This window comes from Vanessa cardui, chromosome 20 (assembly GCF_905220365.1).
Source record: "Vanessa cardui chromosome 20, ilVanCard2.1, whole genome shotgun sequence".
In the NCBI taxonomy this organism is placed as follows: Eukaryota; Metazoa; Arthropoda; class Insecta; order Lepidoptera; family Nymphalidae; genus Vanessa; species Vanessa cardui.
Window position 1 is genome coordinate 7,654,144 of NC_061142.1, and position 102,352 is coordinate 7,756,495.

The 102,352-nt window shown below is 33.1% G+C and overlaps 6 protein-coding genes across 7 annotated transcripts; 4 read left to right on the forward strand and 2 right to left on the reverse strand.

Annotated features, from left to right (window-relative positions):
- The first annotated feature begins 3,258 nt into the window (after nt 1–3,258).
- On the forward strand, nt 3,259–71,390 carry LOC124538665 (protein pellino). Its single transcript, XM_047115799.1, has 10 exons — nt 3,259–3,681; nt 18,723–18,827; nt 29,523–29,754; nt 63,451–63,645; nt 64,636–64,815; nt 65,189–65,296; nt 65,648–65,804; nt 67,198–67,378; nt 68,193–68,342; nt 69,276–71,390. Exons 1-9 carry the CDS (start codon nt 3,668–3,670, stop codon nt 68,317–68,319), a joined length of 1,299 nt encoding a protein of 432 aa, XP_046971755.1. The 5' UTR covers nt 3,259–3,667; the 3' UTR covers nt 68,320–68,342; nt 69,276–71,390.
- An 841-nt stretch (nt 71,391–72,231) lies between these two features.
- Nucleotides 72,232–75,011, reverse strand: LOC124538667 (dynein axonemal assembly factor 10). Its single transcript, XM_047115800.1, has 6 exons — nt 74,565–75,011; nt 74,322–74,449; nt 73,880–74,097; nt 73,687–73,809; nt 73,230–73,342; nt 72,232–72,614 (listed from the first exon to the last, which is right to left on the reverse strand). Exons 1-6 carry the CDS (start codon nt 74,846–74,848, stop codon nt 72,407–72,409), a joined length of 1,074 nt encoding a protein of 357 aa, XP_046971756.1. The 5' UTR covers nt 74,849–75,011; the 3' UTR covers nt 72,232–72,406.
- A 365-nt stretch (nt 75,012–75,376) lies between these two features.
- LOC124538664 (CXXC-type zinc finger protein 1-like) lies at nt 75,377–81,081 on the forward strand. Its single transcript, XM_047115798.1, has 10 exons — nt 75,377–75,656; nt 75,745–75,866; nt 76,135–76,298; nt 76,526–76,649; nt 77,414–77,521; nt 77,637–77,826; nt 78,363–78,560; nt 79,054–79,260; nt 79,816–80,063; nt 80,903–81,081. The coding sequence occupies exons 1-10, from the start codon at nt 75,630–75,632 to the stop codon at nt 81,003–81,005; spliced, it is 1,491 nt and encodes a 496-aa protein (XP_046971754.1). The 5' UTR covers nt 75,377–75,629; the 3' UTR covers nt 81,006–81,081.
- A 6,826-nt stretch (nt 81,082–87,907) lies between these two features.
- On the forward strand, nt 87,908–90,583 carry LOC124538636 (protein Fer3-like). Its single transcript, XM_047115755.1, has 4 exons — nt 87,908–88,055; nt 88,570–88,663; nt 89,171–89,334; nt 90,407–90,583. Exons 1-4 carry the CDS (start codon nt 88,011–88,013, stop codon nt 90,581–90,583), a joined length of 480 nt encoding a protein of 159 aa, XP_046971711.1. The 5' UTR covers nt 87,908–88,010.
- Nucleotides 90,584–91,221: 638 nt separating this feature from the next.
- LOC124538487 lies at nt 91,222–93,345 on the forward strand. Its single transcript, XM_047115564.1, has 2 exons — nt 91,222–91,302; nt 91,522–93,345. The coding sequence occupies exons 1-2, from the start codon at nt 91,282–91,284 to the stop codon at nt 92,842–92,844; spliced, it is 1,344 nt and encodes a 447-aa protein (XP_046971520.1). The 5' UTR covers nt 91,222–91,281; the 3' UTR covers nt 92,845–93,345.
- Nucleotides 93,346–94,535: 1,190 nt separating this feature from the next.
- LOC124538282 (melanization protease 1-like) lies at nt 94,536–97,463 on the reverse strand. 2 transcript variants are annotated; one of them, XM_047115289.1, is made up of 5 exons: nt 97,242–97,463; nt 96,876–97,057; nt 95,979–96,084; nt 95,270–95,438; nt 94,536–94,844 (listed from the first exon to the last, which is right to left on the reverse strand). In XM_047115289.1, exons 1-5 carry the CDS (start codon nt 97,441–97,443, stop codon nt 94,604–94,606), a joined length of 900 nt encoding a protein of 299 aa, XP_046971245.1. In that variant the 5' UTR covers nt 97,444–97,463; the 3' UTR covers nt 94,536–94,603. The 2 variants fall into 2 exon arrangements, with proteins under 2 accessions (XP_046971245.1, XP_046971244.1); XM_047115288.1 differs by having other exon boundaries at nt 95,261–95,438.
- Between the last annotated feature and the right edge of the window lie 4,889 nt (nt 97,464–102,352).

Genomic DNA, 102,352 nt, shown 5'->3' on the forward strand with positions numbered 1-102,352 from the left:
TAAAGGTAGTAGCTAAAATAATGGTTGTATAATGTACGTACACGTAGCGAACGGATGGTAATAAAAGTTAAGGATGCATATCCCTACCACACCTATGTCATAGTATATGGTATATATAACTTTGCTGGTAGAAAATGTTCAATGGAATATACATTCCAATGGCAGGTATAATAAAAAATAAAAAAATAAAATTTTCATATTCATTCAAATATCATACAAACAGTTCCTTATGAATATACATTTGTACGAGTAATTTACCACAGATAATACAAATATTGGCCAAAGTTTTATATATGTTTTTATTCCTCCTGCCATTGGAATCGACTAAACTAATATAAACAAAAGAACTGTCAAAATTGACGTTTAATTTAATTTATTTAAATAAAATTAAACATTATTTTGTATAAAATCTGGTTCTTCCAGTTAACTAGTTAACATCTTTGTATACCCACCGTTAAAATTTTAAAAAAGCTAAGATGATAGACATCCATCTTAAAAATGCGTTATTTTAAATTTTGTTTCATGAAACAAATTGTCACATTTCATAACCGCATAAATGGTAATTTTAGGTAACACCATCTTGTTACAGTAATCCCGTTTTGGCAACTTTTGCCAAATTATTTGAAATGCTTCTTATCTCTGCACTCCATAGTTTTAGTGGCAATTAGACATATTACTCTTCATAGGAATTTAATACTAAAATGTAGAAAATTTTTATCCTTAAAAATAGACTGTTAATGTTATTTTATTTATGAAGAATGGTAGAATAGAAGAAAACGGAGTTGATAAATTATGTATGATTAGATTTAACTTTAAGAGAAGATTAAATAAAATATGATTGTAAAGTGATGCGAGTAAGTATAAAAAAAATTGTAATGCTAGTTTTTTTAATGACGGTCTTGGTAACGTATCTATTTTTTCTTGGCGTATTTGAAATATAAAAAAAGAAAACGTGCTTCAAGTTTGTCGCGAAAATAATTGTGATGTAATTATTTTTTTTAGAATGGCGGAAGTGATTTATTAGTTATTGTATTATTGTGCCGAGACCATCCGTTAAGAGTCTGAGTCAATTTGGTTTGAGCATCCGAGTTAATTTATAAAACGTAAGCAATAGATGCCCCATCAAAATAAAAATAAAAGTACTGAATTACTGATGACTATTAGATTGTTTTCAGACTGTTGGTTATTGATTTTGTAACTGACATAAACACAGTTACAAAAAGCCAAAATATTTAATTAATATTACTTAAAACAATGTACGGTATCATGATACATAAAAATCCTATTAGTCTTTTACTAAATTTTACAAACTAATAAAGTACATTGACCAATGAGACATGTTATCGTGTTATGTACATTACTTTAGATCTCAACTAATCGATTTTATAAGAATAATACCCATTGTATGAAATATAAGTATTACTCTTTTTGTATTGTTAAAGTGTACTCAAAATTGATAATCATACCTAAATATGACGGCCAATTTTCTAAAATAAAAATAAAAAACAAAGCTTGTTGAATGCTTGATAAAAATGGTAAATACAATTTGTATCAAAACTGGATTGAACAAAAACTTATGAGCATTGTAGTTTATTTTTAAATAAATAAGTTTGTTTTATTTTTTAATATTTTTATCAAATTTAATAAGTATCATGACTGATCTTAATTATGTGTAATAACATAGCTATTTCATTACGAGGTGTATGTGACTTTGTATTGACTTAATGTCCTATGTCCCCTGGATGGGGCAGAGGGCGTCCACAGATATCATGATGTGACCGTTGAAAGATATCTTCCTTCTATTTATTGCATTTAAAAAATTGAGAGTGGATTGTTATTTGTTGCAATCGGAATTTGATAGCAATAAACAATTATAGTATAGGACTATGTATGTTATCACTAAAAAAAAGAATAAGGTATAAAAATAATTCTAATAGTACACACTAGGTATTATTTTTGTTATATCATCCTTTCATTCTATGTGAGTTTTGTTTATGATAAAGGCCAAATAAATATTAAAGCTGTTTTTATATTTTATTGAAATTAACACGTAGATTCTTGTCTTTCTACTTATTTTATAAGGAGTTTCGCCAAATATCAAAATCCAAAAAACTATAAATATATTTCTTAATCTAAAAAGTTTTTTAATGATAGTAAAATTTCAAAAAGAAGGGTAGTCACATAATTATTTGCTCTTTCATTATGACACAAGAATATTTATTAAAATACAATACACATATACTCACAAAACATATTTTTTTATATACACTATAAGTTTTACTGGGTGGTAGGGCTTTGTGCAAGCTCGTCTGGGTAGGTACCACCCACTCATCAGTTATTCTACCGCCAAATAGCAGTACTCAGTATTGTTGTGTTCCGGTTTGAAGGGTGAGTGAGCCAGTGTAACTACAGGCACAAGGGACATAACATCTTAGTTCCCAAGGTTGCACATTGACGATGCAATAGTTAACATTTCTTACAGCGTCATTGTCTATGGGTGATGGTGACCACTTACCATCAGGTGGCCCAAATGCTCGCCCGGCCAACCTATAACATAAAAAAAAAGTTATTAATTTTACTAAAAATAACATAATAATCAAATTTTATTCACAAAATCAAAGTGTGAATCAAAGAAAAATATGTTCCAATAGACTGAATTCCCAGTGCAGAAAAGTTTATTTGTTTTTGTTAACAATTGTTTTATTTTACATTTTTGTGTTTTTTTCCGGTTATTCTTACGGGGCTCCGTAACAACCCTTACGAGCCGAACAAAAACTACTATTCTACTACTTTTTTGACGGCCTTTTATTTTGAATTTATCGTACAGTTTGCGAGCAGAATTTTGTGTCAACACTGAGAGTATTAATAAAAATATCGCTTGGTTTGATTCATTATTTCGTTTCGTTTATTTGTTACAAATTATTCATGCTATCGATTAAAGTGCATGCCTGAATTTAAAATTAACTAAAAATAGACCAAACAGACAAACTAATTATTTACATAATATTGAAGTTTGATATCTAATAGGTAATTCCAATTTTACACTGTGACTTTCATAAAAATTATGTGATATTTTATAATATTTAAAAATATACAAACACATTTTATTATTATCGCTGAATTTATTAGAGCTCATAATAATCAAATCACAGAAATTACAGAGTATAAAAATTGCTACTAGAAATTTCAGTGGACTAATGTTTCCACAGTGCGTAAATTTTACAATTTACTTTTCTAATGTTGGTGCACATGAAGTTACGAACTTAACAGCAGTGGAAATGTATTACGTGAAGTTAGCTTCATTCTGTTCTACAACACAATTGCATTTTAGTTTGTGTTTACGGGTATAAGATTTCTAACATACTAAAATACTGTTCAACCTGTTTAATAACAGTATTTTCCCGATTTTTAAACAAAGCAATAGTGATAAAAACAAAGACGCAACAATTATTACAATAATTCATGTCCTTAAAAGTGAAGTGCGTGATTTACAGGGTCGGTGGAATAATGAAGAGTGGTGTATTTATCGCTTTTTAGCGATGTGTGAATTGATTAAATCGAATTGATGGTGTTTTTATATAATTCATGGTGTTTCCGATATTGCTAGTGTCGTTTGTAAAACATAATTCGAATCATAGGGTCCACAAACGAGCAGACGGATTCTATCATGGTCGTAAAACGGTAAGTCGTTACAACGTGGTCTTTCCATAAAAAACAATATGTTTGCTAGTTTATTCACTTTGTTCGATGGGTATTTTCAATATTTTTATTAAAACTATCATTTACATCACAATTAAATCTGATGAGAACTTCGTAATAAAAATTATATATTAGCGTCGCATTTGTACACAGTGAATTTGCTAGATACAAAGTTATTATATATATATAACACATTCTAAGCCTTGTTTGTTTACATTGTACCATTAAAAGAATAATAGTTAGAGGATAACTTTTAAGACTTTATCGAAATCGACAGGTTTATTTAATAATAAATGTCAAATGTTTGGACAGATATGATTTTGTTTACAATGTGTCGATTTTATCGATTGATGATAACCTCATTTCTATATTATGTTGTTATTAAATGTACTTGTTTATAATTCAATTAAAAAAAAACAAATTTTGTTGAAACCATTAAAATATTTTATTTATGTTATGTCCATTATTAATTACCTACTTAGGAAGTAAACAAAGGTAATAATTCTTCTAATTATTATCTGTCTGTTGACAATATTTAGTCCAATATTCATTAGTTATTATTATTAAGTAAACACTTTTAATTTTGTGACATAGATCTATGAAATAACTCCAAATAATCAACTCTAGATTTAGTTATGGTTTTCCAAAAGAGGCTTACTGGAATTTACTTAATATGGTATTTAGTTTTGAAATCTTGAAATGTAAATACAAATTAGTAGAGAAATTAATTAATTAGTAAATTTTACTTGATATATACATATTTATACTTTTAAAATATTTCTAAAAAAAGAAATAAAACAAAACACTTATCACAATTAAACACAATTGACTAAGCAAATGAATAATGGATGTAGTTATTGTTATTTTAAAAAAAAGCAGCATTATTTGGTGACAAATGACAATACAAACTAAAATTCAAGTTACATAGAATAAATATGTTAGAAATTAATAATGGGCATAGATTTTTTGAATTTACAGCAAAAAAAATTAACAAAACTATTTATATAACTATAAATATTTAGCTATGATATACATGATATACATAGGCCTGTTGTCTTAGGTCAAATGATTAGGTGAAAATATAATGCTGGGAATAGGTCTCTTCCTTTCTGAAATAAAACGGGATGGGTGTAATCACTAATGCTACTCGATATAGTATACACATTTTCTTTTTAATATCCTAGTAATTATTTTTACTCGTAGTTTTATTTTCTGTCAATGTGCGGATCACAATTCTATTTTCGATTTTTCTATCCTTAAATCTCAATTTTGAATAAATAAACTCTATCAATGTTAACTGAGTCTAAAACACAACAAAGAAACTCGTACACAATGGGGTTTATTATAAATCATTTTCAATATGTAATATGTAGACCTATTAGCGTTAATATGTTTGTAACTCTAGTACAACCTTGTAAAAGCATATATGTTAGCAATATGTAAAATTAATGTTTATCTTTCAATGAAACTGGCTGAAACTAATATTGTTAATGTGTTGTTTACATGAAAGATTGTAACAAACAATATTGTTTACCGAGCACTTACCACGAGGAGCATATCATTTCTGGGTTACTGAAGTTCTATATTTAATTTAACCTTTACCATGAACAAAGGGCGTTGACGTTTGAGGGACCCTCTAGCCCTCTCTCATTTAACTTTCATAAACGTGGGGTTTGCCGAGCGTCTAGCGACAAAGCCGGTTTGCGAAGTTTCGTAAACAAAAACTGAAGATATGTAAAACGCTGTTCGAATCAACATAAAGACTGATATCAAAGCTTTTATTTTCCATGCTTTACTTTTACGATTTTATCCGAGTGCAGACGTGTCAGACAGCGAAATATAATGAAATATGCACATTCGTGATAAGTGTTTTCTGATTAATTGTTGTAGCATTTATTCTGTCCTATCACCATCATCCTCCTGCCCTTATCCCAATTTTAGTTGGGGTCGGCGCAGCATGTCTTCTTCCATACTTCTCTGCCTCACGTCATCTCACAAGTAACTCTTTGCAGCCATATCGTCTGTCACACAATCCACCCATCGTTTCTTTAACAGTCCCTTACCTCTACGTCCATCAACTTCCAAGCTCAAGACCTTCCTCACAACATGGTCCTTATTCCTCCATGTAGCATGCCCATACTTGTCAGCCAGTTTCCATGTAGTTTCTCCGTGACCGGTGCCACTTTCTTCCTTTTAATGTACTCTCTTGAACGTCATTCTATATTTGAAGATTATTGAAGATATTTTGTAAATGTTTCTGCAATTGTGGAACAAAAACGAGTTATCATTTATTCAAATAGCTTGCTTATTGTTATTATTCCCGCTAAAACAAAACACGTGTTCAATCCTGGATTTCTCATAAGTTCAAAATTTCCGTTATAAGAAAATAATAATGGGAATTTTGATTGCTCATACGTAATAAACTTGTCTAAAACCATTATGATATACTAAAACAATTAAGTTAATCTACTGGTAATACTAACAATATTGTTCATAAGATTTCTAATTCCGTCATTATATACAAGCAGTTATAGTTTTTACGTATAACTGATATCTTAAAATCTGTCGCAAATTTATAATTACAATATAAGTATATAAATAAATATAGTATGCATATTATTTAGGGTATTAATTGTTAATCATTCATAAATCTTTTTCCTTTAAAGTCGCCAGTTTACCATTTAAATTCAATTATTGTTCAGCGTAACAAAACAATACTTCATTTTGAAACGTTTTAAAATAACCGTTTCTGTTAAACTAAACAGATTAACACTACAAGAGATTTAATATTACGACATGCATAGACCTTTTTTTGGAGGTACGAGCTTTATGACCAATCGTAAAACCCCCGAGCCTGTCTCGTGGAGATAATGAAAGGTGATTCAATATTAGGCGGAAAATACCTTTTTTACGACCGGTTTTAAAAAAAAAACGAAAACGTTAATTAACCTGCTTCTCTAGGAAAAAAATCATGCCTAATGTTGTGCAATCTATAATTAAATTTTATTAAAATTAAGACAGTTTAAATGCGTATTTAAAGGAACCGGAAGGAAATTTTTATTAAAAATATTTAGTATATAAAGTCAAAGAACACAACGCGATGTAAGAATGTTGTTTAGGTTGTTCGACGTCACTTCCCTTTCATGTTATTCTGCACCTGCCTCTCCCGCGACACCACCTGCACGGCAGATGTTCCTTCGACCGTACGACTATTATCCCTTTATTGAAGCGGGAAGAGTGCCATACAACGTTTTGTACGATAAACACTGAGTGCACGAGACAATTAAGACATGGGCAATAAATTATTAACACTACGTCATAGAGATAATTTATTTTGCTAAGTAACTATAATTAGATTTAATTTGTTAAAATTTGACATCGTTAATCTCGCTCAGGCGTAGTAACGACAGTAATATAATAAAGCAAATAAATAATCAGATTTTAAGCATTACATATTTGTTCCTTTTTTTGTGAAAAACAGTGCTGTTTGCATGAAAAAAAAAACAACAATCACAATTGTAATGAACGCTCGAACAGAAAGGAGTTCGAATAAATTATTCAATATGTTGAACCCCTCGAAGTGTTCGGGCACGTGCCTCGTGTATTACCCGACCGAGTGTATCGTCAAGTTTATTCCATGAATTTTATAAAAGCGCCTGTGACTCTATACTTGGTCGATTAATCAGGAGGTCAACCCTGCGATGCATCGTACACGCACCGAATTACGAGTGACGGCGTGTTCTGGTTCATTGAACCCCGCATTGGTTGACCTCTTTGAGTTTTCCGTGAAACGACAAATTTGGGTTATAGGATCGTAAGTACTGAACTCATATAAGTTATGAATGTTCGTAACGGGAAAAAAAATAATATTTATTTAATTACTTGATTACAGTTATTTTGTTTAACAAATAACGGGTAAGCCGAAACATAACAATTGTTCAGCCGAAATAGTTGAAAATCAGGAAATTAAATTACCCACTATGTAACAATTTATAAAGTGCAGTATGAGTTTTTATTTTTTTACGTTTAAGAAACAGTCATTTATAATTTTTCGACATGAATTAAGTTTTTACTACTAATAAATGCTAAGGTAATTATGTCTGTCTGTATGTAGTCCCATCACCACCAGTCGCTGAACCGAATTTGGTTAAATTTTGAGTGAAGCAAGTATGTCTTCAAGGAGCTACAGACTACTCTTATTATAAGTAATATTTGACGACCAGTCATTGTAATGCGAGCAAAGACGCGGGTGAAAACTAGCCTTCTATATATTTATTACGCTTAGTAAGTTTACTAATACATACTATATTCTAAATAAGCCTTTATCTGTATACAAAAAAAAAAAAACTAAATGTTTCATTAAAGTAAGGATTAATTAGTACATACTTTCCTGTTTTAATACGTATATCATATAAAAAAATCAAGTTTGTTAATTTATATAATAATAATAAATAGTTAATAGTTCTCTATGTATGCCATGTATTAAGGACAAGGTTTCAATGTGTGCAACAGCGCTCGCGTGTAAAGGATGCGTTATATTAAATTCACGAAATTAAAATTCTTGTTTATTGCGATGTGCTATTAGTCATTGCACATGTAGACTACTAGATTGTAGATGTTGATAAATATAATAATGCAGCCGTTGAGCTATTCTGTTAGAACAAAGTCGAAACTCACCGACGAACGCGATCGTGAAATGTCAGAAAGTAATATGTGATAATTATAACATTTAAGAGATTCTCGTATAAATATAAGCGCCTATGACCTTTCACGAGTGAAATAAGAATTGAGTTCTTATAGAATGGCACCGCTGTTAGTACTTACTATAAGTTTCATTAAATAAACAAACTATCCATTTATTTTAATAAATTATTTATTTATTGGTAAACAAACAGTGACATTAAATCAGTATTACCATATCGTTGACTGGATACTTTATATTTTAACATCTAAGGTTAATAAAAGAATACATTTGTCGATCGCCGTGGTCGAGTTGTGTGTACGCCGGTTTTCATGGGTAAGCTGCTCCGAGGTCCCGGGTTCGATTCTCGGCCGAGTCAATGTAGAAAAAGTTCATTAGTTTTCTGTGTTATCTTTGATCTGGGTTTTTGTGGTACCGTCTACTTCTGATTTTCCATAATACAAGTGCTTTGGCTACTTACATTGGGGTCAGAGTATTGTATGTGATGTTGTCCAATATTTATATTAAAAAAAGAAAGAATGCATTATTATGTATAGTACGACACAATTTAGATGTAGCAACGGCAAATTCAATTAAGCCAATTACTGCCGATTTATAGAACCAATAGAAATAGCTCCCTATCGCGCCATTCGACGCGATAGATCCCTATAGATTCTCGTGTCAGTTCAACCTGAGAAAGCAATTGCGTGTAAATCGACGTGTCAAATTGGCGTGTCATATGATATTATAAGTTATTACGTTTGTGTAAAGAAGATAATATTCACATAAGAAATAAATATTGATAATTTGGGATAGCGTACTTAATTCGGATGTGATCGGTTTTACGAATTTTGCCGATGCTATATCTAAGTTGTGTCGTACTCTACGTATTTATATACGATACAGTTGAAAGGTACACATGTTATTGTTATTATATAAAAGTAAATTCCGATGCATTGTTGTGTGCAACGAAAGAATAGCTTTGTTTTTTCCTGACATACAATTGAAAGAATAGGTTATGGAATATGTTTTATGTGTTGCATATTTTACGACAAACAGCTTATTATGTTAATGTATTCATAAGGTCAATAGAACTAGAACAGATACAAGTAAACTTTGTATTTATTTGTGCATCTCCATGTGTATAGAAAACAAACGACGCATATTTTGATTCATTAATGTAATTATTAAGCCCGGTTACAATTTTTCATGTTTTAAAAATGGAAATGATTCATTAATCAATTCAGCCAAAAAGCGATACTTAGTGTTGTTGTGTTCTAATTAGGAGGGTGACCACAAGCAGGTGTAACTTGCCGGACGCATACCTATTAAAAAAAAAATAAGTTGTACTTATATTATATATATTATTCTAAAATAAAAGTAACCCAAGTCACTCCTTATTACATCAGTTATCTGCCAGTGAAAGTCCATTCAAAATGAGTTCAGCTGTTGTTGAAATTAGCCGAAACAAACAAACAGACAGACAAAAAATAATTATAAAAAAATCAGTAAATGTACCGTGTACATATGCATTAAGTAAAACGCGGTTGTTTTAATATTATAAACAGACTCCAATTTTATAATCTGTAATAGATTTCCATTCAGTGTTCTTTTTTTTAATGATACCAATTGCTGATCGTGTGGATCAGTTGTTGTCCCCAGTGTGATCCCCACCACATTCATCCTTTCCATATAAATTCATATGGAGTTTGGTGGGTGTAGATTTTGTCATATTATAATTTGGATTATTTTGTTTGATTTTTAATTTAAGATCGTTGGCCTTCCCACACTGTATTGATCGTGATTAAAATAAATTATAAATACTACTAATTAAAATAAATAACAAAATCTGTTTAAGTTCTTAATTTATACATTAAATGTTTGCGATGTAAATTATGCATTTTATTATAATTTTTTTTGCTTGACATTTTAAAAATATTTCATCCGCGCAAACTCATTCTTTTATTATTCTTCGATCAATGGAATGACTTGCTTTTCGGAATCATTAGATTTATATGGGTGTATGAATTTTTTCAAGTTGATAATTTTTTATATGTAACCTGAGAACGTATCTTTTAATTAATATAAATTATATGGTCATAAAAAATATTGTGCAGCGATTGTTTCACAATAAATAATAACTTGTCTTTTTATGATATTCAACATTTTCTAAGGCGGAAATAATATTGCGTAATATTTACCATTGACTAGTATTTTAAGTCTTATGATATATTCATAAAAACTAATTTTAAACAATGTATTACCTCTTATAAAGTGTCACATATCGTTATTAAATGAAATACAATTTGAGGTTAATCTTAAATACTTTCTCGATTATAATCTTTATCTTTCTGTCATTACGTTAGCCCATTAATCTAATTCGATTAATACTTTAGAATGATGGTTATAAAGTAATTCACAAAAGGTAATTAGTGTTTCTCGGTATGTTTTAAGTCCGTTAATCGTTTCGTATCCGTATTTGCTTTGATTCAGTGTTAATTTCCGGCACTCGAATAAAAAAATGACTATTCGAATGAACGTTGTCGGCTCACTCAATTCGACCGTTGCCTTCGAAGAATTGAAAATATCTGAGCGAACAAGTCAAATTCCATTTTTAAATTTATTGTTCTTTAAACACATTAAGGATTTATACAAACGGTTACTATTTTTTTTTAAAGTTGATGTCGATTTTATAAATATTTTTTATCAATTTTTACTCTGTAGCTTTTTAATTGAATAAGAAAATCAGTGTCGGCAAACAATCAATCTTAGCAGCCGCTACGGATTTGATCGATTTAGCAGTTTCTAAATGGAGCAGAAATGAAAGTCCGTACTTAATCGAGAAATTAGAGTAGCTTTGTTGAATGAAACCCTACTCGTGATATACAAAACCAGTCAATATCGTTTATTTGGCTTGGTAACAAATTATATCTACACAACTATTGACAGTTGTATACATTTTCTTTATATTTGTAGAGGGTTGCGTGATTATATGTAATGTAATTAATTGTACCAAGAGGTCGTTAACCTTTTGCGATCAAATAATAAATAGCTGTTGCTGTCTTGTTTTGTACAGGCAAAAAATTTAAAGTTTATTAACAGTTACTTTACCAGACTGAAAATAAACATCAGTTAATAATCATTATCTTAATCTATAGTTATAAGGGTAATTTTAAATAGCTAAAATAATCGTTAATTTATAAACTATGTTAGTTAAATGTCCGCGTTAATGTTATACAATTTATTTGTATTGTATGGTAAAGTAGCGTCGTCAATATCCCGCTACCGGGCGAAGGCTCTCGTGTTAAGGACACCCTTCATGGAATTTATTCCACCAAGCAACTCGACTGCGTCTGTATATATACTTTCACGTGTCAGAAGTTCGTCGTTAGCATGCAAGTTTTCTCGGGATTATTTTTTCCTCCGAATTTCAGTTTACGAGTTTACTGGTTGCCCGGAATGGAATCCGCGATCTATTCTTTAAATACCACTAATTGCTCTATACTCTTGGGCTTTTGTCGTATCATTGTGTACATATGTAAATATTGTTATAGATAGCGTTACTACAAAACAGGTGACATTAATTGACACTCGACGTCGTGACACTGTTAATTTTAATCTATTAATTAATTAACAATTCGGTGACTAATTATATGCGCTTCATTAAAATAAATGAAATGCGTCTTAATGATAATGTTGATTCTGAAATGGAACTTAATCTTTGTGTTTTATTAAACTTATTTTATTTTATTATTTTCTAGTTGTTGCCCGCTAGTTAGCTCGCTTTTTAACGGTTGTTCGATAAGTTTTAGGCATAAAAAGTTTAAGCTTGCTTAGAACCAAAACTCATTAAATTTGGTTCAGTGGTTTGGGCAACAGACAGACAGACATTTTTCGTATTTATAATATGGGTGTACATATATGTTTCGTGGCTTTGCTTTCCTAACTTACGTAATATTCTTTTAGTAATTTTTTTTTCATAAGTTTAAAATTCAGCAATGACAAAAGAAATATCAATAAATGGTCACCCTAAACGGATAGAACTGGCGATTTAGATAGAAAGTGAGCCCGGACGAATCGCCCAAGATCGTGACTGTGTGAGCGGAGAAAGTACAAGAACGAGGGTTCTCAGTGTTATGTAATCTCTCATTGTTCCGTCCTGTATTTTCTGTTTCACAATATATTTATAATTTACGTCGCATGGACTTGTAGGTATGTTATTTGTCCAAAATAGTAGAAACTGGTTTCAACTGGTTCTGGTCATAAATTTATTTATGATATCAACATTTTTAGATTGGAAGTGGTTTTAAGTTATCCTTACGGTATATAATTAGTAGTTTCCGCTCACCTGCATAGGGAGGGGAGGAGTACACGTGTTAGATAATATATGCCCTTTCCTGTGCCACAACGTTTATGCAAAATTTTATAATGATCGGTTCGGTAGTTAAGACCTGAAACCATACTAAACAACACACACACACACATTGAAAATATTAGGTAGGACAATTTGAGGAATATATAAGGTCATGAAAAAAGTCTATTCATCCTACTAATTCTCTAAAATACAAATTCACAATATCTAGAGCACGATAGACTAATCAATCATGAGCAAAAATCGAATCCCTGAAAAATTTTTTTTTTGCAAAAAGCTGTATTAAAAATATAACACCTCGACTCTTGCCTTCATTGGGGACAGAAAGGCTAGTTCTTTTTCGCCCAGAGGATCAGAATTGCGATTCAAGGAGGAAATGCTGCTAGCATTCTTCCCACCATTAAACGCGGTCATGATACAGTTACTATTTTGAATTTTTTAGTTCAACTATATTAAACGTCGGTTATAAAACAATGTCAATGGCTGATGACTCAAAGGAATTCCGTCGTGTAGGTGTGATGATACGTAAACTTCCGTTGTTCCTACTAAAGAACCAGTAGGTTTTACGACAAACCGGATACCGTACGCATACGCTCATTTCGATTACTATAATACGAAAATCGACCTTACGACGTGCTGATTCACGCTCGGATTCTTGGTATAATGTTGTAATAATTTCTGGAAATCACAGAGTCTAAGTTCAGATGGCTAAGTTCATTCATCGATAGCTCTCATATCTAACAGTGTAATAAAGACATTGTCGAAGCGATAAATGACAATTCATAAAGCAATAATTATATCAATACATTGTATTCAACGAAGTACATAAGTACCATATTCGTATACCTACTCGAAGCCATCATACTCATAACTGTATGATTACACGTTCTTTCTAGTTTCGACTTGTTGTATTAATGGTTCATAAACTCGGAACATGAAGTTGTCAAGTTCTAACTGATTCCATGATAATTGTTTCGAATTATCTGAATTAAATCGCACCAGACAAAGACGAGACTCAACGAAGGAGTGCAGCGATTAATCCGAGACATGTAAACGCAGAAAATTACGTTCGTCACGGAATCGGTGGTTGCGTAATTGTTATAAATAAATTTGCAAGTAAAATAATATTTGCATATATAAATATATACGACGAAATGTTGTGCGACCTTTAAAGTTATATTTATATTAATGATCAGATTGTTTTATCTTGTTTTGTTGCATACAACAAGTTCCTAACACGATGCAATAGAGCAAATCTTACGGACGACAAAAATACTATGGATCCGTATGAAGATTTGTCTTTATTAATGAAACTACCAGTTCAGTGTTTTAAAACAGGCTGATACTTTATTGACACACAGATAATAAATCATGTAACAAACAATAGATGTCATTACTAGTAACTAATTTAAAATAAGAACAACTTATTTTGATATACTTAAAACCTATAGTCATGAATAGAGATAGAACCCGTAGCTATAAGCACTAATCCCGTTTTCAATAATACGCAGCTTATACTAATAATGAAGTCTCCTCTTTTTCGCAACTTAATATTCTTTCAACAACTATCCATAATGTAGTGATGAAGGGTAAGATCTCAGAAATTTACGAGAGTAAAGGAGAGAACCGACTAGTGACTTGACCCTCTGCCAAGATTCATGGCCGCTTGCACTAAGCTTTTTATCCTACGCTGAACTCGTTTTTAATCGAATTTCCAAGCCCTGACATTCTTTTGTTCTTTTGAAATAATGCAACCGGCTAAAGAAATAACGCCTAAGTTATTTATGTCACTCTTTACTTAAACGATAAGTAGATAAGTGAACGTATGTATTTAGAGCTCGAGTGACCCAGTTCTGCATTGTGGACCGAGTGCAGTCATAGACATACCGATAGCTTATCGTGTATACGATCGATAAACCACTCAAACTACGAGTAAGTCACTTATGACTCGAGTACAAATTGCATTTGCGAATACTACGTTTTATGTTTTCTTGCGTATGTAAATAGATGTAGGCTGTTGCTATCCAATTTGCAGGGAAGGTGAACAAACTCGTAACAATATAATCACTCGTTACGTTGCGAAGAAAGTTTCAGTAAGTAGGTTTAACAACAACAACAGCCTGTAAATTCCCACTGCTGGGCTAAAGGCCTCCTCTCCCTTTGAGGAGAAGGTTGTGGAACATATTCCACCACGCTGTTCCAATACGGGTTGGTGGAATACACATGTGGCAGAATTTCTATGAAATTTATCACATGCAGGTTTCCTCACGATGTTTTCCTTCACCGCTGAGCACGAGATGAATTATAAAGACAAATTAAGCACACGAATCAGCGGTGCTTGCCTGGGTTTGAACCCGCAAACATCGGTTAATATGCACGCGTTCTAACCACTGGGCCATCTCGACTTAAGTAGGTTCATTTAAGAAAAAAAAATTGCGGTCACCAAAATTTCCACTAAAATATACCTATAGTATATTCCAACCGCAAGAGGACAAAAACCAAATAAATAACGTTTGACGCGATATCATTGGCCGAGAGCTTGAATTATCTATGATACTGCTTATAAATGACGTTTTGAATGTCGACGAAACAGTTATCGAAACTTTAGAAATAAAATTAAAGCGAACAAAAGTATTTGAGCGTTATAGTGTCGTCGTAAAAATACATTAATAAATAAGTGTTCTTAGAATATCTACATAGTTGTACAATTAGCGAATCGAAGGAAATACGTAAACGTATGGTTCGTTATCTTTATTCATACTTCGATTGGAATAAGCTATATGAGGTTGAACACTAGGTATATAATAATTATTATTTAAGAATTATTTCTTTTTTTCGAATCAAACTGGTCTAAAATAATTAGTTAGTAAATTCATAAAAAAGTTTCAATTAATCTTTAATTGCTAACTCGAACATAAATTAAGTTTTGAAAACGATTAAATGCTATAATATAAAGAACTTCAGTTTACTGTGTTCCAATTAAAAAGGGTTTTTATTTTATATTTTTATGCGGTAAGCTGATCGATAAATTCGCCACCTGATCGTCGACCAGTCGCCGGTCCCATAGACATTATCGTTGTCAGAACTATTAACTATTCCTTACATCGCCAATGCGCCCCCAACCTTGGGAACTAAGATGTTATGTCCCTTGTGCTGTGTAGTTATGCTGGCCCACAATTCAAATCGGAACATATAATTAACAAGCTTTTTTTATTTAATTATGTATTAAATAACGAAGTATATACAATTTAATTTACACCCAGTGTAGCGAAACTGGCAACTAATAACTACATCAAAATAAATTGTAAATAGAACTATCTTATTACAAATTCTTATTTTTATCAACGGGTCAAGTTACTTAAAGGTTAAGAGTCAAGATTAACAAGCTGTGTGTGATCACGACGATAACAGTTCGCAATTACATACATTTGTTGTGAGTGATTTGTATGTACTCTTCTGTAGATTTATGTGACAGTGAAGGATAGGTAGGAAACATTAATATAATTCTTATAAATAAACTAGCGACCCACTCCGGTTACGCACGGGTGCAATGCTCATACTACATACGCTACAGAATTGGTTTATTTACGCCATCAACTTCTAAAATTATCAGTATTTCTTTACTATATTGTTCATGTATTATATACAAAAACCTTTCTCTCTATTTAAAAAAAAAACGCATCAAAATCAGTTTTGTCATTTTAAAGATGTAAGCATACATAGGGACAGACCACGGTAAGCGACTTTGTTTTATACTATGTAATGATAATGATGATCATGTTTGAAGTGAAATAACAGAAATATTCGCAATCCTTCAAAAGTATACCAAAAATTACACGATCTTTTGTCGCCAACTCGTAGTAAGACAAAGTTATCTAATTTGCCTTTTGTTAAGAAAGTTTTATTTAAAATAAGTTTTCTTTTGGACTTAAGATATCCAAAATGTATGTTATTCAAATAAAATAAATCTGTCTATATAATTATGATATGGTAAATCTATACTAATATTATATAGAGGTAATTTTTGTTTGTATGTAGACAATCTGTCGAACTAATGACTTATTGTATTAAAATATTCACTGGTAAAAACCGAAATAATTCCTTATCGCTATAAGGATGCAATAAATAAAAATAAATATATGAGACTCATAAGTCTTATATCTTTATATTTATTATTTATTGAAAAATTGCATCCATGCGAAACCGCTAGTAATATTAAGATAATATAAATTAAGAAAATATTCTATCTTTGTGTGCCAATGGACAACATTTTTATATATCAGTAGCAACCAATGATATTCTAATAAACAGATATGTTATATCAATACTAAACAACAGAAAAAAGTGTGCCGCGCCGGGGACCGTTTATTTTAGTTTATTTTTACATTTCGTTAAAAGTAAAAAGGATAGCTTGATAAAAACAATAAGTAAAAGGGATAACTAGATGTTTTAGTTACGCAAAACGTATTACTACGTAATTATGATGTATTAATACGTAAAACAACTAAAGGCAAACGTCCCAATTAGGACGTTTTCTAGTCTTCACTTTTTGCGCGTTAATAACATATCTGTTTACTACAACATCATTGGTAGCAACTATAAGAATTTATATTAAAAATGCATATATATTTTACCTAAGTTGTACGTCACATGATTTGTTAACGGACAAACAATAAAACTCACTATGACCCAGAATAGTCTAAACAAAAATAATAATATTATTGTCATGAAGTTAGGCTTACGTAAGTTACGGTGCATCGTCCGAGACCGGTTCCCCGCGAGGGTCATAATTTACCTTACTAATCTTGATACTTGACCCACAGTTGTCTCAAACCAGTTCTAAAAAAAGATTCATAGTTAGGATCAAGATTACTTTGTAGCGGAAGTCGGCATCGTTGAGATGGTGGGCGGTAACAATTACCCCGATATTAGTAACATACCATTTCACTGAGTACTGCTTTGAGTTATTGGTCTCTTTTGATTTTGAATAGCTGCCTTTGTTAGATTTCTTTACATATAAATTAGTTCGTTATCTATAATGTTCAGGAAACATTGTTTCTTTAACCATATTTACATAAATTGAAGTGGTAGTTAGTGTGTAAGTGTTTTAGTTATTACTTCCTGTATATAGCTTTTCGGTTACCTTTTGTTGGACTGTTACACTTAAATCTATAAATATCGAAAACGATTGAATACAATGGTACGACTTTGAATATTTATATTTTATACTAATTTTATAATAGAAATAGTAACGGGTTTTGTATGTAACATATTTGTTTTATAATAATAATATAATTGGATTTTATGTCAGAGTTTGTGGGTATGAATTCTCGAGCGGACCCAGAATTGCCTTAAGTAAATAGTACTACTCAGTAGTAGTCCGGCATTGTGTAAATCCTACTATGCACCAGAATATATTTTTTACAGTCATGCATAATATAATGTCTCCTTAGTACCTAAGGTTGAATTTTTATTACGACGTTAAATACCGTACTAGGGTCTAATATGTCATTTTCCGCTCGACATAATTCTAAGAATCTAAACGGTTCTGCATTTCGAAAAATAGGTTAAGGCGTTTAAGTTTTATATGTAAATAAACACACCAATATAGAAACTGCCTTATTGGACGGCACCATATTAAGATAGATACGTTATGGAAAATTATTGAATTTCTTTTTCCATTTATTTTAGATAAACTTGTTCGAACTTCAATCACTAATGTTTGATTAAGGAGTGATTATGAATGAATGAATTATTCTTTATTGCACACGACAAACAAAAAACAAAAAAAAAAGAAAGTAACACAAAATTAATAAAATACAAAAAAAGAATTAACAAAAAAAACCAAAAGAAGTACATTAAAAGTGTTGTACAGTGGGCGGACTTATGACTTATTAGCCATCTCTTCCAGACAACTCAAATGTTTATACGTAAGTGGTATTCATGAGATAAATTTAATGTTTGTTACAGTGCTGCGGACAGTGCGGACTCACCAATACTGGAGGAACCCGGTGAGAGCGGCTCTGAACAAAAGCCGAAACCTCTCGTCAAATATGGCGAACTAGTTATACTCGGGTGAGTACATACTTATAATCTGCTATCAGTATTTTCGACAGCATACCTATCTAACAGATAAATATACAAATTAAACAGACCAGGAGAATAGAAATGTCAGAAGTTCATATTGATTGTCTGTTTTAAAAGCATAGAATCACTATAGTAATATATTACAAAGAAATAAATATTGTTATAAAACTCGATATCCCTCGTATGTCGAATGTATTATGCATATGCACAGCCCTATAATTTATTTAATTATAACTTTATGGTATAATGTACGCATATTTATAACATGCACACTTTGCATGCAAATCATTTGATGTTTTGAATTTTCCGTCGATATCGATCTTAGTGTCTTCGATCTCATGTCAGCGGTCGGGACCAAGGTTGTGTAAGCGCATGCGCAGTAGTTCGCGTTAGTATTCATCCGTCAGCGTACGATGTTTGTGTTTAACGTCACGTTTAATACTTATAAGGCGAGGGAACAGTTAAGGAAGGACGAGATCCGAGAATTGTTTACGGTTCGTCGTACGTCCGTCCGTCCGTCTTAACCTCGTTTTGTTTTGATATACGTGTACAATGAGCTCTGCTTAGCTACCGAAATAAATGCTTGTTAATTATGAGTCAAAAAGAAGTACAAAAGTAAATAAATACAAAATGAGTGTTTCATTGTTGGAACTCAACAATACGAGGTATTGCTGTTTAGCTTGCATATAGCTCCACCACTAATTACCGTCATCTTTTGCAATTAGTTTTTAAAAAAAATTATTACGCACAATATTGTATTAGGAACTAGTTATGCCCGCGACCTTGTACGCCTTTGAATGTAACAAAAAAATATATTATTGTAGCCTAAGTTACTCCCCATTATATCAGTTATCTGCCAGTGAAATTCCGGTCAAAATCGGTCCAGTCGTTCCAAAGATTAGCCGGAATAGACAGACAGACAGACAGATAGATCAACAAAAATTGTAAAAAATGGTAGTTTGGTATATGTACCGTGTATAAATACATATGTATTGAGTAAAAAGGGCTAATTTAATATTACAAACAGACACTTAAATTTTATTACATGTATAGATTTTAACAAATTATAGACTTGGATATATATTCGTCAAATGTCAAGGTATCTTTTTATTTCTTACGAATATTTATTTAAGTATTCAATAAACAAATACTTAACATAAATTTAATTACACAAGATGTACAGGATATCCTAGATTGTTGAACAAAGTGTCCGTATGTTATATAGGATTGTATTACCATTTGTCTTTGTCAATACATTATTATCTAAGGATTCCTTGGAAGGGTCTCGTTCAGGTTTCAACAAGCTAGTTCTCGTTGAAGGATGCTCATTGTAATTATTCATTTGAATTGCTTAATCTTTTGCGGACTTCCCGCATCGTGAATTGCATTTATTTCGAACTCCTTGAATGATCTTCAAGTTCGAATAATCTTTGTCGTCCTTAATACTAATACAATTATTGTGTTACGCAATTCGTATATATAGTACAAACTGAAATGATTAGAATATGATAAATCTTAAGTGTGTATGTTCGCAATATCTAAAACTGCCTTTTCGCTCCTAAACAACTCTGTAACTACTAATTTTATAAATGCGAATAAAACTCTGTGTATCTGCTACGCTTTCACAGCTAAACTACTGAATTTATTTTGATGAAATGGGGGCGATGTAAACTTGAATCCCAAGGGCAGACCATAGACAAAGGCAATGTTTTTGTTCTTTTTCTTCTAATGACATCGCTGTAAACAAGTTCTTGAAGCATTTTTGTCACAAACTATCCCAAGTGGTGTGTACATTAATATTACCGAATATTATATTCTCACCCAATTCTTTAAACTTTATGTATGAATTTGTCTCAAAACTGAATTAATAAATTCTAGTTGTAGCCTGCGACTTCGCTCGTGTAACGGGTGTGGCTGTTAGACTTTCGGCAAATAATTAGCTTATGTCATTTCTCGAAGTTTAAATTTGCTTCACACATAATATCGTCAAAGTCGGTTCATTGGTTTGGTTTTGAATGAGCGACAGACAGACACACAGAGTTTGTTTCACATTTATAATATTAGTATGGATTAACTAGAAAAAATCTTTCTAGGAAGACCTCATATGTTCATATTAACTTACAGTGAAGCTGATTAAGTTCCGAATCATTTCCCACAACAGGAACGGAAGGTTAGACTCAGCGGTGGCTTATGTGGGTGGTTGTTATACCTTAATACCAACATTTTGTTTGCTTGACTGACCACTCTAGTCTTAAATATGATACCAACAGGATGTTGTAATCAATACATAAAAAAAGGTTATTTGCAGTTTATTAAATGCTTAGTAAGATCAACCGAATATATGTACATAATTAAATTATGCGATACGTAATGCTATTATTGAATGTAAATAAGATTGTATGTCTGTCTATACATATATACTTTGGTGGTTCGTTCGGTGTATGTCTGAGGAGGTTCATATATTGCCAAATAAATGATTACACTGCTCAATGCAAAACATAAAATAAGGTATTTTGTTATTTATCTTGTGATAGTTATAGTTATAGTTGTCTGAAAACCATACAATGAAATGCGAGCGAAACGGTGAGAGCCAAGTAGACAAAAAAAAATGGCGTACTATTTCTGCTCCAACGTTGAAATAGGTTAGCGATAATATTTAATTGAATAAATTTTTATCACCATTTATAATGTGACGGTACCGTAATTAATTGTGGCACGTTTCCTGTTCCTCCGGTCTTTGTTCTCTTATATAATTCATTTGCGTGACTATAACGTATTTTCCTTTAAGATTTGAACGTTGATTAAAGTTTCCATCTCGTGTTTTAGCAGAAAGATAATCTCGTGTAAAATTCTATCGGATATTTAATACTGTCGGGAAGTATAATATATAAAATAGTAATTCTAAAGATTATATATTTTTTATATTATAGGCGAATAGGGATGGGAACGGCAGATGGTAGGTGATCACCACCGGCATTACCTCTGTAAGATATATTAAAGTGTGAGGAATGGCCTCGAATTACCAATACACTACCGACCCTGGAAACTAAGGTTATGTCCCTTGTATCTGAACTGCCTCACTCGCTCTGCAAACTGGAACACAACAATATTAAGTATTATTGTTTGTTAGTAGAATACAGCTGAATGGTTCCCAGACGAAATCGCACAAAGTCCTGCCCAAGTAAATGAAAAAAGAATGTGATTTATTTTACCGCAGAAAAGGTTAAATAAAAAAAAATGTACGTGATATTTTTAATTCGTTTTATGTATAGTATTTTATTTCCAACGGTAATCGGTATGATGGATGATGTTTTTTATGTATTTAGTTTGGTCAGAGTTACTCCTTTCGTGGTCATGACCTGACTGATAGTTAAAATCTATAATGTATGAAGGATAAATATCAAAATAGATGTCTCATACAAGAGTAATATAATGCCATTTCCTCTAAAATATACGTTCCATTAAGATCAAGCGATTCATTAATAACTTTGCACTCTTGCGAAGGGTCGTTAACAACATATACTAAATAATATGTACAGTACAAATTAAGGAAGTTATACTCGTTACGGAAGATAAACGTAGGAGTCAATGACATTTCATAACAATGCTACTTATATGGATGATTATAAGATAGTTAACTTTTCCTCCTCGGCTCTTTAATAGATAACAACGTACTCGTCTATGGGTATTATCTTAATAAGAATTCCGCAATGGTAGCCTTTGCGTTCTCAGGATTTTTGAACGAGGTACGAGGCTTTTATACACTACTATTTGATTTAAGACGAAGCGGCTTTAAGTCATTAGAGGAATCTAATATATAATGAACATTAATTCCCAATTTAATTCCCAATTTGACGATTCAAAAGTGCTTGTAGAGGCCTACTTGAATAAAGTTTATTTTGATTTTGATTTTGATTTTGAATGAATTCTCCATACCAGTTATTCTACCACCAAATAACAGTACTCAGTATTGTTGTGTTCCGGTTTGAAGGGTGAGTGAGCCAGTGTAACTACAGGCACAAGAGACATAACATCTTAGTTCCCAAGGTTGGTAGCACATTGACGATGTAAGGAATAGTTAATACTTCTTACAGCGTCATTGTCTATGGGTGATGGTGACCACTTACCATCAGATGAACCATATGCTCGTCCGCCAACCTATACCATAAAAAATTGCTATTACTTGATTATAAATATATTTTGAAGCAGATAAGGTATCTCATCTATCTGAAGCGAACAGATGATCCAAATTTTTGTGACTTATTCCAAATTATGGTTTTTCTCGTTTGCTATTAAAACACTTGGACCTCGGGGTAATATTTTGTAATAATAGCTTTATAAAAGTATAACATTTCGCCTTCTTGCGTACTTGATGACAGGATCGTGGATGGTTCGTTTTTTGAAAATCTGATTTACGGTCCAACGAGAATGTGCGCTAGCATTCTTTATACAATAACTATTTTTAATTTTGTTGTGTAATATACTTAATGAATAGAATGCGTAGATCGAATGTAGCTCTATATCTGGATAAGTACCAATAAACTTTTTAGATGTCTAATTTGTATTCATTCGTCTCGTGCTCGATAATTACAAGATATCAGAAGAGAGCAGCTTGTAATAGTGGCCACATGAATACCTCGCACTCGCAAAACCTAGTGGTAAGACTTAAAAAAATTTTCTTAAGGGGGATCGAGGAGTAAAGGTAACATATTTTTGAAATTTGATAAATCATTCTTTAAATTATGGAGGAAGGTAGTTATTTAGCGTAGAGTTCCGATAAACCGCAGCCCATCCGAACGAAATTACTTGAAAGCAATACGACCGTGACGGAAATATTGCGGTAAAAGCGTGAAATTGATTCTCCGTAATGGACTAAATTGACGAGTCCTTCGGTTTTTATGATTGAAGTAGACCGGGTCTGCTCGCGGGGCAAAAAAAGCAAGTGTGAGATTAATTACTGTGCACTACGGTTGTCTTATGTAATATACTTTTTTTTTGTTTAAGTATAAGTTGGCAATGGTCGATGAGATATCTTTTACTCGAGTTATTAAAATCGTGTAATTTTAATTGTGTTCAATTGTACACTGACATGAATATAATCTACATTTATATTTGAAATGTGAAAGTAACTCTGTGTGTCTATCTGTATGTCTGTCGTTGTTTCACGACCAAACCGTTGAACAAAAGCAAACTTGAATTCCAAGAAAAGACATACTACATTCGGGCTTCGTTTTGGCCTAACACATAACAACCAACACCCTAAAACGTGGGAGAAGCCGCATGCTACTTGTATATGCATGTTTTGTATGTATATATTTGGGCTTACGATGATTTTCAACCGACTTCCAAAAGGAGGAGGTTATCAATTCGTCTGTACTTTTTTTTTTTTTTTTTTTTTTTTTTTTTTTGTTTATTACCTCATAACTTTTCACTGGGTGGACCGATTTTGATATTTTTTTTTTGTTTGAAAGGTAGTGCTTCCCGTGGGGTCCCATTTTTTTTATTTTTTTTTCCGATGATGGTATCCATGTGAGAACGACATAAGTCTTAAATTTGTAGTATGTATATGCGCGACAAATAGGTGAATAACTGAAAATCACGTTAACCAATTTTGATAATTCTTTTTTTATTATAAAATATATACTTCAAGGGTAATTTGGTGAAAGTTTGGTAAGGTTCTGAGCACAGGATCCATGTCAAAGTAACGGAACGGAAGGGAACGGAACAATTCTGAGGAGCACGTTAGCGATACTCGGTCGAATCTTTTATTTATAGGTTATTTGGATATTTGAGTCACCTTCCGTAATGTGGTTATGTTTATGTAATTATCATAGTCGAATATTATAATCAACTAGCTACCCACCCCGGCTTCGCACGGGTGCAATACTGATACTAAATACTACAGAATTTGTTTATATACGACATCACATCGCAAACTTCTAAAATTATCAGTGTTTCTTTACTATATTGTTCATGTATTATATACACAAACCTTCCCCTTGAATCACACTATCTTTTAAAAAAAAACCGCATCAAAATCCGTTGCGTAGATTTAAAGATATAGGGACAGAGAAAGCGACTTTGTTTTATACTATGTAGTGATGGAACTCCTATACGGCTCGCAGTTAGGGTGCGATATGGGGCAGAATTTCTTACTATCTTTAATCAAATTTTGTGTATGTGATGTGATGTCATATGATGTACGAAATATAGTTGGTCTTTTTCAAAGTTTTTTTGCTGAGTTCGATTACAGCTCTTTCGAGGGATCCTTGTAGTTTACGCCGCGTGACGTATTAAATCCGCATTTTCGAAAGTCTATTTTTGCTTTATTCGCAAGTTTCCTTTGAAATTGTCCTCGAAGTAGTTTCTGACTCATATAAACGGAACGCTTAATCTATCCATATTAAAAAAAATTAGTTAGTCAACATCAGCTTCACTTAAAATCAAAAAATAAATAAAATTTTAACAAAAAGAAAAACCGACTTCAAACAAAACACTATTTTAAAACAAATGAATATGCACGAAAAAGTAATAAAAATAATTGCGTATTCAACATATTTTTTAGAGTCTTCCTAAGTTAAATGAAATGAAAAATATTAGACTACTTAAAAGTCGATTAACGATTATATCATGTAGTTATAGTTATTGGTATATTTGGAGCCTGTGTTTTGTTTGAAGTCGGTTTATCTTTTTGTTAAAATTTTATTTATCGTGTAAATATTGTTGGATCAAAATCCAAATTACAGACGTTTCAGTCTTGAGACAAATTCATACTTCCTAGGATTTTCATGAGATATTTTTTTGTTATTATTCGTACACTTTTATAAAAGAACCATGTTTTTTTAGTGACGTACAATAAAGTATTGGATAAATATATAAATTTTTGTTCTTAAGCTTGCTGCACTATTGTGTTCCTGCGTTAATGGTGATTGAGTTACTGTGTTGATAAAATATACTTGATGAAATGGTCACCAGTATACCATACTTACCTCTAACAAACAAAGTGCTTCGTCTGCTTTCCTAGTTTATTATGAATTGTAATATACCGTCTTTAACTGTTTATGTAAAGATCGATAAATCGTAGTTATCGTAAGCAACTCGTGAGGCTTGCCACGGCCCATGTAATCCTTGCCACTAATTCAATTACACGGGAAAGTTCTATTTTAAGCCGGTAAAGGTGTATTCACCAAGTGAGACTGAAGTAAGTAGGTAATTAAGTTTGAATGACTCGAAGGCGATAGTTCCTAACTACATTATGTTAGGCGTATTAAGGATACAGGTGTCTGCTCACAATCTAACGATGGAGTATTTTTGAATGAAATGCAGCTATGGGTCAGTATTGATTTTTTCAGCGAATAATACTATATTTGAGTCGTTAAAAAATTAAAAGGTTTAGATAGAAAAAATATATGAAGATGAAAACATCAACGTTCTTAATTACTTATACTATATTTTTTTTAATAATACAATTTTTTTTTTATTATTATAAGTCTGACTTTATGTGAAGTTATTTGGTGTTTGTATTGATATTTTCATATTTTTTGATTTAATTGTTTTTCTTAGAATTATCTAATATTAAAAGTGATTTTATTAACGCTAGTGTAAAAATTTTAAAATAATTAAACTTCGAAATTCCTTTTTTTTTGCAAAGTGAGCAAAAACATATTATCAATAAATAAATTTGACCGCATAGGTCGTTCAATATGTCGCCGTTCAAGTACATACATATATACTTCGCGCACGCGAAACTTCGCGTTTTCAACATATTTTTTTATAAATTTCGTAACCTATGACAGGTTTTGTTTTGATTTGATGTCATTGTAAACATACGACGTCAGTTCTCACGATTTACATTTGTTTTTTTTTTTAGATAGCACCGCTCTCTTCGTGGCTAGTAACTTTTTTCCGCTCTCTTAAATTAAATCTTTGTTAAAACATATTAATAAATTGTAATACAATTTTAATAAATTGCAATCAAGAATCCTCTTAATTTTTCTGTATATCTAAAAGTTATGCTCTTCAAAATGAGACCACAACCATGCTTTCTGTCATCCCATAATCACTGGGACGAAAATCGGCTGACGCTATTAATATAAAAAGGTAATGAAACAGTCGTAATATCAATCGTCATTTTTTTTAAATATGCCATTGACCAAAGTAACATCAAACTTATCTCAATTATTGATGTAAGAATTTAAAAACGCAATTTAAAAAAAATAATGTAACTTAAGTTGTATAACTTATAACAAATTAGAATAACAACACTTTAAAACTAATTAGCATTTATTTTTAATTATCGTAGTTGTTTCTTTTTTTTTACTAGTATTTGAATACAAGTTACGCCTATAACTATTATCGTCATGTGATTTTTCCCACATTAGGTGGATTCTTTCGTTTTTATGTTCGATAACGGATACCTAAAGCAAAACTAAACACGTTATGTCAGCGGAGTTACGACAAGTTACACAATAACACAAAGGCTGCACTTGCTCGGCTTCTCATACGCCGTGAATAAATCGACATTGTACTATTTCTTGCGTCGTAAGTAATGTTTCGATTTAAGTCGAATTATAAAAACAGCTGCCGCAATCGTCTCGCGGTGTTATTACAGGTTAACTGAGACTGTATGACATCACTCGTCAATGAATGTCGTCGTCGTCTCGATTCTCGAACGCATTGAATTTAAAATTTAAACGCATATCCGGTAAAGATGCAACTGATATTATCATTTAAACAAAACCAGCGACCTGCCCCGCTCGGGTGCAATAATGATACGAAATTATTTACATCAGATTAGAAACATCTAAAATTATGAGTGTTCCTTTACTATATTGTTCATGTATTATATAAAAACCTTCCTCTTGAATCACTTTATCTATTAAAATCGCATCAAAATCAGTTGCGTAATTTTAAAGATTTAAGTATAAGGACAGACAGAGGTAAGCGACTTTGTTTTATACTATTTAATGGATAATAGATAACTATATTGTACGATACATAAAAACATGTCACTAACCTTTTTTGAGATGTAATGAAAAAACAAAAAAGAAATAGCAAAAGTCGTCCTATTACCCGCAATCTATCAGACAATCGTCTGGTACATTTTATCATACAATAAAAACGTATCCGGATAGTAGAACAGATTATAATTAATTAATAAAAAAGGAAAAATATATATAAAGACAAACAATTAAAAATAATTATCAATAATAAAAATATATAAAATAGATTATACTTTATGTATTTCCTGCAATTTAATATACATGGTTTTTTCAAGGTGTTGGTAAATTATTGAATTAATTACTTTTTCTTTTGACTATTTTAACATATCATAATAAATTTCAATTTTTATACGGTTTTATTTAACTTGCAATGTTTGTTTACGTCATATCTTGCAAGTTTAAATGAAAAAAGTTTTATCTAGAGAGTTGAAATTTTATATGTTGGTTCAATATGATGATTATTAATTTTAAAGATACGCATGGTCCGATTATTCTCATCTATACTAGCATTATAAATACAATTTAATTGAAACTGTCTTTCTATCTGTCTGTCTGTTGATTACGGCCAAACGAATTATCCGAATTTGATGAATTTTGGTAATCAGCAATCTTGCACACCGAGGACGGTTACAGGCTATTATTTATTATATGTATACCAAAGTCACACATATTGGTTTAATTTTGCCTTATGATACAAACAAAACAATATTAATACATATATATTATTCTTACTACAAAGAGACATCGTTGTGTAATTTAGATTTAATGTTAAACGATTTGTAGAAAGGCAATGAATGACAGGAAATATAAAAAAAATAACATGAAACATTTTTATGGTTGTCAACTAAAATTTTTTTCTTCGTTTAAGTATTAAGCTAATGGAGTTATAGTTTTAATGGAATAAACGGGAGTGCTACTTTGCTCTGTCACCGCTTAATGCATTAGTTATCGTGGTTCAGTATTTAATTAAATTACGTACGGTTTCGGCGAACGGTAAAAGCTTCGCATTGTACGCACGATGCCATCGAATACTGGGTACGAATTATACTCACCCTATTTTGAGTCGAGTAATCGATTAATCTTCAACGATTTGTAACAAATAATGGTTCATCTCTAAAGTGCTGATGCATAAATTATTATTTTATTATAAATTTATACATGGGCGTAGGGGTTTGTGCCCGTTTGTGTAGGTTAACAATCTCTCATGTGTTCTGCCGCCAAGTAAAAATACTTGATATTGTTGGCTTCTGGTTTTAAGGACGAGTGAGTCAGGGTAAATATAGGCAGAATGGTTATAACATTTAGCATATAACATTTAGATTGGTCCTTACCTTTATATCATAGTATACATGGTATTTCACTTTAGTAATATTAATTACAAAAACCTTGGGAACATTACAAATAATTAAGTAATCATTGATATTGATTTTTATATTATGCATACAAAACGAACAATGGTATAAAACTTTATCCAACGAATCAATAATGCATCTGTGTCTGGACTAGTGATTAAAATATCTGTGTCTAGATATCAGCGTTATTTCTTATGAATAAGAAACATTACAAGTTAACGATTTCGTGTTTTGAACTGAATTTTAGCTTTAAGTTATTTACAATTTACTACGTCTGTAGTTAGAAAGTTTAATGAATATCTTTAATTATAAGGAAAATTTGATTTCAGATACAATGGCTTCCTGCCAGCGGGGGAACGCGGGCGACGTCGCAGCAAGTTTGTGCTGTATCGGCGCCCGCAGGCGAACGGCGTGCGTCGCTCCAAGCATTACGTAGTGAAGACCCCTCACAGCAGCAAAGCTATCCTCGATGCCAGCCAGCATTCCATCTCGTACACACTTAGCCGCAGCCAAGCGGTTATCGTGGAATATACAGAGGACCCAGACACAGACATGTTCCAGGTAAGGAATAGAAAATACAATAACAGAATGTACCGTGAAGAACCGCCATCAAAATCAGCCGTTACTCTTGTCCACCATTTGAAATAAGAAATTAATAAATCGTGTGTGTAAGTCAACAAGTTATAACTCTATAAAACATAAGACAAACATTATCTTCTTAATCTAAAACGTTTTTTACACAATCCGGATAGCAATGTTTGTATAAATGAAAGGTGAAAGTACTGATAAACTGGTGTGGCAATCCAGCAATGTGATACGTTACTCAAGCAAGCTGCCATCCGCTTAACATAGAGAGAGACATTACACATATTTCGAAACACGAGGAGAGGTTCTTAAGTCATGTATCCCCTTGCATTTCGACCGCTTATCAACGAGCAGACGCCCCGTGTTTGCTCTGCGACGCGCTCAGACAATGGGCTGTACGACAAACAATAGTTCTCCTGCACTAACCGGGGGAGACCGCACACTTCATTTACGACACTGCGTACACATCGCCTATAATAATAGCAAATCTCTCTCATATGGAAACGAGCGGAGTTGATTTAAAAAGTTACTTGTTCATTATAATTTTTATATACGTCGTAAAATCGTAATGTTTTGATAACATTAATTAGTTAATTTTAGCTTCGTTCGTCAGACGTTTTTTATTTCATACTGTTTCGTAAACTGTTTACGTTTTCGAAACGTGGTGTTTACTCGTATCCCGGCGGCCATATCTAATCGGCGCACACGGGTTAGTGCCCCCTGGAGCGAGAACAATGCGTTGGTCCCCTGCACTGACGCGTCAGACGACAACGAACCTATCGAAACATCTCATTGAGTAAACACGCTGGTCAACTGATAACAATGCAATTGATTCCAATGTTTTCTTTGTAATTAAAAACAAAGATATCAATTTAATTGTCTAGCTGTAAATAAAAGCGCACTACGTAACGTGGGGCAAGTAATTTCAACTGTTTGTTAGTGCTTAGCGCCCGTCGGTTAGCCAACAATTCCTATGGGATAGAGTTCGTTGCCGCCGCGGTCGTCGCACCGCTCCACATCCTGTTCATTCGACGCCATTTCATTGTTGTCGCGAACACGTTCACAAACCGCAATGGAAATAAGTAAATTGATATTTCGTTGTTCTATTACGACGTTATGCTTACATTACGCTAACTATTCATTCAATCTCAAAACAGAAAGAACACTTAATTTATTACATATAACATTAAACATTTAACTTACGTAGATTAATCTTAATGTAACTGTTCCTCTCTTACTTTCGTCTTTATCACTCTAATTTTCTCCATCGTCCTCCCTCTTTCTCTCTATGTTTATACCTAAGACTATTTTTTTACTATTAATCCCCACGGTTCCAAAACAATGATTATCTGAAACGATAATATTAATAATAAAAAGATTCCCGTTATCAAAGTTATCTGTGATAAGAAATTGACCGATTACAGTTTTCCTACTACGTAGTAAGATGAGTTTGTTTTATTATATTTATAGTTTTCTTGTAGATACGTGCCAAGTTTGAAGGAATCCGGTTTAACAACTATGTAAATATTATATCTGAGATAATCTTGTTGTAGTCGAAACGCGCCCATCTGGTTGTGATGAATGGGTCCGTCCAGCCTTCGTATTTGCACGGTTAACGTTGTTTTTTTTTTTTAATATTGACCTTAATATTTAAATAGCCAAAGAGTTGGTTTGGACCTGCTGATATTTGGGAAAAATATTTTTTTGTTTGTTTATTGAGACAATACTTGGAGCCCTTAATGTCAAACAATCGGGTAAACTGTATAAAACAGGCGTGTAGGAACCATACGAATATTTTTTTATATCTATTTGATACTTTAATAGACTACGTAATCGACGTGTAATAATCTCGAAAGCGAGTTAGTGCATCATCATGGTAGAGGTGAGTTATGACGTCACGAGCGATCCGTTCCGCATGTCAGCTGGGGTGGGAGCGTGACGTCAAAGGGGAGAGACGCGAGACGGCCTGGCCAAGGACGTCGCCGTGCCGACCGCCGCGCAACAAGCCGACAATCGATAAACTAACTCCATAACACTCGCGAACTGCAAATTATAATATACTTAAACTCTTTTTATAATATACACATGATACAAAATCTGTGTAATATAAAAGGTAAAAAAAAATAAACACAGTTGAAAAATATAACAACTTTGATCATATAACTAACACCAAATTAGCAATTTAAGCTTAATATCCAAAGTAAGTCGCCTAACATCGATAGGTTAATTATAAACCCATCGAAGAGAGGCCTAATGCATGTAAATCTATGCAGACAGAAGAGCTATAGAGCTTGGTTTCAATAGTATATTATAAGAAGGCAGGTAATTCTGTAAATTGCATTTGCGTCATTTATTATGCGGTATTCCGTCTTTTCAGAGAAAATTAAGATAAGTATGTATAAAGTGCACTGCTTCATAGGGTTATTGGTAATTCGACGTATACACGTTAGCAAGCGCTAACGGTGATAGAGGTGACTATTTGCAATAATATTATTTTCCCAAGTTGTGACTCAACTACAAAACTTCAATAAATATTCCGCATCATATTTGATGCGTTTGTAATTTTTATGTTGGGGTCTTCCGCAGATGATACGAATAAGACGTCGTTAATTGGTTTTCATAGTAAACTACTGGTTTCATGTGGACCCCATACCGTTTTATACCGTTATTATAAATCGGCAGAAAATGAGATTTAAATTGTTACATTTTTTAAATTATTTTCTATAACCTCCTATCGGAATTACGTGGAAATACAAATAACCCTGTAAATAAAGATACTTTATGTAAAGTTGTAGCTTTTACTGTGACGTGTAACTGTTTAATTAGACTATATAATATATTATTTAAATTCGACTTTGAATATAACTAAAGTTATGTTTGGTCTTTCTAAATCATAACACGATTTAAATGATCACATGAGTTGAAACAAATAAAAATAACATACAAGATAACGTCAATAAAAGATGATTATTATAGAAGTCGAAATGCGACATAAAACAATAAAAATTGCAATCACATTTCTCCAGTCTATTTTTTTATGATCGTCGAGTTTTATCGTCTATAAAAATTATATATTATTTGATTCGTTTCCGATGTACAAACAGCGGTTTTATAACTGTCTTGTAATTATAATAACATAAGTATTTTTAACTATACGTGCTAACATTATTAAAACGTCATTCTACAATATGAAATTGTGAAATAACCAACGGCCTCTTTTATCTTTAACCTTTTAAGACCCCTATCCTAGGTCCTAGGTTTAGGATAGGATACAGGATATTTAATCCGAGTTCAGACACATTTCTTTCGTGCAGGATTTCTGGAGATAATTACTAGTACATACAATATTAAATATTAGTTTTCTTTGATCGACCTAGAAGTAACAGCAGTATTATTCTGTTAGAATTCACGTCATATCTCGTTCGTGAAATGTTGGCAACCGTCGCTATGTATCCCTCACTCTTTTAATTATTTAAGTACCGGCATCACAGGGTTACAATAACGATCTATATACAACGTTTAGATCGAAGAATATATGGAAAAAAATCTTGGATTGAAGATAATTTTCGTCTATTCTCTACTATAATATGAACCTCTTATACATGTAAACCTTCCTTTTGAATAACTCTGTTTTTTGATGTTACCATCATTCAAATCCGTTACGCATTAGCGTACATACGGCGGGAAACGGTTATTTTTTATATTATGTAGAGATCACATATTACATTCTGACATTTCAGGTCGTCTTCTGCAGTCAGCTGTTACTCATTTATACAAATGATAATATAATAGATGAATTCTTTACAGTTACAACATTGAACTTTTAAAAATAATATTGCAATTTAATTTCGATCCTGTTACGTAGTGTGGATGCTCCGTTGCCCCCTAAAGGCTCTTTCTCGATTTAATATAGCCAAGTATGGTCCTGGCGTACGTCCAGCCAGCCGTTCGCTGGTGAAAGTAATTTCCGATATTTTCAAACTTCAATGTGAAAGCTTATATTGTGTCAATGTCGCGACTAGTGACTTATTGGATTCGATTGATACGAATTCGATTATTATTGGAATATTACACGATTCGATTCGAATGATTATGAGATTAAATGTATTTGAAACGGGGTCACTGTGCGGTTGACTAAATGATTGGCAACTTTAAGCGAACTTAGAGCTGTCAATCATCGCATATAATGGCGATAAGCTGTGTGAATATTTTTCGTTGTGAAATTTTTCTATTATAAATTTTATATTTATTATAACGTAATATTTTCTTTAGTGAATTAAGTCCTTGCAAGAAATGTTTTGTCGTTTTGATCACATTTATACCACATGTTGAGAAATTCATTGGTAGTTCCAAAATAGATCATAATATGTTAATATGTCTGACATATTATAATCTATTTTCAAGTAGATATTTTATACATATTAATAATAATCATTAATATATATGCATAAATTTTAGTATTTTTTTAACAGATGTTATGAAATGCTTTAGATACATGTACTATACATGTATCTAACACATTTCGCCTTTATAGAAAAACAATCTATACTACCACTATATAAATTATAAATGCAAAACTAACTCTATTACTCTTTCCAAACCACTGAACCTAAATGGCTAAAATTGTAAGCTTAAGCCCGAAGAAAAGACATGCTACTATTTATACTAACGTCTGACGACCAACCATATTCATATATAAATTATTATATTATCTATATCTGCATACTAACATAATAAAAAATGAAATATTTGTTTTGTTGGTATTGTATAAACTCTGGAACTTCTGAACTATTTTACTCAGAAGGAAAAGTGTTAGCGAACTAATTTATCCGCTTGCGTATTCCTATATTTGTGTCTTTATCTTTTATATTAAAATACTGAATATTACGCAGAAGAAGTCGCGGGCACAACTAGTTCACGATATAAATAAACCTTATTCAAGGAGATTTATGTTTTTCAGGCGCTGTTGAATTTAATTAGTATAACTTTAATTGAATGCTCAGGTTACATCAGTTTCGGAATGTTCTTAAGAATCACTATTCTAAAGATATATTTAAAAAATATTAACTTTTAGTATAATAATAAATAACGACAATACAAATTACGGTAAAGGAATAAAAGAAACCGGTGGGGAGTTCGTGTCTATACTAATGATTTCGTGCGTCTGCGGTAGACTCGATCGAAACTTACCCACAATTATAGACCGATAAAAAAATAATGACTTTTCTCTACATCAATCTATGAAATTCAAAGATATGACATGATTGACTTTTATATATTATCTTTGTTCTATTTATTTTACCCGAGGTAAGTTGGGTTTTCATAAAATAAGTGTTTAAAGTAATTTGGTTCAATTATTGAGATTACAGAGAAATGCTTACAAAGATACTCCTATAATTGTCTTTGAAATTTAAGACTAATAATTATAAAAACGGAAATCATAAAACCGCCAAACACTAACAAAAAAGTATCAATCGAACTATAACAAATTTAACCGTGAAAGTACTGTGGGTGTGATCAACGGTGTCACGTTACATATGTCCTTGATAGAACCTGCTCGGTTGGTGGTGTGTGGTATGTGGTCGTGATACACTCTCCCACGGAAGAACGACTCATAACAGTTATTACGTATCCAAGTTCGCACGGTATAAGTTATCTTAACAAAATGCTAATTATAAGAACTACAACTTCATTCATATTTATACTTTTTTTATTGCACTGGTAGAGGTGTCCCGCTTTCTAGAACAAAGGGTTTCTTCGGACGATGATATAGAGGATCTTAATTAATGTTTCCTTTATAGGAGTTATAATAATGAATCTGACCTAATTACTGCAATAACTTTGGACTAAGTGATGGAGAAATGCCTACGTGACAAACATTCATATACCTACTCAAAACTCTTTAATAAAACAAATTATAAACAATTGACAAAAAAAACGAGATAAAAATAGTTGTTTTGTTTAGTTATTTTTTTAAACGATTCCGAAGTTTTCAGACGTAGGTATATAGGTTGCGTGCGATAATCTCGCAACGAGATAAAATAGGGGTGGGGGCAGTGGCGAGACGGTTCATCGGACCCCGAGGGTTGAAAGGGTGATATTTTATTTGAGTGTTATTCCATGTCTAGACAAATTCAACCATTAACTTGGTCAATAAAAATATACAAATCGTACGATGTAAACAATCGTTAGGTTGTTTGTAAAAGTTAATTGTGAAATGGTTTTCTTAATTCACTTGCTAAAATAAGCAACTTAGATTTGTTTCTTTAAAAAAAAACAGTTTGACGTTTGTATTTATTTGTCTGTTTAATTGCAAATAATTATAAGAATTCGTATCTATAAGTAGCTATTTGCATAAATAAAACCTTCAGGATTAAAAATAATTACTAGAAATTGAAAAATATGATGTCATTTTAACAATCCGTGGTACTAAAACCACACGGCATTTAAGTATACATCAAAATGAATCGAAAAAAAAAGTTAAAAATAGTAAATAACGTAATTTAAAATTTTAATAGAAACAATAATCCAAGATAAACTCAAACGATTATATTTAAAAATTAAAAACAAAAGGAGTTTCCAAGCTGCACGTTTTAAGAAGGAAATTAGCTATAACGTATTCTTAGCGCGGAGGCTATTATTACTGTACCGTTACCCGATGCATTTGACCTCTTTGTGACTTAACTCAATTTGCTACTCAATGCCTCTTCACTCGGCTCTTTGTGATAAAGGAATTGTGATTAGTTTCAATCGACGTCATTATTGACAGTAGCCTCTTTTGACCTTCCATTAATTGTATGCAAAGAATAATCATTGTCTTATCGTAATAGGTGCTATTTGTTTACTATAATTATGTTCAAAATAATTGAATATTAACTTTACGATTTTGAAACTGTTATAGAATTAGGATTTTATATACGACTTTATTTAAATTGTAGCAAATTTCGACCTAAAAATCTTCTTAGTTTTCTAACCAAAGGTCTGTCTGATCATTGTGGTTACCTTATTTCGTAGATATTGGCACTAACATTATTAGTGTCATTACATAGTATAAAACAAAGTCGCTTACCGCTGTCTGTCCCTATGTATGATTAGATCTTTAGAATTGCACAACTGATTTTGAAGCGGTCTTTTTATTAAATAGATTACCTTCCATATACATGTATAATACATGCACAATATAGTTGAGAATTACTGAAAAACTGCGAACATTGTAAGAAATTCTGTAGTATATTTAGTATCAGCATTGCAAACGTGCGAAGTCGAGTTGTATCGCTAGTAGAAGTATAAAACATTGCTTATATGCGATGCGACTTAAAGTCTCAAGGATTTTAAAACTCTTGTTCTGGTAATCACGGTTACCGGTACGGTACGGTTACTCATTCTTCAAACTGAATCTCTATACAATTAGTATTTATGCATGGCATTTAGCCATAGAATGAATGGGTGCTATCCATCTAGACGAGAACAAAGATATACCGTTGGTAGTTATGTTTTAAAATCCAATAAAAAGTACATTTAAATGTATAGAAACCTGCACCCTTCATGCATTGCGTCCAATTAGGGATGGAATACCGATTTAGTTATGCATCTGTCTGCCAGGCGGAGTTCATAGTGTGATGAATTCATAAGATTTTTACGTTAACGGTTTTTTTAAACATTGTCTTTTTAGGCGATTATCGTTGATATTCAGGTACTACTGATGAAATGTTCGTTCGTAATCTCGAAATGTAATGTCCTCATGCGACGACACATAAACATAACATTTTAATCAATAGGCAAATCTAGTATTTTTTTATTTCTTTTACAAGCGACCCGCTCCGACTTCGTACTTCGATTGTCTTACAGCGTTCACAGCTTTTTTGTCATTCAACAATACAAACCGCTTTTTATTTACACATATTGTGCATGTAGTATACATATAAACCTTCATAATTAATCAAAATATCTATTTAAAAAAAGCCGCATCAATATACGTTGTGTGAATTTAAAGATCAAAGTATGCATAGAGACAGACAGCGGTAAGAGACTTTGTTTTGTACTATGTAATAATAATGAAGATTTTTAGGGTTGTATGTGTCCGTGTAGTACATAGGTATATATATATCCCGTACCAAGCCCGTCTGAGTAGATACAATCTACTCGACATTAACTTGATTGATCGCTTGAATTATAACTTGATTGAACTTTATGATTCAGCTATGTTGAATAGATATGTACGTTATTTGTATATTCCCTAAGGTTTTTAAGAACTATTAAATAATTTGTATCACACCGTTGAACTTGTCGCCGAGACAATTTGTCGCCTCGGGAACCTCTCAAATTGGGTCGTTTTCACATTTCGTACGTCAATATACTCGTCTCAAGCTCGTTTTATTTTTAAACTAATGTTAATCGCGTTACACGGCTAAATTGAAAAAAAAATGGTATCGAATACCTGACATTTTCCAATAGTCAAATAAATTAGTAGTTATCTCCGAAGTTGCTTCAATAAAATATTGAGGATAAAGGTAATCTAAGAATGTCTTATAGATATGATCATGTAAGCATATATTTTAGGATATGATTATTTGTCCGTTTTAACATTTTTTAATTATACTGTTGCTCGTCATTTGATAATCAGAGACGACAGGATTTTTTCATCTTTGCATACTTATAGATTTTTTTTGTTATTTTAATATTTCGTCAAAACTAATGTCGTCACATAAATTGATATGATACCTATACGATTGAATGGTATAATCGTTACAGTCAATCTATTGATTTATTACAATAACAACAATATTCATACATATTTGAATATGATATGATATATTAATTTTTGTTTTTGCAGCAAAAATACCGAAAAGTATACGACAACTTTTTATGGTAGAAGCAAATTATATTTGTAATACGGTTCGTTTTATAAATGCTTTAGGATCTTTGAAATCAAAAGTGATTTCGTACTAAGGACAAGTTCCGAAGCGATGTCCCTATCAGCCTCCATCTTTGTCTTTTGTTAGACGGACAATGGCTACGAGAATTGGGATAGAACGCCAAGGCGATGTGCGAGTACGTGTCCATTCAGTGTTTAACAGTCGCCTATTCATCACAGAAGCTCTATTGATGCTACTAATATTTATACACACACTTAGAAACATATGCCATAATGTAACAGCTTATTAATATCCCTTAGCTGAATTAAGACCTCATTACATTCGATCTACCAGAATTATAAATTCAAATAAAGAACGTGATAATTTAGTGATGCCTCCGAAAGGCCAAGCCATCTCGATTCTATCCTAAAATTTACTCATTGTGATCCGTGTTTGTAAAATGTTTTATTATAAACCGGTTATTGCATGTTGTCCCTTCACCGATCTAAGGTATATTTATGGGAAAGGTTTCAATGCAAATCAAACATGTGAACTTACTAGTATTTACTTGAATTCAAATACATCTATCGAACAGTTCATATAAGCGCTAAGTGTGTTAACACATTCCGTTAACTATGTCTGTTATTTTTTTATTTAAATAGTTTATTGACCACCACAGAGTAAATGGGACAAAAGTCGGACTAAATGCCTGAAGACATTCTCTGCCAGTTTAGGACATTTAGGTCAAACAGAAAGCTATGAGGGCGGTAAATAGTAACTGACAATACAGAACAATATACATGCATACTGATATATAAAACAATAAAAGAAAATACATAAACAGCAAAGAACAACAATAGAGCACAATAGAAGTCATGGGAATTGGGAGGTTTTTAACAATATATCTTCAGGTTGACGAGCCTTAAAAGTAAATTTAGCGGTAGCTTTTCTAATATGTTCGGGTACTTTGTTCCATAATCGGACACCTCGATCTTTTAAGTATGCTATCACGGATAAACCAATGAACAAAACCTGGTATAAAGTAAGTTTGAAATGAAGGAAAGCTCAAACTAAACCCTGACGAAGTCTAAAATGCGAGTGAAGCCGCGGCAAAAAGACAATTTCATAGAACGATATGAAATATTGTAATACTACAATGTTGTTCAGTTTGTGTCACGTGTGGGCGATTCATCATTCTTAAGTTAGCAAGAGGAGTGGCGAAAACATTATTTTTCTCTCTCACTTCTTTTCACTTTTATATTTCGCGAGTTCCAATGACCAATGAGATATAAGTCGGCTATGTGAATAAACTTCCTCCTGCCTCATTTAGTTTTCGATCCTAATATAGGTTATTAATCTTTATATATATAAATAAAAATTTTAACAAAAAGAAAAACCGACTTCAAACAAAACACTATTTTAAAACAAATGAATATGCACGAAAAAGTAATAAAAATAATTTCATATTTAACATATTTTTGAGAGTCCTCCTAGGTAAAATGAAATGAAAAATATTAGACTACTTAAAAGTCGATTTACGATTATATAATGTAGTTATAGTTATTGTTATATTTGGAGCCGGTGTCAGCCACGGGCACACGCTTCAACAATCAAAAGAAAGAAGCGATACGAGCCTCTTGATTGACCCAGTATAATATCGTATAAAAGGTAATTTGTAAGAAACATATTTCTTAAAGTATTCTCGTATTGTTTTTTGATAGATATAGTATAGCGTTGGCTGACACCGACTCCAAATATAGCAATAATTATAACTACATTATATTAGGTTGGGGAAAAAGTCTTTTCGCATATAGTATGTATGAATTTGTAATAAAATCTCTTTGGCTATACCATTTGTATCTGGCTGGTTTTGGTATCATTAAAAAGTTTAAATTTTAAAGAAGGCACTTCCAAATTCAAATTAGGAATTTGTGTGATTTTCATTTGTTTTTGTTGTTGTTAAAATGAGTGAATCTAAAGAAGAAATTCGATACATTTTAAAATTTTACTATAAAAAAGGTAAAAATGCAACTCAAGCCGCGAAAAAAATTTGTGATGTTTATGGACCTAATGCAGTATCTGTGAGAGTAGCGCAAGTTTGGTTTAAGCGTTTTCAAGCCGGAAATTTTGATATCAAAGATGCATCTCGCTCTGGTCGCCCTGTTACGGACAAAATTGATGCCATTTTTGAAAAAGTGGAGCAAGATCGGCATATTAGTAGTTACGATGTAGCTGAAGAACTGGCAATTGACCACAAAACGGTTTTGACTCATTTGTATAAAGCTGGGTACACAAAAAAGCTCGATATATGGGTGCCTCATGAACTCACTGAAAGAAACCTAATGAACCGTGTACTCATTTGTGATTCTTTATTACGACGTAATGGAACCGAACCATTTTTGAAGAAGCTGTTAACTGGTGGTGAAAAGTGGATCACATACGACAAGAACGTACGAAAAAGATCGTGGTCAAAGGCCGGTCAAGCTTCACAGACTGTGGTAAAACCCGGATTAACTCGCAACAAGGTAATGCTGTGTGTATAGTGGGATTGGAACGGCATCATTCATTATGAGCTGTTACAGCCGGGCAGGACCATCGATTCAGAACTGTATTGCGAACAATTGATGAGATTGAAGCAAGAAATTGAGAGAAAGCGGCCAGAATTGATCAACAGAAGGAGTGTGGTTTTTCGCCATGACAACGCTAGACCTCACACATCTTTAGCCACTCAACAAAAATTACGAGAGTTTGGCTGGGAGGTATTAATGCATCCGACGTATAGTCCTGACCTTGCACCTTCAGATTTTCATCTGTTTCGGTCTCTGCAGAATTCCTTAGGCAGTGTCAGGCTAACATCACGAGAGGACTGCCAAAACCACTTGTCGCAGTTTTTCGATCAGAAGCCCCAAAATTTTTACAGCAATGGGATCATGTCACTACCAACAAGATGGCAAAAAGTTATGGAACAAAATGGCACCTACATACTTTAGTCAAATGTAAATAAACTATAAAAAAAAACTTTTTGAATTTTCATATAAAATACGAAGAAACTTTTTCCCCAACCTATTATAATCGTAAATCGACTTTTAAGTAGTCTAATATTTTTCATTTCATTTTACCTAGGAGGACTCTCAAAAATATGTTAAATATGAAATTATTTCTATTACTTTTTCGTGCATATTCATTTGTTTTAAAATAGTGTTTTGTTTGAAGTCGGTTTTTCTTTTTGTTAAAATTTTTATTTATTTTTTGATTTTAAGTGAAGCTGATGTTGACTAACTAATTTTTTTTTAATATGGATAGATTAAGCGTTCCGTTTATATGAGTCAGAAACTACTTCGAGGACAATTTCAAAGGAAACTTGCGAATAAAGCAAAAATAGACTTTCGAAAATGCGGATTTAATACGTCACGCGGCGTAAACTACAAGGATTCCTCGAAAGAGCTGTAATCGAACTCAGCAAAAAACTTTGAAAAAGACCAACTATATTTCGTACATCATATGACATCACATCACATACACAAAATTTGATTAAAGATAGTAAGAAATTCTGCCCCATATCGCACCCTAACTGCGAGCCGTATAGGAGTTCCATCAATACATAGTATAAAACAAAGTCGCATTCTCTGTCCCTATATCTTTAAATCTATGCAACGGATTTTGATGTGGTTTTTTTTAAAAGATAGTGTGACTCAAGGGGAAGGTTTGTGTATATAATACATGAACAATATAGTAAAGAAACACTGATAATTTTAGAATTTTGCGATGTGATGTCGTAAATAAACAAATTCTGTAGTATATTTAGTATCAGTATTGCACCCGTGCGAAGCCGGGGTGGGTAGCTAGTTGATTATAATATTCGAGTATGATAATTACATAAACATAACCACATTACGGAAGGTGACTCAAATATCCAAATAACCTATAAATAAAAGATTCGACTGAGTATCGCTAACGTGCTCCTCAGAATTGTTCCGTTCTCTTCCGTTCCGTTACTTTGTCATGGATCCTGTGCTCAGAACCTTACCAAACTTTCACCAAATTACCCTTGAAGTATATATTTTATAATAAAAAAAGAATTATCAAAATTGGTTAACGTGATTTTCAGTTATTCACCTATTTGTCGCGCATATACATAATGAAAATTTAAGACTTATGTCGTTTTCATATGGATACCATCATCGGAAAAAAAATTAAAAAAAATGGGACCCCACGGGAAGCACTACCTTTCAAACAAAAAAAAAATTATCAAAATCGGTCCACCCAGTGAAAAGTTATGAGGTAACAAACATAAAAAAAAAAAAAAAAAAAATACAGACGAATTGTTAACCTCCTCCTTTTGGAAGTCGGTTGAAAAGCTAAATAAATACTATTCGTTAATTAATCACATACCTCAAAAACTATAACACAGCGTGTAGACATCCACTAAGAAATTTACTTTAATTTAAATTAATCATGGATTTTACGAAACTTCACTCCCTCTAAAACGGTTGTTGGAAGTTTGTGTTTTATAAATTTCGCGCGGGACGCATTATTTCGTATACATTGAGGAAAGCTATCGTTATAAGGTCGTCAATTCGATATATGATTTGATTTATTACGGTTCATTAAACGATTGACTATTTTGTAAGTACAGGAAATAAATGAACCCCGGATAAATATGTAGTGATTATAAATTCGAATACAGCATACGCAGTCGATTGTAATTTATCCTTACATCTGCGATTGGAATGTCGTGCACAATAAGATGCTCTGGTTATTGCTATTGTTAATTATCTACATGTTCTGTGATAGAGCTTCAAGTAAGCTCGCTTAGGTGGGTACAACCACTAATATATACTGTACCGTCAAACAAAACTTAGTATTTTTTTGTTCCGTTTTAAAGAGTGAGTAAGCCAGTGGATTAGGCAAGGGACTTAATATATTCGTAGTCATTTTTTTTTAACGCATTGATGATGATTGCTTAGTGTGACCCATTTGTAAGTCTGCCTGCATCCTTACAAATGTATTCATCATTGTAAATTAAATGACATAAGTACCATTTCCACAGAGATTTATTAGTCGGTAACTAGTAATTTTGAATTGGCATTTATCACTTGTATAAAGTGGAATTCTATTTAAAGCGCATCTAGACTGCACGCGTCAGATCTCACGTATGACCCTTGTAGCTATCAGTAGACGCCACATTAATGTCGTTAAATGTTGCCGTCTGTGGAACGTTCTCGTTGAGACAATCGCATTACTTTTGCCGTATATTCTGTTCTAGTAATATACATACTTGTGTATCGAAACTATGAAAGATGACTAAAAAAACATAAGTTATAATTTGATATAAAAAAAAGTTTTATATGTTTTTTTTTTCTATTATGGTAAATGTTTGCTATGTAAACATTGCAGATATTAATTGTAGACGTTACACACACTTTTTGTCCCTATTGAAATTTTAAGGATGTTTGTGGATTGAATAAAAAAAAATAAGGCTTACAATAGTCTTATAATTTTAATGTTTTGTATAATTATACATTATAATTTATTATTTATATACAGCGACAAGGATTATACAAAGCCTAACTCATGACATTATTGATTAAACTTAGACCGTAAAGGTACTCATTAATTTTGTACGTCCCTGTTTCTCTAGCGTTAATCTTTAAGTACAACGAGAGGCACACATCCATCATACGCGTAGCTATAGTCACGTGCCGTATAAATTATTCGAAAGCAACCTTTCTATTCCCAACCGAGCCATTTCGTCCCATCTCATTCTGTCCCCGACTCATTAGGGGTTAAAAGCTCGTGATATCTCGCAGAACGGAATCAACAAACTAAAAGAATGCGCGTTCAATTATTGAGCGATAATTCTACGCTTCGCTTGATTTCAATTTTTAGTTCGTCGCTTTTTTTGTTTCTTTTGATAAACCGTTTTCAAGCTTAATGTTTTATGAAACTTTAATGACGCGCCCGTTAGGTTTAATGTATGTATATTTCTGCTCGGTAAACCTAAACATCTATTGTACAAAGATGAATCAAAGATAGGCAGAGATTAAGCATCGCAGTTGTCAGGCAGTCTTAGATTGAAAGTGGCAGTTTACTTGTTCTTGTGAAAGTTGTGTAATATAAAATTATTGCATAAAATAAAATAAAAAAGGATAAAAAATACGGACTTCATGCTAGAAGTATTTTCAGCTAGATTTTTTCTAATTGGTGTGCATGAATAGTATTGAAGATTTTTTTACGGCCTTGGTGATTTCTTATTCAGGGTTTTTACGGAAATAGCCAATTTTGCAGGGCGTGTGTTAGCACACAAGTATATGCCCAAAAAAATCAGATATGCTATGCCCTCACTGTTATAATCGGATCGTTTGAGAAATAATACATATGACTCAAACGGAAAAAGTTCAGGCGCAGGACTGACAGCTGCAGTTGCTTATATTTATAAATTTCTAGATTGCAACATAACATAGTGAATCAAAAATTAACATTTTCCATGTGTAATGACTTACAATTACATATATGTTCTATGTATGTCAGGATTCTAATTTTCTTAAATGCACTCGCATATTTCAAAAGTTAATCAGTTAATGTGAAAATTTTTTTACATCTGAATATGTGACACGAATCCAGACTAGTCCTATTATATCTTAGTAAGGACTGTAGAAACGAGCTAGACCTATCGCAGAGTTTGCGTAATATTTGTTTAATATGGGCACATAGGATGTTCTATTTTGCAACGGCGTGGGATGAGTTACAAGGTAGCGCTCTACACGTGATCATATTATATGCAAATAGTAGTCGCCTGCGGCTTTGCTCGCGTATTAAGCTGTTGGTTTACATGTGTCTGGCAAAAAAGTAGCCTATGTCCTTCCTTGGAGCTCAAGTTTGCTTTATACTAAATTTCATCAAATTCGGTTCAGCGGATGTAAAAGAACGACAGAAAGACAAACAGCTACAACAATATTTTGTTTTTAATTTTCAATACTATCTTAATATTAAAAATCTTTTATCCTAACTTTTATTATGTATGTCTAAGTGAGTTTGTTTGTCTGTTACGTTTTCACATGTTAACTACTCAAATATTCATCAGGAAATTTTGCGTAGTCGTTGTCAGGGGTATTGAAAAGGACGTAGGGTATGGTAAGTAGGACGTGGTAGATATCCTACGTCCTTTTCAATAACCATTACACACGGGTGGATGCCCGGATTTAGAAAAAGTATTATTTGTATTATCGTGATTGCTTTTTTAGAATATATAAATATGTATTTTTTAATATTATTAAAGTATTTTCTGTTGTTATATTCATTACATAAAACAAGTTAATAATAACTAATATAATAATTGTCAAGATGTTAATAGTAAACCTATCTCCTTTACCCTTATTGTGTTAGTTTTGTGTTGGTATAGGACAAACGTGTTATTATACTTATTTTTTGACAACTGCCACGCAATCTCTGAAGTAATTTGGCGGAACAATAACATCGCTATCTCTGTCTCGCGTACATACGCGATAATTAAACAACTCCATAATTAAAGATAAATATTTAAATATGTTTTGTTCTATATTCAAAATCAATTAATTCCTATCGTTCGTCTCTTCCCAACTTGGATTGTCAAAAAATAAGGAAAAATTTTCCTCTTTCCTTATTTATCTTTGTAATGGCTTCTGCGAGACGTTCCAATTTGATGTTTTTAATATTAAAGCATTGTAAATGTCTTTCCCGTTGGTTACATCGGTTCAATTTCCCCCGGATATTTTATTTGGAGTGAAACGCCTTCGGGTCGGGAAACGTATTGTCACGATCTCGTCTTGTAGTCTCACTCCCTTTACATTCCTATATACGGAACCTTTATTAAAATCTGTACCTTACGAAGAAGACGGTCGATATAGGTATATAGTCTATGTGACAATATGTAATATACAAAGGGAATTCTTATATTATTATTTGTATTTGCTCCCTTGAATCATAACTCAATTACAGTACTGTGGAACTACAGAAGAGAAATACCATCTTAGTTTCAAAGGTCTATGGCGATGGATGATTAGGCACTTACCACCAGGCCAAAAACACCGTAAATAAAAATCTTTAATAAATATGTTTAATACACTTACATCTTTTTTAAATACATATACTTATTAGTAATACTAGTTATGCCTCAAGGTTTTGCTAGTGTGTTTGTAGTTGGTTGAAGATATAAAAAGTAGCCTCTGTTTTAGTTTTGCTTCATTAAAAAAAAATCATCAAATTCAGTTCAGTGGTTTGGTCGCGAAAGATCAGCAGACATACAGAGTTACATTCGTATTTATTATATTAGTATAGATGCAGTAACTCTCAAGTACGTACTTTTAGATATTTTTTTATCTCCGTTACTTGATAAACACAGATTTGAGACGTGATTTTTCTCGTTCAATTTGTTCGTCGCCTACTTCCCGCCCACGGGCTTTGATTGGACAATTTGGGCCTCCGATGCCAAGGCTGAAATCTATTCTCAAATTGTTACATTCTCTAATGAGTTTATTGACTTTGAATTTCTTATTCCATCTTCATACGTACTATAACAATTCATATAAGATTTAATTTGTCATTTTTTCTGTAAAAATTCGACATAGGATAGAAATAATTGTCTTAATATTTTTCGTTGGTGGTGAGGCTTTATGCATGTCTGGGTAGATACCACCTATTCGTCTATTGTCAAACATCAATAGTTAGTATTTGTGTGTTCCGGTTTATCTCCTCTAGATGTTGTCATTTCGAAACCTAATATAAGAAATTGTTTAAAGAGAAAACTGAAATTTACAGCAAAGTAATTTACCTACTTCTAAATGTCCCATTTCTGGACATGTCTTTTGGTCCTTTACCTTTGAGTGGATTGATGATATTGATTTAGATTTACTAGCTCACGTCGCTCCGCCTTCATGCAGGCATACACGAGTGACAAAATTTTGTCGGGTACATGAAGTTTCCTTTCGATCTTTTAATTTTTTCTCGAATTTCAAATATCGAAGCAATCTTCATTCCAAATTCAAGTGTTCAGTTCGGATCGTACATCTGTTTAGTGCGGTTGTGTTATTGCGGAGCGTTATTGACGTACTAATTGTTTACTAAGAATCAAGGGCCGTCGCGGCGTTATCTACACGTGCGCAGCCGCTGGCGGCTCCCGGCCGTATGGTGCAGTATAATGGAGTTGAATAATAATATTCTAGTTACGGAGAATGTGAACAACTTTGTTGAAGAGTGCACTATTAGAAACGATAATATTATGGATGCGGAATTATTGCATTCCGATGCTGAATTAACATGTATGGGTGATGAGGATAGTAGAAGGGCAAATAAGCGTTTGCGGTCGTCAGACTCAACAAATGAATGGACAACCGTTGATAGGCAAGCAAAAAGAGTACAGACTAGAAAAACAAGATCTCAGACTAATCTTCAAGATGATATTATAGAAATTTGTATATATTCCAAAGAAATATTACCTAAACAATTTCAGATGGCTAAGTTATTGAAAAAAGAAAATATAATGAATATCACTCGAGTTAAATACATTAACCCTTACAAGGTTCTAATTCAATTTAGTAAGGAAGACAGCGCGAATAAACTTATTGATTGCACGACCTTTTTAGAAAGTGGGTGGAGAATTCAAAAGACATATGAAGTAGGATTATCATATGGTATCATTAGGAATGTGGAAATTGAGTTGTCAGAAGATGAGATTAAACAGAATATAAAGACTGAAAATGAGTTAGTATCAGTTAAAAGGCTTATGCGGAGAAATGATAGTGGGACGGGCTGGATTGATAGTGAAACAGTTCGTTTAGGATTTAAAGGTACATTTCTTCCTCAGCACGTATATGTGTATGACATAAGAGTTAAGATAGAACCCTATAAATTTTTTGTTACTCAATGTTCTAAGTGTTGGCGATTTGGTCATAGTAAAAAGATATGTCCAAGTAAGAAATTAGTATGTCCGAAATGTGGTGACAATCATGACAATTGTGAAGCTACAACTTTTAAATGTATTAATTGTTCAGGCCAACATTTAGCTTTGAGTAAATTATGTCCTGTATATAAAAAAGAAAATAAAATTAGAGAAATTATGTCAGAATTTAATGTCACGTATAAGAAAGCCCTAACAATGTATGTGCCTCCCACTCCACCAGTGCATAAAGTCATTCATCATAAAAGTCCTCTACGAAAATTCAATCTGTCTCCTGCTATTTCGACTGACTCCTTAGCACCAAGAAGCTATGCTGAATGCTTAAAAGTAGGTAATGCCGAATCAACAAAGCCGAGTAATATCTTTAGGAAATCTACGAAAACCAAAAATAAAAAAAACTACAGTAGAGAAAAGGTTAATGATTTTAAGGACATGGATAGTGAATCGAGTACAGAACATTATCCTCGAGAGAATGAAAAAAACAAAACAGAAGACGTAACCAAACCAAAAATAACATGTTCTGAATTAATTGAAAGGATTGCTGATATTATTTTTATTAAGAAGTATTCGGGAAGAAAGAAGATACAACTAATTTTAACATTAATATTTGAATGGTTTGTAATTATGTTCGGAGGCAAATTATTGAGTTTATCTTTTGTAAAGAACCTACTTTTTAGTAATACAGATGGCTAGTGAAGTTAGAATACAGAGGCTTAACATAATGCAGTGGAATGCGCAAAGCATCAAGAACAAATTGGCAGCAATTAAACAGTTTTTGTATTTAGAGAAAATTCATATTGCTATTGTTTGCGAAACCTGGTTAGACAGTAATACAAATTTAAGAATAAGCGGATATAATATCTTTCGAAAAGATAGGGACGATGGTTACGGAGGTATCGCTATTTTTACGCATAATTCAGTAAAAGCTAATGCAGTACCAATACTAAATTTCACTAATACGGCCATTGAGTTACTACATTTACAAGTCTATAACTGCTGTGACGTAAAAGATATAATTGCAGTTTATTGTCCTCCCTCTGTCAGAACAAATCAGAGGGACTGGGAGTTTTTATTTTCATTAGCTAATAAGAATTGTCTTATACTAGGTGATTTCAATGGTCACCACTCGAATTGGTCTAACAGGACGGATATGCGAGGTACTCAAATTTGCGATGCTCTGTTTGATAGTCATTTTGTCACATTGAACAATAAAATGTCGACCCGTTTAAAACTAGTAAATGGCGTATTACAGGAATCTTCCCCAGACTTATCGATAGTTTCTACGGATGTTTCAATGAAATTTGATTGGAATGTTTGTAATGAGACATTGGGAAGCGATCACCTTATTCTGAAAATGTCTATTGGTTTTAATCCATTGTGTAAGCCTATCATACGAAGAAATTTTAAAAAAGCCGATTGGACTAATTACAAGAACTACTTAGCTGAAATTTTTTCTGATTGTATTCTACCCGAAAATCCTCAGCATGCATACGATCTCTTTATCGCTTGTTTGAATGATGCGGCTGATAAATTTATACCGATGTATAAAATTAATCAAAATCCTAATAATAAATTTACTCTTAAACGCTATTGGAGTGCGGATCTGTCAAAAGTAGTTGCTGAACGTCGTTTAGCTCTCTCGAAATTTCGAAAAAACCCAATTCCAGTTAATTTAGATTTATTGCAGGACAAAATAAGGGAATCTCAGAGGTTAATGCGGAGGGCTGAATGTAGATCTTGGCATACTAACTGTTCATCACTAAACGAAGTTTCAACCTCTAAAGAAATGTGGGATCGTATGCGTTGGTTCAAGGGCTATAAAAGTCAAAAATCACATGTAACTGTAGATTCTGCTAACAAATTTCTCAAAAGTTTTACCCCCGATTATGTTCCTAGGCCGGCACCCATATTTGAAATAAATAACAATCAATTGGAGTGTCCGATCTCAATACAAGAAATATTATATGTCATGAAGTCCAAAAATACAGCTCCAGGGTGTGATGGCATATCTTATTCTATGATAAAGAATATGCCTAGGAAGGGTTTTCTAATTCTGTTACAATTATATAATATGTTTTTATCGCTAAACGTTGTTCCTCATCAATGGCGCAATATAGCTATTGTCCCAATACCAAAACCAGGACGAGATTCGAATTTAGATTCATCCCTAAGACCAATTTCTTTAATATCATGTTTGTGTAAAACATTTCACTCTATTTTAAATAAAAGATTGGAATGGTATTTTGAACACAATAAATTATTTTCTGAGTCAACAATTGGATTTCGAAAGACTAGGTCATGCCACGATAATCTTTGTCAATTAGTTTCTAATGTACAAATTGCTTTTTCTAAAAACGAATCAACTATTGCTTGTTTTATAGACCTAACTAATGCGTATAATAATGTCGATATTTATAGTCTCTTAAAACTTCTTCATGATTTTGGTGTTGGAAGTAAAATTTGCAATTACTTGTGGAACTTTTTTAGTGAACGTCGGCTTAAAATTCAAACAAGTGATTGGGAAGTCACTAGAACTACTTCTTTGGGTTTAGCACAGGGGGACCCTTTGTCACCCCTATTGTTCAATGTGGCAACAATCAATATTTGTCATCAAATTCAAAATGTTAGTATCTCTCAATTTGCTGATGATTTTGTCCTTTATTATTCAAATTCAAACTTAGTTTTTGCTCAGAATTTGTTACAAACAGCATTAGACTTATTTAAAGAATTAGTTAATAGAATTGGTCTTGATATTTCCCCAACTAAAAGTAAAATTTGTTTATTTTCTAAAGGTAAAAGACATGATGTAATAGTTCTCAAAATAGATAATTATAATTTAGAAGTTGTCGAAAATATTAAATATCTCGGGATGTGGCTGAATCGCTCTTTACGATGGACTAAACATATAACGGAAACGACACAAAAGGTTTTACAGTTTCTTAATATATTTAAAGTATTAACAGGATCCAATTGGGGTGTTCATCCTAAACATCTGAGACGTCTGTATATAGCCTTGATTCGAAGCAGGTTAGACTATAGTAGCTTTTTGTATGATAATGCCGCAAAATGTCATCTTAAAAAACTTGATTTAATTCAAAATCGCTCAATGAGAATAATAGGAAACTTTATAAAAACTACTCCTATCCACGTTATGGAGAGTGAATTAAATCTACAACCATTATGCATACGTAGACGTTTCTTAGCAGGGAAATTTTTGCTTAAGTCGAAAGCTCTTAATAACAATTATAATATAAAATTATTAAATGAGTTGTCTCATCTTTGCGAAACTCAACGATATTGGGCAAATAAACGTAAACCGCTTTTAGTTTTGATTCATCAAGAATTAAATTCCTTTCCTATACATCGTAGTAATTTACTTGATATGTTCTCTCTGCAGACGTGGATAAGTAATGTGAATGTTACAAAATTTATTAAAAGCGATATTTCGACAGTTCACGAGGCTAAAAATACATACAGCACACAACAATTAAAATCTTTGGTAGAACATTTTATGAGAAACACCTATAACAATTGTTATGAAATTTTTACTGATGGCTCCAAGGAAAATAATGAGTCGGGAGCTGCGTTTTATGATGTACAGAATAATTGTAATATGAAAATTAAAATAGATCAAAATATTTGCATAATGGTTGTAGAATTTGTGGCTATCTTAGAAGCTTTAGCATATATTGATACTATTGACAGTAATGAATTTGTAGTATTCACCGATTCAAAAAGTGCCCTGCAACATTTGGCTCGATGTACCTCGACTTATCGAGGCACACCGATAGCTTATAATATTTTAAACCAATTGTTAAAACTAAATTCAGGTGGAAAAACTGTATATTTACAATGGATTCCATCACATGTTGGTGTTAGGGGCAATGAAACGGTTGATTACTTGGCTAAACAAGCTTGCTTCGAAGGTGAACACATATCTATAACGCCATTTTTTACGGATCTTATTTGGCATATAAAAGTTAAATGTAATTCTATGTGGACTGAGTATTTTGACAAGCGATCTAAGGAGAAGGGTATTTGGTACAAGACGATACAGCCTCATCCACTAAAGATATGCTGGTTTGACAACCATAAACTTAGTCGCAGAGATGTAATAACGGCTCTAAGACTTCGCGCCGGGCACATCCCAACTAATAAATTTGCCTTTCTTATAAAGAAATCGGAAACTCAGAATTGCATCCCCTGCGGAGTAGTAGAGGATATTTACCACGTTTTGTTGGAATGTGTTCGGAACGAGAGTCTTAGGATGACTATAGCTACTCAATTTAATATTAAGGATTTCAATATAATTGATTGTATGACTTTTTTGGCATTTCCTTTAAGTGTTGAAGCTAAAGCATTGTATAAGTTAGCTAACAAGTATTTTAGGTTAAGGAAATAAATATGTAAAGTTAAATAACAGAGCGACATAGTCACACATGGTGACAAAGCTCTTTAAATAAAGAGAGAAAAAAAAAAAAAAATTCAAGTGTTGTAGCTATTTCGCCATATCGGCTAAGCTTCTCAACGAACTTGTTCTAAAATAATATTAAATATAACAAGCAACGGATATCTTTGTGCTTACAGGTAACAATACAAATGCAACAACCCTTCTCCAACGAAAACAAATTTAAACTGAACTTTTGACATTTCAGTATCATACTAAAAATGTTCTACACAAAAGAAACTTTAGAAGCGCAGCAGGTCCACAGAGACTGGTCGATGTACAAAAGGAATTGTTACCGTTGCGTTCAGACAGTTTTCGTGTATCTGAATTCATACATAGCGGAAGTTTGGTTAACTTGTTACCTGAGTTTAATAAACTGGTAATAACTGTTACTTAACGTATACCGGGTGAATGGACGCGGTAATCTGAAACCGACTTACTTTAAAAATGAAGATTAAACTAAAAAAAAAATTTCTTCAAATATAGTTTTCAATGTTTTTTTTTTCTTAGTAAGTTTAGAAAATGTTTGTCGCCTTTCAATTATATTGTACGAGTTTGTCGCCCGCAGCTTCGCTTTCGTAGTAGCGTCTGTCGTCAAGTATTAGGCAATTAGCCTTTCTTTCAGTTCAAGCTTGTTTTAAAACAAATTTCATCGAACTCCGTTCAGTGGTTTGGCCGTGAAAGCGTGATACAAAGACAAAGTTACTTTCGCCATACATCAGATAACCTTCAGCGTTATCTTATCTATATAAATAAAAATTCATATTGGTCTGTTTGGCTCTATGCCATTGATCCGATTTTGAAAAATTGGTGTTTGCTGCTGTGTAAGCTACATCCTATTCCATGCTTTAAAAAAATGTTTTTTTTTTTGTATTCTATAATATTAATCTTTCATTAAATCCGTGTGCAGCCGGGGTGGGTAGTAAGTTATACGTAAAAAATGGTTTCAAAATATATTTTTCTGAAGCATTAGTTTGACGGATTATGTTCATGAAATATGATATTTCTAACAAAAAACGGAATCTGATCTCTGATAAAAACGTCCATCAAAGTTGACTTGTATTTTTAACAGAAATAATCTTTAGTGATATAATTTCACGAAAAGCTGTAAATCACTGAAAAGTTGTTTATTATCTAAACTCGGTGAAATTTGTATTTTGACCTTTATTATCTTAAGATTTTATAATGTACACCATGGTACTTTAACAGTTTGATAACTGCGGTGTCTTTTGAAATTTGCTACAGTTTTATGTCGTTCCTACGACACATCGTTGGATATATGTTAAAAAGTAATATGCATCATTGACGCTAATCACATTTGATTGATATACAAATCAAAATATCACTGCTGGAAAAATCTGCTCTTAATGGGAACGAAATCTACTAAATAAAAGTCACTTTATAGCAATCGAAACGAAAGGAAACGCCTAGCCGTTTTAATAAAAAATAGTAATCTATTTATTTGGTGGTAGGCTTTGTGCAAGCCCGCCTGGGTAGGTACCACAAATTCAACAGTTATTTTACCGCCGAATAACAGTAATCAGTATTGTTGTGTTCCGGTTTGAAGGGTGAGTGAGCCAGTGTAACTACAGGCACAAGGGACATAACATCTTAGTTCCCAAGGTTGGTAGCACATTGACGATGTAAGGAATAGGTTTCTTACACCGTCATTGTCTATGGATGGTGACCACTTACCATCAGGTGGCCCATACGCTCGTCCGCTAAGTTATACCAAAGAAAAAAAAAAGTTATGATTTGGTTCAGTTTTCTCCCAGATACGCTTCAACTGAGGCTTATTCTTGTTTGAGTAGTATCACGAAAGTATCGTTACTGTTATAAATCAGTAGTATGGACCTCCAGAATAGTACCGAGTGCTGTCCCTCTTTAACTACTACCGTGAGTAATTGCTGTTACGCAATTGTAGACTTTTTTTGAAATTAGCTACGATTATTAAATTTAATTGTTTATACGAATTGAAATATGTTTAGCTTCATTGTAGAACGCTCAAGTAAATAACAAAGCAGTTTTTTTTTGAAGCCGAGATGGCCCTGAGGTTAGAACGCGTGCATCTTAACCGACGATTGCGGGTTCAAACCCAGGCACCGCTGAATATTCATGTGCTTAAGTTGTATTTACAATTCATCTCGCTTGACGGTGAAGGAAAACATCGTGAGGAAATCTGCATGTGTCTAATTTCATAGAAATTCTGCCACATGTGTATTCCACCAATCCACATTCGAACAGCGTGGTGGAATATGTTCCGAATCTTCTCCTCTAAAGAGAGAGGAGGCCTTAGCCCAGCAGTGGGAAAATATACAGGCTGCTGTTGTTCTTTGATATGCGCGAAATAAAATATTTTTTGTGTCATCGTAAAAAGTGTCATTGCTATGTCATGGTATGTAGAGCGTATAAACGAATTAGTTTTGCCATTAAAAAAGTGTGAAATTAATTTTATTACGAACGTTTTTAAATATAATTGTTAATAGAAAAGCAAAAATCTTGTTTAAAAAAATGGGCCGGTCATTTTTTTTGATTTAATAAACTTATATAAAAATAATTAAAGTGCATCGGTTGCGCACGGATGCAATGCTGATACTAAATATACTAATATTATATATCTTAAATAGTAAAGGATAAAATACGATTACTATGGGTTAATCCTAAGAGATAGACATATTGAGACTTTTTTGTAGAACTTTTAAGGCGCACAATACTGTACATAATTTATCTCGTAGGGTTCAGCCAGCATTTATGATGTTAGCACAGAAATGTGCGTGTATTTTCAACATCACATTAGAAATCTCTAAAATTATCAGTGATTCTCTGCTTTATTATGCATGTGTTGCATACGCATTTTACTCTGTAATCAATCTGTCTATTGCAATAATTCTCAAAAATCTGTTACGTGGATTTCAGGATCTAAGCAAACATTGGGACAGACAGACAGCGGGAAACTACTTTGTTTTGTTTTATAGTACGTAGTGATGTCGCAGGATATTCTTTAAAGCTGTGAAATTTAAATTTCCCTATCGTCCACCAAGGGACCGCCCACCAGATATCCTACAGTCAAGTTTTTGTTTAACTGTGTTCCGTTTTAATGGTGAGTGAACCAGTATAATTACAGGCACAAAAACATAACTTCTTGCTCGTTTCGATCGTGCAATGACGGCGTAAGTGGATTAGATTTCATACTAAAACCACTACTGTTGAAGGAGTCGAGATGGCCCAGTGGTTAGAACGCGTGCATCTTAACCGATGATTGCGGGTTCAAACCCAGGCGAGCACCGCTGATTCAAGTTCTTAATTTGTCTTTATAATTCGTCTCGTGCTCAGCGGTGAAGGAAAACATCGTGAGGAAACCTGCACGTGACAAATTTCATAGAAATTCTGTCACATGTGTATTCCACCAACCCGCATTGGAACAGCGTTGTGGAATATGTTCCAAACCTTCTCCTTAAAGTGAGAGGAGGCCTTTAGCCCAGCAGTGTGAATTTACAGGCTGTTGTTGTTGTTGTTGTTGTTGTTGTTGCTGAAGGTGACTGTTTACCATTGGGTGGTCCCATAGTCACCGTCGTATTAATTCAAGATCTCGTCGAAATGCCCAGTCGCGTACAGTAGTTATGTAAATTACACGAATCAAAGTTCATTGTGCGGTCACAATGTACGTCTTCTCTGTGAGAACAACTGCACAATAACTTGGTGCATACTTCGAAGTTTATAATATGATGATGTAAAATTATTCACTTGGTTATTTATTATTATGTATTTTAGAAAGTAAAGTTAAAAATGTTGTGATCAACATTGAAGCTATATATAGCCATCAATGCCTTTAAATGAAAATAATTCAATGATATATTATATATGTTGAAACTACTGAATACCATGTTAAAAATAACTATGTTACTATATTACGTGGAACATAGCTAACATTTTTAACATGGTGAATAAATGTATAAAAATTTAGAATCTAAATTGATATGAAAACGGCCATCAGTGAAAAGAGTTTTCGTTTTGTACTACGGAATCCTGAAAAACGGAATTTTCATGATTATTTGAAATCTTTTAACTATATTGTGAGGTCACTGGCACGATATACAATTATACTAAATGTTATATCTGCGAGAGAACTAATAAAGTGTATAGTATACTGAGTACATTTATAAATTATAATGCGTAGTCGTAGTAGTAGTATTATTGTTAACATGGTTACTTTTAATATGTTTATATGTTGTCTGAGAACGTTTAGTATGAAATATCGAACGGTATGATTTGTGGTTTGAACGGGTCGATCGGTAATCCCGATGAAGTCACGCTAAGTGTCGACATGCGAAGTTACGTACGGGACCACCCCACACTCTCGCGAGCCATGATGTATTTTTTTTTATTTTTAATCTCTAACTAACTAAAGATCAAACTTCGTTCAGATCGTTCGTATCATCGTTTTATTTTTTCAGATTTTTATTCTATTGTTTGTTAACTTCTATGTGATTCTATTGTTCCATAGCAGTGATATTTGTGTTCCATATTAGTTTTACACAGCAGCCCCGCCCCCATTAGGAGGGGCAGTAGTTTTTTGATATAAAATAAAAAGTACCTACCCAAATTCTTTCCTTGAAGTTCAAGTTGCTTAATGCCAAATTCGAATCAGTGTATTAGCCGCGAAAGCGTAACAGGCTTACCTTCGCGGCTATCCGATACCACGGGTTACAGTTCCATCTTAGGAGATATATCGGTTGATTTTGTTCGGAGCGGTGTGAGCCTTTGAGATGATAATGATGAGAACCCTTCGGAGGGAAAGTGACAGCGGGGCGGTGATACGTTGTCATCGTGTGCCAGGCCACCCCATTATATTACAAGTTTCATTAAGCATTTCCGAGCTTTACATATACATAAACGACGAAAATACGACATTATAATTTATAAATATTCGCCCCAATATTGCTGTTAGTACCATCCAATTTAAATTAGAAATGTTATACAGACACGAACCTAAAACATTTTTACTATCACTTCCCCTTAATAAATTAACCTAAGTTTATTATTATCTTATACTAATAAAGCTTATATAATTAATTTAGTAATACGCGTTAAATACCTTCTTTCTTTGAAGTCGATTAAAAAGCACACCAAAAAGTATTTACATTCTCTAACAATAAATCAGTATTTTCATAAAATACATAACATTCTTACGTTACTGTTTTTTGTCGTAGCGAGAATGTAATCCTACTCTTACATTTACGATTCTAAATCCATATGGATTCGATACATTATGCGAATTGCGATTTATTTTAGTTTGCCCTTGTAACCATATGAATAATTTCCGATATTTCATGTTTTTTGTTACTAGTGTTTTTGCAATAACTTTTATTATTTCTCGTTTTAGTTTGTGATTAGATTTATTGTGGTTTAAACCAACAGTATAAATTCATGTTCTTCTTTATGTAAGTACGTCTGTAGGTACCTTCTCATCAGATATCTACCCCCAAAAAGTAGTACCCATTATTGTTGGGTTTCAGCTTGAAGGGTGAGTGAGCTAGTTTACCTACAAGCATTAGGAACATAACATCTCAGCTCCCAAGGTAGGTGGCGTATTGGCGATGTAAGGAATGATTAACATATCCTACAGCGCCGTTGCCTATGGGCGGTCATGATCACTTACCACCACGTGGCCTTCCTTGTCCGCCTACATACATAAAAAAAAATATGTAAAAATTAATGAATGTATAATTGTGCAAGCATATATTGGAGATTAAAGATGTTGATCGCTTTCACGTTGCAAGTTATTCTCGGTGAACATATGTGTTCTCTCTTTAGTGGATTCGAAACGTATACAAGTAGGGCTCGGCAGTGTTTGTTTCTTATAATATATGCGACAGTAATAGGGCGGCGATCGTGACGCAAGCGTCGCGGCGCCTCGCGTCGCCGTTACCCAACAACAGCAATGCGGCCTGGATCACGCTAATCTGCATTCTTATTGTAGAATCAATTTATTCCGGACCCTACGTAAGGGCGGATATGTCTTGCATCTCATACCATATGGCTATATTTTTTGTTTCGTTTTGTTATACAATCTTTTACTCGAACAATCAATAGAGGCTAGAGAGGAGATAGGTAGGTACCTATCCATACCTACTAATATTATATATGCTAAAGTTATTCTGTCTGTTACACTTTCACTAAATACTCGAACCGAATTTGATGAAAATTGTTTTTAAGCAAGCTTGAACACCTAATAAGGAATTAAGTTGCTATTTATACCTAACACCTAACGACACGTTCAAAGCCGCCGGTGATAACTAGTTATTGTTCTAAAGCTATCGCTACTTCTTCTGAAAAGTCGGGACCCACAGGAGAATATACCTATATGTCAGATTAATATACTTGTGATGATTATAAAACAAACCATTGAAGTACCAGATCAAAACGTGTTCCAATACAAATGTTACTCCTAAAATGCTTGAACTTTGTTACTTTTTAATTAAACATTAATGAGCATAACTGTTGTACCAAACTAATATGCGTATGTTTTCTCAAAGTATCGTTTTGATTCATTCTTATTCTTCACCGTGAAGTATGGCCTTTAGTTATTAACTGATGATTTGACGTTTCTATATGGACTTTGAAATATGAAGATTTGATGAACGTGAATAGCAGATTTGAGTTTCAGTCGGTGCGGTGCAGTCGGATATTATCCATATTAATCTTTCTTTACACATCATTTGCCAGCTTCCTGCGTTAAGAGCAAAGATTTCGTTTGGATCCGTTTGCTTGTTTAAGCACGAGACCATTAAACTTATCGTATAATTTGTATCGTTTTAAATAAATGATTGTGTTTTCTTATGTAGGTAATAGTTAAACAGATAGGCAAATGGACCACCTGTGGACAAATGGTGACCACCACACAAAAAGGCGTGGAATTAATACCTGTTGACTTCCAGGCAGGATATATTATAATAGATATATACAAAAGTGCTTGTAAAAGCCCACTTGAATAAAGTTTATTTTGATTTTGATTTTGACCGTCAATAGATAGTGTCGCTGTAAGAAATAATAAAAATACCTTATATCACACCAATGCGCCACCAATTTTGGGAACTAAGATGCTATGTTCCTTGTCCCCGTAGTGACACTGACTCGCTCAACCTTCAAACTGGAACACAACAATACTAAGTACTGCTGTTTGCCGCTAGAATATCAGATGAGTGGGTGGTATCTACTCAGACGGACTTGCCCAAAGCCCTACCACCACGTAAAATGTGTGCTAATAACATGTTTTTAAAAGTATATTATTTTACGTTAGCAAAGTGGTGACGTCCGATTTGATTTGGCTACCAATCAAGGAATTCGCTTTGTTGATCTATTTTAGAACTACCGCGGTCGAAAATATATTATTATGTAAGCTTCTTGTAATTTTATTTCAATGCATTATTATTTAACGAAATTTTCTTAAATTAAATATATGTAACATTTTTTTTTTATTTGGTTAACGCGATATAAAGGTCCTGTTATAAGATTCTATATAATTGTTTTTAAATAAATAAAATTGATATCACTTATTTAATATTAGATGTAATATACTTAATTGACAAATTTGAAAAATTTTCTTTTCCGAACCGGTGCTGGTTCGGAGAAGAAAATACCCTGATATTTGATGAGATCCGGCGAAAGAAACACGGCGTGTTTTTTTAAATTGTTTTCTTTCATATTAATTAGTATTAAATAGCTTCTTAAATTTTACAGTATTATGTATATATTGTGGGCGTATTCTTTACATAATCTATAAAAAAATTAAAGATTGCAAAAAGAAAAATAATTGTTTATGTTAATGATTTTATAATACAATGTGAGCAGTAGTGAATCTAAGTATACCCTAAAGTTGTTTACCTAAAAACTTTTCGGTGTAAGTTGTCTGTCGTATCGTATAAATTAAAAGTTTTTTTGTTAAATAATTCGGATAAGTAGGAGCTAAACCATTACGCAAGAACAATGAACGATAATATGACCTCTGAGGCAGTTGGTGCGTTACGACCATGTCTCGAAGGTGCCGTCGAGGTTACGGGCTACGGTTTCAAGTATTGAAAGGACCGTCATTTCCCAACGTTCTATCAAAATTATATATCATTTGACTAAACTCGTATTAATTTTTACAGTATTTTTTTTTATATATTTTTTTTCTTTTTTATATATGAATGTAACTGACGACCTCCGTGGTCGAGTGGTGTGTACACCGGTTTTCATGGGTACGCCACTCTGAGGTCCCGGGTTCGATTCCCGGCCAAGTCGATGTAGATTACCATTAGTTTTCTATGTTGTCTTGGGTCTGGGTGTTTGTGGTGCCGTCGATACTTCTGATTTCCATAACACAAGTGCTTCAGCTACTTACATTGGGATCAGAGTAATGTATGTGATGTTGTCTCATATTCATATTCATTCTTGCAGTACTCAGATAATTTTAATGTAAGTAGCAATCTTTAACTGAGCCTATAATTTCAAAAATAAAATATTAATTAAGGGAATTTTAAATTACAATACAAATTATTAATGATATACTTTTTAACTGGTCGTTGTCTGCGGCTGCGCTGGCATTTAAGGGTCATGTGTTAGGCAAAAAAAGTAGCCTATATCCATTCTTGGAGTTCAAATTTGGTTCAAATTGGTCGTGAAAGAGCGACAGTCAGACAGACAGAGTTACTTTTAAATTTCTAATATTAATATAGATTTTAAAATTTGTTAGTAGACTCTTTCGCAGTTTCGTTACTGTTTTTATTTTAGTAATAGTATAGGACAGATACCCGAATTATAGTTCAAATGCCACTTGCCGTTTTTTTGATACTTTAAGTTTCGTTCTCAACAGACTCTACTCAGGCCATAGTCCGAACGGAGTTTGTCGTAGATCTAATAAAGTAAAAAGAACCTCCGCTTTGAGTTTTGACCTACTTTAAACGAATTACGGATTAATAGTACACTTTTGTCGCGTTAGAAAATCAAAGTCAACAGTTTCAACCTAGAAATTAATATTCTTGATATAATCGCTTCAGAGTCTGTATTTTAGCTAAACTAAAAATTTAAACACAATTGTAGCTCGACTTTCAAACAAAGAATGCTGAAAACAAGAGCCTTGAAGATTCACCTTGAAAATAGAGGAATATTTTTTAGTAATTGTTTCAACCTTTCGACGTAATCAGAGCATAACTGATATTACGTAACGAAAACCTTTCCAGTCGTTCATACATATACACGAAATTGTTGAAAGAAGAAATTAGAAAATATTCCGAAGTTGATAATTTTGTACACAATATCTAGAATGAGTTGATTGGTGAATATTGCTATCTCTTTCGGTTTGTTCGAGTTGGAAAGAATAACAAGACTGTCAAATTATTTTAGATTATGATTTATAGCATCTATATGATTGATGAAAAAGAGTAACTATTGAATTTCTCGCCGGTTATTCGCGGTACAATCTATATTGCTTTATTTATATTATTTATTATTAAATATTAGCCTTACTTTAAAATTATCGTTAGAAATGATGACTTTTAAAGTTTTATGTCAATTCGCCTGAACAGACATTTAATAAAATAGGAGGATTATTGAATGTATGATAATTCTAGATGTCGCTCGCGGCTTTGCTCGCCTTTTAGGTAGTTGGTTGTCATGTGTTAGGCAAAAAAGTATCGTCAGGGCGCCACGGTAGTATGCGTAAGCGATCCTGTGGCGCCCGCCGAGAGACGGTGAGGGTACCGCTGGTTTTTTAGTGGGTAAACCCGGTGGACCTGGGCGCACTCTGTGTCCAGGACAACCGGGGAGGCCCACACATCCCCCCCCCCCCCGCTTACCATCACGTGGGGGAAGCGCGTAAAGCATTTTTCCAGCGAAAAAAAAAGGGAAAAAAGTGTGTCAAGCCTGTGTCCTTTCTTGGAGTTCAAGTTAGCTTCACACCAAATTTCATCAAATTCGGTTCATTGGTTTGGTCGTGAAAAAGCGACAGTCAGACAGAGTTACTTTCACTTTTATAATATTAATACAGATTATCATAGATAAATAAGATTTAGGCATAATAACTATTTAAAAACAGCTTTCCAATGGGACGTAGGATTAATGTGTCTAGGCATATTCATTTTACGATTTATCTCATGAGAATTTTGAGTTAATTTTTTTTTTCTATTTATTTATTCGTTACCACAGTTTACATAGCATATTTAAGGTTGGGTCTCTCTAGTGAGTATGTTTCATACTCGTGTCAGAGGGACCCATTCTTCCATAACATAATGTGTTATATAAGCAACCAAATAAACAAACTTTTGATTCACATAAAAAAATAAATAAAATCAAATTAAATAAAAAAAGATAACTGAACTTAATAATTATTATAAAGTGCAATTGAGTTAATACCGCTAGCTTTATAACATTAATGTGATGTATATTGTTGTCCGTAGATTGGCAGATCGTCGGAGCCCCCGATCGACTTCGTGGTCATGGACACGGTGGCGGGCGACAAGAGCGGCGACACGAAAGTGCTCCAGAGTACGATATCGCGGTTCGCCTGCAGGATCATCGCGGACCGCAACGACGTGAACAACTGCCGCATATACGCGGCGGGCTTCGACTCCTCGAGGAATATATTCTTGGGTGTAAGTTGATCCTCTATGACTCCTATATCTATGAATATCTTTTTATTATATATAGTCTTAAATTTACCTAGAATTATTAATTATATGAACATTATTATTAATAATAATAGCGGAGGTGGCCCAGTGGTTAGATCGCGTGCATCTTAACCGATGATTGCGGATTCAGCACAGGCAAGCACCTCTATATATATGTGCGTAATTTTTTGTTTATAATTCATCTCGTGCTCGGCGGTGAAGGAAAACATCGTGAGGAAGTTATTAATTTCGGGATATTTACCATGTTTTTTATTTTTGTTCGGTGGAGCTCGATATTTCGACATTGTCTACGAATGTCTTGTTCACGAGAATGTCTTGTTCAGTCTCGTGAACAAGACATTCGTAGACAATGTCGAAATATCGAGCTCCACCGAACAAAAATAAAAAACATGGTAAATATCCCGAAATTAATAACTTTAATAACAAAAATAACCATGTTAATTTAAAAACATCGTGAGGAAACCTGCATATGTCTAATTTCATCGAACTGCCACATGTGCATTCCATCAACCCGCATTGGAACAGTGTGGTGGAATATGTTCCAAGCCTTCTCCTTAATGGGAGAGGCGGCCATTAGCCCAACAGTGGGAATTTACAGGCTGTTACTTTACTTTACTTTTTTTCAATATTACGGTAAGGAACAATAATAACAATGACCTTTTAAGATAGTCTCGAGAAAAAGACATTCGTATATAATGTTGTAATATCGAGCTCTACCAAATAAAAATAAAAGAAATGGTAAATATCCCGTTTTCAATATATAAAGTAATAAAAAACCACCATGTTCATAGCTAATAATATATGATTAACAATGTAATTCAATAAATATAATGTATTTAACAATACGCAAAATTTTTAAAAGTAAGTATATATAAAATTTGAACTCCCACTGGAGTAGTGACTGTTGATACAACTAATGCTCAATTAATAAAATTCGCCATTGTGTATTTCCAGGAAAAAGCGACAAAATGGACGGAGAACCACGAAATCGACGGTCTCACGACAAACGGTGTCCTCATCATGCATCCGCGAGGCGACTTCTGCGGTGGCAGCGCGACGTGCGGTCCCTGGCGCGAGACCTCAGTTGGAGGAGCCGTGTTTTCTCTACGAGAGAGCCGATCGGCACAACAAAAGGTATTAATTAATTACTCATTGAAAGTTGCTTAACAAAACTAGAATATGGTGTTTCGATCAATAATTAATTTATGGTTGTACTAGTTGCAGATTAGCTCACGTTTTAGAATTAATATTGCAGAATATAATATTCTCAATTCTTTAAACTATATGTATGAATTTGTCTCAAAACTGAATTAATACCGCGCTTGCGTTAGCGCTATATTGGTTGTCAGATTTTCGAAAAAAAAGTTGCCTATGTCCTTTTCTTTGAGTTCAAGTTTGCTTCATACTAAATTTCATCAAATTCGGTTTAGCGGTTTGGACGTGAAAGAACGTCAGACAGATATACAGATTAACTTTCATATGATATTAAAACAGATTACATTTTTAGGGTTTGCCTTGTCAAGCGGAGACCAATGTTCTAAGAGATGGAACAATGATTGATTTGTGCGGCGCAACACTTCTCTGGAGAAGCGCTGAAGGATTAAAAAATTCACCGGTACGATGAACATTATTTTCTTCTTTTTATATATATTACTATCAACACGGCCCGGCTTCGCACGGGTGCAATACTGATACTAAATATACCACAGAATTTGTTTATTTAAGACATCACATTAGAAAGTTCTAAAATTATCAGTGATTCTTTACTATATAACTATATTTTGTCCATTAATCATATACAAAAACATTACCCTCGAATCAGACTATATATTAAAAAAAAAAACAAATCAAATTCCGTTACGTAATTTTAAAGGTATAAGCATACATAGGTACACACAGCGATAAGCGATTTTGTTCACTATGCAATGATTTACGATCACTAACCGTTATAAACATATTTCTCTAGACGAAGCGTGACTTAGAAGCATTAGTAGACGAATTAAACGCAGGAAGACCGCAGTGTCCCGTGGGACTCAACACACTCGTTATTCCGCGGAAGTTGTCTTCCGCGCACCAGGACTTGAACCAGCCTTACGTCTATCTCAACTGTGGACACGTGCAAGGTGAGCGAGACGATTATTCGTAAGCGATGTTGCATCCGCTAATTTTACATTTGAATCCTAATAAAAATACACGAGCCAGTACAACTCATTCTACCCATAGACTTATCTAAATAAGATGGAATAAAGTTAAACAAAACTTAGATTTACGTATGCCATGCGATTTGCTAATGATTCGGTTATATAGTCAAGTTACAGTTCTTGACTTTTATATTTATAATAGATTTGCTCTTAAACAGCTTATATCCACTTTAAATTTAATGGCAATGACAGTTTTGGCGACATTCAAAGATTATAGATTATTTATTTATTCAAGTTCTCGACCAATTATATTGCGTCAATTCAGTGGCAAATGTTTATTTAACTTTTTTCCTCTTACGGTTGGAATAGATTATATAACAAATAATTTGTTAACAAGTTTATATGCAGCATAGATACTTAGTAAGTTCTCGTAATGACTTAAATTGCAACTAGTACGAAGATATTCTCTCAACAAACAACAACAAAAACAGCCTGTAAATTTCCCACTGCTGGGTTATGGTCTCCTTTCCCTTTGAAAAGGTTTGGAACATTTGTTTCAATGAGGGTTTTTGGAATACACATGTGGCAGAATTTCCTTCACCGTCGAGCATGAGATGAATTATAAACACAAATTAAGTACATGAACAATCAGTGGTGCTTACCTGTTTTGAGCTCGCAATCATCGGTTAAGATGCACTCGTTCTTTCCACTGGGCCACCTCAGCTATTTGAATGAATGAATGACATGAATATACATAAAGGTCCGCGTTTTAACCATTGGACCACCTCGGCTCTTGATATGAATATACATATTATTAATAATTAATTAATTCATTTATTTTCAGACAATAATAGTCCATATTTGTTAGTATACAATTTAACTTATTCTATGTTAGTATTACATAATTAATATTTATTTATTTATTATTATTAAGTTCTCAGAACATGTAGATCAGTGAATCTCCTGTACAAGTCTGAGTCCATTCTTTCGCTAATTAAATTCAAAATTTTATTCGAGCTTTCTCGAACACGCCGTACTAATGACGCTACCTTTATTATATGTACTTGGTGGTAGGGCTTTGTGCGAGCCTGTCTGGGTAGGTACCACCCACTCATCAGTTACTCTACCGCCAAATAACAGTAGTCAGTTGTTGTGTTCCGGTTTGAAGGGTGAGTGAGCCAGTGTAACTATAGGCACAAGGGACATAACATCTTAGTTCCCAAGGTTAGTGGCGCAGTGACGATGTAAGGAATAGTTAATATTTCTCACAGCGTCATTGTCTATGGATGATGGTGACCACTAACCATCAGGTGGCCCATATGCTCGTCCGCCAACCTATACCATAAAAAAAAAAAAAAATGTGGTTGGTTTTCAGGAGAGCACTCGTGGGGCGCTGAGGGCAGCGAGGCGGGCGTGCGGCGCTGCCCGATGTGCCTGACGGCGGGCTCGGTGGTGCGCGTGTGTATGGGTATCGAGCCCGCCTTCTACGTCGACTCGGGCCCGCCCACATACGCCTTCAACCCCTGCGGGCACATGGCCTCGGAGCGGACCGTCAAGTGAGTGCCACACAGACGTTACATACCTGAATTATACTAATTACTGGGAACATATATACTTGTATTATCCACTAACCGTGTAAAAGTAAAGTAAAGTAACAGCCTGTAAATTTCCCACTGCTGAGATAAGGCCTCCTCTTCCATCAAGGAGAGGGTTTGGAACGTATTCCACCACGCTGTTCCAATGCGGGTTGGTGGAATGCACATGTGGCAGAATTTCGATGAAATTAGACACATGCAGGTTTCCTCACGATGTTTTCCTTCACCGCCGAGCATGAGATGAATTATAAACACAATTAAGCACATATATATAGTGGTGCTTGCCTGGGTTTGAACTCGAAATCATCGGTTAAGATGCACGCGTTCTAACCACTGGGCCATCTCAGCTCACCTAACCTAACCTAACCCCTAACCGTGTAGTAGGACACAAATTAGATGTAGCATCGGAAAATGCAACGGAATGAAATTAAAACCGATTACTACCGATTTACACAACCAATAGAAATAGCTCCCTATCGCGCCATTCGACGCTATTCGTCGCTATAGATTCACGCGTCAGAGCAAGCAAGTTCATGTGAATCCACGCGTCAAATTGTCGAATATATTACGTCATATGATATTACAGGTTATTACGTTTGTGCAAAGATCATATTCGCATGAGAAATAAATATTGAGAATTTGGTATGGCGTACTCAATTTGGATGTGATCGGTTTTACGAATTTTGCCGATGCGACATCTAAGTTGTGTCGTACAATACCCCGTTGGAAACATTATACAGTGTATTCGCCGTGAATAACGTTCGCTGGTGCGCAGGTACTGGGCCAGCGTGGACATCCCACACGGCACGAACGGTTTCCACGCCATCTGCCCGTTCTGCGCGGCGCCGCTGCAGGGCTCGCCGGGCTACGTGCGCCTCATCTTCCAGGACAACCTCGACTGAATCTCTCCCGCTCCCACGCACAGGTACGCTCATTATATATACGAAGATTAACAACAATACAAAAACAACAACAGCCTGTAAATTCCCACTGCTGGGCTAAAGGCCTCCTCTCCCTTTGAGGAGAAGGTTTGGAACATATTCCACCACGCTGTTCCAATGCGGGTTGGTGGAATACACATGTGGCAGAATTTCTATGAAATTTGTCACATGCAGGTTTCCTCACGATGTTTTCCTTCACCGCTGAGCACGAGATGAATTATAAAGACAAATTAAGCAAATGAATCAGCGGTGCTTGCCTGGGTTTGAACCCGCAATCATCGGTTAAGATGCACACGCTCTAACCACTGGGCCATCTCGACTCACGAAACTCTTACAAAGATTAACGCATGCGCACAACTGTTCGATGTTGTATACTTTAATTATTAAGGGAACTCTTTTTATTCTACAAAATGATTTCGGTCTGCTACTGAACATTTTTGACCTGCATCCAATGCATTTTTAATGACCGGCATTGGGATTTCGTCCCATGATATCAGAGTCTACATACAGTTAACTTATTTTGGACTTTCTTTTTTACAAATGAAGTAGGAAAATATATAAACAAACTTTAGATTAAGTTTTTCATGCGATTTGCTAATAGCTATATTGATCACGACTAAGAGTTTATGATTAATATATCTTCATTTATCATACGCTATTAGACTTAACTATTTATGGCTATTTTAATATTACTTCCAAAATCAGATGTGGTATTTTCAGACGCCATTTATTTACAAATCCATAGTGAATATTATAGATTAAACAATCTCTCGACCAATAATATCGCATTATTTGCTGTCAGTTGTTTTGACATTTCTTTTGTTATGGTTTTCAATAGAGCATAAAAAAAATGATTGTAAGCTTTACATAATGTTATGTATAAATATTGTTGCTTATTAAGTAATTAACTGTTTCAGGTTCGCAGAGGGGCCGAGTCGTGAGGAAGCAGGGTATATCTACAACGTGATATAATTAACACATAAACGTCGACACGTAGCCCGTTACACATAAGAACATAATATTCAGTGTCTGTAAGCTCTACTTACAAACAATCTTATAGTTTTTGCTTAACTATGACACTTTAATTGGTCTATAAGTAATCTGAAATTTCTTTGCAATACAATTTGGCATTATCTGTTTCAAAGTTTGAACGTTTTGTATCAGAAAATATATTTTATTTTTGATATGTATATTTTCCAAAATACCGATTTAACATAACATAGTAATTTGAAGGTTAACAAATGATAAAATAGACATTATTGTCATACATTTTACAATGTTGTTTGTTGATTTTTTTTTATTTAACCAAGTTTTAACCCGGTTGCATTAATTCTATATGCAATAGTAAGCTGTATTTTGTTATATAGCTGTTAGTATAAAAGGCACGTCAAAGTCGATAAAGTTATTTTTAAGTATATTAAGAACAGAAACGGTATATGTTCTATATATTAAATGATGCAAATATTACTTTTTAATTTAAACATTACGGAAACGTATTAACGTCTGCATATTTATTTTAAGAATAAAGTGTTCGACTAATGTTTTGTTAATTACACAAACAGAGGAAATAAAATGACAGAAAACATTCGAAGCTTTGTAAATTGCTGCATTAGTTTTATATCGGAATCGTTAGGAGTGAAATATAACAGGTTTTCTACAAAAAAAAAAAAAATTAATTGGCCGATTTTTATTTAAACAACGCAGCAGTTTATATGTAATATGATTTCGAATAAAATAATAATTGACTAAGGTTAATGAAATGTAAATAATCGTCAGTTTAATTAATTTATGTTGGGGTTTCAGTAGCGTGTGGCATGCTTCGTAGTTGTAAGCGAGCCTGTTAGTTGTAGCCGTTATTCCCGAGTATATGTTTCTAGTTGTTGGTTCCGTACACGTCGGGATACATCGCTATGTTAAGTTGTATTCGCTATCTCGTTCGCACTCACCGACTTTCATATCTGATTTAGCAATTCCGACATGTTCCCTCAACTGATACCTTTTTATGAGAAAAAGGAGTACTTAGTTGTTACAGAGTGTTAAGTGATCTTATTAGCGGATTCCGTTCACACTGATCTCACGGTAGTTTCGACAAATTAAGTTAACATTGTACGCACGTCGCGCCGCTGTTCGCGTTCGCCGATACGACAACGGGAGGTTTGTAAAAATAATGTAAGTTTTTATAGACGTAGTGAAATTAGCTTACGTAATTCGAGAAATTTAGTTTTTGTACAATTTGAATCCACTAGTTAGTGATTACACAACATGCCTTCGAGTCAAATGTCGCGAGAAATGTATATGTCTGTTATAGTAAGAGTTCATATTATTAACTGTATGCAGAAGTAAACATATTAATTTAGAAATAAAGAGTTTGAAATGAAATTGAATTACTTATTTATAAAAATAAAAAGAAGATCGTCTGTTACATATTTTATGGACCTATTGATTTATGAAATGGCTTATAATATTTGTACATGTGATTCTCGTAAACAAGAGTAATTTCTTTATGTTGAAATGTTTGTACGAATATTCCTTTTGACTTGTGACAATATAAGCAGCCGTCAGACAAGGCGAGTTAGTACGTCATGAAAGACGAATGCTGACGTTGGAATACCCTTTAGCTTCTAATAATATTTATGCTTTGGTATGTGTTGTAAATTGCGTTGCACTGCAGACGTGTTTCGGTATAATTAGCGTTATTTTTATTAGAATGACATGTTAAAGTATGCACTGCGGGGTTGTAACACAAAATTTTTCAGATCTACCTTATACATGGTGTGTTGTTTTGTTACGGTGTCGATGTGCGTAAACTTTTGTGTTACAATCATGCCAGTCGTGCTGGGAATGTAGCGACGTTAAGACTATCGTCTTGCGCGGTCCTAACTATTTTCGTCATGTAAAAACAAACGAATTTATTCCAGGCGCGATAAGTCGATGCTCTTACGTTTGTCTAAATAAGAACTGAATGCTAGCCTTAATTTTATTTATAATAAGTGCTAGGTTAATAAAAATGCTCTTTTGAGTTAGAAAATTGACTTGGTCTTTTATTTATCAAATAAAAATAGTTCTTCCAACATTCAACGCAACTGAATAATTCTAATCCTTCGCTACTTCTACGATTATAAAAAAAAGCAAAGAGATCATAGAAAGGCACAAATTATCGTCAGCTTCATTTGACGACCTAATTTAGTATGACTTAGTGCGAATTTGTAAATCCATCCTTAAAAATATACATACAGTTAATAATAATATCAACAATAAACAAACTACTTTCTTTTAAGAAATAAGGGGCCATTCATTTATTACGTAAGATGATTTAAGGAGGGGGGGGGGGGCGACCATGTCTTGTTTTCTTACAGGGGGCTGGGAAGAAGTTTGTGCAATGCAAATGCACAAAATTACAATTATTTGAAAAAAAAACCTATGAAATTACAAATAATAAATTTGGTACTTTGAAAAATTAACGTTAAAGTGAAACAAATGTGTAATCATTTTTACCTTTAGATTCTTACGTAATAAATATTAAACGGAGGGAAATGGCCCATGGCCATGAGTCGAGATGGCCCAGTGGTTAGAACGCATACATCTTAACCGATGATTGCGGGTTCAAACCCAGGCCAGCACAGCTGATTCATGTGCTTAATTTGTCTTTATAATTCATCTCGTGCTCAGCGGTGAAGGAAAACATCGTGAGGAAACCTGCATGTGACAAATTTCATAGAAATTCTGCCACATGTGTATTCCACCAACCCGCATTGAAACAGCGTGGTGGAATATGTTCCAAAACCTTCTCCTCAAACGGAGAGGAGGCCTTTAGCCCAGCAGTGGGAATTTACAGGCTGTTGTTATTCTGTTGTTGTTTGGAGGGAAATAGCAGGCAGCCTATTCTTATTTTTATCCTATATTAGGGGGTGGGGGGTAGATAAAAAGTAGCGAAAATAGTCTTACATAATAAATGAATGGTCACTTATGGCCATTTTAACCTACATTTGCCATAAAGAAACATCACTATTGACTTAATTCAAAATCTAAGACATCAGTCAGGACAAAGTCACTGTAAATTGAGTTTGGTTGTAACGAGAACTCTAACATATTGGTCGTAAGCGGTCGCCACGGCCAGTCCGAGGTGGTCTCTGTTCCACTCGAGCGAATTTATCGGCTGCGAGCTGATTACCATCCGCTGTAACCTTCTCAGCTTGCCCGGAACCCCCACTGCAACGCCTTGCGAGTCAACATGGTACCTCTGCTCTGGGTATTCACTGAAATTAAAATTAAACTGATACTGTCATTTTAATATTTTTTTATGACTTGGGCTTAAAAAGTTACGATACATTGTTCTTTATTCTTAAGTAATACTTAAACATTTCGTTTTTATTATGAATCAAACATTGCCAACATGCCTATTCTGTGTTACCCGTGCAAAAAACCATTTTGTCGCAGACTAAGTAATTGATGACATTATTTATACATAATTTACTTTCAAATTGCTAAAAGTAGATTACGATATTATAAGAACCTATTCAGTAACAACAAGTTCAAAAAATATAAAACATACTATGGCACAAATCAAATTAAACTTTATTCAAGTAGGCTTTTACAAGCACTTTTGAATCGTCATTTTACAATTAAGTGAAGCCGGTTCGGAAAGTAGATTCTACCGAGAAGAACCGGCAAGAAACTCAGTAGTTACTCTTTTTTAACATTTAAAAAATACAAAGTCATGTTAGTTAAATAGAATTATTTAAATTAATATATCCTGCTTGGAAGTCAACAGGTATTAACTCCACGCTTTTTTATCATCTATAAAATATAACAAATAGTATATATATTATTAAATATATACAGTCTAGTAGACTTTAAGAGTATGTTCTTACTATTTCCACAGAGAAACTTGTCCATTCCCCGCGCATGTTAAAAACAAATCTCGATTCTGAGGAACATGACGCGCCACCCAAATTGTACCACTCTTCGATGAGTTATCTAACACCTGTAAATATGCAATTTTTTTTTTTTTAATATTATTAATTTGGTGCTACATTTTCAAAATACATGTTAAAAAATAAAAAGATATGAATAGCCTGTTTGAAACTAAGGACTAAAAAATACAAACCATACATCTTGAATATAATCTAAGATTTTATTTTAAATATGTTTTTTTTTATTCTGTATTACATTGGCATAATATGATGAGTTGGAGCCACCCTTTCAAATGAGAATGTATAAAGGTCTGCATAGTAGATTACTATATTATTTAATAATTATATACAACATAATTATATAAAACTAGCTATACGCCAAAACAATATAATTTAACAAAAGAAACCAAAATACCTGAGCGAATCCTTTTGAAGGGTTCTGAGTTCTCAGATCAAATACATGGAACTTGCCTTCCAATGTTGTTGCAACAAGTTTATTCATTGGTATGTCTTTGCGATCAAATTCAGTGTAGCATACCTATTCAACACATAATCACAATTAGTATCCATTGTATAGCAATAAAACATTATCAGTTTCCACTACTTACCCCATTTTTCAAATTACATTCCCATCTTAAAGACATAGTCCGAAGATCGAACATCTTGAGATCTCCATTATCGTAACCAGCTATGACTATCCTCTCGGCATCATTAAAAGAATTACCAAATGCAACGGCCCAACAATCACGTCTTGTCTCTCCTTGGACGGGTTGCATATTTGCTACAGGTTTACCTCTTTGTCTTGGATCCCAAACTTTTACGGTACCTTAAAATAATTTTAATGTAATATAAATTTTATAATAAATTTTCTGAAGCTTTAATAGCTAAGCCTTCTTTGGTAGTTCTTTAGTTTCTTCTATAAATACAGATACATAAAAGGTTAAGATAAAGGTAAGTTTCTGTCAATTGTGTAGAGATTAAGATAATAAATTAATTGCATTATGAAGTTCATTACTTCAAAATGGTAATAAGATAATATAAGTTATTAACCATCTCTGCTTCCTGTTACTATCTCTGGGGCCCCGCAGTTGAGAGTATTTCCTCCCATGCCATCAATGGAATTGATAATATCTGTGTGTTCCTTTGTTATGTATACTTGACCACTTTTTTCTAGATCCCTAAAAAAATATACTTTTTTTAAACTATACAATACATAGAAAATGTTTATTTTTGTTATTTAATTATATTTTTTAATAAATGATCAAGTAGTAATGAAATAAATTGGATACATACCATATTTCTAAAGCCCCCTTAAAATCGCCAGTAGCGAGCTTTCTCTCAATGTCACTACTGGCTCCGAACGTACCACATTTGAAAGAATTAGGTCTTTCGATTTCCTTTATTTTTCTTAGTTCACCGGAGTTTATTTCGAAAATTTCTAAAGTACCACTTCCTTTTGGTAATGAGCCGATTACAACGAATTTAGCAGAACATGGAATCCATTTACAATCAAATAAACAATGATTAAGGTTATGCTCTATATGAGTTATAATTTGAGGTGTATCACCGTTTTCCATTGTTAATATAATTTCTAAGAGGTACAATTTCGTTTATAACCTAAAACTTAGCGAAATAAACAAAACTTGTTGCTATGGTTACTGATAAAGCTTTCAATCCGTCAATGTCAACTACCAGAAATATTTGCCACCTATAATATTTTTAAAAAATCCTTCTATTTTGTATTTATTTAGTGTATTACTGATCATCAACATTATCATCAATAGCATCAACCATATAGTCTTAACTTTTGATTATTTCAAACTCAATCAAATCCATAACTTCCCAACACTATAAAGATCTTTTGCTAAACAATAATTTTATTGTAAAAGTATCACAATATTTTTTAAATCTATTCAGAGGAAAAACACTATACAAATGAATAATAAAATATTAAATAAATAAGTACATTTATACACTTATTAAAAATATTTTTGAGACATAATTACATTTAAATTATATAGTACATACATTTTATATTGCAATCGATACCTAAAACTCGAATGATTCTAGTAAGTGAATACATTAGTCTATGATATCTTGCCAAAGACAAAACTCAATAGTTTTTCCTGTGACTCTGTGGCCAAGAATGCACATAAATTCTATGATTTTGTCAAAAAAGTCAGAAGACAGAAAGTCAGAAACTAAAATGTCACTTTTTAGTAATATTATAACTTAGGTACTAGATTTGCTTTATGTTTATATTTCGTCCGATTAGTATCTACGCATCGTCTGCTATATTAAAGTTTAAAAGAAATCTATATCAGTCTAATATAAGTCTATCTTTTTAATAACTTTACAATGGGAGATAAAAAGTACAAACAGAGTGTAAGTATTCTGTTATATATTACTGATTTATTAATGTTTTGTACTTTATAACCCTTAGAATAACTTAATAAACATTACCATTTTTCAGAAAGCAGATATTGCCAAACAGTTTGATCTCCCTGAGAGACAGTCAAAGATAACAACTTTATTGAACCAAGCTGGTCAGGCTTACTGCATATGCCGCTCGTCAGATAGTTCACGTTTTATGATGTAAGTTTGCCTCGAAACCTAGACTTTGGCTTTATTAAGTTTTGACTATATTAAATCTCCAATAAATGTCTTAACTGATAGATATAGATTACAGCTCTATGTAAGCCTTCTTTCTACTCACCTGATTATACTTTTGTTATTTAGTATATTATTGTCATGTTATTATTATTATTAAAAAGAAAAGGTTAAGAAGTGTACCATTAATGTACTGCTATATACAATTTCAATTTATCAATGTGCGTAAATCAAATCTTATATTATGTTTCAGAGCTTGTGATTCATGTGAGGAATGGTATCACGGAGATTGTATAAATATATCAGAAAGGGAGGCTAAATATATTAAGAATTATTTTTGTGATCGCTGTCGTGAAGAGGACCCTACTCTTAAAACAAGATTCAGACCTCAGAAGAGAGAAAATGATGGTGATTCAGGTGTGACTTGCATCTAATTAACAGAAAATTATTTAATTATATTTATCATCAGTTCTTTCCAAACTAAATTTGGTACCAGGTCAATTAAAAGGAGTTCTTAACATATTTTCTAAAGCAATGTGAATTTGCTTTGAATTATATTCAGGCTATATATTAATTATATGAAAATTTATGAATCTTTCAATATTGTCAATGAAAATTTTATTATACTATATATATAATTTCAGGTAGAGATGATAGAAAGAAAAAACGCAAAGAAAAGGACCATTCAGAAAACAAGTCTTCGAAGAGACCAGTCAAAGATGGCTGCGGAGATTGTTCAGGGTGCTTGCAGACCAATGATTGTGGCCAGTGAGTTAAAGTTTCTTCCGAAGTTGAAAATAATTTCAATTTTATCCAAATATTTTAAATGCAAAAATGAGTTTAACTTATCATTACTTAATTTGTTATATATATTGTCAAGGGAAGCACAATATCTATATTACTATTCTATATACTAATATTCAGGAAAGCACAATATCTAATATTAAATAGTATTTAATTCATAGGCTATTTGACAATGCGAAAAAGAAATTGTGAATTATTGTAATCAATGTATATTATGAGTTTAAAAATGGTTATTTACTAACAAAAGTTGAAAATAATACTTAATTTATTTAAAAATCCATCAATAAAAATGCATTTTTTCAAACGTTTATCACATGACACAAAACGCCAGGAGCGTTATTAGCCAGGCTTATGGTGAAGTCACTTTCTTGTTAACCTTGCTTTTTTTATTATATGTAACACAGATTAAAATACAAGAAAGTGACGTCACCGCCCCATTGCAGCGCCATCATGTCCAAGGAGCGTTTTTGCGCGCTATTTAAATATGGAATTTTTAATACGATATTTTTCGGCAAATATGTACTAAAAATAAAAAAAACAACTTTTACTAGGTTTCTTAACTTCTGCTACATAATATAAAATGGATTTTAAAAAACCAGCTTATTGTGGTGTGTGGAATCTTTGACCAAATTTTTTGTTATTTTTTTTTCAATTGAACTATTTACAGTTTATTATATTATATTAATATACTATTTTTGTTTTTGTTAATTTATTCATGGTTTTTATAGTTGTGACACATGTGAAGACATGTATAAATATGGGGGAAATAACAAGCTGAAGATAAAATGTCGTCAACGATTGTGCGTCAAAAGTAAGAAAACATCAAGAGTTTCGAGGTAAAGAGGTTTTAAATATAGTTAAAATACATTAAAGTTTAAATAAAGTGAAATGAAAATGGTCTTTGTTTGTTTAAGACTATAAAATTTGATTATATTTTCTTTCAAATAATAGCAGTGGCAACAGAATTAAGAAGAAACATCATGAACGTGAAGTATATGAACCAGAGGAATCCATATCGCACTTGCAGACTGCTGAACCAAGGCAATGCTATGGGCCTCAGTGCTCAGGCGCTGCTCAGTATGGCTCCAAGTATTGCTCGACACAGTGTGGCATGAGATTAGCCACTACTAGGATATACCAGGTGAGAAATTGTACAAAGACACCGTGTACCAAGCCTGTGTCATTGTAAGAGATTTAGTTTTACTATAGAGTAGAATAATTACTTTATTCATGATTGTCATGATACAATTTTGTCTCTTTAAGAGAACTCTCTTGTTACCTAGATTTAAGAAATACCAGTACTGTGTTATAGTTACTGTAGTTTTTTTTTTAAATTTTTATTCTTTGTTTTTTAAGGGGCCTTTGTAGGCAGCCTATATGTCGGCCCTTATTGTAGTTATTGGTCTTTCCTCTCAGCTCATAGTAAATATGTAATTTGAGCTTTTATTCTAAATGAAATTTAATCATTGCTTTTTTTTAAGGGTTTTATAATAGTCTTTGGATAAGCCTCGTAGTAGGTAAAGTGCATTTTAGCTTATAGTAAATATGTAATTTGAGCTTAAATTATGCATGAAATTTAATCATTGCTTTTTTTTGTAATAGACTGGAGATAAGCCTCGTAGTAGGTAAAGTGTACGCAGCAAGGCAGTAACGAGTGAGTGTTGGTGTGTCCCGCAGGTGCTGCCGCAGCGCATCCAGGAGTGGTCGCTGTCGTCATGCGTGGCGGAGCAGCGGAACCGCAAGGCGCTTGAAGTGGTCCGCAGCGGGCTGGCGCGCGCGCAGGCGGCGCTGCGGGCGCTCGACAGGCAGCACGCCGACCTCGACGCGCTGCTGGCGCGCGCCCGCCACGCCACCATCGTGCACAGCGACGAGAAGGTGCGCGCGCACTTATTGTCTATTGGACAATCACTACATACCATAAACAAAGTCGCTTCGCGCGCACTTATTGTCTATTGGACAATCACTACATAGTATATTATAATAATGTTGCTTTCTCTGTTCCTTATATTTCTGTGTATGTTTAAATCTTTAAAACTACGCAACGGATTTTGATGCCGCTTTTTTTAATAGATAGTGATTCGAGAGGAAGGTTTTTGTAAATAATACATGGACAGGAATTGTAGAAGTTTCTATGTGATGTCATAGATAAACAAGTTCTGTATTGAGTTTGAGTCGCTAGTAGTAATTAAAATAGGCTATATTATTTTGTTTTCGTTTTTTGTTTTTAATTAGCTACATAATTAATAGAAATGTACAATTTGAACGTTTAGGTTAAAATAAATTGAACTAAATTTTTAACTTAGATATATGATAATATTTGATATGTTCATTAAGAGTGTATTTAACAGTAGTAATGTTGTCTTTGCAGGAAGCAGACGATGAAACGTCGATGTACTGTATCACCTGCGGTCACGAAATACACTCTCGCACGGCCGTGAAGCATATGGAGAAGTGCTTTATCAAGTACGAGGCGCAGGCGTCCTTCGGCAGCCGGCACCGCACGCGCATCGACGGCCAGAGCATGTTCTGCGACTACTACAACCCCATCAATGGCACCTATTGCAAGAGGCTGCGGGTGAGTGCTATACATTTAGAACCGCTTTATTGTCTCTGGTTACTATTCCATATTTGAAATAAGAAATAAAAAATGGTCTATGTATCAAATCAGAAGGAAATAAATTGCTCTGTTTAGTAAATGGACTTAATGTAGATATATTAGTGGTAATCAATGTTGCTTATTGGATGCTTAAAACAATGCGCCATTTATATCAAATACCATAAACAAATATAGAACTGGATATTGTGTGCCTTAATTGTCTATTGTAATGCCATAGTAGTTATAGGAAAATTTACTTGGTTTGCATACCATTTGGCGTGTGATGTTTTTAAATCAGTTAAATTATATTCATATATATGCTAGACATCCACTTTACATAAAAAATAAGACTATATAGACATATAAGACTGCGTCTGCAGCGTTGCCCACTTAAGATGAGGTAGTGTTAGGATATTAGACATGAAAGTGTTTTAGCCGTAAAAACATTATAGGCTAGAAAACAGATAATATTGTATTTGTAATATTAACATCGATAATTTCAAATTACATAAAGCTGATTGGATTTGTTTACAGGTGATGTGTCCAGAACATTTCAAAGATCCAAAAGTCAGTGACACGGATGTTTGTGGATGTCCCCTCGTGCGCAACGTGTTCGAGCCGACCGGGGAGTTCTGTCGGGCTCCCAAGAAGTCCTGCCTCAAGCACTACCAGTGGGAGAAGCTGAGACGCGCTGAAATCGACATGGAGAGGGTCCGCCAGTGGCTGAGGCTGGACGAGTTGGTCGAGCAGGAGAGAAATATACGACTGGCTATGGCTTCTAGGTACACCTCAACAACAACAACAACAACAACAGCCTGTAAATTCCCACTGCTGGGCTAAAGGCCTCCTCTCCCTTTGAGGAGAAGGTTTGGAACATATTCCACCACGCTGTTGGAACATGCGGGTTGGTGGAATACACATGTGGCAGAATTTCTATGAAATTTGTCACATGCAGGTTTCCTCACGATGTTATCCTTCACCGCTGAGCACGAGATGAATTATAAAGATAAATTAAGCACATGAATCAGCGGTGCTTGCCTGGGTTTGAACCCGCAATCATCGGTTAAGATGCACGCGTTTTAACCACTGGGCCATCTCGACTCACCTCATCCTATCTCTTTCTCCTATGTCAAAATCTTGTGGTGAATCAATTTTCTTATGTGTATCTTATATACATGAAATTGCTAACTTTTTTTGTATTCATTGCGATAAATACTATTGTATTCAGTGTTTACGATAGACTTTTCAAAGTAGTCTTCTCTTTCCATAAAGAAATAACCAAATATTTCTAATTTTAACATGGCTAGTGATTCATACAGTCTTGTAGGAGTAATAATAGTAAGAACTAGCGCGCACTGGTAACTTTTGTCACGGTGATTGTTTCGTCACTCTTGTCAAGTCCGTGAAAGAGTGATGGAACAGTCACAGTGACAAAAGTTACCAGTGCGCGCTAGTTCTTAGTCTTTAGTTTCGTACTTCTCTTAATATTATCGTTATGTGTTTACATATTAAGAACTGTAAAAGTGTATAGCATATATGAATGTTTGAAGTATCTGTGTACATAATCGTTATGATATAATTAAATTTCACGATATACATATATGTTTGATAAATTTCACAGAGCCGGTGTACTGGGATTGATGTTACATTCGACATATAACCATGAAGTAATGGAGCGAATCACAAAAGTCAACGAGAATGGAAAGCTGAAGGAGGGCTCATGACAAAAGACCAAAAAGTCACAAGCTGCAACTACTAGATCTATGCATAATAATAAAAATAAATAATAAAGTATCATAATTATATTACAAATGTTTTTTTTTTTGAGATAAGGCTGGACACACAGTATATCTTCGGCAACGATTTAATATTAATGTTGCCATTGTTAAAAAACTGTTCGCTATACGATAGATTCTGACAAACTCGCGTAACCTTATCCTAGCGTCCTATATTAGTTACCTGTTAATAATTAATTTATTTTTCCGTTCATTTTGCTCTTTTATAAACAGTGATACGTCAAAACCAAAGTAAAGAATAAAATTATAAAAGTAATATAAGGGGTGAATAATCACTTGATTTCATGTGTTTGATTTCATTTTTAGCGCCAATTAATTTAGTCGGGCTGTTTTCTCACCGTTTCAGATAATTCCGTGTAATTAGGTAATGGTCTATATCTAGTACAGCTATGCGCTATACTTTCGTTAGAAAAAACATGTTGTCTACATCAATTAATTTATTTATCTGTGATTTAATTAAAACTGTAATTTGATGAATAATTTAATATATCCATTTTAATAAGAGACAAGAAGACAACACAAGAACGTGCTGTAAACTCTAGTTCGACATATTTGTCCAGAAGAAAAATTCTGGGAGTTAGCCCGCACGTTTAAAAAATTTTCTTTAATTTTTAGAATTCAAAATAATTGATATTGATATATAGAATTCAAAATTATTATTTAGACCCTCAACGACCTCCAAAGATCTAAGATTTTATGTTCGTTGAAATGAATGTTCGAAATAATTGTTTATACATTTACATAACTTAGTTTTTTGCTTAAAACAGACACGTAGTATGCGTGTAGAACAAAAACATATGGACAGAGCTTTTTAAAAATACTGTAAATAATCACTCGAAAAAAGATTACTTATTACATCTGTACGTCAAAATATGCCACTGTTTAGTGTTTACATAATTTTAAATTCGCTCTTATCTTAAAAATCGAAAAGATCGAATAAAACATATTTCTTCTATAAAGAAAGATTGTAGGTCATATTAGTATGATACAACTCAACCTATTAAGATACGATCTAATAAATTACAAGAGAACTTAGGCCAAGAAATAATACAACCAAATATACATAACACTATATGTGTAGAAACAATAATTTTCATAAGGATAAAGCTGAAATGAATACTTTGTCAAACTTGAATCTATAAAGAGTAAATTATATATAAAAATTAAACAATAGATTCGTGACAACAACTGACGGTAACTTTTTGGTAACTTTGTACAAGCTCGTCTATCAAAATACCATCTATTCATCAGATATTCTATAAACAAACAGCATCAAAAATTGTTATTTTTCGTAAGTCAAGTCCTTACAAGCGCACGGGACATATGATCAAGTTCGTTGTTAGTTTAAAGTTGGTGGGGCATTGACGATTTTAGGAGCCGATAATATTTATGTATACGCAATGATATTCTACTCTAGTAAATTTAATTTATATTAAATGTAATTAAATAATTTTATTAGAATATCACTGTGTATACGTCAATCTGGGCGGCGTTGACTAATTACTGTCAGGTGGCAAATTTGCTCGTCTGCCCACCGTTAGTAACATAAATATTGTTTGGATAGAGTTAGAAAGAAAGATCTTAAGCCTATGGTCTTTTTAATAATCATATTAAAGAGTAGTTTAATAAATCTCCCTACAGTAGTTTGCGCAGCTAGGGTTCGACACAAAAGCGCATCATTCGCTTTAGACACGGTTCCGTACAATTTAAATCGTATTATCGCTTTATCGTCGTTTATGCGGAAAATTTCACTTTAATATAAATGTATCACGTGTCCTGAATATTTCGTCGTCATATTTTTTAAAGCTAATTTGATAATTTTATTTGGCGCTTCTGCATAAATCTTTTGAATTACAAATTTTACTCTTATTTCATAATAAGTACATGTCATGTAATATTGGACATTAGGCCTTTGGCATAACTTGTCTTAAACCGAGGAAAGGCCTGGCTTGCAAAGACAATTATAATTTTTGCATAATTTGATAAAATGAAAATCAATAGAATCAAAACTAATAAAATTGACGACCTCCGTAGTGTGCACACCGGTTTTGATGGTTACGCAATTCCGAGGTAGAAAAAGTTTATTAGTTTTCTATATTGTCTAGGGTCTGGGTGTTTGTGGTACCGTTATCTTTACTTCTAATTTTCTATAAAACGAGTATTTTAGCTAATTGCATTGGGATCAGAGTAAATGGTCAGTGGAATGTGTGATGCTGCTGGAATAATATTATAAGAAAATAATCATGGACTCATCAAAGCACCTATGAATTGTCATGTTGTAATAATTTTGAACCGCTACCGCCGGTTCGGAAAGTCGATTCTACCAAGAAGAACCGCCAAGAAACTCAGTAATTACTCTTTTCCATCATTTCATTTACAGAGTATGTCAGTAAAGAACACTTTTTATATGTCCTGCCTAGAAATCAATAAATAAAAAGTTCACACTTTTTTATATGATTTATTTAGTAATGTAACCTACCTTACTATTGTAAGCTTTAATAATTTAAATTATAGCTCATATATAATAAACATTCATAAGTATGAATTGGTTCCTCTACTTTTTTCTTGTATATTTTAGAATATACTAAAGAGATTGAACTACATAAGACCTGGTTAATAATATATTAAGCTATTTTATGTGTAAGTATCTTAATCGTATAATCTGTGTAACCTTATTGCACCTTCACCTAAAATCCAAAAGAACATCGAAAATTAAAAAGGTAAAATGCAAGATTATTCAGTTCGGAAACACGTTGCTGAAATGACATTTCGAATCTTTATTTATAATTTTTCATTCTAAATTGTTCTTGGATGACTTCTAAAACCAATTAGAGAACAATGCCAATTTGTACAGTTAGTTATCATATCAAAACATATTTTGCGCGTCCCCTAAAGTCGAGGGCGCACGTGCGACGCCTACCCTCTGTTCTATTTTAATATCAAACCCTATTTGTAATTGAAGCGTGTAATTCATATGACATGTTTTACTAAATCTCATAATTTGACACAGTCGACGACCGTCGGATTTATTTTTACTTTTACGAAATAACAATTCAAGTATACTTTCCTATAAAGTTACGCATTGTATGAAATCATACAATACTATAATGTATATCTTTGTAGTTTTCAAGAATTCTTTCGCAGAATAAATTACAAACGAAAGTTTTGTAATTCAACTATTATTTTAATACTCTGTCTGTCCTATAGTTAGAATTTCTTTATAGCTAAATGTAAGTGTATTAAGTAGGTACATATATAATAGAAGTTTAAAAGTATAAGAATAAAGTCTATTCCAATATCATTGTTATTTATTTTGCTATAAATATAATTCAATAAGGAAATTACAATTACGTTTTGTGGTTTTAATAGGGACACGGAAATAACAAAAATCTAATATATTATCAAGTGATTTATTTTCCGTTACGTGCTTCGAAGTCACTGAAATAACATAGCGCAAATATAAAACTATTAATGCTCGTGTATAACAAATTTCTTTGTTATATTAGGCTACTGTTGGTGAACAGAAGCTTTCAGACGTTTTGTGGCAGTATATAGAATCTGCCTGTAAATGTCCTGCGAAGTAACTATGAGTGTTAAGTATTTCTTTGTCTTACACTGTAGGTGGAATCGGCAGGGTGTAAATAGTTTTAAAAGATGTTAATAATATGCTTGGGATAAGGTTCTGGTTATTTACAATGTATTATTTTAACAAATACGGCATTCGCTTAGGCTACCACACTGAATGCATTAATTTAATTATTGTTATCATTAAATAGTTTGTAATCACTGTTTATCGTGTTAAAGTCATTTAACTTATTTTCTTTGTACAACAAATTTTATTTACGTTTGCAATTTTTGGATTAAAATGGAAGAAATACATAATATCTGATTTCTTGACCCACCCTTCCATGGATCATGATCCATCGTATTTACTTCGAACTACGAACGTATTTAGCGTCAAATGTGACAAATATCTTTAATATAATTTGGACAATTCGCATTGTGTCCGCCATCTGCCCCTGGTTACGCGTATCATGGTAATGTGATGGAGCAATCAATAAAAGATTATTTCGTCCTTGCTGAATAACTTTATGGTTTGCAGGTGCAGCGATGAAGTTACGTTTTTCCTACATTTAATGTTTGTCTTTATTTCATTCTAACAAGCCAGAATAATCAATAGTTTATTTTTTAATGAATTATTTGAAGTAAAATTATAGAACAAGGCCTTTATAAGCATTATTGAATACAACATTCAATCCAAAATGTTAAAAGCTACTAGGTATATACTGAGTATACATTTTACCGCGAAGAAACGACAGGAAACTCTCTAGTTACACAAATACAAGGTAACTCGACCAACAAAGTCCAAAGTATTATTTGTAAGATTAATATTAATCAAATTAATTAAGTTTATTTAATATGTATTTTATTATCTGTAGGAATCGTGTTGAGTAATATCTATTTCTAGTTTGTTTATTAATGTTATTTACAACAAACCTTCGACTTAAAGTCACCACCATTTTACCTCACGAAGATTGAATTTATAAAAGTAGCACATGCCCATCCTCGGGACTCAAACTATCTCCATATCAAATTTCATTTCAATCGGTTCAGCGGTTTTAGCGTGAAGGGATAACAGCCCGAGTCACTTTCGCGTTTATAATATTAGTATAGATTACTTAAATCGAATGAATAAAAATCTTCGGAATTTTAGTATAGAAATGAATATCTCATGAAGGATTTAATGATTTTGCGGAATTGAAAGGTTTTCGTTACAAGGCTTTTTTATGGTATTGGTTGGCGGACGAGCATATGGGCCACCTGACGGTAAGTTGTCACCATCACCCATAGACAATGACGCTGTAAGAAATATTAACTATTCCTTATATCGTCAATGTGCCACCAACCTTGGGAACTAAGATGTTATGTCTCTTGTGCCTGTAGTTCCACTGACTCACTCACCCTTCAGACCAGAACACAACAATACAGAGTACTGTTATTTGGCGGTAGAATAACTGATGAGTGAGTGGTACCTACCCAGTCGGGCTTGCACAAAGCGCTACCACCAAGTAAATCTATCTATCTTAATAGTTTAAATTTTGAGTCAAAGCTATTTCTAATAATACCGTATATGGTAGTTTAGGTATAAATTGTGCTTTACATTCGGCTGGGTAAAGACAGTTGATTTTTTTTATAGGTAATCAAAACTACAGTAATTGTTGTGTATGCGCGATGAATCAATGATTAGGTATACCATCATAATTCATTATTTTTCTGTACCCTTTAAAAAATAATGAAGTATCTTTGGCAAATAATACCATATCACTTATATCTTGAACATACAAAGAAATAACATTTATGCACTATTTGATATAGAAAAGGAACTATAAATGATTCTTTTAGTCAACTACCCACATCATCAATATAGATTCAACACAAATACAGAAGATTATTCCATGACTGAAAACTTGTTGAACTCTCTGATTTAATTATTAGTTTAGCTTATTTAAAAGATTTATTAAAAAGACGCATAGACTTTAAAAATAAATATATATTATTTGTTGAAATAAATAGTAAGAAACAGACTAAATTTTCAATCGGGCTTGCAAATATGACCCGCCCACTGCCACTAATTCGGTGGGCTATGTCGATGACTTTGGTTCTTTGACGGATCACCTCATTTCTGATGCGATCCCTCAAAGAAACGCCGAGCATAGCCCTTTCCATAGCACGCTGAGCGACTTTAAGCTGGTGGACCAGCCTTGTCGTGAGTGTCCACGTTTCGGCTCCGTATGTCATGACGGGTAGGACGCACTGATTGAAGACTTTCGTCTTAAGGCACATCATCATCTATATGTATATATATACACAGTATCTATATCTATACAGTCATCTATATATATACAGTACAGATATTTTTTGTTAAGTAAAATGTTTATTTTATTACTTTTTTTTCCGTAGAATTTAAATTTATCTTAATCTTGTAAAACAAAGATCCATCCGCAGAATTTTTTTAAATGAGCAATTCCAAACGGTTTGCTTTTCGTCTTTTATAATATGGTTAGCAATAATTTAGTGACTCTGCTACTTCCAAATATTTTACGGACTAAACTATTAAAATTAGGTACCTTACGTATGATTTGTTCTGCTGGGTTCAAGATTTAAGGGCGGATGAGCCCGTGTAATTACAGGCTCACCTTAAGCCCATTGGTAGGTTCCGCAGTTTAGTATAAGTAGTCGCTTAATCTCCTCACATTATCAGATGACCCATTTGTTTGTCAGACACCTTGTAACAATTTAAAAAAATACGTCTGTTTTCACCAAGGAAGTACTACCAACTACTTGATTATTGCAATGAAACCTTTATCGAGAAATCTTTTGCAATTACCTACTTTATTTTTTAATTGCAGACAAAACTATTTTGATCAGTATCGAAAACTACACTTTAGGTATATTATCATCTTTAAAAACATTAAATAAGTAGAGGTAGTTTTATGTTAGAAGGTAAGTGTATTTTATTTGGGATAACTTGACAATCGCAAAGTCGATACTACTATACGCCCCCTGAACCTGTTGTCACCAATGAGAGCGGACCACCCTAAAACAACCCCTTCTTGCACCAATCAGAATCAAGAGAACTGACGTTACAATGGTTTGGGGGTATTTTAGATACGTATCATATGATAGTGCACCTTAATGCTAGATATATAGAGTTGTAATTTGAACGACCAGATATTTTAATAATTCCGGGTTTATATTTTGGGATGGTATGAAATTGTTATATTTTGATTTAGTACTCTTTCATTCTTGGTCTTGACTGGATCAGGGAAGTCAAACATTTTCGAATTTCAGTTCTTATGTTAAGTTTTCCTTGTGGTGTGTGAGTTTTGTTCGGGAGTGTCAACAGCAAGACTCAAGATTCATTTCCCGCTGATGTCATACGGTAGCGAGACGCCGCACGTTTGGAGCAGCTCGTCTGTACGTTAAATATTATAATTGTGCATTTTCTATTTTCAAATATTGTCTCAAATAAACTTCATATAATTCTATTCAGCTAGCAATGACTATTACACTTTCTCCTAATTAAGGTTTATTTAATAATTGATTAATCTATAACGTATCTGTTGGTATTAAGTTCAGTGAGTTAGTCTGAAGATTTTAAAGACAATTAAAAATAATTCTGAAAAGTGTAAAAAAGGTTTGGTATAATCCTAAGTTATATATTTAAAATCATAAAATTTGTTAGATAGTCTGTTTTATGACTATTGTATTATTTTGTTTTCATTGTAATATATTGTAGTATTAAGCATTTGTATGTATATATGTATTTTTTATTAAAATAATAGCCCTAAAATATTTTGACGAAAATAGAATAAAAGACTCAGTAACTTTGTTGATGTTTGGGTACATATTCTTGCTTATTCTTTGGGTAATTAAAATTACAGAATGTATTGTCTAATTATAGTTTTAAACAATTTGTTTATATGTGTAGGGCAGTGAGGTGTCTCCATACGGACCGCTTTGGGACGCGCCACCAGCGCCCGTACCGTATCCCGACATCCTGGCTTTTCCACCCGCTGATCTGGGTAAGTGAAATAATTAAGATTTTTTTTTAAATAATTAATACCTAAATTTGCGTACGTATATGTACAGATACAACAGGAATTTTATTACATTTCTTCAAGGATCCTAGTCCTAACAAGATTGTCTGGAAATAGCACATACGTTACCTATCTTAAAGTTAAGCTATTAGTTAGCAATTTATGTGTATATATAGTTTTCAGCTACAGAAATATAACTTGTTTTTTGATAAAGACTGAAATTTGTTGCAAATCAATAACAATGGAGTATCAAATTAGATTTGACGTTATAAGGTCATCGAGTTAAATTTTTAGGAAATGTTTTACTTTTAACATTATTTTTGTAATTTTAAATGAACTCAACACTAAACATAATATATATGATGGCTTCAGATTGTTGTTATTGGTGTAGTTATAAAATTCACAAATTATTAATAATTGAGGACCAATCATATTACAACCTCATTCGTTCTATTTTTAACTGTGAGTTAAAATAGATCTGTGTATTGTTAGTATGGTCGGCGGCAGGATGCGGACGAGGCTCCTCTCGTTCGACCCCCGGAGGCAAGAAGCCAAGGCGACGCGTCGCTTCCGTCGCTCAGCGTCGCGCCGCAAACATCAGAGAGCGCCGTCGCATGTTCAATTTGAACGAAGCCTTCGATAAACTACGTCGTAAGGTAATTTCCTTTAAAGTAAAAGTAAAGTAAAGTAACAGCCCGTATATTTCCCACTGCTGAGATAAGGCCTCCTCTTCCATTAAGGAGAGGGTTTGGAACATATTCTACCACGCGGGTTGGTGGCATGCACATGTGGCAGAATTTCGATGAAATTAGGCACATGCAGGTTCCCTCACGATGTTTTCCTTCACCGCCGAGCACGAGATGAATTATAAACACAAATTAAGCACATATACATATATAGCGGTACTTGCCTGGGTTTGAACCCGCATCAAGATGCACGCGTTCTAGCCACTGGGCCATCTCAGCTAATTTCTTTTAATCCTAAACAGCTATATTAATATTATAAATGTGAAAATAACTCTGCCTGTCGGTCGGTCTTTGACGTATTTGAAGAAATTTGTTATGAAGCAAACTTGAACTCCAAGAAAGGTTCCAAGGCTACTTTTTTTGTATGACGAGAGTGAAGCCGTGGACGACTACTAGTTACTCATATATAATCTGTTTAATTAGAGTAGATTTGCAGTAAATTTTTTTATCAAAGCTTTAAGCATTAGTTTTAAAACAGTTCATTTCATTTTGATTAGTGTATTTTGAAACATTTCTGAAAGTAGACTGTGATGTCCTTTATTTGTATCTCGGGATTATAAATAAAACCACCAAATTATCAGTAAATAGATACACAACTCAAGAGAACATCTACCCGCTCCCGATGACTGATCGAAGTGTGAGTGAGGCGCCACAGTTGATTTGTGCACTATATTTTATTATTAGTCACTTTTTTTTTATAACTATGACGCTGTAAGAAATAATAACTATTCCTTACATCGTCAATGTGCCAACAACCTTGGGAACTAAGATGTTATGTCCTTGGGCCTGTAGTTACACAGGCTCACTCACCCTTCAAACCGGAACACAACAATACTGAGTACTGTTATTTGGCGGTAGAATAACTGATGAGTGGGTAGTACCTACCCAGACGAGCTAGCACAAAGCCCTACCACCAAGAAATACCACATAGACGATTCCTGTCTTTTGTTTTTGCTTTTAAAAGGATATTTTTATTATACAGGTTCCAACGTTTGCATATGAAAAACGGCTTTCCCGTATCGAAACCTTGCGTTTAGCTATCACATATATTAGTTTTATGTGTGAGTTGCTCCACGGGTCGCCACAGCCTCACCACTCACATTCTTCTCTGCACCCACCACGCCATGTCTTCGACGCTGAGGTACCTTGGTGCGCTTAATTACTTAACAATTACAAAACCTTTCTGTTGTTACCAGTACTCATTCATTTTTGGTAAGATTTTATTATAGTGCATTTAATAGTTTCTATATATTTGTAAAAGTAAACCCAGGACAAGAAGTGGAATATTACCTTGAATTTAAAATGGTATATAAAAAAACATATTATTCAATTAATATATATTGAAAAGATCTCAATGTAATCTAGTCATTATTGTAGTGATATGTACGTAAGAGCTGCGAAAAATATATCTTTTTCTATACTACTTAGGTTAGTCAGAAGTCTTCCAATAGTTTTAAGACTTATTTATTATAAATTGTACTCATTTACAGATTAATGGCCATTATGTAATAAAGAGTTTTTTAAGTGTCATTATTCTGTTCACTAATAAACGTAGATCTAGAGAAATATGTCTTTGATTTCGGACCTAATTGCTCCATTAGTTAATTACTTTAATAGGATCATAATTTTAAATGTCTATTCTGTTTAAGCTCTCACTAAGTATTTACTTTTAAATTGTTATTCGTTAATCTTTATCAATGTAATTATAAATCCCCAATATTATGTATTGAAGTCTTTTTTTATATGTCTAATATGTATATATTTAAGGGTGATGCTTGTTACTGATTAGTATTCGTAAAACGTTTGTGCAGTCACGATATCCATTGAACAAGAAGCCAGTGAAGAAATTTCATTAAAATGCAGATCTTTTTTATATTGGTGAGTTTTGTTCTTGAATCTATTTATTTACTCTTCAAATTTAAAACTACAAGATTTCAACCAATGCGAGAGGCCCAGTCAATAGTTATATAATATTTTAACCAATCATGAGCAACATTTTTACAATTTAAATAGTGACTGTGTATTCGTAGTACTGTTGGTGTTTTTCAGTCAACATTGGCATTATGGCTAAAATAATATAAGACTAATTTGTTTCAGTTTATAACATTGATGAGGTATGTGGTAATTGGTACCACTTTGGAAGTAGATAGATCGAAGAGAGATAGCATTTCAACAAAAAATATTGTATTTGGAATTTTTGGTGTAAATGCGAACAAACCCAGTTCACAAATAGAAAATCGCAATGAAAACATTTTTAAAATACCAAAAAATGACAACTTCTATGAAAGATTTTTAGCAGATCTATATTACAACGATAACAAGGCCGACAAACCTTTAGTACAAATTCATCCTTTACCAATGAAATTTGTAGCAAGACCTCAGTATCCGATTTTGTTCAATAAACTTTCGAGTAAGTGTTGCTTTGAGCGTGGAAACAATTTATTGAATAATAACCGATTGATCAATCATTATGTGCCTAAAGACGCGTTTTTAACAACAAGCAAATCGGTACCATTTATTACCAACAAAGGCTTCTTTGGTCGTAAAGATAATGCAACAATTGTCGATAGTGAAGTGAAAAAGGTAATTTCAGAACCATACTTATATGATCAAAGTAGAATTGATAAAACAAATCAAGAACAGTCACTATTTGCTCCGAATCAGACTCATTCTGATATTAAAAATGAAAATAACAATACGGCTTATGATGCTGAAATTGGTAAAAGCCAACAGGTTGGTAATTTATCGCAATTGACAAATATTGTTAACGATGACTTAAAGGATATAAAAATGGATGAAAAAGCGATGACATCTTCTCCTACGACTTATGGACAAATCGATGAAGTGATCAGCACAACAGACAGACGGACAGTTTCTGTGGACATTGAAGAAAACAATCAAAAATATTATAAATCTCCATATTATACAACGATATCCGAACCAGTACATTCAAACAATAATATAAATATGTACAATACTACTGAACAAAGCAAAATTAACGGTAGCGAAATGAAAAATCAAAAAGATTCTTTGCAAGGCAGATTTGAAACAAGTGATGTATGGCCTCAACTATATTCGTCTTTAACTAAAATGAATACCTCTATTCCTTTAAGGGCTTTTAAAAATGTAATTAATGATTTTATGATGTCAGAATTTAAGACCAAAGATCAATCTTCAAAAAACAAGTATGTTGAAGGAAATCTCGTAAAACAGCGTATAATTATGAATAGCGATAATTTTAATGATGACAATATAGCTTACTTCAAAAACAAGCTTTCCTTGAGCAATGTAGCTACACTGGACAAACCCATTGCCATTTCTTCTGAGAAACCAGTTCTTGACAATAGCGATGATTCAGAACCTTTGGGAAAAAAATCGCGGAAGACTTTAAAGGAAAGAGGCGATATTCCAAACTTTTAGTTTAAATAATGCCAATAAATTAATTTTTAATATCCTTTCATTTTATTTTTTTCCGCTTCTGTTTCTGTTATAAAATTGATACATCCATGAAGTCTTATCAGAAACTTATTCGTGTAGTTCATTCAGAAAAATAAATTAAAAGGAATCATATATCTTTCATAGATATATCTTTGGAGAGATATAAAATTCGGAAGATAAATCAAATTTTTGACTTTTAAAATAATAATTTACTCATTGCTTTAATTATAAGTCTGTGTATGTTAGAACAGAACTAAATTGTACAGAAGCAAAATACAGTAGATTTTTGAGATCCCTTTAACTATACAACTGGCTGGAAATAATAAAAAAAAAAAAAACAAAAGCGCGCGAAACCATCAAGCCGTCATTATTCTTTTCTTTTTGGGCGCGAACATTAAGGTCAATATTGGCGCGACTTGTAATTTGTTATAAGTGTTATTTGTGTCTTATTTGGATTTGTTATCTCAACAGAGTAAGTAATTTACTTCATTATGTATGATTTGATGATTTATTTATGTTATGATATTTTCGAAGTTAGAACTATTTTTGGTTAGAACGCGTGCTTCTTAACCGATGATTGATGATATATGTGCTCAATTTGTGTTTATAATTCAACTCGTGCTCGGCGGTGAAGGAAAACATCGTAAGGAAACCTGCATGTGACTATTTCATTAAAATTCTACCACATGTGCATTCCACCAACCCGCATTGGAACAGCGTGGTGGAATATGTTCCAAGCCTTCTCCTTAATGGGAGAGGAGGTCATTAGCCCAGCAGTGGGAAATTTACAAGCTGCTACTTTTGTAAACGATTAAAGTTATTAAAAAATAATTTAGTAAATTCTTGTCTTTTTTAATCTATTTCACTTATGTATGCTAAATGGAGAGTATGTGTGCAAAATGTGTCATTTATTATACATCGGTCGATACATAAAAAACCGTCGCTCCTTATCGCTTGGTATACATAAAATAATTCACAATTCATCGACTAATTGATTTGAACTTGAGAGATAGAACTGTTTGTTGGGTAATTCCAAAGCTAAAGTTCATAATGAAATAAATTTTAGCTGCACAAGCAATTAACCTTTATTATTACAAAATATTACAATGACGAAGTTTGATATGTAGTTTGTTTTCACATATATTGTATATAAAGTTGTATTACATAACTCTTTTAGATAATGTATGGTTAATGGCAGTTGTTTCCATTCGTAGCATGTGTTGGTAAGTGTTTATGTTTTTGGTAACGTATCAAAGAAATATAGATGAATAGGATTGTTTATTTAATTTGTTGATCTATGTACATATGTATATTGATAATTATATATTTTTTCATACTTATAATAAATTTTAAACATAGTAATTTAGTAAAGTAAAATTTCTCAAATACTGTTGTTTATATTTTGCTTTTCGTTCCCTCGCTTAATAACTAATTAGAATTATTTTATTTTTATATTTATCCTTTGTTCTACTTCAAATGAAGTACGTATATTTGGGTTCTTAATATAATTGTATTTTTGCATATTTATTAGGTACTTTAACTTACGAACTACCGTAAATAAAATAACACATAGATTTATTTTAGTCGAAACCAAATCTAAAATATCTTTAAAATATTTTGTTTAATTAACCTTCTGAATAAAATGAAGAGCTCGAATCTAATGAAACGAGGCAAATTATTTAAACCCGTTTATTTTTAAAGTAGTATTTAATATTTATAGTACATAATACTTATTTACAAGTTACTCTTTAATGGTATCTAATATCCAATCGATGTATGCTGTGACGTCAGTGTATACACCCGGGAATAGCGAGCCACATTGCTTTGGACCGTAAGATACGACACCGTACTGGATCATTCTGAATTTGCCGTCAATTTTACTTTCCAACATAAGAGGTCCACCAGAGTCACCGCTGCAAGAGTCCTTCTTCAATTCGCCAGCACAAATCTTTTTAAGCGTCGTATCACCATTGTCCGAATTTCTAAAAAAAAAGTATTTGTTTTAAATACTCATATATTTACATAATTAATGAGTCGAGATGGTCCAGTGGTTAGAACGCGTGCATCTTAACCGATGATTGCAGGTTCGAACCCAGGCAAGCACCGCTGATTCATGTGCTTAATTTGTCTTTATAATTCATCTCGAGCTCAGCGGCGAAGGAAAACATCGTGAGGAAACCTGCATGTGACAAATTTCATAGAAATTCTGCCACATGTGTATACCACTAACCCGCATTGGAACAGCGTGGTGGAATATGTTCCAAACCTTCTCCTGAAAGGGAGAGGATGCCTTTAGTCCAGCAGTGGGAATTTACAGGCTGTTGTTGTTGTTGTTGTTACATAATTAATAAAACCTTCTTGATGGATTTTTAAATTATGAAAAATATATAGGGTTTACTTGTTGTACATGTCACGGCAAGCAGAGGCTGTTAGGATCGGTATCGTGACCTTCCGGAGCACGGATGACTGATAGCCGGTGTCAGTTGTGCCCCAGCCTGCGACTGTTGCTGATTTACCGCCGAGAACGACGTTACGAAGGTCTCTTTTCACTGGTAGGCATATCGGTGCGACATTTTCTGTAAGAAAATAAGATATACAAAATTTGTAAGTTATTAAGCGACAAAATCATATTTTTAGTGTTCAAGAAGGTAACTTTGGGAACTTTTGTAGCTTGTTCTATTACAATGTTCCTCAAATTATTGGTGTATAGGTCTAGGTGTAAATTGTGCACGATGAAATTCTATATCATGTAGACCTATAAAAAAAGGTAAGAATCTATATATATAAAATATATAAATATATACCTATAATATAAAATTAAGTACGTAAAGTTCAGTGATGTTTATTTAGATTTGAATCAACGAAATTCCATTAAGATTCGCGATATAAATTTATCGGACCATGTCGGTTTTTTTTTAAATATTTATTACATTTTTTTATGGTATTCTTCTGTCTATTTTCCAAAGAGACATAACCCTACCACGAAGTGAATATTAAGTAGGAAAATATGCGGATAATTTTGCTGCCACGTTTAGAATGGCCCTATCCCTTAATGGATAGTATTTTTAAAACCAAAAATGGGGTAATCTTGTTTTTATATTTTAAATGATTCTTACTATGTGAAAAATCTATTGGTTTCTTCAGACGAAGTAGAGCGATGTCGTTATCCACAGGCGAACGTGCGTAGCCTTGGTGAGGAATACTTTCTTCGATAGATATATCCTGTAAAATTTAAATTATTATTACACCAGACTTGTGTTTTGTCGAAAGGATTGAGATTATAGTCTTAATCACATACGAATAAAAATTGAAAATAGCTATGGTATAAATTATAATCGTGTGGAATGGGGTGTTATCAAAATTTTTTAGCGTATTTTTTTGCATTTGCATTTTTATGTGCATTTTGTGTCTAAATTTCTTCTTGTATTTGCAAATGACGTGAAAACCGGATTGTTTCTACTTGTTAAGGCAACGTGGTAGATTCGACTTGGGCATTTAGTGTTTGATATTTTCCTGTTACATACATATGTAGCACAATATTTGTAAAATATTACTTTTTGTTCTTGTTTTGCAAGCCTTTACTGTTGGAAACTTATAGTGGCAGGGGCACAAAAAAGGTTAGGGGATAGATGTAAGATATAGCCCCCATCCTTTTTTGTGCCCCTGAAAACGTGTATGCCAAAATTTTATGATCGGTTGAGTGGTTAAGAAGTGAGAGCGAAACACAAATAAATAAACAAACTCAATTCGCACTTAACACTACGGATTCTATGCTATAAATGCTATTCTTTTTTTAAATTGAAATACTGTAATCATTAGCTAAATTACTGAGATATTTTTGATGTGGAACAATTATAGGTGGCAATTCCATACATGGATAAAAGAGAGTCATGTAAAGAAATGTGCTTAAGCGTGGCGACCTTAAAATTATACTACAATTCTCGTCGACTTTACGAAGAAAATTTAAGAACATCTTCAATTTTCGTTATATTTTAATGTTAAAAAGTTAGTACCTGAATATGTCTTTCGCAATAGATTTTAGGGTATTCTCCCTGGCAGTCTTCTTTGGAATTGATGTCGAACTCCCCGACTCGTACACCAGCTAATTTCTTGTTTACAACGCAGTGGGCGGCGGTCATAACGTATCGAGAGTTGATTATACTTCCACCACACTTGAATTGAAGGTTGTCTTTACCTAAAAAATCAGGATTTCCCAGTGGTTAGAATACGTGATCTTAACCGATGGTAACAGCTCAAACCTTTGCCTAGGCAACATTAGAATAGAAGTGGTTAATTAATATTTTAAATTCATCGCCAGCTTGGTGCTGAAGGAAAACATTACACATTTTTGTGTTCAAAATAAATAAAAATATTGCTACCTGGTGCAGCACGGGTTCGGTGTGATATGAGTGCCATCCATGGAAACTCCCAAAGGTTGGCTATTACTCCTCCGAAGATACGGTCACCGTCAATTTGCCCACATTTTGTTGGCAGCAGGTTTATGTTTGGGTGGGATTCTAGAGAATCTGCGTCTGGGCCTTCGGAGTCATCGCCGAGAAACCCTAATCGATCATCAGTCATTCGAAATTCGGAGCAGCAAACCTGCGAACATTATAATTAAAATACAATATTATTTAAACAAACGCTTTTTACTTAGTCTTAACTTTAAGCCTAATATTTATATGGACGAGAGCTGATGTCCTAAATATAGATAATTATTTATTTAGTTCAGAAACACATGCGTTGTTCATTTGTAGGATTCGGATTGAGCTATTTATGCTTTATATTATTTACCCTTCAACTAAGATTAAAGGCTTCATTAATATGAAGTTAACATTTCCTGTTATTTTGAATAGTTCATTAGAACTATGTAACCAAAAGGGGTTGTTATAATTATCAACTGAATAGTGAGCGCAATGCAAATGCAATATTTCATTATTGCAATACTAAAATTGCAATTATTGCAATACCCAAAATGAAAATCTTGCCTGGATCAATTAAAAATATTGGTTATTTATAGTAGGTAGCCCGCAACCAGAATGTGCCAAAGTGGTTGGCAATCGTGTGAAATCCTGTCATCGCATCGTTTATCGGCCCTGCGTTTGAAATCCGATCAAATTGTAAAGGCATCCCATTGAATTACGAGATTGGATGACACGCTCATTAAGATATCAGTGTCTATAGCGGACTCACCTTCGGCAACCTTTTGCCATCGACTACTTCAGTTCCGCAAAGCGATGACTTTAATTTTTCATCGTTTGCTACGTTGATTGCGGCAAAACGAATCGCTTCGGGACAGGAACGAAATAACGTACAGTCTGCATCAGTACTGCATCGTTCTGTAAATAAATAGTTTATTTATTTGTTTTATATACTGTTTCTTAGAGGTCTGCACTTCTAAAAAAAATCTGCAGTAGTTTTTTTATTTTGTTTCAAGCATCGGCATGATTTATCAAACATAAAAATCTTTAGGTACTAATTATAAAAACAATGTAATACTTCATGGATGGCTGAACATTTCTGGTACATTTTAATATATTTCAACATATAAATGAATTAGTATTTTAAATATTGTCATATTTAAAATACTAATTCATTTATATATATTATGTAATATGTTTTATTTTAGTACAATGTGAGTTTTAGTTTTCAATTCTGTTTGATAACATAACAAAGAATCTTGCTTTACTGGATAAGGTTAACTAAATTAAATGGGTTTTATCTGACTATCTGATGTAATTAGTGGTGACACGTCACTACTTGTAATAACACTATAGTCGTCGTAAATATTTAAGCTAGATTAATTGGTTACTTTAATTACATTGATAATCAAAATGAACAAATGACTTAATTATAGCATAAATGAATATATTTAGTTCATGAGTAATGAATATGTCTGCTTAGAGATTTCTAGTTTAAGCCAGAACATGTTCCAAAATATATTTTTATCCAAGATTGTCATAATAAACTAAGAAATAATATTTTAGGAAGTTCATTTTGGTGTTGAAAATGGCTATTAATATTTAGTACAAAAGTGTTTGTGCTTGTTAAATTTAAGTATTGATTCGGGCTCGTATCGATTATTAAGGGAGGCTGAAATGATAAGATGATAATAACGAAATTCTGTTCGATCCATAGTGACCAATCTCAGGAGACCGGCCAACTCCGCAGAGTTTATTATTGTACACAAACATTTGTCCAGACATTGGTAAACTCAAGTTAAATTTTTCAGTTCGTTCCGGTGTTTGTGCCCAGGATCTCGAGATCTGCAGCCTTGTACTACTGGGCAATCATAAGCATATACATATTATATATTCTTAAACATACAACCTACAACAAAACGTGTACGTCGTACATATGCAATGTATAGTATATTTGTTTCGTTTTTCCTTGTTGGGTCACTATTGTATAAAAAAAATATATATTATACATTCTTGTTTTAAACATAAGTTTAAAGGTTGACATTTCAAACCAAGGCAACTTACTTTAAATTCGATTTTTATGTTAAGAAATAACAGTGTTTCATCATTATTAATAATCTAGTGATTTGAATATAGTGTTTTAGAAACAGCTATGGTGTTTAAATCAATATATTTCTGAACGAAAATAAAAAAACGTAATTCTTACTTACTTGCATAAGCATCACAGCCAAATATGAACGTTACACAAGTTAAAACTTTTAGTATTAACATATTTTAAATTAAAATAAATACAACAATATAACGAGTGATTTAAAACGAGATAAATTGATCGCTCAAGTCGAAGTTCGTTTGCACACTAAACTTAACCTGTTTTTATAAGAACGATATAGCCACTGGTCGAGATCAAATGTTCGAACGAGGTATAAAACTTGGCACATCCATTCACATAATAGCTGCATCGATATAAGTTGCGATATTATACTAATTGTACAACACGTTCCGAGAGAAAAACCTAGTGTCAGTTTTAAAAGGAAAATATTTTTCGATATTAACTGAGGATCTTTGGATTTGAGAATTGTTGGAATTCTTTATAAATCTGTCTTGGATAAAAAATACTATTTATTGATACTAAGTTGTATGTTATGTGTATAGTAATTATTAACAAAACCAGTCCGATGATAGATAGATTATATAAAATAAATATTATAAAATAAAATTTACAATATGTTTACAACATTATTTAATGTAGGGAATTATTCTAATTTAATATTGATGAATAGAAATCTCAATCAACTGTCATATTGATAAATGTATTTTTTTCTTGTCGTTTACGTGATGTTGGGAGCTATGTGGGATGGTAACTAGGACGCTTAGTGCACTCTGGTTTTTTTTTTGGAATAGGTTGGCGGACGAGCATATGGGCCACATGATGGTAAATGGTCACCATCACCCATAGACAATGACGCTGTAAGAAATACTAACTATTCCTTATATCGTCAATGCGCCACCAGCCTTGGGAACTAAGATGTTATGTCCCTTGTGCCTGCAGTTACACTGGCTCACTCACCCTTCAAACCGGAACACAACAATACTGCGTTTACGCTGCATGCGTTACTGTTGTTTAGCGGTAGAATAACTGATGAGTGGGTGGTACCTACCCAGGCGGGCTTGCACAAAGCCCTATCAAGAATACAATCTGGTACATTGGAGTACCCACTAAAGAATCAGCAGTACCTTTTTAGTCTCTCCGGCGGGCGCCTCGGGATCGCTTTTCCATGCTACCGTGCCTAATGCCAAACCTGCTCATACTTTAAAAAGAAATTATTAAATTTATTTTAAAATTCTGTAATTTATTAGATAAATAATAAACGAATAGTGTTGTGTAAACCATTGTTGAAGGAAATCCCGAATCAAATTTTCAATTCCAAAAGCTTGCGTGAAAGATCATTGAACTCTTTGATCCGTAGAATTTGCGGATAACAATTTAGCACAGTGTTAGCAAACACAGTACAATGCAGTATAATGCAATAAAAAAACAAGTATATATTAATAGTAAGAATATCGGAGTCGAGATGACCCAGTGGTTAGAACGCGTGCATCTTAACCGATGATTGCGGGTTCAAACCCAGGCAAGTATCGCTGTTTCGTGTGCTTAATTTGTCTTTATAATTCATCTCGTGCTCAGCGGTGAAGGAAAACATGCATGTGACAAATTTCATTGAAAATCTGCCACATGTGCATTCCACCAACCCGCATTGGAACAGGGTGGTGGAATATGTTCCAAACATTCTCCTCAAAGGGAGAGGAGGCCTTTAGCCCAGCAGTGGGAATTTACAGACTGTTGTTGTAAGAGTATCAGAACAATATTTGTTCACATAAGAATTATTGATATTAAATACTGAATTATCTATATTAATATTATAAATGTGAAAGTAGCTCTGTCTGTCTGTCAGTGGCTCTTTCACGACCAAACCGCTCAATCGATTTTGGTGAAATTTGGTGTGAAGCAAACTTTAACTCCAAGAAAGGACATAGGCCTGTAAAGTAAAAAAAGTAAAGTAACAGTCTGTAAATTTCCCACTGCTGGGATAAGGCCTTCTCTGCCATTAAGGAGAGGGTTTGGAACATATTCCATATGTTGTGAACATATTCCACATAGGCCTGACACATGATGAATAACATGCTAAAACGAAGTATAGAAATAAAAATCAATCAATCATTCCGATGTGCTGTAGTCAGGTGAGAACTATGTCCATAGTTGATATGTTTGTAAGAATACAGTCACGTGTGTTTAGTATAAACGGTAATGTATTGGCAGAGAGCCAATACACTGGTTAAATCTTCAAGTCTCAGCTTGAAGAGTTAGAAAGAGCAGGACAAAATATTATTGTACGACAGTAGAATTTGTGATGAGTAGTGTGTAATAGGTAATTTCTATTTAGATGACTTACAGAGCCCTGCACCTAAAATTTTCATAATATATTTAACAAGTAATAGCTTATAAAAATTATTAACTTATAAAATAAAACCCTAATTTTAATACGTGATTAATAACCGTGTCATAAAGAAACAAAAGTGAAGTCCAATAAAAAAGCTTATGCATTTATAATAATATCAATTTCGCGCGTTCTCGTTTCCTTATAAACGGAAAATACGTATTACATACGTATTGTGTGTAGTAGATGATGTCATCTTTTAATATACTATTAAAATAAAATTTCTTATTTAAATTTAAGAATAAAGATGATATCTACATGGTCGATTTCGGTTGCAACGGCCAAGAAAGTCAAGAAAGACTAACTAACGCAGGAAATATTATTTCATAAGTGCTTTAACAAAATCAAATATATTTGTTATTCAAATACTTTTATAATCCTACTAGTGACCCATTCCTGCTTCTCACGGATGCAATTTTGATTCTAAATATACTACAGAATTTGTATATTTTATATACACTTTAGACACATCAAAAACTATCAGTATTTCTTTACTATATTGTCCATGTATTATATACGAAAAACATTCTCTCGAATGACTCTAACTATTACAAAAAACCGCATTAAAATCCG

Bases quoted from the DNA above. Each gene is read 5' to 3' on its own strand.
- LOC124538487 (XM_047115564.1), top strand. From the start codon at position 91,282: ATGCAGATCTTTTTTATATTG. The intron at 91,303-91,521 runs GTGAGTTTTGTT...AATTTGTTTCAG, and splicing joins TGCAGATCTTTTTTATATTG to TTTATAACATTGATGAGGTA.
- LOC124538282 (XM_047115288.1), bottom strand. From the start codon at position 97,443: ATGACTGATGATCGATTAGGGTTTCTCGGCGATGACTCCGAAGGCCCA. The intron at 96,085-96,875 runs GTACTAACTTTT...TAAATTTTACAG, and splicing joins ATTGCGAAAGACATATTCAG to GATATATCTATCGAAGAAAG. The intron at 95,439-95,978 runs GTAAGAATCATT...ATTTTCTTACAG, and splicing joins ACCAATAGATTTTTCACATA to AAAATGTCGCACCGATATGC.
- LOC124538665 (XM_047115799.1), top strand. The intron at 63,646-64,635 runs GTAAGTTGATCC...GTGTATTTCCAG, and splicing joins CGAGGAATATATTCTTGGGT to GAAAAAGCGACAAAATGGAC. The intron at 67,379-68,192 runs GTGAGTGCCACA...GCTGGTGCGCAG, and splicing joins GCCTCGGAGCGGACCGTCAA to GTACTGGGCCAGCGTGGACA.
- LOC124538664 (XM_047115798.1), top strand. From the start codon at position 75,630: ATGGGAGATAAAAAGTACAAACAGAGT. The intron at 77,522-77,636 runs GTAAAGAGGTTT...TTCAAATAATAG, and splicing joins AAAACATCAAGAGTTTCGAG to CAGTGGCAACAGAATTAAGA. The intron at 79,261-79,815 runs GTGAGTGCTATA...ATTTGTTTACAG, and splicing joins CCTATTGCAAGAGGCTGCGG to GTGATGTGTCCAGAACATTT.
- LOC124538636 (XM_047115755.1), top strand. From the start codon at position 88,011: ATGTCATACGGTAGCGAGACGCCGCACGTTTGGAGCAGCTCGTCT. The intron at 88,056-88,569 runs GTACGTTAAATA...TTATATGTGTAG, and splicing joins ACGTTTGGAGCAGCTCGTCT to GGCAGTGAGGTGTCTCCATA. The intron at 89,335-90,406 runs GTAATTTCCTTT...TTTATTATACAG, and splicing joins TCGATAAACTACGTCGTAAG to GTTCCAACGTTTGCATATGA.
- LOC124538667 (XM_047115800.1), bottom strand. From the start codon at position 74,848: ATGGAAAACGGTGATACACCTCAAATTATAACTCATATAGAGCATAAC. The intron at 74,098-74,321 runs GTTAATAACTTA...AATTATTTTAAG, and splicing joins AGTAACAGGAAGCAGAGATG to GTACCGTAAAAGTTTGGGAT. The intron at 72,615-73,229 runs GTAAGAACATAC...TTTTAATTTCAG, and splicing joins CAAGTTTCTCTGTGGAAATA to TGAATACCCAGAGCAGAGGT.